General features: G+C 38.0%; 4 protein-coding genes and 1 pseudogene across 4 annotated transcripts; 3 read left to right on the plus strand and 2 right to left on the minus strand.

Annotated features, from left to right (window-relative positions):
* Positions 1–9,623: 9,623 nt before the first annotated feature.
* Positions 9,624–26,915, plus strand: CALB1 (calbindin 1). Its single transcript, XM_007443054.4, has 11 exons — positions 9,624–9,825; positions 10,412–10,488; positions 13,554–13,628; positions 16,733–16,816; positions 16,909–16,965; positions 21,856–21,933; positions 23,239–23,294; positions 24,077–24,116; positions 24,206–24,259; positions 24,379–24,450; positions 25,735–26,915. The coding sequence occupies exons 1-11, from the start codon at positions 9,744–9,746 to the stop codon at positions 25,846–25,848; spliced, it is 789 nt and encodes a 262-aa protein (XP_007443116.1). The 5' UTR covers positions 9,624–9,743; the 3' UTR covers positions 25,849–26,915.
* A 7,639-nt stretch (positions 26,916–34,554) lies between these two features.
* Positions 34,555–48,111, minus strand: DECR1 (2,4-dienoyl-CoA reductase 1). Its single transcript, XM_007441278.4, has 10 exons — positions 47,959–48,111; positions 41,724–41,923; positions 41,177–41,234; positions 40,976–41,062; positions 38,425–38,572; positions 37,250–37,349; positions 36,935–37,007; positions 35,555–35,701; positions 35,141–35,203; positions 34,555–34,698 (listed from the first exon to the last, which is right to left on the minus strand). Exons 1-10 carry the CDS (start codon positions 48,031–48,033, stop codon positions 34,639–34,641), a joined length of 1,011 nt encoding a protein of 336 aa, XP_007441340.1. The 5' UTR covers positions 48,034–48,111; the 3' UTR covers positions 34,555–34,638.
* A 907-nt stretch (positions 48,112–49,018) lies between these two features.
* On the plus strand, positions 49,019–89,840 carry NBN (nibrin). The gene is made up of 16 exons (XM_007441279.4): positions 49,019–49,146; positions 52,852–52,985; positions 54,257–54,405; positions 57,560–57,719; positions 61,102–61,205; positions 65,364–65,481; positions 67,526–67,716; positions 68,529–68,626; positions 72,578–72,728; positions 73,454–73,720; positions 74,054–74,495; positions 75,775–75,843; positions 76,908–77,048; positions 79,106–79,219; positions 81,201–81,250; positions 86,519–89,840. Exons 1-16 carry the CDS (start codon positions 49,110–49,112, stop codon positions 86,544–86,546), a joined length of 2,253 nt encoding a protein of 750 aa, XP_007441341.2. The 5' UTR covers positions 49,019–49,109; the 3' UTR covers positions 86,547–89,840.
* Positions 89,840–91,202, plus strand: LOC103053643 (growth factor receptor-bound protein 2 pseudogene; annotated as a pseudogene).
* Positions 91,203–96,195: 4,993 nt separating this feature from the next.
* OSGIN2 (oxidative stress induced growth inhibitor family member 2) lies at positions 96,196–108,394 on the minus strand. Its single transcript, XM_088148698.1, has 6 exons — positions 108,194–108,394; positions 107,066–107,220; positions 103,222–103,358; positions 102,144–102,335; positions 98,695–98,786; positions 96,196–98,384 (listed from the first exon to the last, which is right to left on the minus strand). Exons 1-6 carry the CDS (start codon positions 108,235–108,237, stop codon positions 97,367–97,369), a joined length of 1,638 nt encoding a protein of 545 aa, XP_088004824.1. The 5' UTR covers positions 108,238–108,394; the 3' UTR covers positions 96,196–97,366.
* Between the last annotated feature and the right edge of the window lie 1,812 nt (positions 108,395–110,206).

A 110,206-nucleotide genomic window follows, 5' to 3' on the forward strand; every position in this document is an offset into this window, starting at 1 on the left:
TCAACTGTAAATTCTTTGCTCTCCAGACACTTAACTCTTTATTCAACAATTGGTGCACTTGCCAGAAGACTCTCAGACACAACTTGGATAGTTTGGTTTATATATTGCAGACAAGAATAAAGCTGTACACATACAAAGGATTTGTGTCCCTATAGTCCACATAAATCGAAAGCTTTATATAGATTTATGCTCCAGGTTTATATTCTACACTTTTCCTTCCTGCCTTTCTAAGGCAACAGATACTCAACCATTCTCCTGACATCCTTCGAAAGCACCTAATCTATGCTGACATAACATTCTCTCTCTATCTTAGGAAGTAATTCCTGCCTTGCCAGTTTCATCCCATACACCTATGAAGCACTTTTCTCTTCCTGTTGGTTCCTGTTACAGCTGCCCTTCAGTTGGTTCTCAGTGTCCAACTGACAACTGAACTTTTCCCAAGATCTCCTCACTTTGATTTTACTCTGTATTTGGAATTTATTTTAAACTTCAGGTTCTAATTATTTATGTACTGATACTCAGTGTATCAGTAAATATACCTTCAGTTCCGATTGACTTCGGTGTCTATGTGGTCACTGCCATACAGTTATCTTAGCAACAGTATAGAAGTAATTTTCTATTGTTGCCTTTGGAGATTGTATATGATAAAAGCCCCGGAATTGCCTTATGGTCTCCCATTCAAGTACTAACCAAATCTTATCTTTCTTGGCTTCCAAACCCAGGCAGCATTTTTAGCTTGAACAATTGAGAAAAACAGTTTAGAATTGAGTAAAGCAAGTTTCCCTACCTGGTGCCCTCTTAGGATCCCTGTCCAGGAGGCCCCTCTGAGAATTGTAGTCCCAACAGATCTGGAGGGTGCTAAGTTGGGACTACACAACTTATAGAATAAAGGAACTGGTATACTATATAGTAAATCATTTGGCCTTTTTATATGTCTTGTTAACCAAAAACTGTAAATATGCTTACCCATAAAATCATTGCTCAAATAAAAGGAAATCTGAATCAGAAATAATGAATAGCTTATTTTTCTTTATGCATTCCACATAGAAATGTTGGCTGTGTTCATGAATCAAAGAAACCTTGATGTTGCTCACAGAGGAAATGGAAATGCATACTCCAAGTGCATCTATTATTTCTGCCTTCAGCAGACTGGTATCAGAGCAGGGTTGGGTGAAAAGAACAGCTTATATGGAGCTCCTTGATGGATTCTTGCCTGAGTTGGGACTTGCATTTAGGATGCTGAGTATTTCGCAAAAACAATTTATAGTTACGTGTGCCAGATCTCTGCTTGTGCCAAAGAAGAATAAGCAACAGCCCTTCTTCTTGATTCCCTTCTCTTATATATAACCATTCCTGAATTTATGGAAACTTACCCTATATTTTAATTTTCCAGTATATGAGTTAAAGAAGGAAAGTTAACTTTGGGTACTATAAAGACTGACTTTATAAAGCCAGGTGAAGTATGTGTCCCAAGGAAAGTAACACCTGCGTCCATGTAGAGCAGTTAGCTGGCTGGGGAATTCTGGGAGTTGAAGGCCACACTTCTTAAAGTGGCCAGGTTTGAGAAACCCTGCTCTAGAAGTTGCTGAATTATAATTCCCAGCCACTCCAGCTACCAAAGTCATTGATGAGGGATGCTGGGAAATGGAGTTCAGTAATATCACTAGCGCCACAGGGGCTACTATGGATGAAAAATGGATAAAACTCAACAGTCAAGAATGCAAACTAGTGTTTTAATAAAATATTTTCTCTTTGTTTTCAAATCTTCATCCTTAGGATGACATGACAGACTTATATCCCCCACAATGCTCCTGAGATAAAATTAGGCTAAAGAATGCTGAATGGCCCCAAGTCATCCAGCACAGCTAATGGCTCTCCAAGTCTTGGAGTTGGGGTCTCTAAAATCTGTGCTTCATATTTTACCCATAATGCCACACACACTTCATTGCATTTTAACAACAGAAAAACCTCAAAGATGGAGCAGAAAGATAATACAGTTTCCCCAGAAGGGATCTCTGTCTGACCTGTTTCTATTCTCTTAAAAGGAAATGCATTTTTGCAGCTGCAGTGCAAAACTAACAAGAGACCAGCAGAATCATGGAAATGATTTAATCTAACCCCCATCCTGTTTCACTGAGTGACCATTTTGCTGCTTTTGGAAAGCTCATATATAGGGTATCGTGCTCTCCAGCAACTGAGGTTCAAAGGCTTTTAATCCTAGAAGTAGCAGTAGCCATCATGTCATACCCAACATCATAAACAAAGTACATGTTAATCTGAGAGAGGACAAGAAATGGCATCTGTGTAAAAACAGAACGGTGTATATTGAAGATCCAAATTTCTGACACAGGCTGGGCTTGACATCTGTTACTGCTGTATGTTTTTCCTCAGATAAACATTCTTATACCTGTTTATAACGAAAGGACAGGCATACTTGTTATTATTGGAAAAGGAATGGAAATATGTATCAGGTAATTGGTCAACAGCTTTATCTCAGGTAGATATATTCCTGCTATACTTTAAGTCCAGTTTGCCCTACTCTCTACCCCCAGAAGAAAACACCAAGCTACAGTTGCCTAGCAACCACAGGATAGATTCCTATTCATTTATTAGAAACTTTATTGTAAACATGAGACCCCTCCTTCCCAAAATATAAAAAATAAAATTGTATTCTTCTGAAATATTTTTAGGATGTTTATAATTTGGCCTATAACCCATGCAACCCGTAACCAAACTGAACCCTGTTTAGGTTTTTGAGATCAGCCAAGATCAGCCAAGATCTGCTGTGGCTACTACTCCCATAAATTTCAACTGTGGGTTATAAAAGTTGTAGTCCAACATTTCAGGAAGACACCACATTTAAGAAGACTAAATTGGGAGGATTGGTATGGTGTATTTAATAATGTTAAAAGAACATTGTTCATGGAATTGAAAATTAGGAAAAATGTAAATAGAAATAATGTATAGTACACTTCTTCACTCTTAAATGAATCACTGTGCTATATAAACTCTGCATATTCACACACTATTATGGTTTGAACATATTTCAAGAAAAACCAACTTTTTTACCAGCTCATATCATGATATCATTCACTGCATTTCTGAACTTCTTCTTTCAAGATTTATTGGAAGATTTATTTCACAAGTAATTTATTTATTCCAAAAGGTTTATTCTGGAAGATTTATTCTAGAAGGTAGCTTTGAAACCAAGCTTTGGTGCTACAGATGTTTTATGTACACGTTCAACATCAATTCCTTAAAAAAAAAAACTACAGTAAAATCAATAAAGCTATTCAAAGAAAAAGTCAAGCTTTGATGAAAATTAGGGTCTTTTCCCTCATGTCCTTGAGTTTTACAACCCACTTTACGGAGATAAAAAAATACCTAAATAACTTCTGAAATATTCTCTATAATCAATTCTATGCCTCCCTATGTATATTTATATGATCCCTATACTGGGACATTGGAACCAAGTCTATCTTTTTCTTTTAAATAAAAAAGCCACTGTTACTTTTAATATTGCATAGCATTTTTCCCTACAGAGCTTAAAGGTATGATTTACTGCATACAGAACTTTGCATCTATTATAATGGAAAAAGGGATATAGAAGCTTTATAATTTAGTTAATGTTTTTTCTACTTTTGAGATTGAGTTTGTTACAAGGGTAACCCATAATCGAGTCATTAATACTCATGCAAAAATTTGGTATATGTTAATTGTTTTCTAGAAATAGATTAGCTGCTTTGTGGTAATCTTTGCTCTCAGAGACCTTTTCCAGAGATCTCATGTTTTTAGATGCCAAAAGATATATTTTATACATGAGTTCTAATTGCTTTTTCCACTATGAAAGGCAGGTATCTTTATCTATATCTATTTTAAAGATCTGAGTTTAATTACTTGTTTGCTAAAGTAGGCAAAGTGCCAGAAACCCTGAAACAAGGAAATTTGGTTTGTTAATAAAATGTTTAAGTAATGTTTTTCAGGCTTCATAGCTTTCTTGCAAGAAAGGTTATAGCATTTATATTGCCAGCCTTACCAGGTAGACCATACAGGAAACATGACGAGATGAGCTAATTCTACTTTATTGTAAAGCTACATTAACAGAACCTTGCAAGTCTAAAGTACCCACCTTCACCTTTATAGCACAAGAACTTAGGGAGGGTCCCTTCTGAGCCTCTTGCTCTGCCACCATGCAGCTGTGGGCTGTGCCCCCTCTTATCTGACCATTCCCTAGGCAGCATCTCTTCACCCCATTTCCTAAAGCCTTTCCTACATACCATTACATATATAAACTTTGCCGAATGCTCTAAGCTAGGGATGGGCATTCTTCTACCTCCAGATGTTTAAAAAGTCCACTTTCTGATAGCATGGCCAATGGCAAGAGATGGGAGGATCTGTGATCTAGAACATCTAAAGGATGTTAAAGTGTCAAACCCTGCACTGAGCTTCCATTAATAATGAAATTCCAAAGTTTATTATGTGTTGTGCAAAGATATATTTGTCTCCAGTTCTCCTTATCTTATTAATAGTTATTTTTATTGGATGATTCCCTGTCCCAAGTTGTACACTTATCTGATATAATTCCTATTCAGACATTAGATAATAGTTACAATGTTTCCTTTCTATCAGCTTCACTGGGCATTTATAAACAGCCAGTAGACTGTGACAGATATGATGGAATTTGTGGTTTCATTTTATTTGCTGTGCATGCATTAGTTACATTGATTTTACTGATGTTCTGTCTGTAATGTTTTAGTCTTTGTTACTTGAATTTTGTTATTTGCCTGAAGAAATACTTTTTTTATAAAGGATGGGATGCAGTGTGGAATGGGATGGGATACAGTAAATAAATAAATGCCCCACAACTGGCTTCGAAGTATGATAAACGGTGCACAATTTATAGAAACAAAATAGCACAATCTGGTTTTCCAGCCTGTACTGAATAACTAATTGGTCTTGTTTGGCTCTATGTTTCGATGCAAAGTTATTGATAGTGGACTATTTTGTAAAACCAAAAGAATATCAAAGGTTCAATTCTGTAAACCAGTGTTTTTCAACCTTGGCAACTTTAAGATATCTAGACTCTGACTCCCAGAATTCCCCAGTCCAGACATCTCAAAGTTGCCAAGGCTGAGAAACACTGCTATAAACATAGATTCATCAGCTGAGTTATTAGGATGAGGTATACATGGGTATCTCCACATGAGAGCTTTGTTTGATTGACTCTTCCTTTTTATAACTGTTGTAGTGCCAATTGCAAAACTGACAGTATTCTATTAATTTGCCTTTGCAAAATAAAGACAAGGGGATTTAAATGTAACTAGGATTGGTGGGAAGGCAGCTTGCATGATTCTTTGTTTTTGAGGATGGATAGTATTATGGGCAGGGGTGAAATATGGCATTGACTATATTATTGTTGTTTTTGTTATTTTGTCTTATTGGTCAGCTAGAAGAACTGCTGACTATAATGAACTCTCTATGTTCTCAGCATTTTGAGATTGGCAGGAGTGAAAACCATTATGGATCAGTTTCAAGTATTTTGGAGAGACTGGGGAATAGAAATAATAGTAATAGAAGTGCTCCTGATACTAATGGAATTACACATGGCCCATGCACTAAAGTTTCTACAGCCAGCTATTCCTGACAGTGGAATACTGTGGATTCAAAAAATGAGATGAAATTGGGAGTAGGTTAATGGATGGCACAAACATGAAGGAAATCTATGTGCCAATGTGAAATATAATGTTATAATTTCTCCCCATTGGCACCAGTTGGGAGCTACCACTCTAAAATGTTCACTCTTCTTCCCCCAGTCCATCACATATTTTGAGGGTTGCTTTTTTGAACACCTTTATCTAGTGCTTGCAAATTTCTCCTGGATAGTTTGGATCCATGCATCTTCCATGGTCATAATAAAAGTGAAACCACTCTCCATGGAAACATGACTATAGAATAGCTCAGTCCATGGAAACAGATAACCCTGAGCATTTGCTATTTGTAGAAGATAATTATTTCACTCTATGGTACTTTGCTCTCTCTTGCTAGTTAGAAAAATGAATGAAAGACTATTACTGAAGAGCAGAATAAAGATACTCAAGATAGTACACTAATCAAATCATAGATCGTACAGGAAAAAAAAATCCAGCTATTTATTCTAGATCCAGTGATGCAGAATAATTGCTATATCCACATTCCAGACTTATGATCCCTCATGAAGATTAAAGTAACATGATGCAACTTCTAATACATAAATTTTCCTATAAGCAAAGCAGCGGCTTACAAATAATAACTAATGATACTGTTTTATCTTTCTGTTTGCCCTCCATTGCCAGTAAACCTTTAATAGCTAATGTAATTTTTGTTGGAGAGCTAGCACAAGGGAAAAGATTTAGCCATTTCTTAGTCCTGTTGCAAATTGGAGCTTGCTTCTGTAATCCCTCTCCTCCCCATGTATGCTGTTTAAGCATTAAGATTTAGTCTGCTCTCAGAACCTTTGAAACCAATGAGTCTGCTCAGTTTGGATCCAACCCCTATATGTCTGTATTTCTCTTTCCTATGTATTTAATGTGTTTGCTCATGAAATACGATACAAATTGAATTTGCAGCCTTACAAATATTATGGTTTCTCTCCAAGGAGGATTAAAAGTTATTTCAAAGTTTATTAAAAATGGAGATTTGCAACAGAAACAATTATTTCTCCTATATAAATGTCTGGTTCCTTTATGTCCATGAGCAAAATTAGTTTTAATCCACCCACAGCACACTGGTTCATCTCTTTATATGGCACTACAAGGAACATAAACATGATTTCTTTACTCAGCAATGAGAGTGTCCATGTGCATGCAAGAGTTCAAGAGTTGTAGTTCCCACAATATGAGAGAACTACTACAGATTCCTTTTCACATACATGAAAGCAGTGACTCACCTTTCTTGTACTGTTATCCCTAACATTCCAGATGGATTAAACTACTACTCCTATCATCCCCACACAGTAGAACTTTGCTAGATACAAATGAGCCATAGTAGAACTTATACGTAGATGCTTTGTTTGGTCAGACTGATACACATTTTTATTTTCATGGCTGCAACACTTCTGTTTTAATTTATTACACAACACATTGCATAGAGGAATATGTCTATTTTTGTAGAACATACCCAAGTATTTTAAACTGCTAATCCTGAAGCCATATACAAATTTAATTCAAAAATTATCAGTACTCTTTGCAATGCAATTTTAATATGTTATTTTCCATTTCTTCGTGTACTTCCACACTAGAAACAAAATTATTTAAAAAAAAAAAAAGCAAAAGCCTAACCCCATCAACATTTATCAATAAACATTGAACTCAGCAGGTTACTTGACTATAATTTGGGTTGATTAATCTAACAATTAAACTAATAGTTGTACTGCAGATCAATCAAGTACATAAAATGTAAAATTGTGTTTTATTCAGTCTCAGGAAAGGAAAAAAACCCTGCAAATATGTGAATTCTGTAGGAAAGACTATCACAGTTATTACCTATGACAAATATTCTGAAAACTATTCACTGTTCAATATAGGTATAATTAAGAGTAATTGATCTGAACTCATCCAGCTTTCCCTGAATAAAGGATCAGAGAGACCAGTGGAAGATAATGCACGCACTGTGTTAACTGTGCACTGTCAGTACCTACTACCAATATCAGCAGAAGGAAGATGACAATGGAAACTGATTCAGCCTTGAATTTCCATTAAAGTGTACTGCCATAAGATGAAAGTTTGCACTGTGCTGAGACGTTCAACTTACTTGGCAGATATACAAGGTCATCACATTAGGAAGGGCCTCATCATCCAGTACCATCTCTGAGCCCTCTAACTTTCTCTCTTTTGGGCACATTGATTGGTCCCAGAAAGCCTTCTGACAAACATGGTTTCATCTTGCATTGACAGTACTCCTCTCTTAGGCATTGCTGGGGCAGATGACAGCTAATTCCCAGCCATTTCTGTGCCTCTGTGGGAACCAAGATACCTTTCAATCAGGAAATATGTGGCAAAGTTTCTTAAGGTATCTGTGGATTTAAACACTTGTTGGCTACCAATTTACTTTATGTTTTCTTAATCAGGTGTCAGAAATTCTCCTGGGAAAGCTTCTATGTTGGGAAAAGTGTCTTATGAAAATATCTATTTAGTAGCACTCTACAATGCTGGAATGATTGTTAAATATACAACAAGCAGGTTTACTTAACGTTTTTTTGGAGATTTCCATTCAGAATGATTTCCAATTACTTCTTTTAATCATGAGTGGCAAAAGTTGTGGAATACATATGTATCAGCCTTGAATTCCTATGGTTCAGAAATTATCTAAGACTGCATAAACATCTTCATGCCACTTATTCTGAATTAATCACTGTGGAATAATTGTTCCTTTCTGCTTTCTCACCATGAATCAGTGTTTTACAAAAAAGGATTAGGGGAGGACAAGATCAGGAAGAGCTGATGCCTTAGATCATTTTTTTTTAATCGGCTATATTGGCTTTCTCCAAACTTGTACCAGCTAGAAGCTTTAGATTTCAAGTCCCATGAACTGAGCAAGGCCAGCAAGATCACTGAGCTGGCCAAGGATAACAAGAGCTGAAATCCGACTCATTTGGATAACACCAGACTGGGGAAGGATAGGTTACATAACTCATGGAGAGAGCTATATCAAAAGCTATTATCTAAAGAACAGTAGGGAAACTCCAGGTCCTATTCTATTCCCCTCATTTTAAGTTCTTAGCTCACTGGAGCAGGAATGGCCAAGGTTTATATATTCTTAGCACCAGGCAAATGAATTGTCCTGTGTCTTCATTCAATTTGCAGAAAGAGAATTTGCTCTTGATTGTTTTTCAAAGAAGCAGAAAATTTGGAAGAAAATTTTATGGGTGGAAGGTAGAGTTCTTTAGATATGATGTGGCCAAGCTATGCACGTGTGCTGCTGCAGTTAAATCCTGAGGAATGACATCCTGAAGGAATTTCTGTCATGGGTCTTTTTCAGCTGCAGTGCTATTCTCAGCTCTAGTGGGAAATCCTGCCCAGGACAACTTGTTGGAGGACTTCTTCTACCCTTGAGGAAAAAAAAAATCAGATAAATTGCCCATTCAATTCCTCTGTTCATAGACTGGGTGGAGGACTTTAAAAGCCCTTTTACTCCTGGTATTCCAGAAGCATGATCAGTGGATGTGTTTAAATGCACCCCAGCCTGACCAACAGATGTGGAAGTCACATTCTCTCACATCTGGAGAGCACCAAGTTGAAGAGATGTTGGGCAACATGGATCTTTGGGCTGTTCTCCTTTATTTATTGAGAGAAAGGTGGTTCTGTAGGGAGAAAGGTGGGGAGGCTCCCGAACTGGGTGGTCTTCATTACTTTTTTTATAACAATAGGATGTAACTCCTACGGTTGAGTCTTTTGGACTCGTTGGGGGGAGAATTGGCTTTATGGAGGCCCTCCCGCTTTATTGTCGTTTATAAGCAGCGAAGCGCAGAAGAGGAGGACCAGCGCCGACAGAGAGAGGTGGGGCGGGGGGGGGGAGAGAAGGGAGGGAGCGCTCCGAGGGCGGAGCTCGGGAGGCAAAGAACTAGATAAATAGGGAGTCCTCGGCTGAGAACGAGGAGAACTTGTCCGGGCAGAGAGCCGGTCAGCACCGCGGACAGAGGCAGCCAGCAACCGCGCCCTCGTCCTTCCCGCCTCGCTTGCGCCCGCACGCCGCCCGAGACTCGCGCCATGACCGCGGAGGCTTACCTGCAAGGAGCGGTGGTCTCGGCAAGCCAGTTTTTCGCGATCTGGCGCCATTACGACGCTGATGGTGATTGATTACGGCATTGTCCCATTCTTCTCTCCCCGTCCGGCTCGGAACTAAATGGGGGGCGGGGGTGGAGGAGATTTGAGAGCGCTCAGCTGCAAAACTGGGCGAGGGAGTCGGCACCCTCCAACTTGCTCCGCTGTAAGCAGGAAACTTTGTCGGGCGCGAGTTACAACTTTTACCTCTTACGTCTGAAGCGACGGGAACGTTTGAGAAACCGGCGTTTTCGAACAGGACGAGCGCGGACCAGCCTCCGAGCGGTCGGTCGCTCGGGCGGCCGTGGGACTCCTGGCTGTTGTCCTTCTCTGGGCAGCTGAAAGCCTCTAAAAGCCCAACGCGCCCCCCATAGAACCCAGTCTCGTAATCTAGAAGGAAGCAGAGCCTTCTTTTTCTCGGGGAGGATGTAAGCAAGACTGCAACGCTAGAAGCGTTTCCCCAAGTCTCGTTGCACTCAATGGGACTGTGGTCTAAACGTGAGATTGCTCCGTTAGCCTGCTTAAACAGGTCGGCAAGTGTTGTTCACCAGCAGGGAGGAAAGAAAGAAACCATTACAGCTGTAACCACTATGCTCTCTCTCTTCGTGTTGCAGGCAATGGATACATGGATGGAAAGGAACTGCAGAGTTTTATCCAAGAACTGCAGCAGGCGCGAAAGAAAGCTGGACTGGTAGGTTAAGATGGGGCTTTTCTTCTTCTTTTGTAGATATACTAGTAATAATAAAACCATCCAGAGTCGCTGAAAGTCGGGAGGCATATAAATTTAATAAATAATAATAATACTGAACTCCAGTAACCAAGCTCCAGTGATGGATGTCTATGACTATGTACATATTTGGCCATGCACATATCCGCTTCAGTGCAAATGGATAAAACTGGACAAATGCAAAAGTTGTGGCTGGAAAATCTGGAATCTAGATAAAAGGCAAAATCTTGTGAATCACCCATCCCTCTACTAGAGCACTCCATCTTTGGGTTGATATTACAGACCTCACTGCATTGGTGGTAAAGAAAGGTTTACTTGCACTCTGTTTTTCAGAGTGGATAAAGGAATATTTTTAGGCAGCTGGATATAACCTTACTATATAGGCTGAAATATGTTTCTGCCCCTTGGTGGCCAAGAGACAGATCTGCACATAGTATACACAGACACACATGCACACACACTGATTCACATATGCACACTCTCATACATGTGCACACATGCACATTTATTTGGTGTTGAAGAATTGGGATCATTAGGACTTCACATGGTCTAAGGTAGATGTTGAAAATACTTTCTTGAAAGAAAAATAAAACAGAAATAAATTGATGCGTTATTTGATATTTTAAAAAGTTGTTGAAGTTGTTGACACTAGTAGCTTATAATACATTCTTTCTGAATATTGCTGGGAACTATTCTTCAATGACTTCTGGGCGAGGTTTATCTGCAACAGGTCTCCTTGTACTGAGACATCCTAGAGCTGAGTTAGGATTACAACTCCTATATCTTGGCTGGGAATTTTTTTGTCACTGCCCTAGTATAGCTAGATGGTGTTAGTTTAAGGAGGGTGGCTTGTTGAGAATTTGCTTTCTGGTGGAGTTTATATCTAATTAATAAGTGCCCAGTAAAATGATCACAGTATGAACATAGCTTGGTACTAACATTTAATCATTAGCTAGTTGCACAGCTGCAATTAGTTGCAGAGTCAATTTCATTCATGCCTCAGTTAATTGCTATAAGATCTGGATGCCTTTGTTCCATTTCAGATTTTCTTAAATTAAAGGAGAATGGAAAAAGCTCCCTTTACCTACTCTTCTTCTTTTTGTTTGACTTTCCAGTACAATGTTTACAAAAATTCAAGTGCAAATGTATCAAGAAGCTGAGGCACTGATAACTCCAAGAGCTAACTCCATTACACTGCTACATAGACTACAAGTGATGATGATTATACATACACACACACAGACGCACACAAGACCTAAGAAAATTTTGCAGGACCATCAACAAATGCTCATCATTAATTTCATACCTCCCTATAGCAATATGTTTCTCTTCAGGATCTATGAGAATCCTGTCATTATTCTGCATTGCACATTTAAACCATGATTCTTTAGCTGAACCAAGTATAGATTGTTGACTGAAATTAATTAAAATTTGAAATTAATGAAATTAATTATTTTATTATTTTTATTTATTTTGCTGCCATGTATATTTCTGCATAAGACTATAAACAGCTTACAAGTAAGAAACAAGAAGCACAATAAAAACAGTGACATAAAATGTTAACATAAACCAGATTGATGATGATGATGATGATGATAATATTATCTTCCTGTATTGTGTATCCTGTATTCCTGTATTGCCTGGTATGGTGCAAGATTTGTCTTAAAACCCATAGAATTCAGTGGGATTTAGTTTTATATAAGCTTTCACAGAAGTGCACTCTACGAATTCAATCTCAGGCACACTTTGCTGGGAATACATTCCTTAAAATCTAGAGGTCTATCTGGAGTGAATATCACTGGATTAGAAAATATAACATTCACTGATCAAGGAACAATTACTCTATATCCCAGGCACATTCCATTTCTTCCACGTAGAGATCGTACAGCTTATGCTGGCCATTAGTTAAATTATCTTTCAGCAGTCACATACGCTCAGTCTTCAGTACTGCGTAATTGAAAAATCAGGACATAATCTGTTTGTATATATTCATTTCTTTGTCTGAGATTGCCAGCATTCACATGCAACATACGTTGCTCATTGGTAATAGCATATACTGTAACTACATGTCAGATCCAAACATAGTTACGCCTAAGGCAAATCCACTAAAATCATAGGGAATGCTAACTAGCTTAATGTAGCATGGCTTAATGTAGATTCACCCCAAGGGGAAAAATGAGCTTTTACAGTGTACCAGCCACCCTGAGTGCAGATTAAACCTTCCCACTGCCTCCATTCTGAACAGAAAGGAAATAAATGTTTTCCCAGGAAACTGGGCCAACACTTCTGATTGTGCTCTGCTGTGCTGATGGCTTCATTGCTTGCTTGTGCTTCAGCATGGCATCAGTTGTGCCAGTCTCTGGTTGTGGATGTTTAGTTTGGGTAAAAGAGAGGCTCATTTGACAAAGGGCTAATCTACTCTCTCTTGATTACTTCTGTTGCTGTGTGCATTTAGAATCAGGTCTGAATGGATATTCTCACCCATCTTCTGTATACTCTTGGTCGAGTACCTAGGGTTAGTATAACTCCCTTTCTGGAACACTCAGCCTAAGGGGTATATCTCCTTTTCTGGAACACTTTTCATACATTTTGTCAAGAGGCACATAGCTCTTTTAAAAAGGAACACCTTGAAAATGTGACAACGGCAAGAATACACAGTAGTGACTGGCATTCACGACAGATGGATAGAACAAGAATCCTGATTTTGTTCTTAAGTCATAGATTTGTTTCTATATTTAAACCTTAATCTGAAATTTAACCAAAATCTGAACAGAGATTCTTCACTTCATAAATTAATTTCTCAGCCATCCATGAACTTAATTCTTTTTTTATCAAGATATCTCTGAATGTGATTATTCTTAATGAATTAGGCTGCACTTTTTCTTTTTTCATGAGGTCGGCCTCGGTCTATTCTGCAGTGCAATAATTCATGGCTTTGGAATTTGGGCAGAACTTTCTGTGATGGACTGTGTTCTTGCTTCCTATTTGTCTTTTCTTAAAAGGATAATCAGCGTACTTTATATTTACAGGGCTTAACCCCAGAAATGAAAACTTTTGTGGACCATTTTTCAAAGAGTTCTGATGGAAAAATAGGAATTGTAGAGGTAAGGCTGCTTCTTTTACTGCATTACTTTATATGCATCAGTCATAGCTGTGCAGTGATACAAAACATGATACACACACACACACATATTCATACGCACATGTATTACAGTGGTTATCACTACTAACATATAACATTATACAACCACCTCCTTTGCAAGGGAAGTCTTGAGGCCTCTAGTATAAGGCCTAGTCAGATTATAGTTCTCTAGTCTGAGGGTGGAAAGGAAGGGGTACCATTCATATCACCTATTTTTTTCCCTATTCAATGTTCCCATTCTGAAGTGAATTCATTTCTCAGTTGCATGTCATCTTGAGATGATTTTATAAAATAGTGAGGAGGTGGTGGATTGAATTTGTCCTGATAGATATTCAATCAATACCTCTGAGCAGTCTCTATGAACCCTTAGCTGTGTGTCTCTACTTGCCACTCATAAAAGTTGACAATGACATTAGTAAGATTTCGTCACAAACTAAAAGAGGATAGAGTTGAAACTATTTACTCCCTTTCAAAGTATTAGTGCAATTAAAGCTTTCATCATATCTTGATGAGCATAAATTTAAATCTGTGTTCCCCAATCCATTTTTGGTAGCTTCTTTTGGGATTTGCTTTGTTCGAGCAAAAACAGAAAGTGTGCTTTTTGAAGAAATCCAGAGGAGAATATTTAAGAGGATGAGAATTATTTTCTGATAAGCCATGGAAAGATGTAAGACCATTTTAGTTAGATATGTATTCTGGTTGTAGTAATAATCATGACAGGTGACCTTCTCAGGACCACAAGAGAGCTTGAAAGAGACCATCTTACAAAGTTTGTGACCTTTTGGGGGGATTTTTCAGACAGTGCAGTTTCATCTCTTAGTCATTGCTGCATGACAAAGTGAGGTATCTGCATTCCTTCAGCAGCTGCTGAACCACAGTAACAGTTAACATAGTAGTGAGGCTGATGGGAATTGGAGTTCAAAAACATCTGAAAGGAAAATAGGCTTCTGATCCCTGCCATACAATAATGACCAAGGGTTGACCTAGTATTCCATGACATTTCCTGAAATCAACTCCTGAAAAAGATCCTGACTCATCATGGGAGGTATTTCCCAAAGTCACTCTCAAAAAGAAGTTTGCTTGTTACACAAGGAATACTCACAGTTTGAAATAGCTCCACTGGATGATTTGATCTAGACCCGATGGTGGTAGGAAATATAACCACAAACCAGCAGTTCTCAGGGCAGGGATAGTAACTGCTTGATTTCAAGGCCATCAAACATCATGTCAAGAATCTGTTAATTTATGGGAAGTGCAGGAGGAAGAAGAAACGAATGTAAGCCACTGTGTGTATAAGAGTCATTTGCACATTCTTACTGGCATCAGTCAACTGTTTTGTACAGCTTCATGATAGTCTGCAATACAACACTTCTCTAGCCAAGCTGACTCTGAGTCTTCTGCCAGGTCTAGCCTAGAAGCTGAGCTAAGTCATAAAATATCAGAAGATTGGTGATCTACTACTGAGTCCTGGATGGGGAGTGAGATGGGCAAGGGCTTTTAAGATTCCAAGATGCTCATTATTTATTTATTTATTAAACAAATTTATATGGCTGCCCAACTCTCACATGGTGACTCCGGGCAGTTTACAAAATTAAAAACCCAGAATACAAAAACCAGCAAACCCCACCCCCACCACCCTGGCAGCAACAAACACACTCAAATTAACCATTTGATTGGCTCTGTATTGGCCTGGGGTCCCCAGGCCCACTGACAAAACCACATCTTCAGGGCCTTCTGGAAAAATATCAAGGTGGGGGCCAGTCTTATCTTCAGGAGAATGATATGCCATAGGGAGGGAGCCACTACAGAGAAGACCTTTTTTCTTGGTCCCACTAGATGTACCTCCCTCATTGAAGGGACCCGCAACATACCCTGCCTCCCCACTCTGGTGGGTTGGGTAGATGTAACTGGGGAAAAGTGGTCCTTCAAATAACCTGGCCCTTAGGCCATGTAGGGCTTTAAATGTGATAACAATAGTTACAATTAGCAGAATATTCGTTCAGTCTGTTGCCTACCTTTCTTCTCACTATATCTTATGTCGGTGTAATTTTTTTCCACAGAAGGGGTATCATCTTTATCTGCTGAAGTCAGTGGCTTAGTAATTTCAGTATGTGGGAAAGCTCAAAATATTAACATTATTCTTCAACTTTCGTATTGACTTTCTTTTCTATCTTGAATTAAAAGAATTGGTACACTTCATCATTTTGAAAGGATGCCATTGCAATAAAATGAGCCCCAAGGCAATTCTCTCCCTCTGAAAAGGCCTTGAATTCTCACCAACTCCTGTTACTGATTTTTCCAGATGATGCTCACTTCATCCATCCTTTCTTTGAACTTCTCCTATCCATCCTTTCTTCATTTTTTCACTGTTAAAAAAGTCCATTTCCTGTTCCTCCCTCCCACTGTTTTATATGAAGTGTCCCACACCCTTCAATGGTACAATTTAAAGGAAATCTTGGATACAGTGGAGATCCTATCATTCTTCCTCCCCTTTTTATCTGAAGCTTATTGAAATTTGAAAATATTAGTGGAAAGACCCCAACTTTTAAAAACAAAGCTTATCTGGGTGGGTGGAGAGTCTCTTTTTCACCTCCAAATCAGTGCTAAAAGTTATTTAGCTTCTCTTAACAGTGCAAGCCATCTTTGCGACATTAAGATTTCACTAAAATGCAATAATCAGCCATTTAAACATTGGAGAAATTTAATAAGGAACATCACTGGTTTAAATGTTCTATAGAAACGTGTAGGCTGGATCCACAAGCTGAAGATTAGCTAGCCATTTATAAAATGAAAAAGCTAAATACACATATTGTACCAAGCCGAACAAAACCAACCACATTATGACTCCTATCATTTTATACATCCAGTTTAGTGCTGTGATAGTTCAGTGGATTGGATACAGAAAAAAATACTCATGGATTATACCTGGTATTCACAGACTACTAGTCAGTTGTGTGAACTTTTTTCTCTTTCCTTCTGGGAACCTAGTAGAGTAAATTATATTTTTATTAAATTTTCTTAGAATAATAAATCTAAATAGAATTTAAATGCTTTTTTCCCCTCCAGCTTGCTCAGATACTGCCAACAGAAGAAAACTTCCTATTATTTTTTAGATGCCAGCAGCTGAAATCTAGTGAAGACTTCATGCAGGTAATCCACATAAATCTTCTGTTGTGAAAAATTATATTGCCAAGGTGTAAAACTTTGCATGTGAACATATGCAATTATTTTCTCAATTCCAGACATGGAGAAAGTATGATAGTGACCACAGTGGGTATATTGATGCTGAAGAGCTTAAGGTAAGGAAACCTCTATAATAATTTCTTAGGCACTGGGGCCATTCTACATCAAAAGTATTTGCAGGAAGAAGTTGTGAAAACAACAAAACAAGTCTTAAAAAGTAGAAGCTGTACAACACAGATTTTTTTGCCCCACCTAACCACTTGAAAGAGTTCTATGGAAGCGCTGAACTTTGTTTTTGTAGGTCTGAATAGTGAGTAAATGTATTGATTTTGATAGTAGTGGGGATCCACCAAAGATGTTTCTCTTTGCACCTTTTTTTCCTGAACCTGATACGTAGAAAGCATTACTAGGTTGCATTTTCAGTGCATCTCAGGGAACCCACACTCCCATTCCCCCGGCTATCCTAGCTAGTACAATCAGTACAAATAATCATGAAGGAATCTAGGAGTATCTGGAAGATTACAGGTATTCTTTGACTTGCAATCATTTGTTTAATGATCTTTCGAAGTTATGATGACACTGAAAAAAGTGACTCATGACCAGTCCTTGCACTTACAACCATTACAGCATTCCCATGGTCATGTGATCAAAATTCAAGCACTTGGCAACTGGCATGTATTTATGACAGTTGCAGCATCCCAGGGTCACGTGATCACCATTTGTGACCTTGCCAGCCAGCTTCCAACATGCAAAGTCAATGGGGAAAGCTGGATTTGCTTAACAACTACATGATTTGCTTAACGGCCACAGCAAAAAAGGTCTAAAATTGGGCGTGACCCACTTGATCACCACATCGCTTAGTGATGAATTTTCTAGTCCCAACTGTGATCATAAGTCAAGGACTATGTGTTTTGCAAGCAGCTGTTGCAAGAGAGCTCAGGGGAAGTGGCTGTCTTCAAAGTAAATGATGTCCGAGCCCTTGACATTAGACCATTGTTTCTCAACCTTGGCAACTTTAAGAAGTGTGAACTTCAACTCCCAGAATTGCTGACTGGAGAATTCTGGGAGTTGAAGTCCACATATCTTAAAGTTGCCAAGGTTGAGAAACACTGCATTGGACTAAAGAGTTTATATTTATACTGTGCCGTTTCTGTCCCAAGTATACAATACCAGCAACATTTAAAAGTAATTGCAAAAAGGAACACTTATATAGAATTCAACTACAAATGGCTTTAGGGCTGAATGTTTGCCAGCATAACTTCTCTAAAGCCAGTTTTACATCACTTGAATGTCTCCAGACCACTGTTTCTGGATTGTACCATTGTTCTTGGACTGACTCCTTCTGAGTGGATTGCAGAATAAACATCTTCATGGGAAAACATTAAAAAACATAAAGCTAAACACCATGGAGATAGGCCCTAGTTTAAATTTCTTAATGCCTCTTTCTATATGAAAGTAAGGTGTACAGTACAGTACTGTACTCTATGTACAGTAATTATTCTTCCTGGAGTCTGAAAAATACAGCCTAGGAATTGATTTATTTTTACTAAAGGTATTTTGCCTTTCAACCAAATTTAAAATCATAAGCATATAATAAAACAGTGATAAAGGCAATAAGATATAAAATTAAGAAATAAAACCAGATGTCACTACATGCAACATAGCACTTCTTAAAGTCCTAACCCAGATAAAGCCAAGATATATAAGTTAGTTTTTAGTACACTATAGTTGATGTCAGCTGTCAGTTCTACAACAATGGGTGACTATTGTACTAAGGCCTACAGCCAAATTGCTTTCCCAAACATAGACATACAAGTATCATAAGATCCCATCAGATCCATCAGAAGAGGTATGGTACGGGTCCCATCTGCTAGGGAGCTACACTTGGCAGGACCCAGAAGGCGGGCCTTTCTGCTGTGGCACCTGCCTTATGGAACATTCCCCCCCGACCCCCGAAGTGAGGTTGGCTCCATTCCTGTTGATTTTCCAGAAGTCTCTCAAAACCTGGTTAGGTCATCAGGCCTGGGGCCCCAGAGGACCAGCAAGGTACTGAGGTGGCTCCATTATTGTTGGTATCTTCTGCCCTCTCAGCCTTTAATCACAATTTTTAAAAAAAATCTGGATAATTATTACTGTTTTGTGGTTTTATTGTACACTACCAAGTCACTTTTTCGTGAGATGGGCAGTATATACATTTGACAAATAAATAAATAGGGCATTGATTGATGATTGTAGAGGTGGACAGATTATACTGAGTTATGTTTTGAAACACTGTCAGAGACAATCTAAGGAAATCCACAAAAATTATATGCCCTACTTGACCTTAAGACCTCTCCAAAGTTTTCTCAGATAGAATAACCAGCATGTTCTGGGCTTCTGTTTAGCCAGAACGTGACCAACCTAGAACAGTCTGGTTGAATTTCCAACACATTTTCCCATTTGTGCCAATTCCTATTAAAAAGCAAAAACACTCCCAAGAATAATACTAAGAAAGAAATTTAGAACAGGTATATGTGGTTTTTATGATAGACATTCGTAATTCCCCAGCTCTCAAAAACTCTAGCTTAATAAAGAATTTTATCATGTCACTTAAGTAGGACAACTGGCTACCCATCTGGGAAACAAAGTTTTCGTGCAAGGTCAGGAAAGCAACTTGTGCTGTCTTTTCAGCTCTACTAACTAATTATGGAACCTGCATTTAAAGGAACAGGCACTGTCAGAACTGAGCGATCAGGGATGTGAAGCCTGTAGCCCTAAGCTTCTCAACCTTGGCAACTTTAAGATGTGTGGGGAATTCTGAGAGTTGAAGTCCACACACCTTAAAGTTGCCAAGGCTGAGAAACACTACAGTAGCCTTAGGATCACACAGAGTCCATGGTCTAATTTGAAAAACAAAAACAAAAAAACTTTTGAACGGCCAAGGCTTCTCCTAAAAGCTTGACATCCCTTTCTCACAGCCTGTTATCTGGAAGAGGGAGAAGCCAGTATTAGAGAAAAACAGGACTGTTTTATGAGAAATGACCTTATCCACATTAGCTCTGACCTCACCTACCACTTAACTCAGTCATGCCCAGCATACACCATGGCTTTCACTACCCAACGGGATTCCCATCCTTACATAAAACTCTATGCAGAATAACAAACTCATTCAAATGACAACATTTAGAAATCAAAGAAGCACTGTGTTTAGGAAGCAAGATTATACCTTCACGCTGAGGAGCAGTTGATGGGGAAGCACTAAAGCAGAGCTAGGCAGCCCATGGGTCACATGCCCCCTTCCCCTAACATTTGTCTGCAAAATGCCCCCTATCTGGGGGGACATAACTTTTCTGGCTTCTGTCCCTATAAAAAATAAGGCAAGCCATTCCCATTTCTACTCTTGCAAACCTCCAACCACTCTCAAGCAGCCCCAAATCACACCATTACCAACATTCATGATGTCACCAGCAGGCCTCCTATAACCCCCCAGTTGGTCAGAGGAATGAGTTGCAGCTCCCAACGCTTGAGACTCTTAACACAAACTGCAGCGTAAGCCTCCCTTATGCCTGCTAGCTGGATGGGGAATTATACTGTGATATAGTGCTAATGCATTAGCACTGCATTATGGTATAATGCGGACTAATCTACTTGATCATCCCCACCTGCTCGCAAAGGAATGCAGGAGATAGGTTAAGTTTCCAATTGGCATGAGTGTAACTTACCATATTCCTGTCCTTTGCATTTCAAATTTCCTTGGGAATCCCAAATTACAGTGTAGCCTACAATATAGAATAAAGTAGAATTGTTCTAGTGTATTCAACAGATAATAGAACGGATACCCAACCATTTACTAATGACTATGATGTGAAGATCAGATATAGTGGAAGAGGAGCACATCTTCCACATGCTCTTTTGTTGGAGTCTATGGCTAGATTAGATCTCACCCCAGGAAGCAAATGCCTGAGACTGAAGATGGAGGCTTGGAAAAAGCACTTTCTCTTCCTCAACTCCCCATATGACTTAAACAGAAACTATGTTGTTGTATGATTATTTCAGACCATTCTGTGACAGGTATGGAAAGCTTTGAGCCAGGTAATAGGGATAAAGGGATGGGAAATCTCCTCACACCAATGCTTGCAGGATCTCTAGAACTTTGAGGATGGCTTGTCAAGGCTCACCTTAACTCAGAAGGCTGGTATGTTAACCATATAGCCAGGGTTGTAGGAAAGGCCCACAATATTGATTGCCACCATTATGGGTATGAGATTCCTGCCACCTGAATCCACATAATCCCTGTTGACCTGACATGTTTTCCCCAGCCCAGTGCTCTTCAAATGGTTGAGAATTCTGGGAGCTGTAGTCCTATTATATCTGAAGGGCACCAGGTTGAGGAAGGATATCCTGTGACCAGCCAGATTTGACATGCGCTATTCTCCCTCAAGTGGAGCTCAGTTCTCAATGATTTCAGGGATGCGCTCCCTGATACTTGCAGCATAATATAAGTGGTTTGGAATCACATTTTTCCAGGATATTTTTTTCAACTCCTAGCCCAGACTTGTAGTATTTCCTGGGGGCCTCTCACACAGGTACAAACCAGGTATGACCCAGCTTTACTTTTTGAGTTCAGCCTTAGCTATATATTGCCGTTCCTATAGATCAAACTTTTATGAGCATTAACCCAAAGACTGTAGCTTTTTCTAAAATCTACTTGAGCCTAACCCTAACCCTGCCTCCCAATCCATTTCATGCTGCATTCATAGCACCCATATTAATTTACATGTCTTCATTTAATTTCATTCTTCTGCCTCCCTTCATATGCCAATAAAACACAGATTTATAGGGCAATAAAAGAAGGTCAATGATTCTTACACCCAAGGAAGTATGAATTAGGATTGCAGCCTTTATAATAGAAAAAGAGAGAGAAAATGTTATTTCTCTATTCATAATTAACCAGACCACCCCCAAAAAAGATCTCTGCAAGTAGATCAGATAAAATATTGCTTTTTGACATATTCATTTTGTTTCAGAGCTTTTTGAAAGATTTACTACAGAAAGCAAACAAGCAGATTGATGATTCAAAGCTATCAGAATACACAGATATTATGGTAAGAGCTATAAGTACTACTTCTTTCTAGGAATTAATTACCCCTGCCCCATTTTAAGATACTTACACAGAACCTAAAACAATATCCCATCATTGTATTTGGACCCTGTCACTTCATGATTTAGTTGGGTACATAAACAGTGGGCAACAAAAGAAAAGTCTGATGACCAGCTGAACAAAGTCTTGAAATTATAACTGAAGAAATCTAGCAGGCTGATCTATAATGCAGGTTCATTTCACATGTACAAGAACAGTCGTCTACCATCTTAGTGCATTTGTGAAGCATGGATTCAACTCCTACAATTGCCTACAATGGCCATCCCAGCTGGGAAATCTGGAGTTGAGGGCACCAGGTTAGGGAAGTCGGCTCTAAAAGTCTTTTGTAGATAATAAATTGAAGCTCAAGAGAGTTTTGGGAATACCATGTATTGCATACACATAAAATAGTTCCAGCTGTACTGTTGTATGCTGACCAGAGTCACTTTGTGTGCGATGGGTGGCTATATAAATACAATAAATAAATAAATAAACAAACAAACAAACAAACAAACAAACAAATAAATAAATAAATATCGGTGGCTGCACTAACTGCCATTGCCTTGGTAAAAGTCTGGCATAACCCACCTCAGAAGGGTGGGATTTGGGGAGGTGGGGAGTGGGGAATGCCTTTGTAGTTACTGTAGAACAGTTATTGTGAATCTGTATGGAGTTTGTTGGGGGGGGGATAAATAGTAAATTTACTTTCAACCATTTAATTCTAACATTTATGAGCATTTACATTATTTTTATCCAACTTTCCTTTGTTGACATACTCTTAAAGTGGCTCATAATTCTCAACCAGTAAGAAAAACTAATTTGAAAAATCAGAGTAAAAGATTGCATCGTAAGGTGTTTTTCTCTGAAAAAATGAGTCTGGATCTGATGGAGGCTTTTAAGTGAGAAGATGATAACTAACAGTTCTCCCTGCATAACCCTCCATGCTTTCCTGGAGATCTCGCAAGCTTTCAGAAAAGGACCCCAAGCATGCCGAAGTCCAAGACTAGGATTTTGGCTCCAACCTAATCAAAACAAAATGTAAAAGCAGATGTAAAAGCTGCTGCAAAATAAGATATAGTAAAGTAGATATCATTAAAAGGCCTGCTGAAACCCAACCATTTTCAAATAGGTGAGCTGACAATGGCTTTGTAGGAGGCTATTCTGTTGCACTGGGTTAGATATTCCCCAGACTTGAGAGGACTATGCTTTCAGTTAAATATTTCCCTTTTTTGTTGATTTTTCAATAAAAATTATAAACTAATCTTTTCAGCTCAAGATGTTTGATGAAAACAATGATGGAAAGCTGGAACTGACAGAAATGGCCCGGTAAGAATATTTGAAGAAGAAAGTAGAAAATCTCATCAGTTGGTAGTAGAACATGACACAATGTGGGTGTGCAAATGGAATGTCTTTACAATGCTGGTAATTAGTACAAACTGCAAACGCCAATGCTGTAGGATGTGCTGGATTGGTCCCCCCAAGGATAAATTGAGTGGTCCATCCATCCTTGGATAGAAAAGGTCAACCCATGCAAGCGATTACCAAAATGTCTGCATCCGGTGCTTCTCTGACATGGGGAAGAAGAGGGGATGGAGGCCTTTCAAGAAAAGAAACGTCCAGGTCCAGTTAGCAATATCCTCCTCTACTCCCAGCAGTTCTCTTATGTGTGTGTGTGTGTGTGTGTGTGTGAGTGAATAAAAGGACCCAAATACTACTGTCCTGTTCCTCCATCCCTAATTCTATGCTTGTTATAAATATGCATTTTTAAAAAATGTCTTCTCAAAGGATTTTGTCTTAAAAGATAGTGAACTATATGTATGCAAAGTGTTTTGTATTTTGAACTAGAAAGAGTTTCAACTTGAGATGCTCAGTTTTGAGTTCAACCAGCGTTCACTGAAGAAGTGGTCTGAGCTGGAAATAGCCTCATTTCTAGTGGAAAACACCTGCAATGAAACATGAACGTTTTCAACTTGAAATAACTCTAACAAACTGGATATGGATTGTTTTGAGCTCAAAACATTTCAAAGTTGAAATGATTTGCTTACCTCTGTTCTCTGCTTCTTAAATCACCAAGGAATTGTTCTGAATTATTCTTGTTTTCTCCCAAGGTTGCTCCCAGTCCAGGAAAACTTTCTCCTTAAATTTCAGGTACGCATGTTTAAATGTGCCCTAAATATTCATATACTGATAACTTGATTTGTTTCTGTTCTAATATTTGTCCTTCTTTCGAATATTAGGGTGTTAAAATGTCTGCAAAGGAATTTAATAAAGCTTTCGATACATTTGATTCAGTAAGTAGGATTGTTTTTATATATGAATCAAGTTTGTAATGTATTTCTCAGCTGAAACAATTCAATGAAAGCGGCAGAAATTAACAGCAGGAAAGCTCAAGTGCTGTTTTTCTTTTCAGGATGGGAACGGCTACATAGATGAACATGAATTAGATGCTTTGCTAAAAGATCTCTGTGAAAAGAACGAAAAGGTAATTCTAAGATTTCCATTTCCATTGTATTTAATGGGCTTTTTCTCTTCCCAAGTCTAACCGGTTCAAGTCGTTCTTCTGAAATACACTATATTTAGAATTCTGGATACAAGGGAATGAAATCATATATGTCATACCAGACGGCACAGTTTACTCCTACATTAACCCTGTTCGCGTCACTGCTTTAGTAAAACAGCCACCATGTCTCTTAGATATGTCCCCAGGCTGAAAAGCATAGTATTTGTCCTATGTTCTTCCTTCTTTGAACTGAATGTCTGTTAACAATGCACTTTGAAAAGGGGCACATGGTGCTCTGCCTTAACCAAAGACAAAAATAGCTACTCTTTTCCCAAAGCCTCTTCCGCTGTTTCTTTCAAGCAACCACAGGAAACAGCAATGAACCATCTTCCCTTAGAGGACCATAAATATTAAACAAGAAGCCCCTATCTAGCAACACCACTGCTAGTGAATTAGTAGTGAAATGGTAGGGAAAATGCATTTAGTGATACAAGAATGGAATCACAACTGTCTGGGTGGTACAATGTCACTTGTGGGGCTGGGTTCACATAGCTTGCTAAGGTGAGGGTTAGGGTCATCCCAAAGTCAATAGGCTGTATGTGGCCTCCAAAACCAAAATCCAATAGTAAAATAATTTTGCAATTGTGTGCATGAGGCCTGTTAGGTTTAACACAAATGTTTTGATTTGATTGCCCTATCCCAGAAATTCAACTCTTCTCACTCTGTGGCATCACATAACTGGTTGGGCCCACCATGACCCTTGAGTGGCAAATAAAAAAATGAACAAATACATAAATAAATAACCCTGACCTGCCAAAGGACTATTGCACTAAGTCAGTGTTTCTCAACCTTGACAACTTTAAGGCCTGTGGACTTCAACTCCCAGAATTCCCTAGTCAGCCTTTCTCAGTCACTGATTTTTTTTTTTATAAACCACAGTTGGCTGGGTTTATAAATTGCAGTAAACCATAAAACATGGGTTATAATCCACAATGGCTGAATTCATAATAACTACACCAAAAGCAAACAGTATTTTTGTTTAGCACAACACATAAACACTGTTCCGGAAATACATGGGAACTACTACTCACTCTCACGCATTTGTCTAAACTGCCTCCCTTCAAATGACTTGGACTAGAACCAGTCCTGTTCCCAACCACATCAGTGTAAATGTGAGAAATGCAACCCAACACTACTGGAGGATGTCAAGTTCAGAGGAATAATATCTAGTGACTTCAAAATGCATTTTCTTTTTTTAAAAAACAGGAATTAGATATCAATAACCTTGCAACCTACAAGAAGAACATCATGGCCTTGTCTGATGGCGGAAAGCTTTACAGAACAGAACTTGCTCTCATCCTCTGTGCTGGGGAAAATTAGAGTCTGTCATCATTTCCACTCCAACCAGTGATATATTGTATCTCAGAAAAAAAAAATTAACTGTGCACTATAAGGGAGTAGGCTTTACTTTCTTTTATACCTTGTAAATTTAAAATTGCATATAGATAGTTAGGTTATGTGGCACATTCTTTTCAGCTTGTTTCTATGATGTTTGTAATGTACAGCTTTTGTAACTAAAGAGGATGTCTTAATTGTTTGGGCCAGTCTGTCAATACATTTACCAATAAACATGGTTGTGTTTTCATGAGACATGGAATAAGGTTTTAAGAGCACAGCTGAGATTTTTATTGGCTAGGTTTCCATTAAGCAAATAAGTTTTTGACAACGTCAGAGAGAAGCACAAGTTCCAAATCAATTTAAGGTGATGGTGGATTTCTTCTTTTTCTTTTTCCTTAGCTCCTTATAAAGGAATGTAAGACATGGGAGGGAGGCTGTTAGGGTCCACCAGAATCTTTTGGTGGCATCCATCTTCTAGAAAGTGATGGTCAGCGTTTTTGGGAAGTGTGCTACAGGTCAATCAGTCCAAAAAGACCAGTCCTCCCCCTTTTTAGGAGATACCTGAAACCATTGAGAAATGTTTAAGAAGTCCATTATTTGCAAACCAGTTTCAGGTGAGAAAGGATTCGTGGCATAGAAGCATCAGCAGTGCTGCAGTTTACTTTGTTCAGGTCAACTTCCAACATGTTATAAATGTCTTTGCTCTCCATCTTCCTTAAATTCACTACCAAGGTCACCAGAGGCTCTGGATGTGAAGGTACTAAGGAGCTTTTAAGCTTCCTTGATTGCCCGGCAAGAACAACACTGTATTTTTACTGGACAAATAGAGATTTCTAATCAGTTAAAAGTAGAGAATTAATACACAAATTTGCCTCATATTTTACTTTAAATCTTTAGTGTTTGTAAAGGCTGCCATGTCAAAGAATATGTCAGTCCATTTTTCTAAAACTGTTTCCACATTTTGCAGAATATTATACTTCTTGCAAGCTGCTGTTTTTACATCATTCTGTGTAATCTATAATTAAATTTAATATACTAATATACTGGTACCCAGTTTGTCTATTTCTGATATTCTGTTCTACCACCGGTAATAATATAAGTGGCTGAAGCACATTCAGTGCAAATAAAGTCGCTACGCCATCCATGTACTTAACCTAGGAATGACTCAAGGAACACAGTAAACCGTATGTGGCATAAATATGTATATGCCTAGGTCACAAATCCCATTTAATTAGTTTCAATAGGATTTAGTAATGTGATTGTAACAATCCAACAGAAGTTAAGACACCACTAAATTTTGTTTACTGTACTACCTATTGACTGCAAAAAGAATCAAGTGGCTGATTCTCAACCATATCAACTAAAATGGCATTATATACATAGTAGAAGCATTTAAAATGTTATTTATCTATCAATTCTTCATACGTTCATTTATTTTAAAAGAGAAATCTAATCTCACATTTTGGGAAACTGTATTTCACCAGGCTCAAGTTTCTTTATCCCCCGCACCCAATCAGCTCTACATAATTTCTCAACAAATGTGGCAATATCCCAAATCTGTATTCATGTTGATTTAAGTTGTGATGCATTTACTTTATTACTGTATGCTTTCTTGATAAATTTATTCCTTTAAAGATACTTTCAAAGACAGGGGTTTCATATAACAGAAGGGTGCCAATTTTACCCTAACATAGGAAGGCTAGAATGTTCATTTCACTGATACAAATACATCCAATTAGCAAGTGCTTCTATTTTATTTTTGAAATTTGTACTAACATTAGGAGCGTTTCTTCAGACATCAATAAGCCACTGGAACTTGTTATATGATTATGGCTTTTGGAAAAGCTCATCTTATAGGATATTCCCTCTATTCACCATAGTAGATATTCAGCAATATAGGATCAATACTCACATTGATCAAAATACTAATCCTGAGTGACTCAAACATTACTCAAGATGAAGAATCTATAATTAAGCATCTAAATATTTGTTGTTGTTTAGTCGTTAAGTCGTGTCCGACTCTTCGTGACCCCATGAACCATATTGCGCCAGGCCTTCCTGTCCTTCACAGCCTCCCTGAGTTTGCTCAGTTTCATGCTCATTGCTTCAGTGATGCTATCTAACCATCTCATCCTCTGCCGTCCTCTTCTCCTTTTGCCTTCAATCTTTCCCAGCATCAGGGTCTTCTCCAAAGAGATCTCTCTTCGCATTAGGTGACCAAAGTATCTGAGCTTGAGCTTCATCATCGATCCTTCCAATGAGCAATCAGGGTTGATTTCCTTTAAGATTGACTGGTTTGACCTCCTAGCAGTCCAGGGGACTCTCAAGAGTCTTCTCCAGCACCACAGTTCAAAGGCATCAATTCTTCGGTGCTCAGCCTTCTTTATGGTCCAGCTCTCACAGCCATACATTACTACTGGAAAAACCATAGCTTTGACTATGCGGATCTTTGTCGGCAAGGTGACGTCTCTGCTTTTTAATATGCTATCTAGGCTTGCCATAGCTTTCCTCCCAAGGAGCAAGCGTCTTTTAATTTCATGGCTGCAGTCTCCATCTGCGGTGATCTTGGAGCCCAGATAAATGAAGTCTGTTACTGCTTCCATTTCTACCCCTTCTATTTGCCAGGAATTGATGGGTCCAGATGCCATGATCTTAGTTTTTTTAATGTTGAGTTTCAAGCCAGCTTTTGCACTCTTTTCTTTCACCCTCATCAAGAGGCTCTTTAGTTCTTCTTCACTTTCTGCCATTAGGGTGGTATCGTCTGCATATCTGAGGTTGTTGATGATTCTCCCTGCAATCTTAATTCCGGCTTGTGATTCTTCCAGTCTGGCATTTCTCATGATGTACTCTGCATATAGGTTAAATAAGCAGGGTGACAGTATACAGCCTTGTCGTACACCTTTCCCTATTTTGAACCAATCGGTTGTTCCATGACCGGTTCTAACTGTTGCTTCTTGGCCCGCATACAGATTTCTAAGGAGACAGGTAAGGTGGTCTGGTACTCCCATCTCTTTAAGAATTTGCCACAGTTTGTTGTGATCCACACAATCAAAGGCTTTTGCATAGTCAATGAAGCAGAAGTTGATATTTTTCTGGAACTCTCGTGCTTTCTCCATGATCCAGCGAATGTTGGCAATTTGGTCTCTAGTTCCTCTGCCTCTTCGAAACCCAGCTTGTACATCCGGTAGTTCTCGGTTCATGTATTGCTGAAGCCTAGCTTGTAGGATTTTGAGCATAACCTTGCTAGCATGTGAAATGAGTGCAATTGTGCGATAGTTTGAGCATTCTTTGGCATTGCCCTTCTTTGGAATTGGAACGTAAACTGACCTTTTCCAATCCCGTGGCCACTGTTGTGTTTTCCAAACTTGCTGGCATATTGAGTGCAGCACTTTAACACCATCGTCTTTTAGTATTTTAAATAACTCAGCTGGAATACTGTCATCTTCACTAGCTTTGTTGTTAGCAGTGCTTCCTAAGGCCCACTTGACTTCACTCTCTAGGATGTCTGGCTCAAGCTCAGCGATCACACCAGCATGGACATCAGGGACATTAAGATCTTTCTTGTATAGTTCTTCTGTGTATTCTTGCCACCTCTTCTTAATCTCTTCTGCTTCTGTTAGGTCCCTGCCTTTTTTGTCCTTTATCATGCCCATCTTTGCACTAAACGTTCCTTTGACATCTCCAATTTTCTTGTAGAGATCTCTAGTCTTCCCCATTCTATTGTTTTCCTCGATTTCTTTGCATTGTTCATTTAAGAAGGCCTTCTTATCTCTTCTTGCTATTCTCTGGAAATCTGCATTCAGTTGCTTATATCTTTCCCTTTCACCCTTGCTTTTCGCATTCCTTCTTTCCACAGCTATTTGTAAAGCCTCATCAGACAGCCATTTTGCTTTCTTGCATTTCTTTTTCTTTGGGATGGTTTTAGTTGCTGCCTCCTGTACAATGTTACGGACCTCCGTCCATAGTTCTTCAGGCGCTCTGTCTACCAAATCTAATCCTCTAAATCTATTCATCACCTTCACTGTGTACTCACAAGGAATATGATCTAAGTCATACCTGAGTGGTCTAGTGGTTTTCCCTACATTCTTCAATTTAAGCCTAAATTTTGCAGTAAGAAGCTCATGATCTGAGCCACAGTCAGCTCCTGGTCTTGTTTTTGCTGTCTGTATAGAGCTTCTCCATCTTTGGCTGCAAAGTATGTAATCAATCTGGTTTCAGTTTTGACCATCTGGTGATGTCCATGTGTAGAGTCGTCTCTTGTGTTGTTGGAAAAGAGTGTTTGCTATGACTAGCTTGTTCTCTTGACAGAACTCTATTAGCCTTTGCCCTGCTTCATTTTGTACTCCAAGGCCAAACTTGCCTGTTATTCCGATTACTCCTTGACTTCCTACTTTAGCATTCCAATCCCCTATGATGAAAAGGACATCTTTTTTTGGTGCTAGTTCTAGAAGTTGTTGTAGGTCTTCATAGAAGCGGTCAACTTCAGCTTCTTCAGCATCAGTGGTTGGGGCATAGACTTGGATGACTGTGATATTGAATGGTTTGCCTTGGATACGCACTGAGATCATTCTGTCGTTTTTGAGGTTGTACCCCATTACTGCCTTTCCCACTCTCTTATTGACTATGAGTGCAACTCCATTTCTTCTAAGGGTTTCTTGCCCACAGTAGTAGATATAATGGTCACCCGAATTAAATTCACCCATTCCCATCCATTTCAGTTCACTGATTCCCAAGATGTCGATGTTCAATCTTGTCATCTCATGTTTGACCACATCCAGCTTGCCTTGGTTCATAGATCTTACATTCCAGGTACCTATACAATATTGTTCTTTACAGCATCGGACCTTCTTTTCGCTTCCAGATATATCCACAGCTGAACGTCCTTTCGGCTTTGGCCCAGCCGCTTCACTCTTTCTGGAGCTACTTGGAATTGCCCTCCTCTCTTCCCCAGTAGCATATTGGACACCTTCCGACCTGAGGGGCTCATCTTCCGGTGTCATATCTTTTAGCCTTTTAACATTGTCCATGGGGTTTTCTTGGCAAGGATACTGGAGTGGGTTGCCATTTCTTTTTCCAGTGGACCACATTTTGTCAGAACTCTCTGTCATGACCTGTCCGTCTTGGGTGGCCCTGCACGGTATAGCTCATGGCTTCACTGAGTTACGCAAGCCCCTTCGCCACGACAAGGCAGTGATCCATGAAGGGGATCTAAATATATGTGCCCTAATTTTTGCTAATACTGTGTGGCTACAAAACCCACTGGTATTTAATAGAGCAGCTGGTGCTATGAATCTTCAGAAATCAGACCAATGAATATTAATTACTGTGGAATCCTTGGTGTTCTCTGAGCTTGGTTGTTTTCTTTCAGATGTTTTGTTACCCAACTAGGTAATATCTTCAGTGCTAGAAGGGAAGTGGGGTTTGCTCTCTGTTTACATACAGTAGCTTGCCCCGACAGTGTTGGTGGGGGTGTTGTTTTCTCCTTGATAGTTCCTTCATTGGCCTGTTGTTTACTGCTTGTTTGTTTGTCTGAATTGGTAGTTCCTTGATTAGGGTATTGTTTGTCTGGTGTTAATCCTGGTGTTAATCCCTGCTTATCTGCATATTGATTGCTGGCAGATGTTCTGGTCTTCTTCTTTCCTTTTTAGCTTTTTTTATTGTCTCTTTTGAATGGTGTGTAAATGTTGTTTATTTCTATGTGCCTGTTGATGGCTGCCTTGCCTGAATACCAAGCTTCCAGGAATTCCCTCGCGTTTTTGGATTTAGCTTGGTCTAGGATGCTGACAGTTTCCCAGTTGAAACTATGGTTGAATTTGTCCATGTGTTGTGAGATTAAGGAGTTTTCATTGTCTTCTGACTGCTAGTTGGTGTTCATGGATGCGCTCTGCTAATCTTCTGCCTGTCTGCCCTACATAGTGGCTGTTACACTCCTTACACTGTATGTTGTAGATGACTCCTGTTTTTAGTTCTTGGGCTACTGGATCTTTTGGTTTACTTATTTGGGAGGGCTTTAGTTGGTTTGTGTTCTACAGTGATGCCATGTGGTTGTAATAGTCTCTTGGTTGTTTCTGAGACGTTTTGATGTATGGCTGTGTTGTCCTTTTCATAGCATGTGTTGGTTGCGTTGTAGTGGGTTGAATGGTCAGCACTTTTTGATAAAAGTTGCATGGATATCCATTTTGGAAACCCTGCCTAACCCCCAGGAAGATACACACATACGCTGATCACCAAAACAAGCAGCCACTCATTAACCCACAGCGCCCTCCCCCCCGCAGGCACCCCCGCTGATCTGTATAAATACCCACAAAAGGTCACATCATTCTGGGCACAGAGAGAACTGCTCCTGTCTGTGCTCCTGTCCTCTGAAGATGCCGGTCACAGATGCTGGCGAAACATTAGGAACCAAAACTTCCAGAACACGGCCACACAGCCCGGAAGACCCACATCAGCCATGATATCCATTTTGTTGAAAGATGTTGTATAGATGATCTGTTTCCTTTTTCTGGTGTTTTGGGTTGTTACCAGCTACTGTATATAAACCCCACTCCTTCCTAGCACTGAAGATAATACCTACTCGGGTAACAAAATATCTGCAAGAAAACAACCAAGCTCAGAGAACACCAAGGACTTGGTAGTTCAACTCCGAGCTACAGATATTCTCTTCTATTGGAATATTAATTACCATTTCATCTTAGTATATTTTATTACCATAAATTAAAGCACAAGGGTGCACGATATATTTTGCTGGGTGTTCCATCCCAACTCTTCACATGAAAGAAAAAAAATCCTATTCCAAGAATGTGATCAACTCAAAGTGGAGTGGAAAGCATAAAGGTAACAGTGATGGACTGTATACCATGGGATGTCTTCCATGGACAGACGCCCAGGTAAGCAGGGCATAATTTGTTATCCTTTCATCTCTCTACAGTCTTTCTCAATTGCACTGCTTTTCCTGGTTGTCATGTAGGAAAACACACTTTAATTTATCTAAAAGAAAATAAATTATGCACTCAAGAATGATCCCATTCTTCAATTAGTTTTCCTTTCTGTCAGCACCATACAAGGAAAACACTACAGCTTAGTGATGGAAGATATGCTTTCCAGGTAAGTTTCCAAGGTCTGTATATAGTATCAGCAGATAGGCTGAGAAAGATTCCTGACTGAAATCCTGGAGAACTATTTCTGATCAGTTTAGAATGAAAGTGATAAATCTGGCCTTCAAACATTTTTGAACTCTATTACTGGCCATGATGACTGGAAGTGATGGAAACTGGCATGTGACAACACAAGGAAGGTCAAATGTTTTTCCCTGATGTAGACAGTGCCAAGCTAGACAGAACGGTTTGTTCTGAGGCTGGATTCTCACATCCATTTATTTGTTTAGAGAATTATTCTATTTCTGGGTTTATACAATAAATTAAATCATGACCAAATGAACCAAATCAAGTGGGCTAGCACAAGACAATAAGCTAGAGCAAACTAAACAAGGTTAAATAAAATAAGTTCTTGTGAAAATGTAGCCAGCAAGTCTCCAATTGTTCTTGATTAAGAATGTGGTCACTAAATTAAGTCAGTGTATGATAGTTTCAGGTTTCTCTTACAGACTACTTAGTTTACTTCTTATAATGCAATGACAATTATTGAGAACGGAGTCTGCTTCAACCTGCTTAACCACATTCTGTTCTTAGTTTGTGACAAAGTTAGAATTCAGCAGTTGCCCATTAATGCAGACACCAGCAATCACAGATTTAAGGTTCCAATCCACTCCATCCCCAATGCCCTAAGTGCCAAATTCGAGGCAAGAGAACTGTCATTCCATCTGTTCCTATAACATCCAAAAGGTGATCATATAAAACGTTTCTGCCAAAATTCACACACTTCTTTTCATTTAAAAGATGCATTCCAGTAATTGTCAGCATCATAAAATCATGACAGCATCAGCTCAAGATGGCATGGGAATTTAATTCATTGCATCAGACTGAAGTCTGCATGGTGTTTTTAAATCAAGGAGAATGTGATACAAACTGTAAAATATTTTCAGGCATTTATAACTAGAATATTGTGTTATGGTCCCCTCTAGTGGATGCTGTTCCTTCCAATTATTGTCAGCATAAGATCAAAATAAGATTGGGAGTTCCCATTTCTATATCAAATGTAGGAGCTCTCAGACTTAATCTCTCCCTATTCTTCAACTTCTTTATTAAATAGTACAATTTCTCCTTTATGTAGACTGTGATGTGATATTTCCTCTAACCCAAATAAACACATCTTTAGCTTTCTTCATAGTAGTTGTATATTTTTCACTATTTTCTTACCAATGCTACAGCTACAATAACTATATCATGTTATCTTTGTAATTCAAATGCAATTCCTTCAAGAGGATTATGGACACCTGTCGGATTTTCACCTGATATGAATGAAGGCTGAAAAGGCAGCGTGCTGTCTCACGAGCCTGATATTAAATGGTAATATTGTTATACTAAACTGCCTTCTTAAGATTCTAGAACCAGAATGCAAACAAAAGAGAAATGCGCATTCTGAAGTTAGGCTGCTGACCACAAAAAATAATATAGCTAAATAAGCTCTTGAATGTATTAACATTTAATGATTTGTGTATGTCTGTTACGTTACTTACGAAGAATGCAATATTGTGCTTTGTGAACTTAAACTGGATACACATACGCATAATTATCAGCATTAGTGGATTTTATTTATAGATTACAGTACACATTAGATATAATCTGCATTAAAAAAATCACACAAAAATGTAAATTACGAGCCTTTTGTTTTTCTTATAATTTGTTCCATTATATCCCACTGGTCATTGGTGACCTAGCATAGAAAAGAAAACATTTTAGTTGAGATGCTGATTTTTTTTCTATCATCAAGTAATATGTAAATATAATGGGTATGGCCCAGCCAGGGAAAATGTCCTTAAATTGCATCAATCAGCAGTAAAGCCAAACATATCTTTATATTTTCCCCAGTGAAATCAATGGGACTTAAGCTTAGTATTCAAATAAAATTTATATAGCAATATATTGAAATTTTAAGAGGAAAAATACCTCTTAATTGGGGAGGGGGGTAGAGGTGGGAATAGCCTAATGAGGACTAGATGTTTTTACCAGGCATGAAATGCTGACATTGGGAGGAAAAAGAGAAATATGATGGGAAGTGTAGCAGAACCAAGGGCAGGTCTGACTGATTACAACACCCGATAGGAGTTTTCCACCTTGTAACATTCTATTACAAGGTCTTCCTTGTAAATTATTACCTTCTGTAAACCATTGAATTCTCCAGCCATAAACACATATTCACCACCATCCATTCTAATGACCTGTAATATGAATGCAGAGTTTTTTTCATTAAGAAACTCAAATTATCAGCTGAACTAGTTTAGTTCTGTATCACTTCTAAAGAACTTTTGTAGAAGAAGAAATACCTTTATAGTACTTGACTTCTATGACATACTGAACTGTACTAAATTTGCCCAAAAGCATTCTTTCCACTAGGCCGTAGGTAGTTTTTAAAAAGTTAAAGAGTGATTCATAAAGCATTCTCATCAAGCCCACAGAGCCCCATAAAAATGCTGGCATTAAATGCCTTAAAGGAATCAGGTGGCACTTGTGGGTAATTATACTTTTCAAACAGAGCAGCGGTGAGCTTCATGCACCCAGGATCAACTTACTGCTCCAGTAACCCAACTGGCGTAATCACTACAGAGGTAGGTGGCAAGATTGGCGAGCTCTTCCACGGTTCCCAGGCGGCCACAAGGAATTCTGTGGATCATTTCTTTCTCAAATACACCCGTGGGGTCCAGGCGGCTGAATGCTCCCTGAAGAAAAACAGGGGAAAAAATGGTTGCTTTTAAAATTCCATTACAGCCCTTGGGTGAACGTATTATATTTACAACTAATGTAATACAGCAAGAAAGTTCATGGCTCGCAAAACAAAAACAGTAACATAACAGAAAAAAAGCGATCTCAAGGAAGCACTGCTCCACCCTTCCCACCATTTCCAAAAGGTCCTCACGATTAGCAGAAAAGGTGAAATGCAGTCATTTGCACTTGCCTGTAATTGCAGCTGCCCATTGGTAAAAGTATCCTTGGCAATATAATAACTGGCTTAAATCATTCCTCATCTCAGGGGGCAAGATGTTGCAAAGTATAGAGGCAGCCACTGAGAAGGCCTCCCATTTTCTCACTTCATGTGAGGAGGGAACGCTCAACCTACCCTCCCTCAGAGGTAGCACAGGGCAATCCAAATCTGGGCAAGAAAACAGCCCCTGGAGGGACCTGGGTGTCCAGCCACTTAGACCTTTAAAGGTAAAGGCACCACTCTGGATTGAATCAGGAAGCACATCTGTAGCTATATTCTGGACTTCTTGCCATCTTCAAAGGCAATCTCCAGTGGGCAGCTATATAGATTTATCCACCAGGTGACAAGGGCCTCCTGGACCAAGAAAGGGTACAAATGGTACACCAACCAGAGCTGGGCAGTGGCCCCCTGTTGCTTTAGCAGGAACTGCAAGTACCTCCCTAATTCTGCCACTCTTATGGCCACAGTACGCTCCTAGACAAGGCAGCTGTGATCACTCAGACTCACTTTTCGTTTTTCTTCATTGTCACTCTAGGCGTCGCTTCATTCACTTCATCTCCTACAGCTTCTTGGTAAATCAAAGAGCCTTCTGGCTCTCCAAGGAAGGAGAGGCTGATTTCCATCCACAGGTTCTGCCCCTAGGTTAAATCTACTATCTCTTTTGTGTGACAACCCTTCAGATATTTAAAGACTGCTATTATACTGGCCCTTAATCGTGTCTTTTTTAGGCTAAACATACACAGTACCTTTAATCATTCTCCCTAAGGCTTGGTTTCTAGATTCCTCACCATCTTGGTAGCCCTCTTCTGACCACTCCAGTTTGTCACTGTCCTTTCTGTTGCCCAGAAGTGGACACAGTATACCAGTCCCCAGGGCCAAAGTAACAGCCATCCACAACCAACCCTGTTTGGGGCAGTGCTTCTGGTCATTGCAAGGATCTCAGTTAACTTCTTAATGGCTAATAATGTACCTTTGTCTTTATTGGACCTGGCTGAATCACATTGAATCTCATGCCGTATCTGCCCCATTCAGCTGCAAGAGACCTAGAAATCAGCAGAATTTAATTAAGTCTTCTGCATCCATAGGTGATAAATAAAGCAACAAAACATAAGACTGCTAAATGAGCAGAGTCTATGGTTCTGTACAAAGTGAGTGACTTTTTATATAAACATATCTTAAAGTCTTCAAGGTTTAAAGGAGAAGCAAGGAAACAGCTAAATGTACCTCTCAAGGGAAAGAATCAAAGATATCAAGAGAAAGTAAACCACTTTTAAATAGTACTCACTTGTACAGTGCATCTACACCTGCTTTGGCAGAAGCACTCGGCACTACAAACCCAGACCCACTTTCTGCATAGATTGTTGTAATGGCCAGAAATGCTGCCCCTGAAAAATTCAGGAAAACTAATGTTGGCTATAAGTCATAACTTTGACCTGACAGCTGACTGAGCTTTTCTTATGTTTCTTGTAGAAATAATGAGTTATCAGTCAACGCTTAGACAACAGCATTTGAATTTGTAAATCTACACCTTGATGTATATGTATATATCTGTGCATACATTCATACAGATATACACAATGCAGTAATTTCAGTTTTCCATCTTGTGGACTTTAGAAGGCTCCATTTCAAAAAAGTTAAGAAAGAATACAATCTGAAACCAGGAATTCATACCCACATTTCCAGCACAATTTTGGCAACAAAAAAAGATGGTAGATACTTAAAAAATTAATAATTATTATTTGTACTATTTGTGATTTACTAATGAGCCACCATCTGTCAGACAATTAAATGAATTAATTTATATCTTTTATTTCTTTACTTTGCAACTCAACTCCAACGGCTGCAGTTTTGTTGACCAGCTGTTACTAAAACAGAAACATAGCATACCTTTGACCACAGTTTAGTTAATCAGTAAGTATGCACACTTCATGTTGAACATCTGTTACTGGAAATATAAAGTTAAATGGCAGTTGTGAAATGATATTTAAGCAGCTATATAAAAGTGATGCAGAATGTTTCCTGTCTTGCTTGGCATGTACAGTCAAGCAAGACAAAGCCAAGATGTTTTATAGGAGTTAAATGATGATAAAAAGTGGTAGTCATTTTCAATAATCCTCATGTTACAAGGGTTATGTGAAAACTGCCTAACATTCCATAAACATGCCTACATACTTTGCACACTTTTATATCTATAAGCAGAATGTACAGGGTAATGGCAGCTCTTCCTTGCTACCCGATGATTGTGAGATGGCTCTTTTCCTCCCCTGCAGAAGGTGGACAGGTAGAGAAAGTTGCCCCATCTTCCCCAAAGGGTTTGTTTTTAACCAACAAAGTATGAGGCTTGTTTTCACAATAGTGAACTATACTGAAAACTGAAATTTCCAGACATCTGCCAGGAAATAAACATAGACATCACTTGGATTCAGTGACGAAAGGTGGTGTTTATCAATGTGAGTTTACCTTTTTGTGCTTTAATCAATTCTTTTCCAATTTGCAGAGTTACAAAAGCAGTACCATTCAGAACAATATCAGTGATAGTCTTCCATGCATTTGCAGAAAGGCGTTCAGAAGGAGAAATAAAATTCCCAGCGGCATTATTTATTATAACCTGAAATAAAGAAAAACACTTTAGATCTGTATTAAATTTGATCTTCAGCTTACTAAGATCACTTGTTAGTGTTTTCAGAGGATGCAGCAAAAGTTGAGAGAGAAACAAATAATCAGTTACCAATTTCTACATAAACAGAAGAGTAGCAGTGAAAAGAAAGCTTAAAGTCATCCTGTCAAGTAATATTTCCAGCTTTAAAAGCTTGTAGACAATTTTCAATATAGTCATGTGAAAAAGTAAGTATACCCTTGGCTCTAATATGTGGTATTGCCCTCTCTGGCAGAAACAACTTCAAGTAAGCATTTCTTATAAGCGTCTACCAGTTTCTGACATCAACTAGAAGGAATTTTTTTTTCAGCTGTGCAATGTTTGAGAGGTTTCTTGCATGTGAAGCCTGTGTCAAATCTCTCCACAGCACCTCGATGGGATTTAGATCCTGGCTTTGACTTGGCCATTCTAGTACCCTCCACTTCTTTTCCTTCCTTCCTTCCTTCCTTCCTTCCTTCCTTCCTTCCTTCCTTCCTTCCTTCCTTCCTTCCTTCCTTCCTTCCTTCCTTCCTTCCTTCTTTCTTTCTTTCTCTTTCTCTCCTTCCTTCCTCCCTCCCTCCCTTCTTAGCCTTCTCTTCTTGGATTTACTGAAGTGTTTAGGATCACTGCCATGTTGCAAGGTCCACTTTCAGTTGGGCTTCAATCTTCTGACAGAATAATGTAATGGTCTCACATTATCCTCAAGCACCCTCTGGTATAATGAAGAATTCACAGTGGCAAACCAGCCCCAAACCATAGCATTCCCACCATCATGCATGATGCAGTTGGCATCAGGTTCTTCTGGTGAAATGCTCTCTTTGGTTTTCGCTAAGCAGTGGTCAAATATCTCTAGCTTTGCTTTGTCTGTTCAAAGCACATTGTTCCAGAAGTCCTGTTCTTTGCCTAGGTGTTGATGAACTGTTGGTCTTGCCCTGCTGTTCTTTCAGGGCAGCAAAGGTTTCCTCCTGGCACACCTCTCATATAACTTTAGATCTAATTTGTGTAGCTTCTAATGGTAGACTCATGCACTTTTACATCAATAATGGTGAGAGCTACCTGTAGGTCATGCGATGAACTTCTGGGGTTCTTAGAGACTTCTTTCAGCACCTTGCATTCCGCTCTCGGATTGAACTTGCTGGGATGCCCTGGCCTGGGCAAACTGGCAGTTATTCCACACAATGGAATGATTATATCCAATTATTTGGCGATCTCTTAAAACCCTCATAGGCATCTATAACCTTCTTTCTGAAGGCTTCAGAAAGCTCTTCTGATCTAGGCATAGGTGATACCACACACTTCAACAACAAAGAAAAAATCAAACTAAATGTCTGAGATTTAAATAAGACAAGTTCCTCCCAGATCCTCTCTAACCATGTTCTAATCATTGATCTGCACCTGATCTAATGCACCTGATTCTAATTATAGTTATTTGAAGCAGTGATAAATATAGAGGTGTACTTACTTTTTCCACATGCAAAATCTGCATTGATGTTTACTTAAATTACACAATGGCCTACAAAATGGTGCGTGATATTTGTTGTATTATATCCCCTTTATCAGTGTTAGAAGGTTGGGACGAATGCAACCTTTTGATAATCTAAAGTGAAGTCAACCATACATACAGGAAAGGGAATATTGGCATTTTGCTGGGCCTGCTTTTACTTCATGTTATACAATATATAAAGATAAATGTTTAAACATCTAAATGTCTTAATATATAAAAATATTTCTAAATGTCTTAATATATAAAAATGTCTACACGTCCCAACCTTCTAACAAAAGTCAAAAATTTCAATGGTTAGGGTTATAGTTATTAAATTATATTTAATAGAAATTAAAAGCAATCAAAATTAGTTTCTGTCATGGCTACATCAAGGTTTTGAAGTACAAATCCTGACATGTCACTCTAAGATCATATGACTCTCAGTCCAGAAGTTAAACCTCTTGATATAAACAAACCACGCCAGATCTTTGCCCAAAACAATTTGCAGAAAATTCTATCAATATGGAAAGTGGTCTGGGAATACATTACAGAGGGTATGCCCATAATACAAGTCAAACTTCCTACTGGCGATACATATAGTTAAGAGAGAAGAAGCAATTCCTCCCTGAATCTTCTTGACTAGTTTTCTGATATATTAATCTCATGAGATTCTGGTTTGCTGATCTTAAATCATATTATGACCCATTTCATTGGATGGGGTTTTATGGGTATTATCAACTACTATAGACATGAGAGTTCATATTACTTTTGAAATTACAATAAAAGGCAACTTGTATTGCCTTTTGCTTGACTAGTTTTCTTAGGTCATTCTCTTCTGTTATATCATGCAGGATATTTTCAGCGATAAGAAATCAAAGTTTTCAATTGCTTACATCAGGAAGCCCAGCCACATCAATTAATTGAGAGACTGCACTGGTAACAGATGCTGGATCTCTCACGTCACACTGAACTGCATGAACCTGGTAATACAGTAAAATAATTACAGCAGCAAAAAAAGTTTAAACAAGAATTCAAAATATAGTCTTGCATTCTAGTTTCAAAGGCTGTGCACAGATAATAACAATTTTTAATACCTTATTTCCAGTTTTAGAAGATATTTCTTCTGCCGTTTGTTTCAATACATCAAGTTTCCTGCCAATAGTTATAAATTATATAACTGAGTTTTTATAACATACATAACAATCTTCCTTATAAAATACTAATTTTTTTGTTGGCGAGCTACAAAAAGATACTATATATATATATATATATATCATATGCTTTATAAAATGCAGTTACGGATTTTTCATATTGTTCCTTAAAATGGTTACTATGTGCTAATTCATAGCATACCGACATACAAAAGGGACTCAGAGCCTAATCGTAGAGTCTTTAGGAGGCCACCTCAGGTGCTTTGAGAATTGAGAGATTTCCTCAGAAAATGGAGAGGCCGACATGCCCTTAGGAATTTCTCTGCGCCTATAGCAAAAGTCTGTCACTGTTGTGCCTTATCCAGTATACAACATCAGACAGAAAAAACAAGGGCTTGTCCAGCAAGGAAGACTCTGTATTTTTCACCCAACCAGAATGAGTGGGAAGTAACAAGAATGTGGAGCTGCAATGCGTTTTATTTGTTTTTACCGGCTTGCTATAACACATTCTGCTCCCAGATTAGAGAGAGCGCTTGTCATCCCTTTTCCAATGCCTGTTCCGCCACCTGTGATAAAGGCAACTTTCCCATGAAAAGCATCTGGTGACAACATCACTTTCTGAAGTGGTGAGAAGATGGTTCCTTGGAGACTGCCAGTCTGATATAGTATGTTTCTGCCATGGCTGAAACGCTGAAAAAGAAAAAGGATTATTTTAACCTAGAGGTATTTTTCAACTGTAGATATTGCGCCAAGACAGCTGCTACAGTCAATAATAATAAACAAGTGCTAATGTGTATAAATGTTTTCAAGCATTCTGCTTTATGTAGCCATGATCCTTACACAAACATATGCAAAGCCAGTGACTGAGTTCACTCATGACATTAAGGCATGGTTTGCTTAACGGTGTTTAGTCAACAAATCACTGTTGGTTTATGGAACAGTGTAAAATGCTTTATAAAAGAGAACTGGGTTCATACAACATACTAAGCCATAACCAAACAAACAATATTTGACAAAGTAAGATTTCAGTTCATAACTGATCCAATGCTCCCGTTGTTTATAATGTGCATCAAAATGATGTCCTTTCATTGTTTTTTGTTTGGAGGATGTTATTCTGACAACTCTGAACTGCCCCCTGGAACATCATGCTCCAGAGGAAGTTCAACATAGTCTGCAGAGGGACAGGAGTGCATTCCAGAAGACACCATCCCCACCCGCCCCCACATCCAGAGGTTTTAAAGCTAGGATACTCCACGTTTTGGAGACTGAGCCAAATACAAGCAGCAGCACATTGGCGACTCTTTTATTCTCCACTTGGGAATGAATGAAAAGTGCACCTCGAATCCATTCCCTTCAGCACAATCTTATACATTCTTTCTCACAAAGAAGCCCCAAGGAATATAGTGAAATAAAACAGTTCAGTGCATTCAAATGTATGGGTTCTTATTAAATGTTTTCCTTAGAAAAGATTGGCTCCTGAAAGGCACAGGAACAAATACAATCCTGAAATTACTCTAGCAGCCATTTTGTTTTTTTTTCTTGCAGTACTTTTTATTATAGCTGCTTTGAACTTATGCTATATTTATGTTTTTACAGGTAGTCCTCAACTTACGACCATTTGTTCAGCAACCATTTGAAGTTGCGACAGTGCTGAATGAATGGTGGTTATGACTGGTCCTTGGAGTTACAGCTGTCCCAGCAACCCTGTGGTCATGGGATCACGATATGGGTGCTTGGCAACCCGTTCGCGCTTATGACTGGTTGCTGCATACCCCGTGATCATGTGATTGCCATTTACAACCTTCCCTGCTAGCTTCCCCAGAAAGTCAATGGGGAAGCCAGCAGGGAAAGTCATAAGTCACTGGGGTAAGTCTCCCCCATCTGCACACCCTCCCCAACCCCTCTGTGCTTGCGCCAGCCACTCGCAAACTCCCACGCATCCTCCCTGACCCATGCCACACACTTACGCACCCTCCCTAACTTATGCAGTGCCTCTCATGCACTGCCACACACCCTCCCCAACCCATGCTGTATACTCATGCACCTTCCCCAACCTGCATGGCACCTCTCACGCACCCTCTCACACCCTCCCCAACCCCCTGCACATCCCCTCAGTCCCTCCCCCACCCAGCAGCGGCCACTTACCTGATTGCCATCCTGGGACTTGCAACTTCCTGCTGGCTTCCCCACTGATTTTGGTTGTGAGAAGTCAGCAGGAAGTTGCCTTGCCTAATGACCATGGGATTCTGTTAACAATGGCAACTGGGACTGCAGGAATTGCTTAGCAATGGAAATTCCAGTCCCACTTGTCACTGTAAGACGAGGACTATCTGTCTTACCAAATACAGTAATACCTCGGTTCACGAACGCTTCTGTTCATGAGCAATTCAGTTCACGAACAGCACTGTTCGCAAAATTTTGTTTCCGTTTGCGAACTCTGCATCAGGTGACGAACATGACTCGCGGCCATCTTCCCTGCTCTGACACGTGGTCGTGGCTTCCTCTAGGTGAGATTGCGGTCACAGACAGACACTTGTTGTGAAGCTTTTTGGTGTGCTTTTTAGCACATACAGTACATCCAGCATGGCTCCAAAGAAAGTGCAGAGCAAGCATGGTGGTAAAAAGAAAGTGCAGAGCAGTAATGAAGGTGACAAGAACATGCAGAACGGTAATGGTGACAAGAAAGTGCAGAGCAATAATGAAGGTAACAAGAAAGTGCAGAGCAAGAATGGTAAGAAGAAGGTTTTGAAGAAAATAATCATTGAATTGAAGAAGGAAATTGTAGAAAAGCATGAGCGTGGTATTCGTGTGACTGATCTGGCCTCGGAGTACAAGATGGCGAAGTCGACAATCTCGACTATTTTGAAGAATAAAGATGGTTAAAAAAAACAAACATATGGTTCAGAATGGATTAACCTTATTTACATTGAACCTTATGGGAAAATTTGATTCGGCTGGTGACCAAAATAGGTTGGCAACCATGTTCATAGGGGTCAGAATGGATTAACCTTATTTACACTGAACCTTATGGGGAAATTTGATTCGGTTCGCGACCAGAATAGTGGAATGAATTAAGTTTGTGAACCGAGGTACCACTGTAATAGTATGGGCCTAGATATTTATGCAGTGCAGCTATATAGCTCCAAAGTGGAAAACATGTTTCATCACTCTTTAAAGAAGCCGTGCCTTTTCTTGGCTCACACAGCAGCTTTGCAGTCCAGATAAATATGCTTTTGTGAGGAGCAAATGACACGACCTTCAGACAGAGGCAAGTGTTTCCTATGTCTGAAGACCCCTCTTGAACTTTTCCTTCCAAAAACTGCACAAAAGAAGCAAAGTATCACATTTGTGCATAGACAATTTCTAGACTTAATGGATTTTTGCTGTCTAAGAATTCAAGAGAAAGGAGCAGCTGAATCAGTATGCAGAGGAACACTCAACCTGGAATTTTTTGGCACTGTAGAAAAGGCAGCAAGCCTGTTTGCTATAACTATTGTGTTAATGTTCCTTTACCTTGAATTTGCAGTAAGAGGCTCAGAAAAAGAAGAGATGACAATAATTGCCATTCCCTTCTCCTTTTAAACATCACATTAGAAGTCATCATTTCAGATGCTTCCCCAGGAAAAGATCCAGAAGCAAGAACTACAGCTGTCAAGAACCTTGCAGATGAACTCTAGCCTACAGACAATTATGGCAAGTACAATAATCCATGGGAATGCAAGGAGGAATCCCAGATGACATACACCCTTGGTAAGGTACACGCTTCTCTAGGTTAGAACAAATACTCCTGTCTCATGATACTTGTGCCTTTACAGATGCTTGGTGAGAACTCAGGGCATCCGTGCTCTTTAGTGCAATTTTGTTTCCATTTCTATTCATTCCATTTTGGGGTTAGTGAGGGATAGCAATAAAGAAATGATCTAACCATGCAAAAGCATGGAAAGCCATGGAGCAAATATTTCCATCACTTATAACTGAAGGAGTAGAAGAACAAGAGTCCAGATCTTTACTGCTAGGAGACTGCAATTTACTATGGACCACTGCCTAGGTAGGGAAGGGATGAACACAGCCATTTGTACCTACTGCTCAAAGGTATCAACAAAAGTATCAACATGAATAAAGCTAAAAATAATGGTACAGATTTCTAGAACATTAATGATAATTAGAAGTCAGATGCTGGTTAGCACCATTATCTGCAGAATCAGATTATCTAGTCAAGCTATAGCTATGCTTGCCCAAAGTCCATGAAATAGAGTTAATCATGTGCTGTTTGCATGACTAATATGTTAACTGAACAAAATTGAAAGTATTGCAATCTTTATCTTATTGTTGAAAGAGTAAACCAATATTATTGGAGAGATAAGGCAAATTATATTATGAAAGTCACTGGAGAGACGAACACTCATGTTGTAATGCTTCACTTGAGGACTCTGTTTTATACATCCACATATGAACTCATATTCTTCTGTAGCTGCTAAATGGACTTTCAGATCCCCAATACACAACACAATCATTATCAGCAGAAAAAAAAAAAATGAAAACCTAGCCTAGACATCAGCTTCAGATAGCATTGCCTCACCATCTAAACTAAATATAGTTTAGTTTTGACTGAAAATGGCTGGGAGAAGATGTAATTCAAAGACATTTTACTGACTGTTAAAGAATAGTCCCTATTAAAGAAATAGCCTGTGATTAAAAATAAACATTGAATTAAGTTTTATTCTGCTGAAGTGTTAATTTGGAAGTAAATAAGGAAGAGATTGCAAATCTTCAGTGTTTAAAGAACGCTGTGATGGGTGTCACATGTAAAAAAAATTGGATCAGTTTGAACAAATTGCAATTTGAAGATATGAACACTGCACAAGTTGGCCCAACTGAGTTCCTTTTCCCGCAACCATTAAATTGAGAAGAATGGGTAAAAGTGGGATAAAAGTATCATTGATGTTAGCAGGGGATTGTGGTAGATGACTATAAATATCCTTACCAATAGCCTTACCAATAAACTACAGTAGTCCACCTAAAAATTAGGCAAATCATCTACACTTTAAAAAATCACTGACACAGTTTACAGAGGGGTTTCAAGTTATTAGCAAGCTGCTTCTTTTGGTTGAGAAATAGTATTACCCACAATTTGAGCTGCCTTTATGGGCAACATTCCCAGTAATACATCTGCTTAGGAGGAATTTTTTTCTTGTTCTATTAAGTGGCTCCATTAACAGAAGAAATTATTTGGTTTATTTGAATTTCTGTAATCAAAAGGTATTTGTTATTATTATCATAATATCTGTATTTATTGATTACAACTTAAATGCAATATAAGCATTTTAGAGTATGAATAGAAGAATAAACAAAGAGAACATAAAGTTGTAAACAAAACTGGGGTCAACTGGGAAAAAAAGAAAATTCTAGGCTGCTAAGGATATTACAGGAGCACTGTGCTCTCTAAGATAATGATTATCAGTAAGCTAAAGAATTTGCTAAATTACACAAGTTTTATTTGTGACAGAAAGAAGAGAGGAGCGAATCCTAGCCAGAGCTAATTTGAGCAACATCAGCAAAGACTTTTGAACCCACTACTACTCAGCCAAAGTTCAAACTTTTGAAAAACCCATCCTACTCTAAGAGTTTGCTGTAGGAGTATGAACAAGAAATGTTATTAATAAGAATCTCTTTCATAAAATTTAATTTTATTAAGCTTAGGTGTTGACCTTATACTAGGATGGTTCAGTCCCCCCCATTAACGATCCTGGACGATGGATAACTCCATAAAACAAACTTAATTCTGCACACATTTTTAGGCAAGCTATGTGTGAAGAAAAGTCGACCAGATCTAGCCTGCCAACACAGTGAGACAGGACTCCTACTATTTGTATAGGCGACTGAGCCTATACAAATAGTACTGAATGCTTTCTTGATATTCCTGAAAGTCAGGAGTTAGCAATCGTTATGAAACCTTATGAAAAAGGGCTCCCAGTTTCTTTCATCTTTATTTCCTTACATTTGAAAGCGAAAGGGATAACAAGGAATCTGATATTTGTGAACTTTCACCCATTTCCCTCATTTCTGTTATGTTGAAAGGCTTTAGGCAGACATCCTATCTCCCAAAGTGTCAAGGGCTTAAAGATATGGGAGAAAGTGACTCCCATCTGCACTCTAGGAAACAATAAAATCCAGAAGATCAGAGGGGGGTGCCCCCAACTCTGACTAGCAACCCATAGGTCACCAGGAAGATACGTTTCCCCCAATAATAAGGCGGATCCAAAACTTATGCCAATTTCAGCCAATCATTTGTTAATTGCTGTATCTCTTTGTAAGAAACATGTATAAAATCTCCTTCTTTGGGTGTGACCGGGTCTTCTCTGTCTTAAGGCGAGACCCCAGCTGACTCTATTGGCAAGCTTCCATTAAAACTTTAAAATCTCAGCTGGTTCTTTCGTGTCTGTTCTTCTGCTGGACTGAATCCTAACTTTCAAATTTTACTAACAGTTACACGTATGGATTTTTTCGGGGAGGGCAGAAACTTAACTTTTATTACTCCTCCTCTGTCCAGACACGGCGTATAATTCATTACTGCCACCGCACTGCGCTGCCAGGGTCTCTTTTTTTGGAAATAAACGCTCAGGGGGCTATTTCGGGACTCATCGGGAATGACAGCTATGAAATAGCCTCCCCCAGGGAACTGGAGCCGTGCCCGAAGGGGAACGAACGGGTTTTGAGCTTCTTACCCGCACACCCGCCAGAAACAACTGCGGGGCAAATAAGGTCTGCGAACGGCACCGAACCAGCGCCCGCGCCGCCATCTTCCTCTCTTCAGCAGCGTTCCAGAAAGGCCTTCTTGCTCGGGACAGCGGGGGCGTGGCCTAGCAGGAAGCCCTAGACCCGTTCACCCACCTCCTGCGGGGCAGACAGGCCACGCCCCTCCCGGAAGGCAAATTGGATCCTCTCTCATAGGACTTAGACTATTTCTTCGCTTACTTTTGAGCGTTTATCACATGTTGGGCTAGGAAAAAAAGTACACTTGGGACTTGAGTTTGTTTTACTTGTGCATTCGTTTATTTGTTCGATTTATTTTCAATCAGAAAGAGCCCGCCTGTCGTCAAGCCCAATTTTGTAAACTTCACGCGCAGATCCGCATTCTCAGCACTGAGATAAAGGTCTGTTTCTTCTCTCAAGAGACTCTCACGAACAAGTTCCTTTGTCAGAAAAAAAGAGATACTAATATTTATTTGTTGTTTCTAGATTAGGTTTAAGTTTCATCTTTCTTTCGGGAAATTCAAGCATTTCTTTTAGATATCTCGTATTCCTTATCCTTATCCTTATCTCTGGCGGTTCTCCTACCACTGACTTATTTTCAACCTGCCCATGAGCAAAATTGCTTCATTTTAATTTTAAAATAATTTTTCATTTTAATAAACTTTTCAGCTGACCACTACCAATAGTTATTATTATTAACCGCGACTCTGGGCGGTTTACAATTGTTAAAATGTTTAAAAACAATACAAAAAACCTAATAAACTAACACAAAAATAATAAACTAACGTCTCCCCCAAGCCTGGTTCGACTCCTGATTCCTTCAAAGGAACATCCTCGTAGCTTCTTTTGCTGGTTCGCCTTTCTTCCCGGGAATTTTTTCGAAAATCCTTTTAGCCTACGCCGAGCCACGTTACAGGCGCGGCGAGAAACCTTTCCTCTCGCTGCCCGTAGATGGCGCTGTCCCCTCTTTCCGGGTTCTCCCGATCTAGAGGAGGGCGGTTTCGGCATGCGCGCATGCGCACTGTTCTTTCCTCCCTGGTGGGCTGAGGGCGAGGGGGACGGGCGTGGGGGCTGGCTTCTTGGCTCGGGGGAGCTGCGTCCTCGATTCTTCTCCAGGGTTAGGATGTGGAAACTGTGCCCGGCCGATGAGACCGGAGGAGGTAAGCAAGACTACTGAAGTGGGTGAGGGGAGGGCGAATAAGTCTGGGCTGCAACACTCCGGACCATCCCCGGATGGCAGGAAGAGAGACGCGCGGTGAGTGCTTTGGTACCATCTAGCGGCCGGCCAGACTTTTGCGTGTCAGATCGCACTTCTCTAGAGCAGGGGGAGGACGTGTTTTCATACGTGGACTTATTCCGGTTTGGTGCCCGTTACCCTGCTGTTTATGCATTGCTTTGGTTCATCCTAGACCGGTGTTTCTGAATTTCATCAACTTTAAGCTGTGGACTTCAACTCCCAGAATTCCCCAGCTAGCTTGCTAGCTGGGGAATTCTGGGAGTTGAAGTCCACACAGCTTAAAGTTGATTGAGGTTGAGAAATGCTCTACCTAGATGAATTTAGCAAGTTGGTAAGATGAAGAAACTGCAGTAGTCAGCTGAAATTCAGATTCCCGTGCACATGAAGACCAGCAAATCAAATCTATTTTGGAATCTGCTTTCGTGGATTACAATCCCCTTGATCATGGGCTAGGAGTACGTGAGAGAGGAGGGCATGTGCGCGTGCCCGTGCCTACCTTTGGGAAGTAAAATGCAAGAGATAAAGATGATCTGGAGCGAATGATCCCTCAGAAGTGGAGATGATCTTGCATTGTTGAGGTGGTTAGCCGTGATAAGAAATTCCAGTTTAAGTTGTAAGAAATTGGGTTATGACCCCCAGTGAATTCAGTGTAATTATTTATTTGGCAATGCTATGTAATTGTCAGTGATTACCACTATAAGGTCAGGAACAGAGCTTTTTGGGGGAGATGAAATGTAGCCCCACTGCTTTGGGGATATTGCTCTTTTTATTGCCAGATTTGTCTTTTTTGCATTGGATCTCTTAAAATCTGTCCATAATCCATCTGTTAGTCTTCTTATGAGAAACAGGCTGAGTCTGCAGAAAATGCTAGGCTAAAGTGTGATTGCTAATTTGTGGCTCACCCTGCTAGGTGGCAGCATCTAATTGAACTTGGCTGATCTTAAAAAGGTAAGTATTTAATTGGTACTTGGATGGAAGACCACTAGGTGATCCCTGGGCTGAAGGCTAAACTAGGAAATCACCCCCTACATCCCAGAAGAAGTTAGTGGAAAACCACTTCCATATTATTGCCCCAAACATGGACATGTTCATAAAATTACTAGGAGTCAAACTTGATTTTACTTACAGTATAGACTTAACCATAGTTTCCTACTTTCTTTCCCCACTTATATAAAAAAAGCAGCAAATTGGTTGTGTATGGAAGAGGCTAATTCACATATAAGCTTATTAAACTAGAATAAGGCCCCATGTTGGGTGTTTGTCCTTTAAAGGCTGGTAGAGGGAGAAAGATTGAAAATAATTTTTAGGATAAATTTTATTTATGGAGTTTTGTCCAGTTTAAAAAATAGGGCTGCGTTTCCTCAGAGAGAAGAGGAAACTTTTGGGAGGGCCCCTAAAGTCATCGTTGTCACTGGAGACCCAAGTGGCCGCAGAGCTAGGAGTACCTATTGCCAGCTTTGGTTGGCATGCCAACTGTGCCCTTGTCTGGGCAGGGACAGCCTAGTTGCATTTATTCACCCCCTGGTAACCTCACATTGATCTTATCTATCTGACATGCAGGGCTACACTTGTGCTTGGCCCTTGCTGAGGGGGCATTTGGCTGTGTACATGTTACACTTTTGTTGAAGCTGCTTCACTAACTGCCAGTGAGCTACCGAGCCAGGTTCAAGGTTTGAGTTATGACATACAAGGCCTAAGCAACTTGGGACCAGGGTACCAGTCACATTAGCCTTGTAGTTATAGGCTTGGCCACTCACTGAGTTCCTGTGGGGAAGTCCTGCTCCATGTACCCAGATCCATTGAATGCCACGTGACCACTGCTTGGAGGGGGCGTTCCACGTTTGCACCCATGTTCTGGAATGCTCTCCCCTCTGAGATGCCTCCCATGCCATCTTTATCTCCATCGCTTTTTAAATGAATATGTTGTATTTGTTCTTGAATTGGGTATTAGATTTTAGGATATTATCTGTTAGGTGCATTTAATTATTATTGCATGCTTCATGATGGTTTGGCATAGGAAGTGGTATGTAAATATATTATGTAAAAGCAAGGTAAACAAAATGTATTAAACAAGTAACTGTCCTTCCAATCTGTTCTTATTTTCTGGGCTTTTAAATCCTATAATAAACTTGACAAATATTTGTCAATTTTTTCTTTTTCTTTTTAGTTCAAATTTATAACTCCTCACCCAGACTTTTGGTGAGGGAGAGTGAGTCCCCTCCTTTCATTGCATTTGCCATCTTTTATCTTTAACTTTTATCTTTTAACTTTTATTGATTTTACTGAATTTTCTTTGTTTGATCATACAAGTTTAATAAATTATTGTTGGTCACACAGTCAGCCAGATGTTTAGGCTGGATTTGGCATTTTTATCCATCTATTGAGTTATTATTACTATTATTATCTTTACGGTATTATTGAATATTATTAAATAAATTAACAATGAGAGAGCTATCACACCACTTTTATTTTGGATGCTTTGATATGAGAAGGATACTTCTGCAGCAGTCTGTTCGTATTTGTGTGTGTGTGTATCATATAGCTGTCACAAATGCAGGTCCATATACAGTGGTACCTCGGGATACGAACGCATCTACTAGCGAACCTTTTGGGTTACGACCAGCTCTGGCCGCAAAAATTTACCTCGATGTGCGAACTCCGCCTCGGGGTACGGTCATTTTTCCGCCCTGACACGTGGTCCACGGCCATTTTTCTGCCTGGGACACGTGGTCCGCGGCCGTTTTCCCGCCGCGCGGCGCCCGGCCATTCTCCCGCCACGCCGCGCCCGGCCATTCTCCTGCCCCACCGCGCCGCGCCCGGCCGTTCTCCCGCCCTGGCCGCTCTCCCACCGTGCCGCGCGGCGCCCGGCCATTCTCCCGCCCCTGACGCGTGGTCCGCGGATGCCAGAACGGATTAACGGTAATTACATTGAACCTTATGGGAAAATTTGCTTCGGGGTACGACCAAATTCGGAGGGCAGAACGGATTAACCGGATTTACATTGAACCCTATGGGGAAATTTGCGTCGGATTACGACCAACTCGGGATACGCCCAGAGTCACGGAATGCATTAAGTTCGTATCCCGAGGTACCACTGTATTTGTTATTAACATTTTTTGTTGTTAATAAAACAGAAGAAAAATAAAACAATAGCAAAAGAAAAAGAAGGAAAAAAGAGGAAAACTAGCATAATGGTGTACAGATGTATGGGAGAGTGCTGCCCCAGAATGCCATGAGTTTTTATAGAGTTCTATAGAGTTTTTATTTATTTTATTTGTGGTTTTTTTTTACTGTTTTGTATTCCACCCAGGGTTGTTATTACAATATGGACAACTATATCTCTCTCTTTTTAAATAAATAAATAAAACGAGAAAGCTAGAAAACAAGCAACATTATATATATATTAAACAATTACATACAATAATTTCAATAACTGATGATCATACTTCATTGCAACTGTTTTACATGAGATATTGAACTGTAGTTCATAAATACATGCTTATTCATGACCCACTAAATTTTGACTCGCTTATTTATTTAGTTTCAGCCTTTCAGCAGTTTTCCCACTGCATATTCTTACAGTGATGATAGTATTTTTCTTTAAAGCTAACATTTTCTTTAATTTCAGGACAGCTGTATCAGCTTCTAGTTGGCATCCAGTATGTTGTTGGACGAAAGAATTGTGGAATTTTAATTCAAAATGATCAGTCAATCAGCCGAAGTCATGCCGTTCTTTCAGTTAATCATCCCCAGGTGAATCTTGTAAGTATCACATTCAGCATGAATGTATTAGGAATAAATCTTCTGCCAACCTCATCTTTCGTGGTAACATGTATGTAGAGTAGTTTGGTAGTTTGATGATATGGTTTTAAAAAAAAAGGAGGGGTATAGCCAGTTTAATGAATAAGAGCACTTTTTAAACAGTTGTATAAGAGCACTTTTTAAACCACTGTATAAGAGCACATTTTAAACAGTTTATTGAACATTTGTTGACTTGGTGCAAGTAACATCAAATGCATCATGATGTCATTGTCAAAAATATACAAATTATGTAATTTGGATCTGATGCCACTGACTGAAATTATGTAATTTGTGTCATTTAGGTAACAATGTTATGATAGCTTGTTACAAATGCCTATGATTTATTTTACCTCTTCAATAAAACGGCATTGCTCAGCAAAGGTTGCATATAAAACTATACCTGGACACAAAACATAAACTTTCACTTTGGCTTTATGATTAGAAATATTTCACTTTTTAATTAACTATAGTCTCTCATTACCTCTGAACTGGTTGGTCCAAACAAACCGATTCCAAGCCACTGTTTAGGATCCTGGCTTGTTTGAAAATATCATAACTAAACCCAAGCACAGTTCTCAGTTTAAACAACAGAACAAACTGTAATTTATTAGTTGAAGACAGGAGTGGATTGCACCTTTTTTAGCAGCTCCATAGGGAACTAAAGGAGCTAAGCCATTAAACTGGTATTTAGAGGTTCATCCAAACCAACTTTCTAGTTGACTGTGCTCATATTTCATTCATTAATTCCTTAAGAATGTATATATCAGATGACTAATGTGGCTACCAAGATAGACTGTTAAGCAAATAAGCAGATAAGATAAATTATGCTTGACATATTTTTGGTGTAAAGTATAGTGCTGTATAAAATGTTAAAGGAAAAAAGTGTTCCTATGAAAGCATCTAAATCTTTGCAAGAAAAAATGTTCATTATAAGTAGAGTAAAACTAAACTGTTATTCACCTGGATGATTTGCTGGTTTATGTAGAATAACAGTGTACTGTGTCATTCTCAGGAACTATTAAAACAATTGAGATATTCCAAAAAAAGGGTGAATCCTTAAAATCATGTAACAAAAATAGTATTTGAAGGCAGAGAAATGGTAACATGTATGTAGAGTAGTTTGGTAGTTTGATGATATGGTTTTTTAAAAAAAGGAGGGGTATAGCCAGTTTAATGAATAGGCTTACTAGCCTTGAAACCCTAAATGCTATGAGTTTTATTGTAATTTTCAGAGTCAATCCACATCATTTCCTGAATTAACTTTGAAAGACACTTCAAAATATGGTACCTTTGTTAATGGAGAAAAGCTACCCAATGGTAATACCATGACATTAAAATCTGGTGACAGAATCACCTTTGGAGTCTTTAAAAGCGAGTACAGGTATGATAGATTTGTGCTAATTTTGAAACGATTAAGAGGAAATTTATGAGTTTGCTATGTATTTCAGAAGTCATAGATTATGGTTATGGATAAATTAAAAATATAAGACAAAATGTTATTCATGATTGTGAAACTTATAGAGGACAGAAATTAGTTGGGAAAAGCAAACATTCAGTATTGCAGTTCTTTTAAATTAGACATAAAGTTGTAACCCTACATAGATTAATTTAGAAGCATATCTATTGATTCAGCAGGACATATTGCCAAATAAGTGTTAAGAGCCTTACTGTGAAATAAGTCTCAGTAAATTCAAGAAGCCATCACTGGATTCGGCTATTTTGGACAAGTTTACACTTGTCTTCAGTTTTCCTTGTTTAGGAAGGGTTATGGAGAAAGTAGTGGCCTTCCAAATGCAGAGAGCCTTAGAGTAAGTAGATTATTTGGACCCTTGGCAATCAGGGTTCAAGCTGGGATACAGCACAGAGATTGTATTGGTCACTCTTGAGAACGATCTATGGAGAGACCAGGACTGGGGGAGTGCAACCCTCTTGGTCCTTCTTGATCTCTCAGCAGATTTCAGTACCATTGACTCTAGTATCCTCCTGGAGTGTCTCCAAGGGAGTAGAGTGGGTGGCACTGTCTTGCATTGGTTCTCCTCCTTCCTGAAGAAGTGGTTTCAGTTGGTGGCAGTGGGGGAAGAGAAATCTGCCCTGAAACATCTACTTTGTGACTGCTTCTCTTCTTTATCCACTTCTTTTTAACATCTACATGAAGCTACTAGGGGAGGTCATCCACCAGCACAAAGTTAGATATTGAGTTATACATCTCATCTCAGACCCCAACAGGTTGTGGTGAAAGTGCTGACCCAGTGGGATCTACTCACTTGCACAGAGGTGGTCCACAATTTGGGAATTCACCTAGAATCATAGTTCCTGCTTGAAAAGCAGGTTGTAGCTGTGACTAGGATGGCTTTTGAAGCTATATATTGTTTGCCAATTGCACCATTCCTGGAATGGGAGGCCATATTCACAGTCGCTTATACCTAGTCAGTTCCTCTTTGATTATTGTGACATGATGTACATTTGTTGTACGCTGCCCAGAGTTGCCTGTGGTGCGATGGGTGGCTATATAAATTGATTGGATGGATGGATGGATGGATGGATGGACGGACGGACGGACGGACGGACGGACGGACAGACATACAGACAGACAGCGAGCTGTGCTTGAAGAGCATTCAGAAGCTACAGCTGCATAGAATGCAGCATCCCAGGCTGTGATGGATGAGTCTTGATATTCTTGAGTGATCCCACAGCTTTGGGAGCTGCATTGGTTGCCAGTTAGCTTCACAGTGCTATTTAAGCTACTGGTTGTCACCTTAAGGCCCTACGTGGCTCTGGATCTGGTTATCTGAGGGACTGTTTTCTCCTGTATTCATCTTCTCATCCAACCAGCTCAAATAGGATCAATTCCCTTCAGGCGCTGCCTCTACCAGACTGTCACCACATGGGGTCTTAAAAGTGGGTGTTCTCAGTAACCGCCCCCACTCTTTGGAATCTCCTCCCAGTAAAGACTGGTCCACTTCATTTCTCTTGGGCTTCAGGAAAATGTTGAAGACCTATCTATTTTGCCTGGCACAGGATGAAAGCTTGCTGTAATTAAAAGTGAGGTTCATGGGCAGGTTTTGTATTTTTCAGGTTTTTGTCTTTTTTGATTTTGTATGTTTGGAGTGTTGTTTTATATTGACGCTGTTAGCTGCTCCGAGCCTTTTTAAGAATGAATGGCAATACAAGCAAACTAAAAGATAATTAACAAAATAAACTCAGAGCGACTTGTTTCTTATTAAATATATTTAGGATTGAACTGTGAAATGTTGGTTAGTTGATACTTACATTTTTTGTTTATGACAGAGCTTTATTGTAAGATTTGTAAAGATCTTATTTCAGGATGTGATGAACAAAACAGAACATGGAGAGTTTTTCTACGTTGTTTTCCAAAAATTGTATTAGGCAAATAGCCTAATATTAATAGTTCATTTGTGGATAACATAATTGTATATTCTGAAGAGATAGTCTATGGATATCATTACAGGAATTCTTGATTAGGTTCCAAGAGAAACTTCCTGAGATGAAGGATTTAGTTCAGTTTTGGGGAGGCCTTTCAGCTTTTTAGTTGGATGAATAGGAAAACAGTGTTTGCTCTCATTTCTGTCCTGAAAACCTGACTGGAAGAATTACAGGGCCTAGCTATTGAGCAGGGGGAATAATTGGAAATAATTTAATCTCCTTTTAAGAGAGATTAAATCTCAGTGAAGGCATTTTGAGCCGAACTACACTCTTGGGGGGAGAGAGAGGAAAAAAAAGCTGCTATGTTTTTGCATTGCTAGGTTTGCTAAGATTTGAAATATCTATCTAGAAAGATGAATTTTTCATCTTTCCTCTTTCCCAAGCCCAGCTTTGTCTGTATGCTTTATGTATCCATTGATAATATCAATCATGTGACTTTGGCTTTGGTTTCCTCCCTTGCCTATCTCCTTCATTCATCCTATAGTCAAGTCATATCGCTTCTCCCTTTCCAAAATCACAGAAACCATACTCTTTCTATCCCTTTGACCCAAATTCTGGTCCATTTTTAAAATCTGTCTACCCTTACTATTGATATATGACATAAGAGAAAGACTTCTCTCCAGTCTTTCCTTGACTTCCTTATGACTCTTGAATAGTATGTTGCCAAATAAATCCCCTGTTATTCTGATCTCGTTATGCCCTCTGAAATCTAATTTTTCACTGCCTCTCTGTTTATGGATCCAGCATCAAGTTTCTTTCCTGGACCTTGATGTGTCCCTGCCTAGAATATTAGCTCCTCCACTTATTATCTTCCATAACCTGAAATTGTCCTCTCCAAGATTCTAGCATTTGTCTCTTCGTACACTGTATGCTTGCTACTATCTCACTGGGGCCCAATGTAATGCCACTTCATCCAATCCCCTCTTTTTGGGGGGAAACCTTTGATTTAGTCTCCTGATATATGTGCCGAATGCAACACAGCCTAACCACATGCAACTGAAGCACTCACCAATCACCCCACCTGCCATACATCTTCATTTTCCCAGTTTGGCACTATTTATATTCATATTCTGTTTTATTGTACTTTGCAGAGTAGAGTATGAACCACTGGTAGTGTGTTCTTCATGCTTAGATGTTTCGCAGAAAAGTGTTTTGAATAAAAACATTCTTCAGCTGGGTGGCCATGTAGTAAATGAGTGGAGAGAAGACTGTACCCATCTTGTTATGGTTTTGGTCAAAGTTACTGTGAAGGTGAGTATATTTCTGATACTCAAGCATGAAATAAATTTTTAAAACAGTTTCACAAAAAATGTTATGTAGTCCTACTTGTACTAGGAAAAGTCCTACATGTAGGAAAAGTTTCTTATTCTTTTCCTGTTGGCCTACTTTTAATTCTTGATTTGAAAATGGAGACAGCAGTAGGCACCGGAAGGCTGGATAGAAGAATGTTTTCTGTGCACAATGTTTTCTAAGAAGTACAGTGGAACCTCGGGTTACGAACTTAATCCGTTCCATGACTCTGGTCGCAATCCGAATTGGTCGCAACCCGAAGGAAATTACTTTCTTTGGAGCCATGCTGACAAACACACCAAAAACCTTCCATAACACCACAAAACACACCACAAGCCTCACCGAACATCTCCTTGCTACCGCGATCTCGCCCACAGGAAGCCGCGACCGCATGGCAGCAGGGAAAATGGCCGCGGATCCGGTTCGTAACCCGAGGCGTAGTTCGCAAACTGAGATAAATTTTTGTGGCCGGAGCTGGTCGTAACCCGAAAAGTTCATTAACAGAGGCGTTCGTAACCCGAGGTACCACTGTAGGTCCATATGTTCATCTCTGCATAGGAGTGCAGGCTTAGATGCCTAGTAATCCAGTAAGGAAGGGGAAGGGAAAGTAATACTTTTGGCATTCAATAAAAAGAGTAGCTGCCACTCTTCTTTGTTTAATAAATGATTTCTCTGGATGAACTGGATATATCTGGATGTTAGGATATATAAACATTTGAACATTAAGGATACAATTAACTAACTTAATATAAACCATTTCCAATGGAGAAATCACAGAGAAGATCAGATTTTCTCAGATCAGAGGTGTGGGATAGAGCCGATGAAGGTCAGCAGTGGGGTGGCTGCGACGGGAGGCAGCAGGGATAGGTAACAGAGTGCAGGGTGGCTAAAAGGGCAGAGATGAGGGGAGATAGGTGGGGGGAGTTCATGCAGGGCAGGAGAAGTGTGAGGTGCTTGCCTAACAACCATGCAGTCCCGGCTTAATGGCTGCAATCGAGACTGCTGTTGCTAAGCGGTGCAATCACATGTTTTGCTTAACGACTGCTTTGCTTAGCAATGGAAATTCTGGTCCCAATTAGGGATGTAGCCCAGGACTACCTGTATGCTAATTTGAATCATACTTGTTTGCATAAAAACATGTTCCAAAACTTTTTTGGGAAAATTTTCCAATTCAACATTTTCCAGAAAACCCACAGTGATAACAGTGATAACTGAAAATGCAAGTAGTACTTATTTAGCGACTGCCTCATTTAGTGACTGTTTGCAGTTATGATGGTAATGAAAAAGTAATTTTGTGACCAATCCTCACATTTATGACCTTTGCAGGTCTGTAAAGCAAAGGAAAGCTGAAATAAGATCATAAGCACAGTCATGGTTTCACCTAGCAACCTTCACTTAATGACTGAGTTGCCATTCCCAATTGTGGTCTCTAACCTGGGACTGTCTGTATTGGTGGGAGTCCTTTTGTAGCAGAATTTGCTGCTATATTTTAAAATTAAGATACAGTGGGGCAAAAAAGTATTTAGTCAGCCACCAATTGTGCAAGTTCTCCCACTTAAAAAGATGAAAGAGGCCTGTAATTTTCATCATAGGTATACCTCAACTATGAGAGACAAAATGGGGGAAAAAATCCAGAAAATCACATTGTCTGATTTTTAAAGAATTTATTTGCAAATCATGGTGGAAAATAAGTATTTGGTCAATATCAAAAGTTCATCTCAATACTTTGTTATATATCCTTTGTTGGCAGTGACAGAGGTCAAACATTTTCTGTAAGTCTTCACAAGGTTTTCACACACTGTTGCTGGTATTTTGGCCCATTCCTCCATGCAGATCTACTCTAGAGCAGTGATGTTTTGGGGCTGTCGCTGGGCAACACAGACTTTCAACTCCCTCCAAAGGTTTTCCATGGGGTTGAGATCTGGAGGCTGGCTAGGCCACTCCAGGACCTTGAAATGCTTCTTACGAAGCCACTCCTTCATTGCCCGGGCGGTGTGTTTGGGATCATTATCATGCTGAAAGACCCAGCCACGTTTCATCTTCAATGCCCTTGCTGATGGAAGGAGGTGTTCACTCAAAATCTCACGATACATGGCCCCATTCATTCTTTCCTTTACACGGATCAGTTGTCCTAGTCCCTTTGCAGAAAAACAGCCCCAAAGCATGATGTTTCCACCCCATGCTTCACAGTAGATATGGTATTCTTTGGATGCAACTCAGCATTCTCTCTCCTCCAAACACAACGAGTTGAGTTTAGACCAAAACGTTCTACTTTGGTTTCATCTGACCATATGACATTCTCCCAATCCTCTTCTGGATCATCCAAATGCTCTCTAGCAAACTTCAGACGGGCCCGGACATGTACTGGCTTAAGCAGAGGGACACGTCTGGCACTGTAGGATTTGAGTCCCTGGCGGCATAGTGTGTTACTGATGGTAGCCTTTGTTACTTTGGTCCCAGCTCTCTGCAGGTCATTCACTAGGTCCCCCCATGTGGTTCTGGGATTTTTGCTCACCATTCTTGTGATCATTTTGACCCCACGGGGTGAGATCTTGCATGGAGCCCCAGATCGAGGGAGATTATCAGTGGCCTTGTATGTCTTCCATTTTCTAATTCTTGCTCCCACAGTTGATTTCTTCACACCAAGCTGCTTGCCTATTGCAGATTCAGTCTTCCCAGCCTGGTACAGGTCTACAATTTTGTTTATGGTGTCCTTCAACAGCTCTTTGGTCTTGGCCATAGTGGAGTTTGGAGCGTGACTGTTTGAGGTTGTGGACAGGTGTCTTTTATACTGATAACAAGGTCAAACAGGTGCCATTACTACAAGTAACGAGTGGAGGACAGAGGAGCCTCTTAAAGAAGTAATTACAGGTCTGTGAGAGCCAGACATCTTGCTTGTTTGTAGGTGACCAAATACTTATTTTCCACCATGATTTGCAAATAAATTCTTTAAAAATCAGACAATGTGATTTTCTGGATTTTTTTCCCCATTTTGTCTCTCATAGTTGAGGTATACCTATGATGAAAATTACAGGCCTCTCTCATCTTTTTAAGTGGGAGAACTTGCAGTTGGTGGCTGACTAAATACTTTTTTGCCCCACTGTACTGACTGGAGGAAGTAATAATAAAACAGTGCAAATTGTTCTGCAATGATTGTAGAATTTGGTTATAGGACTCCTGTTCCTTTTGTAAGGGAATCTGAATTTAGAATATCATCAAACAATGAATGAGTTTAGAAACAGCAAGATTTATACTAGGCTGAGGAACCTGAATTAAAATCAGAGAGACTACATGTTTTGTAGTACTATGAATTATTGTTAAAAATTTCCTGCTTGATTTGTAGACAATATGTGCACTGATTTGTGGCCGACCAATTATGAAGCCAGAGTATTTTGATGAATTAATCAAAGCCATTCAAGCAAAGCAACAGTTACCACTGCCTGAAAGGTAATAAGTTCTAAGATACATCCTCAGTTTTAAAAAGTTTTAATGTTTCATGTTATAATGATCTACCATGTAACATTTGCTGAGATTACATTAGACTTCAAAAACTCCTGAAGTATGCCTTGCTTAAATAATTATATTTAAGCTTTAATAATTATAATGTATCCAAGATATATTAATCATGTGCTATATATTGATTGAGCAGTAAAATTTTGTATATCAAGTTAAAATACCTTTTAATTTGTTCCATGTTCAGTATGTTTTTTGACGGTGTATGTTTTTTATTTGTTTAATTGTATTAGAAATTCATTTTACATGAAATGCTACTTCCATTATTATTTCATAAGAAAACAGCTTAAATTCTTATATTGGTTATTTCTGGCCTTGTGCTACTGAATGGCATCGGTTCTTCCTGCAGCTCAGTGTTTATCAAAGCAGGGAACGATAAAATATAAGAATAGTAATTAAAACAATAAGAACATTAATAATAATGGGATCCAACTCCACAAATATCATAGTGTCTTTTAAGGATTAAAAATCCAAAAAGCCTAGCTGCGATCTTAAATCAATGAAGCTCCTGGATTTGACAAATCTCAGATAGTGAAAGTTCTACATATCCAGGATTAATGAAAAAGATAATCCTGACACTGATGAAAGATGAGCCGCTCACAGATTTTTGTTTCTGGATTTTGCCATAGCAAAGAAACATTTGAGTCCTGTTGTAGGCCCAATTTTGACCTGGATTATCTTGATGAATGAGTTAAATTGGGAGACAAGCAAGTAGGATGGCAACTTATTTGTCTTGAACCTTAAGTAGGTTTTAATACCATTGATAATTATCTTTTTCTGGACTGTCCCTTAAATTTGAGGTGGATGGCAGGAGGATAGGGTGATTTTACTCCTGTCTTTAGTTTTTGTTCCAGAAAATAGTTTTGTAGGTTGAGGATTGTTCTCTGGCACAGATGTGTCCTGCAGAGTTTCATCTGACTTTAAATAAACATATTTTTTAAAAATCTCTCCAAAGCAGATCACATCAATTAAAAGAGATTGCTCTCAGTTTAGAAGCTAGGAATATCCCTTGATGAATGTCCTCTCTTAATTGAAAATGTGACATTATTGAAAGCAATATCCAGAGCTATGGACACATAATTATAATAAATCTAGTGTATCTGTAAGCATCACAAAATTCTTAGCATGTAAGGTGCAAACATTTCTCCTGGGGCCACAGTAAAATTAACTCTGAATTGCCTGGATTGTATTCACTTTTACCCTGTTAATGACTTCAGGATGTTACTCAGCCATTTTACCCAGTTTTAGTAGAAAAAAGTTGAGTATCATCCATTTATTAATAACAGCTCTTTCTATAATTCCCAATCAGTACTCCCAGTATTTCATGGAAACAGAAAAGATTCATTTTTATATCATGTACTATAATTGTCTACTGAGAAAGGAACAGAACCTGCAAAACTATTCTCCTGTCCCACAAAGCTACTTGATTGATGTTCTTGAAGGCTGTGAGAAGTAAAAAGAGAATTAGTTTGTACCACCAACCTGTTTCCCAATGAAGGTTGTTGAAAGAGGGGTGTATAGTATTTTGAGGTCTAAATATTCTGCCTTCCTGCTGCAACTTGTTTGGAAGTGCTCTGAAAGAGACCATTCTACATGTAATGGACTGTTACAACCTATGTTTTACAATTGAAGCAGTGTGTTTCAAAGTTGGGTCAGTTAAATAGAATAGTCCATTCTGATGAGAGAATACTTCCAGTGAGGTTGGAATGGCTGGAGATGGGATTGTAGAATTTGAGAGTTAGAGCGTTTTGACTTTGAATGTTTCTACTTATCAGGCAGTCTCAGAGGATGACAGCACCTGGCTGATCTTGTCTCGACTTAGAAGCTAAATAGGATTAACCCTGGTTAGACTGGTATGAAAGATAAGCAGGTAATATGAGGCTCTAGGCTAGATTGGGTAATTGAAGAATGTCCTGGAAAAATGCAGTGGCAAAACATTTTTGTACTGGTGCCAGGTGAATATTCATGTAATCATCAGGAGTCTAGGTCAACTAGAAGACATCTTTAATTTTTTTACTTGTCAGAATGATAACCACAGTCATTTCTGTGCAAGAAACTTTACAGACCGTTCATTAAAATGGTGGTTACCTATAACAACTGTTCCTCACTTTTTTCTTTATGAGGACCATTACATAACTTAAACATTTTTCTGGCCATCACATAAACTAGAGAGGAAACATACAGGTGTCAAGATCCCATAAAGACCAAAAAATCTGACGGACTTCATGAGACCCCAACATTAAATAAAATTGAGTTTATTTTTAAAAATGAGTAGAATCTCAAAGGATGACCAAATCATGTTCACACCTTCCTTAAAACATCTCTAAAATGTATTTTTGCTTTGCTAGCTGCACTTATTTCTTCTTTCATGCTGAATGCAACTCAACTTAATATAAATTTTAATTTGCAGTGTATATTACATTTATGATACAGGGCTATGTGTGCTCTTGGGAGGTCACCAGGTGTTTTCAGGTATTATAAAAACATAATTGGCTTAATTTCACCAAGTTGCTGTAGAGATCTCTATGGTAATATCTTCAATCCACTGTAGGGCTTCTTGGGAATATGTATACTAACCAAGATTGTTTTAGCAAACTCTTGGTGCAGTGAATAAAGTCCTGTACGATATGAATGTCTGTGTGTGTGTGTGTGTGTGTGTATAAATAAAATTGTGTGTGTGTATCCAATTTCAGATATATATTAAGCAACATCTTAGATTTATTTATCAGCAGAAAAATGCTGATGATTTTAAAAGTTACAGTTTGGTGAGATTTGATACATAATTAAAACTGAAATGAATATTATCTCTAGAGAAGATATCATATCTGAACATTTTTAAATTAAATAATTAAAACTGAAATGAATATTATCTCTAGAGAAGATATCATTACTGAACACTGAATTTCAGTATCACAGTTCTTTTTTGGACCTATCAACTTTTCCTCTGATAAATGGTACACTGTGGATATATCATACAGAAACCCTACTAGTATAATGATGAAGATGTTGGACTGTGAGTGGGGAGACCCAGGTTCTAGTCCACCCTTAGCTACAGAAGCTTCCTGGATGACTTTGGGACAATCACTGTCTCCCAGTCCAACCTATCTCAGAGTGTTTTAACTGTGGAGAAAAATAGGAGGAGGGAGCCCTGAGCTCCTGAAGGAAAGGTGGGATATGAATCTAATAAATAAATACTTTTGGATCTCCAGATACTTGGTAATACTTTAACCATATTACAAGGGGAGTAACAATCTTTGTGTTCATCCAAGGCCTGCTTGGATGTCCCAGAAAGGGCTTTGCCAAGTAATATCTCAACCTGGGATATAACACATCCCTCTGAGATGGTAAAGAGATTTTCTTTTATATTAAAACATATTAATTTAAAGGTTGAGGATTGTGGAAAAACTGAAGAGCATTCAGAAGCTGCAGTTAGTGCAAAATGCGGCTGCACAGGTAGTAAATGATGTCGGATATGTGCCACGTAGCACCACTGCTACAGGAGCTGCATTGGTTACCAGTGTGCTTCCGGGTGCAATTCAAGGTGCTGGTTGACACCTTTAAAGCCCTGTATAGTTTGGGACCGGGTTACCTAAGGGACCTTCTCCTCCCAGTAGTTTCTTCCTGTCCAATTCGGTCTAGTAGATTGGGGATGCTGCGGATCCCGTCAGCCAAGGAATGTCAGCTGGCGGGGGCCAGAAGGCGGGCCTTCCCAGCAGCAGCCCCTGCCCTTTGGGACATTCTTCCTTTGGAGCTCAGGATGGCCCCAACCCTGCTAGCTTTTTGTAAGCCTTCAGAAACCTGGCTATGTGCCCGAGCCTGGGGTCCCGAAAGTACTAAGGGCCCCATTAGCTGGTTGCACTGTTGATTTTTATGTAATTTTTATGATAATTCTTCACTGCCTTTATGTATAATTTGTAATGGTTTTAATTGTTGAAATTGTTCACTGCCCAGAGCCACTTGGATTGAGATGGGCGGCTATAGAAATTGCATGCATGCATGCATGCATAAATAAATAAATACTACGTTTTTAAATAAAGTCTTTGTTTTTTATAATGTAAGTTATGTTTTTATAACAGTTGCCTCTATTTGCAGTTTTTTCCCACGAGTTGATGAACCAAGTATTGAGAATGAAAAAGTAGATCTGACCAAGTGCCATAGAAGAAGAACTATCTTCAGAGGCAAAACTTTTATGTTTCTAACAGCAAAGCAGGTAACTGGTTCACAGTTCAAAGCCCTGTCTAGCTCAGCGGGGTTGGCGTGAATTACTATCTGGATGGAAGGCCACCAGGAATCCCAGGCTATAGGCTAGAGTGAAAAGCTGAAAAGCATGTCAGTGAAAGGCAATTGCAACATAAGAGTGCCAAGGAGACAAGTTGAGAGAGTCTTAAGTTTAATTCAAAGCCTGACAAACAAAGAATTGAAGGTATTTTTTATGTCAGAAGGTCTGTTTATAGTATAGATTCATCATATTTTCAGATAAGTTTGTACAGTATACTGTGGCCCTCCAATTGAATTTGTTATTTGAGAAAAAAAGGAGTACAATATGTATTAGATTTTCAATAAGGTTAATGTACTGATTTAATTAAATTTATTAAATTTAATTAATTAAATTTAATTAATTAATGTACTGATTTAATTAAAAACAATTCCCCCCCGCCATGGGCAGAGGAAGGAGCAAAAATATTGCCCCCTGCCATTTTTGTGGATCTGTTTGGGGTACCCTCATATACTTTAGTGTTCTTACCCATTGGGAAAAAAATTAATAAAGTTAGACCTCTAGTTAAATAAGTGTGGCCTGCTGTATCTAGGGGCTCTATGTGAGTGATGAGTGGGACTGAACCTTAGTGTGGATTGAATGACTGTGGTAGGGTGCACATGGGTAAGCAAGTGATTGCACCCAGGGACCCTTCAAATAGACAGAACATCTGAGGTGTCCACTCATTCACGTAGATGCCCCTTGCTTGACGTTTTGTGTGGGTGTTGAGGAACTGGAACTAGCTTAGAGGTGGTTGTGTGGATGGACCAGGAATTATTTCAATAGATCTCATGTATGTGCTCAAAAATTAACAAAGCCTAGTATCCTTGGCCAAAGCATACAGTATTAAAATTTGATAGGAATCCATGTTTGGTTTGTGGTTTTTCTAAAGGTGTATAACAAATCTGATTCCTTAGTAGATAATTGCATATATGTACCATTTGTGATCTCAGAGGGAAGATTTTTGAACTTCTTAGAACTCTGCCCTTGACTTTTCAATCAAATATTTGTTTTGGTTTATTTAAAGTTACCTGGTAGGTTTCACTCATTAACCAAAGGCAAATGAACATGCAGTTTTTAAAATTGTCTACTAGCAAACTGCCTGAAAGGAAACAGACTCAGGTTGTTCTCATGCTTATGACTGTAAGGAGATATAAAGTGGCACCGTGCATATATACTTTCTCTCTTATGTTTCCTACTCATATTATTATTCTGTGTACAATTCAGTGCTAACTATTAGCGCGCATCATCTCCCTACTTATTTGCTGTCTAGATAACCGTTTTAAAAAGTTATCTTTGTAGACAGAACAAAATAATGAATCTGGGAAACACTTTAAAACCATTAATAAACGTATTTGTTATATTTTCTGTATTTAACATTTGTTTATTGCAGCTTGAAGAGGCCTCACATTTGTTGCTCTAATATTTAATTTTTTTAATAAAAACTTTATTATATTATATAGAAAGTACAATTAAAATACAAAACAGAGAGTACAGCAAAGAAAGAGGCTAGAATGAAAGAAAAGAGACAAAAAAGTAGTGAGAATAGATAGATAGATGAAACAGAAAGTGACTTCCAACTATCTCCAATACAGATACAAATACAAATTGAAAGAAAATTAATCTCTTACCACTAATTAATCTAAATTCACATTACTGTATTTCTATCAACACAAACCATCTAATCATCAAAACCCACAATCAAAGCCTCATTTTTTTCCCACACAAGCACGTAATCCAAGAAAGGCTGCCATGAGGGGACAAATTTAGAAACAGTATTATCTCTTATTAACTCTGTTAACTTCGCCACTTGAGCCAAATCCATTAATTTAATAATCCATTCTTCAACTATAGGTATTTGTGGACCCTTCCATCTTTTTTGTGGATCCTTCCATCTTTGCTCTAATATTTAATTTTTGAAATGACCAGTATATTTATTATAAAAAAAGTTCACATTAATATCAGCTTTGTTCTTTAAATTTCATTGACTTAATTCTAGCATGCAAAATTGAGTTCAGCAATTAAGCTTGGAGGAGGAGAGGCAAAGCTGTTGACTGACAAAACAGAAGATGCTGCTGCTTTGATAGCATCTAACACTTGTGTCATTGAAGTAGGATCTACAAACTCTCAACCATCAGTTTCTGCCTTGGACAACAAATGGATTGATAACATCACAGCTGCCTTGAAGAGGTGTGGCTTATTGTTTATGATTAAAACAGGATGGCTGAGTCATCAACATTTTGTAATATGGTGTAAAATTATAAATATAGTTTGTTATCTTGTGCAGGAAAATACCGTGTTTGAATTTGATTAAGCTGTTTTTCATTGCATCATACAATTTGTCCTGAAGATGTTCTAGAATAGCTTTTGCTGTATTTAGTAGGATGTCTGAAATTATTTTACTAGGTAACCCACTATCGGTTGTAGAGTGAAGTATATTTTGACAGAAGAAACTTTTAGGAATTTTTTAAAAATAAACTTTCCAGATACTCCTTAATGATGATGACATTTGTATTGCCATGTGACATTCTAAGGTACCTGTCGCCTCCAAAATCTTCTGAAAATATTTTTTCATTTACTATCAAGGTTTTGGATACATTATAAGCCCTCCAATGTGAAATAGTAAAAAAAAAAAATTAGTTGATTAAAGGGTTGTCCAGTTCAGAAAGTCATCTTTAATTTTTCACATGGGGACCCTTAGGTTTAAAAACTGGGCACAGGATTGTAGATCTAAAACTACACATTAATAGAATTAAATGGTTCACTGATAGTTCCCTTTAATTTTTTCTTTGCTGTGAGTGCTTAAAAGGGTGAGGTTTAGAGGGTTTTGTACATATAATGCCTTTCAAGAAAGCATTTTTAAGATTAGAGAATGATTTAGCAAGCTACTCTGTTTTTGTGCTACTCTGAATTCTGTGTGGAAGTCTGTTTTTAAGTATTTTTCGTGGATATTTTTAGATGAATGATACTTTTTTTCTGACAGTGTATGTTATTTCTGTTAGGAAGAACTACAGAGCAATTTCAGAGGCAGAAATCGGTTTAGCAGTTATTTTTGCATCTACAGAAAGATACTGTAATCCTCAAACTTCACCCGGTGGAGGTAACAAAAATACTTTTTTCATTTTGTTTGATCTTTCCTTATTGGTTTTTTGTTTCAGAAATTGATATTTAGCCAAAAGCAGTAAAGATGGCTGAGTTTACTTGTTTTACTAAATTGTATTGTGGTTTGATTTTTAATTAGTGTACTGTATGAATGTACGCAGTTGTAATTTACTCAACAAACTATGACTAAGTAAACCATGCTTAGCTCAATATATAAAAACAGTAATTGTGAACCCAATCATTTCATCCATTTTCAGTTTTATATCTAGAGGTATAATCCGAAAGTCCTATTTTCTCTGTTTATGCTTTATGTCACCCCCTCCAATTACTTATGAAAGCAGGACAACAGAATTCACCATATATAGCAAAGAGTCTGAATTGTGAATTACTTTTTTTAAATAATTGTATTAAGATTTTAAAAATAACAATAACAGATAATACAAAAGAAAAGAAAAAAAGAATACAAAAATTCCCCCTGTTAAGAAAGCGACTTCCCACACTTATCACAAGTAAGAAACAGTTTCATAATTTCTTCACCCTCTTAATTAAGAAATATAAAACTCTTCATGCCATAACATAATGTCTTAGTAATAAACAGATCATATAAGTAACATCTTCTCCTTATCTAGTTGTCAGCAAAAAGTCCAAACAGAGCTCTGAAATATTAAAATTAATTAACAAATATAAACTCAGCTTTTCACACCTTGACTCTTAACTGCAAGCAAAGCTCCATTTAAAAGGCATAAGTGTAAACAAACCAAACCTAAAGTTTAACATAACAAAAAGGGACCATTGCTTCTTTAAAAAAACAACACATTCCAATACACAACCCATTCCAAAACCATTCCAGAGGTAACCACCCCCAAACAACAACCTATCCCATTCAATTAAACCTTTCATATCTCAACTCTAAACTATTCACACATATAAAGTAGTCCCAGCATCCTAATACAAAAAAAGACTAAAATTTTACCTAACATAAACAGCTAATTTCTCCTAGGGAAAAAAAAAAAAAATCACACAATTAGATTCTAAGCATTCAGTTACTAAACAATTCAGATACAGAAAATAGGTATAAAGTAAAGCATTTAAACACCAAATAAGCAAATCCAGTATTTTTCCAGTCAAAATAGCAGTAAATCCAAAAAGAACCACCCCATTTTAACCCTGGTCAAATAAGCCAATTTTATATTCCTTTTTTTAATACAGAACAATCTTTCTCTCTAATCCATTCCAGTTGTTGTTGATCCTTATTACGAATTCCTTCCATTCTTTAAGCAGTCTCTTTTGTAAATCCAACAAAAAAGAATTATTCCCATTACTCTCTGGGATTGTCTTTTTTATTTTCTTCTTAATTTTTAAAAGCTCATACAGTTTTCTCTTTGCATCTAATGGCAGGTTCTTATTCAAAGTTTCATTCATATTATTCTCAAATGGAATTTGTTGCATATCTTGTTCTATAACATTTTGTTCTGAAGACAGACTGTTCCCAAAAAGACCCAACATAGTTGCCATAGTTGATTCAAAGTCTTGACACAGTCCTAGGTGTTCCTCGAAGATATCTCTAAATGCCATGATAATTTATTTCCCACAAACGTGCATTTATTCTTTAAAAATCATTTCAAAGCCTTAATTTTCAACCAACATTTTCTGAGCCCTTATTCTTTTTAAAACTTTCTGTAGCCAAAGCCTTGCCTTGCTTTTTGCTGTTTATTTTAAATTCTTAAAAGTTGTAAAAAATAAATCTTCAATTTCTTGTCCCTTTGAAGGTATCTAACTTCATTAAAGCCATTAATAAGCAATTTCTGAAGGTATTTAACAAGGGAAGTGCACAAACTTAGTGTGCTTTGAAAGGCTCCATTTGTGGCTAGAGCAGATATGGCAAATTACCCTTCTCCAGGTTAACCCCACCACCACCACCAGAGATTGCTGTCTTGCTGTTTCCTCATGAGGAAAAAGAACAACTGTAAGAAGAAACAGCTTGGGCAATCTGTTGTCTATCTCTTTTATCCAGAGAGGATCAAAGGAGCCCATCTGCTAACCGGCTCCTTAAAAAAGTCCACAAACGTTGGCTCTGCTTTTTCACAGAGCCATCTTCAGTTGGCCATCTTCCCCGGAAGTCCATCTCTGTTGTGAATTACCAAATCCCTATGCCTCATCAACATTGACTAACTTCAGAGGATAGATGTAAGAATTGCTGAGATAATTTCTAATTTCCTTCCATATTGAACCCTCTGAAGCACAGGAGTTATAGGGAAAAGGAGAGCAAAGTTACATCGTTTTGTTGAGTGTTAGATGTAACTCATAGACTTTTTTTAAAGACTCAGGGTGCCTAACAACAATTATAATCTTATCAATACATTAAAGTCAGTTGAACAAAAAAGAAAATAAAGCATTCATATATAACTTCCCTTCTTATGCAGTAAGAGTAATAATTTGCTTTTTCTCCTTTTTGATAAAATACTTCACCAGAGGGAAAACTTTAAAAGTTGATATTACAAAGAATATTTTAATGAATAGTTTTCTAGTAAAAGATGTTGACGAATGAAGCATGTTAGCTCAAGATTTAATTCCAGTTCAGGTATATTTATATAGCAGTAGACGCGAATCCTACCCCTACTACTCATTTTACCCAGTAGTCCTGTGAGTTTGATTAGATAGTTAGAACTTGGAAGGGTCAAAGATAAATCAGTACATTTTATGAGTAAGTGAGGTTTTGAATATAAAATGCTTGGAAGTAGTGTTTTTATTGCATTGTGAAGTTTGTAACGTTTCTTTTTTCCAAAATGTCATCGTCTTTCTTTCTCTCTCTTCTAAAATCTTTTCAGGAAGAAATGCAGAGTAACTGCGTGCCTTTTGATTGGCAGCGCTAAGCGGTGCCCATCTTTTGAAGCACCCTTTAGCTCACTTTTGCTGTGAGCCCATTATTGGCCTGTGATTATGGTCACGAAACCATGGGCTGCATCACGCCTTCTGTATTTGAATTCCTCCTAGTATTACTGTGCAAGCTGTTATGCTGTACTGATGCAGTTTCAGTCCTAAACTGGATATGAAGCTTACTATGATTTACAGTAATAGAGTGGGTTTTATTGTTGATATTTTGATTTACATTGGGAACTGCCATGGAGTTGTCTGCATAGGACTGTGTGGGTCACAAATACAATAAATATAATGTGTTAGATTTATATTCTGCCTCTCCTTCAGGAGCTCAAGGCTGCATAAGGAATGCTCTCTTCTCCTTTTTTCACCCACATCAGCAACCCTGGGATGTAGGTTAAGCTGAAGAAAGTGACAGGCACACAGTTTTATGAGAAAGACTGAACATTAGTCATCGCCAGTAACAAAACAATGGCTATTGTTAATGGCGTATCAGCACCAACATTAGGATGCTTAGATGGTAGATAATGTTCATTTGCTAAAACAGAATTCTTTAATGCTAAGAACAGATGAGAGAAGCTAGATTTGAGATCTGAATACTTAAAAGTCAAGTTTTAAAAATTTTATGGCTTGGTTAATTTAAAGCCTGCAGCATGAACACACAGTTTCTTGGATTTCTGGTATACGATTTGATTGATTTGATTTAAGAATAACTAAAAGCTTGATTTTAATGATAATACTGTATTTTTAGCAGCATTGAAAATAATAATATTTGAATATATTAATATTTAAGACCTATTAATATATTTAAGATTCATTTGAGAGAATATGTAGAATGAAAACATCGCCAGGAATAGTAGAAATAACATGTTTAATTTTTTTTTTTACTTAGTAACACGCTAGCTTTAGACATTACTTAGTAACATACTAGCTTTACTCTGTACAGCAGGTATGAATGTAGGTGTTGTAAAACAATATATAAAAACAAAAATAAAACATCAGAATTATGCAAACTTAATTTATACAACTCTGATATAATTCTTCATTCTTCCTTGATATTTTTAAATTGCAGATATAAAAACTGCGACAGCAGCATCCCATGTTCTTGGACAGAGTCCTTCTCAGAGCGTGACCATAAAGGAAACAGCGGTGCCTTCTAACCAAGATGACGTCAGTGTATATGTAGCTGACACAGAAATGGACCATCTGATGGACACGTTACTGTAAGTTATTGTTGGGATTGCTTTTTAGTTGCTGTTAAAACTATTGTTTCTTACGTTCTGAAATTGCTGAAGCAAGGGACATTTTGTACATAGTGCTAACTTCTGTACTTTCGAATGATTATTTTAAAAATTAAGCTGCATGTTGAAGAGAATCTAGTTGCATGGTTCATTCAACTAATCCTGGATGGGCATCTAAGTAAACAGACATAGGAGTTGGTTGCTGAAATTAATTATTTGCAGTGAACAAGGCTTTTTTTTTTAACAAAACAGCAGCCTACACTTAGAATGTCAACATTAATTGCAATGGAATATTATTTTGATTACGTTTAAATACATGTATTTTAGTCATTTATATTGCCTTTGGGTATACTTTACACTCTAAGCAGTTGAGAAAAAAATTTAGTTATTTCAACATATCCCATTTTCCTTGAAATAGCATGGGGTCATATGATCTTAAACAATAGTCTTTTTCTCATATTAGATAATAGGAAAAAATTAAAATCCTAGAGTGTCAGTAAGGAGGCAAACTTTGATAGGGATTACTATCTAAGGATAAGGCTTTAAAATATCGCACATTTTTATATAGTGTTAACATTTTCTTAGATGTCAAGATAATTAAGAATTCTTATTTCCAGATCCTCACATGGATTACAGTTCAAGGAGCGTGTTTTATCTCAGTTTTGATTAATATTTTTTTCTGACCTGTTCCCTTTTCTTTTATACAGTGTGGAATTATCAGAAGAGAAAACAAAGAAAGAAACTCCTGTAATCCAGTCACAGGATATAATTACTGTTAAGGAGACTCCAGCAGAAGCAGGCAATGTAAACAGAGAGAGAATCTTGCCCGAGCTGAAGAAGACACGTGGAGCTGACCACACCAGTCTAGCATGCTCATCTACTGAAATTTCAGGTCATAGCAGGAACAGAGCGAGAGATTCACAGCAACAATTGAATTCAATTAAAAATTACTTCCAGATCACTGCTAAAAAAAGGTACAGTAATTATTTTTCTAACTTAAGTCTTAATGGTAAAAAAATAAGCTCCCTTTCTTAACATTTATTTTTGTTAGCTAACTTAGCACCTAAGGTTTTAAGGGGAGCTGTCATTTGAAATTCATTCCAATAATAATGGTTATCACATGGTGGCATGGGCTTGGTGGAATTTAGAATTGGCCTTGTTTATGAAGCAGGGATCCAGTCTAAGCACTACTTTGTCTGGGTGGAATATCCATAGGTCCTCTAATTGTACCTGTTCAATCACCTATTGTTCACCAAAAAGGTATTTCAGAGCAAGACCAATTATCAGTCTCTTTTATCTGTCTTAAGAGAAAGGAGTGAGGATGTAGAAACACCATTATCAAAACATGCAAAGATGGAGAAGAAGTCATCACAGGTTTCCCATCAAACACCATCTGTACCTTTTTTGCTATGGGAAAACAGTATGGATTCTCAAAAAGTACAGTGTGCATCAAAACAAGGACTAAATGACTCATACATGGACTCAGGAAAATCATTAATAATGGAAAATAACAAGTTAAAGCAAACAGGTATGGAAAGTACCTCTGTTGAAAAACCTGCAAAGAGAAAAGAATTAGAGGACTCTGTTGAAGATGAAGCTTCATTAGAACTTGTATTTGCAAGCCAGGAGCTCGACCCAGAAGAGGATATAGGAGGTCAGGATGAGGAAAATGCTCAGAACGCAAAGAAGAAAATGAAACTGGATAATAAAGGAGAAATTTCAACAAAAGTAGAAGCCACTAGATTGTTGGTAAGGCCTGTTTTTCTTCATGGGATCTATTTACATGTTAGGTCCTTCAAATTGCATATACCTCACTATATTAATCAGTTAGCACAGATATAATTTCCTTTTTACCTTTCATATATCTATTCTTGCATACATAAATACTCTCATTTTGTTCAGGGCTTCACACATTCCATACTTTTATATTGGCTTTTCTGTTGAATAGGTGTATTTGAGTAAGCATATTTAAAACGTTATGCTGCTGATTTACTGTTTCCACAAACATAATGTATGTTGTAATTATGGATTTGCATTCCATGAAAGCACACAAACACATGAACGCACATACACAAAATATCACATTGTAATAATTGTCTAATAAATGTAAGCATCCTAAATTACAGTAGTATAGTCAACTGCAATATTTCAAGCATTTAATTTCGCTTGAATTCATGGTGTATGCTGATTTGTGATTTTCTGTCTTTAAAGGCTTGTGGATTTTTTAAAAAAATAATTGACTGGCTATTTAAAATATGAAAGGTTCTAATAATTATTTTTCTATAGAATAGTTCCAAATTGTGGAACCTGACAAAATTAGTGATGATCAGAACATGGGCAGCTTTAGAAAAGTTTGAATACATCATGGAGGATATTAATGGCATTCAATTATTAATACTTGAATTATTTTTAGTACTGGGAGCAGTGAGTCCTGGGTTAGCAAAGGGAGGATGCTGTTGTACTCTTAATCTGCTAGTAGGCTTTATACAAGTGCCTGGTTGTTATGGGAAAAGAATCTGGGGATAGATCTGCAGGCCTGAATAAGGATGGCTATTCTGGGGTTTATGGTTTATGGCGTAGTTGCAAACTGTAGCAACTTTAAGTCAAGTTGTTCATGAATGAAAGCTATCCTTTTTGATGTTATCTTTAAAAATCCAAAAATACCTTGCTTGTAAAATGAAGGACTAGGTATCAAAAAAAAGGGGAGGGGATGGTCGTTATGCGCAAGTTATGTGGAAGGAATCCTTTTGGGAGGCAGTGTAGGATAATGGCTCAGGTATTAAAGAAGGACTGAGGGAACCCAGGTTAGGTTAGGTCCACTCTTGGTCATAGAAAGTCACTGGTGACTATGAGCCAGTCACTTTTAGCTCAGCCTACCCGAGTTAGGTGTGGAGAAAATGGAGGAGGGAGTACAGTATATACTGCCTTGAACTTTTGAAGAAAAGGTGAGATATGAATCTAACAAATAAATAATCATTGGAGTAACAGAGTATACACACACACATAAAGATACATTTTTGTTAAACAGGAAAAAAATGAGGAATCCATTCCAGCAAAAAAACAGAAAGAAGAGATGAAAGAAGAATCACCAAAACCTGTAAGAAGTGACTCAGATCTAAGGAATGTATTCATGTTTATCTCAAGCCACTTCACAGGGTTGTTGTGAGGATAAAATTGGAGAGCTATATGTGGTGCCTTGAGCTCTAGAGGAAGGTGGGATGTAAATACAAGAAATAAGTTTAGTAAAAGGTGAATATAGAAGGAAATTTATTTTAAAATTAAAATGATATTCAGGGTATTAACCATAGTTTTTTAAATAACTGCTTCTTACTCAAAACAGTATTGAAGGTAGATTTAAGAAAATACTTCATGTGCTTTCTATCCCTTTTCTTCTCTTTTGGCATTATTTGTCAAACCATCAAACTGTAATTATTCCATTCGAGAATTAGGAGTATGGGAGGAGATCCATTTTGTTTTGTTTTCCGTAAGGGATATTGGGAGATTTAAAAAGAAAATGTCCTTTAGAAAGAAATTATTGAGACTATTAGATCGGAGGTGGATAATCAACAGCCTGAGGTGTTGCATGTAGGTTCCCCAGATCAGAAAGAGTCCTTAGATCAGTGTTGTCCAAACTTGGCCACTGTAAGATGAGTGGACTTCAACTCCCAGGATTCCCCAGCCACCATGGCTGGCTGGGGAATTCTGGAAGTTGAAGTCCACTCATCTTAAAGTGGCCAAATTTGGACAACACTGCCCTAGATTGCACCAACTTTGGTGGTTGCCCACCTTCTTGCCTCTAAAACATGTAATATTTTTATCTCCCCATTTCTCCAAAAGGAGAAAAAAAGATCTAGAATTGTCAGAGTGACTCTGTCGCAGAATTCTGATTTTTTTTTTTAAGGAAAAGAATACCTCTTTGTATATTAGATGAATTAATTGGTAGAGAAGTTCCATAGAACATGACTCATTTTATGAGTACACGTTGTTTCAGTTTTTTATGATAAGATGGGTTTAATTACAAAATTTTGGGAAATATTGACTAAGGATATAATCCCCAGTGTGGGGGCGGGGGGGATCATATTTCTGGTAATCTCACTAATAATAGAGAATTTTAACTAGAGTGTCTTTACTAATTGCTCTTCCTTTCTCTCCCTCAATAAGAATCCAGATGATTCAAGTTATCTACCTAGTAAGCTTTTGCTAATGGAATTTAGATCATTGGTTGTTACTCAGCCAAGGAAAATTGGTTGTCCAGCAAACTCAGATTACAGTCATCTGAACAACTTTAAAAAATTTAAAAAGGTTTGTATACATGTTTAAACTGTCACAAGAGGGCCTTGCTTGGAATATTAATTAAATTTTAAGAATGTTCGTTAAATCCTGTTTTGTTCCACTTTTGATTTTGTGTATGTACAATTAGTTCTTTTACAAAGTATTCACCTCCTTTTGAATTTTCTGAATGTTTACTATGCGTGCCACTGAATGTTATCAGAGGTTACTGTGGGTTCTGCTGACATATACAGGGGCTTTAGTGAACAAGCAACACCAAAATTTGGTGCTTGTTTCCTTTATTTCATAAGCATAATAATCCAACATGCAATGTGCCAGTGTGAAAAAGAAGTCGTCCCCAAGTTCAGCTAGTTCCATTAAAAGGTATGTTGTGTGAGTAGATCATACTTGTTTGCATAAAAATCAAGGCTGATGTGGGCCAACCTGGATCTATATAAATCTCACAAACGTTTGCTTCCCTCATCACAGTGAAGTTCTCACCATACCAATTCTAGAGGCACATCATGCCTCGCTCAAAGAAATTTCTGAAGTTTTCTGTTAAAAAAAGGTCACTGCCTACAGTACAGAACAAGTTGTAAAACCATTTCTAAAACTTTGGGACTCGACTGATCCATTGTCAGAGATAGAGTCCTGGGATGAAGAAAATTTAGAACAAGAGTAAATCTTCATAAGAATAGTTGGTTTTTCAAAATCACTCCAAGGGCGCAGCATAAAATCATCCTGGAAGTCATAAAAAAACCCAGAAGATCCAGAAATTTGTTGGTCTCTATTGCCTTGACCAAAGTCTCTTTGTAACTCCAGCGTCCGAAAAATTCTGGGTAAAAATGGGATTTGTAGGAGATTATTAAGGTGGAAGCCATTGTTCAGTAAGAACATTGCCAAAAAGCACCTGGACAGCTGTCAGGATGTGTAATGGTATGCGGGAATGACCTTGAGAGGCGAGGGGAAGAGATGCTGCCTAGGGAACAATTAGATAGGAACCCACAGCTGAATAACAGGCTCAGAAAGAAACTTACAAGGGATCCGCCCTAACTTATCAGGCTGTAAAAAGAGACAACGGGAGATTTGTACTTTCAGACTTGCAAGACTCTGTTAATGTAGCCTTACAATAAAGTAGAATTAGCTCATTTTGTCATGTTTCCTGTCTGGTCTACCTGGGATGCTGACATCAATCTTGCAAGTCTGAAAGTACAAATCTCCCACTGTCTCTTTTTACAGCCTGATGAGTTAGGGCAGATCCTTTGTAAGTTTCTTTCTGTGCCTGTTATTCAGCTGCGGGCTCCTCCTCCTTTTATCTGATTGTTCCCTAGGCAGCATCTCTTCCCCTCGCCTCTCAAAGTCATTCCCACATACCATTACAGGATGACTGGAGAACTATGGACAGATGAGTTAAAAGTAGAACTTTTGGGGGCTACATGAGTGTTGTTATGTCTGGCAGAAACCAAGCGCTGCATTCTACAGCAAGAACCTCATGCTATCTATCACACATGGAAGTGATTTGAGGATCTTTTCCTGATACATGGAGAATTCGTGATACACGGAAGATCATGGGTTAAGAAAGCTTTTCTGATGCAGGACCTGGATGGTTTGCTGTAACAGAAGAAAGCATGAATTCTGCTTTGTTATCAGAGTTTTACAGGAGAACATTAGGCCATCGGTCCATCAGCTGAAACCGAAATACAAGTGAGTCATTCAGCAAGACAGTGATCCCAAAAGTACAAGCGGGTCAACAAGAGAGTGAAAGAATAAATTCAGTGTTTTGGAATAGCTAAGTTAAGTCCAGACCTAAATCTCATAAAAATGTTGTGGTGGGAGCTGAAATGAGCAATTCATACTAGAAAACCTTGAAATGTTACTGCTTAAAACAATTCTTCGTGGAGGAATGGGCCCAAACTGATGTATGATTATTTTTCCATGCTGGCATATAGTGTATTGAATTACTTTGTTCATGAAATAAATGAAACCAAGGACCAAATTTGCATTTATTTTTTTATGCTTCTGCAACCATTGGCGGTAATTTAATGTATCTGTTCCAAGTGATAGGCTTTTTTTTTTTTTTTTTTTGACAGGTAGCTTATCCTGGGGCTGGGAGACTTCCAAACATTATCGGAGGGTCAGATCTGATAGCTCACCATGCTAGAAGGAATTCTGAAATGGAAGACTGGTTGAGACAAGAAATGGAGGTAGGAAACACAAACATTTGCTCTACAAGTGGAAACATTTTTAGTAGCTAAAAACAAATATTAATAATAATTTATTAAACTTGTATGCTGCTCAACTCTCAATGACTCTGGGAAGCTCACAACAGTCAAACAAAGAAATTACAATGAAATCAATAAACTTAAAAGATAAAGGTAAAAGTATAATATTGTACTATTTTGGAACAGTATTTGTACAATATAATAATATTGTACTATTTTTAACTTTAACACATTTACCATTTCTTTTGTTGTACAGAATCTGAGCTTGCCTTTTTCTGTATGCATTTTTAGTTTAATTGTTTTTAAAATTATCCTCTAAACAATGGTTTGAATATTATGAACATTCTGTTGCAAATTTTGGCCTAACTTTTACATCTGTGTTTCCCTACTTGTTTGAGTTTAAGAAGTTAGAAACTTCTCTATCTAACTTGCAGCAAACAAACATATTTTGCTGTTTTACTTGAATGTGGATTTGAGGATTGAGCGGCAAGTGTTTCTTGTTTCCATAAAAAAATTAAAGAAAGGGGAGTCTTAGATTTACTAAAGTTCACTGTCATAAAGACAAAGCATATTTAGTTGCTATCTCTATAATTGCAGTCATTGTAATTATTGTGCTTTTAGTTCCCAACTACATGTTTCATATTGAGTTGAAAAAAAAATTGTTTATGTGTGTATAACATAAATACAAATAAGAAACTTAGACTTTCACTCCTGCCACTTTTCTAGCCCTTAATCCTAGATTGTTGAGCATGCAGCTAATGATCATTTAAGTTCATCCGTTGAGTCTGGTGAATCAGATAGCATAGAAAACTTTTCAATTAATCAGTCAGTTAAAAATATATAATATAAACACCATTGACGTTGGTGGTGGTTAAAATATTTTGCAAAAAAGATTGTTCAGCTTTGTAAAAAGGATATGATTTTGTAGCATGTATGTGTAGAATATTTATTTCTTACCATGACTACTTTACCCTAACTTTTCTCTGAGAGTTTAAGGTGTTGTAAGTGGGGTATTTTCCTTAATTACATTCTTACAACTAGACCAGGCTGAAAGAGAGTTTATAACTCCAAGCTCCATGGTTCAGTGGGGATTTAAAACAAACTTCTAATTTAGTGTTACTTTTTAAAATTATTGCTAACTTTGTGGAGCAGAAAAAGTAGGAAATATATCTTATGGTTTTCTGAAGGCTTAGACCCAATATAGTGGTTTTCTTGTTTTTTATCGTAGGCCACTCTGTAATGAGGTAGAAGATCAGTAAGTGGGTGCCTATAGCAAAATAGTGTTTCAAATAAATCACATGTGCGTACCCTCCAGTGTGCAGCATAGGCTAGATCATGCTGGCTGGGGAATTCTGGGAGTTGAAGTCCATACATCTTGAAGTTGCTAAGGTTGAGAAACACTGGGCTAGATTGAATCTTCAGCTTACCTGATCTGGGCACTTTTAATGCTGTTCGATATGATGTTCTCTGAGGAAATAGCAAACCTCAACTATCTAGAAGCTCCCATGAACATGACTGATGATTATGTGCCATCAAGTCATTGACGATTCTTAGCGAGATATACTTGCTGTGAATAAGAGTCCTTAGGAACCCATGTATTCAGTTTTTGCTACAGGCAGCCCTTGTTCCTTTCTGTACATAGCAGAACACTGAATGCAATTATTAGAGTCTTTCATGTACACGGCATACAGGGATTGCAGTGGAAATGGAAGTAGGGGTACTGTGAAAAATCAGAGACAGCTTATATGCTACTTCCCTGTGTCCCCTCCCCTCCCCATTCATTGGAAATCTCAGGAAAGGCTTGATATTGCCTGTGATTGCAGTAGGAAGGAAAGATTGTGAGCATGAATAGCATTGTGGTTGTACAGCACAGGGTATTATTTATGAATGTATCTATTTAAAATTGATGTGAAAAACTTCATCCTTGCTACTGGTTCTTAAAGAAATATTCACTTTTTTCTAGGAGCAGAGTCGCCAAACAAGAGAGGAATCACTTGGAGATGATCTGTTCCGGTAAGGACCTTATTTTTAATAATGGAGTCAGTGGCACTTAGATATTCTTCTGAGCATGTCAGTGTAATTGCATGTGACTCCTGTTCGTCTGTCCCAACAAACAAATAATTGGCATTATATAACTAAGTTTGCATATATAAGTAAATATACTAAATGTATAGCTGTTTCTTCAAACCAAGTTTTTGAGCCACGTATGCTTATAGAAAGAAAGCTCTTGATTTTCTTTTCCCACTGATCATCCCTTAATTTGGGCGATCCCTGTTTTGCTCCCCATTGAGTGAATTGGGGCTTTAAACCTATATAGCCATTCAAATATCTGAAGAAGGCATGCATGAGGTAAAGATGATTTCCTGAATGTCAATTTACCGGCTAGCTATGTGGGATTCCACACTATTTGAGAGTATTAAAGCAGTCACCATAAATAAATTGTTTTGTTCTGTTTGGAATTATACATGGCAATGGGAGTAGAATTCTACTTTGGAAAGATAGTGTTAAATCATGTTAAGTATTATGCTGAAATTATGAAGGATATAATTTAATATATGAAAATTGGAATCCCACGTATTGGAATCAGTGGGGAGGAAGAGAGTGGTTTAATGTTATGTGCATGTGTTTACATGGTTTAATATTAATCTTAAATTATGTTAAGTATTATGTTGATATTATGTTACATATAATCAGCAGCAAATATCTGTGTCTATGTTTATTGCTCATCTGCAGCCTTTGTTATGTGAATTAAACTCATGAATATAGTAGAACTCAACAAAAACAACTTTTTATACAGTGTAAGTTTTCATGCTGCTATTTATTAGTGAGATGACTTCTGGATAATGCTGCAGGAGACAGTAAATATGTGTTGATTATCTCATACCCAGAAGTCCCTTCACCAATATTTAATTACTTGTTGTTTAAAGCAGAAGTTTGGTTTTCTTAATAAAGCATATTTCTAAGAGTTTGATAGTAGACAAGGCTATGCTATACTGCTGAGTTAATACATGAAATTAACTAAGAAGATGAAAAGAGTTATGTTAGATCAGGGTGCCTGGTTAAGTGCCAAAGGAGATCTCTCGGACACGTTATGTCCGTAAGCACATTATTTAGTCCAATTCTGAGGTATATAAATATACATTTTTATTGTTGCTCTTAATCTTATTAAAGAGATGCTTCTTAAGATCCATTCCAAATTTCTCACTGTCTGATTATATTTCTTTAGTGTAAGTTTGTAGTCCTCTTTTTTGCATCATTTGGTCAATATTCCTGTTTTCTGAAGGAATCCCTTTTACTGCTTGGCACTGCTTGTTAACTGGGCTAGTGGGGTATCTTTTTTGGTTTGCTGTCTATGTCCTGACTGAACTTCCCTGATCAGTGGCAGCCCATGCCCACTTAGACTGGGCAGGCAAGGTTATCATTGCCATGTCCTTGTGATCCTTTATATTCTCTTACAAGTGTATGATACAGACTCCTCTTTTAGGACAAAGGTACATATTGGAATCAATGGGGAGGAAGGGAGTGGTTTATGTATGTGTTTATATCAGCACCAGAATGGTTTAGTATTTTTTTTTTTATTTTTTTTATTTCAAGCAATATTTTTTATTTCAAGCATCTCACTTGTATAGTGAGATGGGCAGCATATATAAATTTGAAAAATAAATAATAAATAACATAAAAATAAATAAATATCAGGTAGCCACATTGACATAAATCCAAGATACATATAAAGAAAAAAGAAATATATAGAAAATACAAAAAAGATCTACGACTGTGTGAATAAAGAGACAGGTACTATACATATGAAAATTTACCATATATATACATACATATATATACATATATATACATACATACACACAGACACACACACATACATACAGACATACACGGTAAATGAGTCCCCCATTGTTGGGAGATGGGCAGGGATAAATTTAATAAATATAAATAAATAAACACACACACACACACACACACACACCAAATTATAATCTATTGCTATTAAGGTAAACCATAAAATCTATCCAAATTTGATAAAATTGTAGTTCTTGCTTCTGAAGTCTCATTACTTTAACTTTGTGATTTTTTTCTAATGTGGCAATTGAGCAGGCCTTGTTAATCCCCAATTCAATTGTTATGTTATCTAAAGTTTTCCAGTGTTCCACAATTATTATTTTGGCTGCTAAAATTAAATAGATAATCAGTTCTTTATTTTTAAGCTTATGGTTTGGTCCTGTATATAAATGCAATAAGCCTAACGCTGGAGAACATTCAATTCTTTTAGTAATAATACTTCTCTCTCCAAACACTTTTTGCCAAAAGGGTGTAACTTTATCACATGACCACCACAAATGAAAAAATGAGCCTTTTTTTGGACGGGCTCTCCATCACTTGAAAGAATAATTTTGATATATATGTGTCAATCTAACAGGAGTCCAATGACAACGATGTATAATCTTCCACTGCAATTCTTGCATTGAAGCTGAAGTGAATCCACCCGGTTTCCATAATTTCTGCCAATTTGTCTCCTGTATGGGATTACCAAAACCAGTATCCCAAGCTTCCTTTAATCTGTATGATGGATCTCCTATTTCTGATTGCAGTAATAACCTATACATTTTTGAGATTGTTCCTTTTGGTTGCTCTAAATAATGAAATATTAAATTCTCAAAATTAGTCTATTTCTATTGCCCAAAAGAGATTTGAGTTGATACCAAAAAAGCCACGGTAGTTTATCACCTATTCATTGCTCTATCTTCTGATCTTTATTGAGAGGTTCACTATTACTGTAAAAATCTTTTAGTCTATAAAGATTATACGCTCTCAAAAGTTTCATTTTAGCCAAACCATAATAATTATCCTGATCAAAATATGTTATCAAAGCAGTTAAAGGAGAAATATCCTTTATCAAAATTGTATTTATTCTTCCAAATTTGAAACACTGTTTTATTAAAAACATTTTCAGTCTGTTTTATTCTAGAAAAATATTTTGGGTGAAAAAACCACTGATTTATAAACTTACTTGACTCTAACATAGTTTCAATTTGAATCTATTGTTTAGAAGAGTCTTCCATAATAAATGGGATCATATGTCCTAACTGTAACTAATTTTTTTTGCATGAAACTAGAAGCTTGCTTGCTTTTCTTTTCTTTTCTTTTCTTTTCTTTTCTTTTCTTTTCTTTTCTTTTCTTTTCTTTTCTTTTCTTTTCTTTTCTTTTCTTTTCTTTTCTTTTCTTTTCTTTTCTTTTCTTTTCTTGCCAATGTCTTAAAGCCTGTTCTGGAATTATCACTGGGAGGTGTTGAAATAAGAAGTTAAGCCACACAAGAATTTTCATCTTTACTGCTGCAGTTCGCCCTAAAATATTGAAATGTTTTGAAGCCCAATTTTTCATTTCCTTATTTAATTTCTTCCATATTGTTATATAATTATTTGTAAAGATTTCATTAATATTGTTAGTAATAGTAATACCCAAATATTTTAAAGATTTATATAACATTGGAATCCTTAAAACTGTGGAAATTTCCTTTTGAGTTTTTGGAGGAATATGAAAAAACGCTGGATGAGATTTATGCACATTAACTGATAGCCCTGACACCTGTGGAAAAGGTGGTCCTCTAACTCCTTCTTAATATAGCTAGCTGTGTAAGAAGCATTTGAGAGAGTCAAAATCATATCATCTGCAAAAAACCACCCAGAGTTGTTTCAACTAGATGGGCAGTGACAAATTTGATCTATAAATAAATACATATAAATAAATAGATTTAAAAGATATGCCTTATCTCCCATTTTCATCCCACAAATCTAATTATTGGATCTAAGTGCTATTGCCAATGCTTCTGTGGCTAGGTCGAATAGTAAAGGTGATAAAGGGCAACCCTGCTTGGTACCTCTTAAAATCGTGATGGGATCTAAATTATAACTGTTAAGTCTTATCTGGACTTTAGTTGGTCCATAAATATGTTCTTACGAAAACCAGCCCCAAATTTAAATTTAATTACTATTTGTTTTGAAAATTGTATTTCCAGAGAATCAAAAGCTTTAAATATATCTGAAGAACAAATGGCTAGGGAAGATTTATTAATTTTACTGAATTGTATAATATTTAATAATTTTCTGATAGGGGTAGATATATTTTGATTTGGAATAAAGCCAGATCGATCCTTATGAATAATTTTACTTATAATCACTGTTAGTTGATTAGCTAGCAGTTTAGTTTATAGTCCATGTTGAGAAGTGAAATGGGTCTATAAGTTGCCAAGTCCTGGGAATTTTTACCTGATTTAAGGATCAGAATGATTTTACACTGTTTTCAAGACTGGTAAAGGTCCCCTTGTGCAAAGTATTGCATAAAAATAAAAATTCAGGCATTAAAATCTCTTTAAACTCTTTATAAAATTCCCCTGATAATCCATCAAGGCCAGGAGATTTTCCATTTTGAATAGTATTGAAAACGTCAGAGATTTCTAAAATAGAAAAAGATTCCATAAATAGTTTTTCTTCTGGAGCCAATCCTGGGAATATTAATATATTTAAAAATTGATTAATTTTTATTGGTGATGGATTATTCGAAGAATATAATTGTTGAAAAAAAATTAAATTGTTCACTTATACGTTTGGTTTGGGCACTATTTGACCATTGCTATTTTTAATTGCACTTTTTTTTCCTCAGCTTTTTTCAATTTGTTCGCCAATACTCTAGGATTTTTATTGTTGTGTTAATAATACCTTTGCTTAACAAAAATGGTTTAGTATTAGTGCACCCAATCTAATACCCTCCCAAGAGAAGCTTGCATGGTCTCATCACTTTGGTCAAGCAAATATTTGAGGAGAAGTTTTAGGTTCCTCACTGATAAAATTTCCAACTCTTATTTACCACCATTATATCCCATCTTCCTTTTAATGATCTCAGGTGCCTACAAGTTTGTCATGTTCCTGTTGTTATTTTGACCTGGGAACAACTTTGTAAGATTAGTTAGGCCATACATTCATGGTAAGACTGAAGTCATCAGTGATCTGCATTACTTATTTAGGGATTTAAATAAGTATCTTGTTCTACTGTAGTTAGATTTCCTAATTGCTATGTTAAGTTATTTAATATTTTTGTAGGGTTTCTCTTTACTTTATTACTTCATAATTGTATGATTTTTTTAGCCAATTTAAGGTTCTATTTGTTAAAACAAAAATTAAGTCTTAAAAATCTCTTAAGTAATCTGAGCAACTCCATTTTACTTTGGTATTCAAATGCAGGCATTTACATACTGTTTTTCTCAATTTACAGGTATGATCCGCGAATAAAAAGAAGATAATTGTACCTTGAACTGCTTGCTAATAATAAACTGCAGTATCAAAGAGTTGCTTTATAATCAACTATATCTGCTGAAAATGTGACTTTTAAAAAATAATACTTCTGTTTATAAGAAACAGAACTTGAGACTAGTTCCAGTTAGTGATGGATCCAAAAACTAGCCAATTTTCTGGTAGGTTTTGAAATGTTAACTCAGAGGAAAATATTAAAAATCTCAGTCAGAAAAGGAGAGGAATGTAAGCTTCCTGCATTCACATAATATTTCAAGCCTCCTCCAACCTGGTTACTGTTTATTGCAATTCTTCCGCCCGCATTTTTGGCTCCATGACTGATCCAAGGAATTGTGGGAAATGTAGTTTTCCCAGCATAGAAAACCCATTGAATGGCACTGAGAACCTGGCATTTCAGCACACTTTTCTTTAAATACACAATTGCAGCACATGCCGCAAACTAGAGGACCAGGGAGGACACCTTTTTCTCCTGCCATGCTGCTGTTCTTGGAGTAGCTAGAAAATGTAGTGAAAGAGAGACACAGGAAGAGGCAGGTGACTTTGAAAGGATTGCCTATAGGATTGTGGGAGCAAGATATCGCACTGATGTCAGAGATACATCAGAACAATCTTGGAACTGGGCTTGAAAGTAGCAAAGTTTTGTTTTGGGTTTTTGCTGAATAGGAGTTTGCCCATTGTTAGTTATAGAACCTAAGTTTTATGCCTTTAGAATTCCTTTTCAAGCCACACTTTAGGAATTTTACTATGAAAGCTTTTGTTTTTATAAAAAGAAATGGAGACATCACATTTTTAAAAGTCAATTTAAAAGTTTTTTTTTAATTTATGCATTGCAGCTATTTCCATTTATAAAAGATGGCCCTTTTAATAAGTCACACTTTATTAGTCTGTAAGTCAAATATTGTCCTTGTAATTTAGCTCCCTTAATCAGTTCTAAGAATGAGATCCCGATTGGGGAATTGGAAGAAATAGGGTGTGCTCCAAATTCCTTAACTTGTGGGCTTTCAGGGAGTTTCTGCCTATAAACAGATGCTTCAGGCTCAAATATGTTATAAAAGAGATGCTTTTCCTCCACTGTATTATATCCATGTTTTAACTTTAGGAGACCTCACTGTCAACTTGAATCACTCAGTATAGATTTGCACTACATATTATGCTGGATAAATGAATATTCTATTGGTTTAGCTGAGTTATTTGCAACTGGAGAGTCATACTGAGAAGCAGCCATTTGTGTAATGTAACCAATAATGTTTTCTGTGAGGAAATGTACTTTTTTTCCAAAAATGTCCTGTTTAGATTGTTTTCTGACCTAAAGAATTAAAAAAAAAATCATTTTCAGGTGTTAGTGACTTCTCCTTAAAATAAATCATCCTCTGAATCCTGGTAATAATGAGCAAATGCTAAAGCAAAGGCTGAGAAACCCTCCATTGCTTTCAGCTCAGCAGTTGTTTGATATGCAGAAAATTCAGCAATATGGTAAAGGTAGAACCGGACATCTAATGATTGTACGTTACTTTAAAACAGCACCAACCTGAAGGGGTGAACTAATGAGGTAGCAATACAAAATGTTAATCAATTTCCTGAGGATATGAGGACCTTCCCTGGGCGGGTAGTTATAATTCAGTTGATTTTCCAAGCATCTCTCCCTTTCGTCCCCCCTGATCATTTGAGATCATTGTTCTCATCTGTTCTCCGCTACATTTTTCCAATCTCTGCAGACTCAACAATATTTATTTAACATGTGTTGGGAATATGAATGTCTAAAACCCTATGTACAAAAACCATGGACTCTTGAAACTGCTGGATACATATTATATTCCATTAGTTGAGACTCACATTTTCCCCCAGATTCCTCAATTATTCCTTTAAAATAGCTATAAGAAAATGGGTGCTATTTTACACTGATACCCTACGCTTGAGTCAGAAAATAAAGATAAATTAAAAGACACCTCAATGCAGAAAAGTAGGGACTGAACCAGCTGTAACGCAGGCAGGCACTCTTGCTGCAGTGGGGACAGCTCTAAGAGAAGGTAAGCCCCAAATTGCTGGTTTCTTAGGGAAGTGATGGTGTGACCCTGTTTGGTCCTTCCCGCTAACTGCAACTTGCTAAGATGGCTGTGGGTTGACCCTTCTGAAAGAGGCTAGGTTTAATGAACCAGCTTTCTAGCAGAGTTAATAGTGGCCCGGTTTTCCTGTCCCTCCTTTGCTACCACAGCCCGATACAATAGGTTGCTGAATGTCCAGTATTCTCTTCTAATGGGCTTCCTCTCAAACAAGATCTTTTTTACAGCTACTTTTATTTTTAATTTATTCTGACCATTGGGTAAATGCTGATGAAATTTTAATGATAATTTTTTGGGGGCAGGGGGAGAAGGAAGAAGCGCAAGTGCCTTGGAAGTGGAGAGAATCTTTATACCACCAGCTACAAGCTGAGAGTACTGTAAGTTCATTGATACTATACGCAAATAACTTCCAGGTTTCTTGGATATACACAACAGCAGTTGAACAGTTTAATTATTAATGTAAAATTTCTCAGATCAAAATTATCAGCAAGTAAGAAAATGGAAAAATATCCTTTTCTAGTGAAAGGCAAAGCTTTTGAATCTATTGCCTGTTGATTTCTTTTTTATTGGTGGTGTTCATGCGACACATTGGGCCATGATTACTGAGTTCTTGGCTGGGTTCACGCAACACATTGTGCTACAAACCACGTATTGTCTTAATGTGTTGTGAGATTGTTGTATCGCCTTTTCAGCAAAGATTAGCAGGTAAGTCAAATACATCCAACTGCTGGCGTGTATACTCTATCCTTTCAGAATATTTTTATATCCTGTACAGCTCACGCTCGCTCTCTCTCTCTCTCTCTCTCTCACACACACACGCACACACACACACTTGCTGAAGTAACTCTAGGCTGCTTACTTGTTAAGATTAAAAAAACCTCATAGAATAATAAAGTAAGAAGCAGTACTAATACAAAGTCACACACTGGGACATCTGTTTTCCCAGGTACTACGTATGCATTTTTTAATGCAATAAAACATAAAACTATTCATACAATCGTATGGCTGGAAGGGACCTCAAAGGTCATCTAATCCAGCCTCTTGTTTGGTGCAGGATCAAGATAAACTCCTAAGTGGAGCTGTGACCTTCTACCTGACTGTTTCTACAGCTCTCATGCTGAGGGAGTGAATTGGCTCTCGGTGTTTTCCTTGCCTATGTGAAATGCAGAGATGGAGGTCAGGCAGAAAGGGCAGCACAGATGAGAGGAAAGACTGAACTGGGCATCCCCTGAGAAGGCTTCAGGGAGAGAGTGCCTTTTCCCCTTCATTGCCATCCCAAACGGGGGCTGTTGCCATGTTTAATTTCAAAGTAACTGTGGACAGTTTCAGACAGAATGTACTTAAAGTTTTGAAGAAAGAATGCTATCAAATACATAGTTGAACTCAGTGGTCAAGATGGCTTCATTCCTTAAAATTATATTGAAAGGGAACCACATCTCTGGTTTTTTGGGACAGATGCCTTGAGCAAAAGTTGAAATGTTGGGTAAATGGAGATATCATGGTTCTTTCCTTGTCAGGGAGAGTGGGAATACTCCTGGAGATTTCTCCCTCTTAATCAAATTCAAAAATTCTGTGTAGCATCTAAAGATGGTTCTAGATGGTTCTGGCAAGTATTTCCTCTAGGTGATAAAGTTCATTTCTCTGTATGAGTTGGTAGACTCACAGATCAACCTTTGTCTCCAAGAATCAACAGATATCCCTCCAAGATGTTGAGCAAGTGCCTCAGCAGGGCACACGTATACAAGCTCTTTTGATTTCAACTCTTGGGAGGAGAGAGAGCTCAGTTTCCATTGTGGAGATTTTATCTAGGTCCTTGACAATTCTGACCCCAACAGGAAGGAGGGCATGTTTCCACACAACTACGTAACCTCAGTGAACCAGAACATCTAGAACAAATTACTACCTGCCTCTTATCCTTCTAAAACTCCAGAACCTTTGGATGTCATTCCCATTGCAAAATATAAGCAGGACTCGGGCAAAATTTAAGTTAGCTTTAATTTAAATTCATACTGAAATATAAATACAATTTGCATTATTTTCCATTGATTAGTTTCCCTGCTTACATCATCTTAAAAAAAAAAAAAATTAACAGCAACTTTTGCAGAGGCTTAGGAGGAAATACACGTTGTACATACCTGCATTCTACTTCCTGCCAAACTTAATTTGTCAGATTATTCCAAAAAAAAAATCAAGCCCCAATATCAAAAGAAAATCATTCATTTGCCTAATCCATCAGCACAAAATTCCTTGCAAAAATGACTAAAGAAGGTGAACTTTATGAATTATAGATGACAGTAGTTCTCTGCCCATTTACGGGGAAAACATTTGTTTGAAAAGAGTCCCATAGCAGTTTCCCACATATTAGAATTGGTTCTTGGGTACCAACAGAAGTTATTGGAACAAACATTTATCTTAACCTCAGTAAGCCTACTTATTGTTTAAACTATTCATACAATTGTATTTACTGGCATCTAAGGAGCTTCTTTTGTGAAATGACTAATCTCTTTAACTTCATAAAGAGTAGTTTGGTTTTACCCATAGCATATTCATCTTCAGTTTCGTTACCTATATTATAGTTGAAAGTCTTGTAATAAGTTGATCTAAATAAAAGCTTTGTGAAGTATGTGTGTGTGTGTGTGTGTGTGTATGTATGTTTTTACATTGGAATTGACCTTATCCCATAATCATAGTTGCCCTAGCCCAACTAGAAAACTCTTGGCCTGGCCCAACACTAGGTTCACCTTCACCTGGCACGATTGATCACTCACACAGAGTTGAAAGTGGAATCTAAAAACACTTTATTCCTGCACAGGAGCGAAAAGGTACACTTGAGACTCAAATCCAGATTGAGTGGCCCTGACTGAATCAAGCACCATCCCTTTATTCACTTAACAAAGAAGTTCACTACAATTGGTTAACAATCTGCATATCATTACACACGTGTGTTAGTTAAGCATCCCATAATAAGTGTTTATTTAATTAATTTTTACCTCATTGTAGTATTAGTTCTCCTCCTTTGGATGGAGATTTTACTACTGCAATTAAGCAAGGGTGCCAAAAGTTCATCTTTTGCCAAGGACCTCTCCCCCTGTCCTTCATTATCCAGTTGGATCTAGTTCAGGAGCCCAGTCCTTCAGATGGTCAGCCCTTAGCTAGCAGTTTCCTGTGAGAACTGTTTGTACCAGGGTAATCTATTTCCTCAAAGACCATCCTCTGTGTTAAAGGTGAACTTCTATTACTTGAAGGCTAAATTACTTGAAGGCTAATTTCCAACTTTTTACTACATAGAGGCCCGTTACTCAAAAACTCATTTTTGCCTTTTGGTCATCAACAGAATGATTATTTCCAGGTATCGACCCAGTCCAATGGAACAAAATGACTTTTCTTGTCTTTCTAGATATCTATTACACAAATCTAAAACTCCAGCCACATCAGAGGAACTGTACCCACTAATAAAAGAGTGGGATATTCCACCTTGTTATAGCTCAAGCAAACTGGATACTCTACTCTTCAAATACTACACGCTGTATATTAGTTTATTTTAAAAAATTATGTTAAAAAAATAATAGCATAACATAATCATTGCTTGAGGAAAGTAACTAACCTTTCTTTCCACTGTTCTCTGATCTGTGTAGTTTAATGATGTCATTTTCTCCTTCAGGCATAATTGAGTCTCTAGACACACATGTAACATTTATTATTGCAGTTTAAATTAATGCATCAGGATTGCCTCTAAGGAATTAACTGCAGTTAGAATAAAGAACATCACTTTTCAAAGCCATATCTTTCCAAAAATACTATATACAATTAACAGTTTTTAAAATCAATTTAATTTTCATTTATGTCAAATCACCATACAAATTCTTGGCCCAGGTTCAGCAAGTAAAAAAAAAAAAGTCTAGTTTCAATATTTCTTCAAAATCGTATTCAATTCGTATTGAAAAATCATTAATAGCTTAATGAATTTCAGTTATGTAATTTTATAGGGAAACACCTTAAAAAGGGGAAACAGTTTATTATTAGTGCATGCTCAACATTCAGGACTCAAGGCTTCCAATGTAAGAGATTAACGAAGCTCATGCGATAGCTCTTTCAATTTGTTAAATGTGTTGCAAAACAACTGACATTGTAATAAGCAGATGTTCTCCCCCCGCCCCGCCCATACTTGTATGTTAACATCTTCATTTCCTTTACAACATCATAAAGTCCTGCTCTGCCTGAGCAGAAATGCACAACGGGCATGTCAGCCACAACGTAATACTAACATTACACACAAATGGGGGGTTCACACATCATGGTAAGCTTAGCTGTAAGGTTGCTTTAAATGTAGACATGCCTGCTTGCATATCCTGGTTCTGCCTGCAAGAGCAAGTAACTAAAATGTTTACACTTTGACTAGCACTGCAGAGAGTGCAAATGTGGGAAGCCATTAACAATCTAAAACTTGGTTTTCTGGTTTCTGCTAGGCAGGCAAAATATATTTCTATATTCGCATCAAATTCAACTTGATTAACCAAGCAAACCATGAGTGGCCTTTCAGCTACGCACACTATCAGGCAAGCCACTGTATGCATTTTTTCCTCAGCTATGTACAGCTTCACATGACATCCAAATGGTTAAAATCATGCCAACAATACTGGGACATTTTGCAGATTCTTGCAAATTTCATTTGCTAGCAGTTTATCCTCCTCCTCCAGGCCCTTACCTAGATTGCAGGCATTTCTGTCTCAACCCTTAACCGGGCGTTTGCTGTTCCTTTGGGAGGAGCAAGGATTGATCTCAAAAATTTTGTTTGCACTGTTTCCAAACCACCCCAAGGTATTTAAATGGAGTAACTTGCTCTAACCTGTGCCCTTCTACTCTCCAGGATTGTTGGGTGGCTCTCTTAGCAAAGACCAGCATTTTGGATTTATCAAAATTAAGAACCAGGCGATTTTGTCTGCAGTACCAAAATATTGCTGCTATTGCTCTTTTCAGCTCTATAGAGGTTTGGGAAATTATGGCAGCAGCATCAGCATAGAAGAGTATAGGGATTTTGCGCCCTGCTAGTTTAGATGTGTGGAAATCTGGATTATGAAGAAGGTCCACCATTGAATTGATGTACAAGTTGAAAGGAGAAGGGGCAAGAATTCATCCCTGTCACGCTCCTTTCTGAACATTTACTGTGCCAGAGAGGGACCCCTGGGGCTTGCACCTCACTCTTAAGGTGGTGTTGGAGTATGATTTCTGAATCAGAAAGAGGAGATGCCTGTCAATAGTTGTATTTTTTAATTTTTCCTAAAGGGCATTCCTCAAAATTGAGTCAAAGGCATGTTTAAAATCTAGAAAGGCCACAAAGAGGGAGGATTTCTTTTTATGAGTGTATTTTTGTGAAAGGTTGTGAAGCACCAAAATGCAATCCAGGTAAGGGCTTGGAGGAGAATGATAAACTATTGGCTGAAAATCCAGTTCTCCCCAGTTGGACTGACCCCTCTAGTTTTAATAGACAATTTTCCTTCTTCCTGGAAACACGCTGTAGAATAGAAGTTGGCATTATATGGACTTTCTGTACCATTCCTAATTTCTTCAGGATATCACCAAGCCAACAACTGCTCACTCAAGGGATATGGAGTTTCAGACTGAAGTTAATAGGCTGCCCCAACATGGCAGAAATTGGATTAATAAGGGCACTTGGGAACTAGCAAGCTACCTATAAAATCTAACTTTCCCCAAGATGAGGACAGCATTTTTCAAAGCCAGACATAACATCTTACCATCCGCACTGCTGCAAGGCAGATACTCCAAAATCCCATTAACTGAGCATACATTCCCATGTCCATGTGGTGACAAGATAGAAATCATTTTACAAGTATTATTACATTGTAAATTCTACAGGGATATCAAGTCTACTTATATTCTGCCCCTAATATGTAAATTTCCAGGGTAACATTTCTTTCTTTGATTTGCTACTATGTATGATTGTAAGAAGAGGGTTTATTTATTTATAAAATATATATAGCCGCCCATCTCATGAATGTGACTCTGGGCGGTGTACAATAAAACAAAACAATTAAAACAAGTCTTAAATTAAAACATGAAATGGGCAGCTATATAAGTTTTAAACCAATAAAAAACAATTAAACATCAATATAAATAAGACCATTGGAGAATGCACCAAAATATCACACATAATACAGCCATCTCGCAGGTTGATTTCATGGATCCCTAAACCTATTATAAATGTATAACACCTATCAGTACTTGATTTTGATACTTAGGTCCTAAACTTCTAATTAATAACTAAAAATTAACTTCTAGTTAATTTCTATTCCAACAGTGCCAAATCCTATGGGGAAAAAGCCACAAATTCTGTGGTTCTTTTTCTGACTTTACTGAGCATAATAGAGGAATAGAGATTTCTGGATTGTACCACTGGATTCTGAAGTGCTTAATCTTAATGCTACTTATAAGAGTATTAAAAAATAAACCTAGATCCCATGCATGGCTGGTTTTAAGGCTTCCCCATCCCTGAACTCTATCTGGCTTTTTCAAGATACCATAATGGCATGAACTCTGAACCTTTTTTCCAAATTATCTGGGCATAAAACTACAATAACAAATAACCTCAACCTAAGAGAATTGGAAATTAATTCCTATACTTTCCATTGAATATTGGATTTGGTTGACTCCACAAGCTTTTTGTAGCAAGTTGAGGGTAGCACACTAAAAGGCATGAAAGGTGTCTTAGGTACCTGCAAGGATTAAGGCACCTGTTTTGTCCCTATAACAGACTAAAAGTACCCAAACTCAAAGTCTGAATTTCCCCCCACCAGCTTGGGGGGGGGGGAGGGCATTGTGTTAAAAAGGATATTTTCCCTACATGTCAAATTGCATGAAAATGTTGAAGAGTGTTTGCAAACAAGCACTTTGATGAGTTAAATGCTACTCTGGATTATGTTCATTACATAATAATCCAACAACAACAAAAAAACAGTAATTCAGGGAGGCCCCTCATACTCAGAGTATGAACAATGGTTTGTACTTTATTGTAAATGGTAATCAAACAAAGCAACACAACCACATTCAAATCCAGTTGTTGCTTCCAACCAAATTGATACACAGTTCTACTAAACTAAAAGTTTCTGCACTAACAAAGTATTTAGAAAAGATAATATTTAGAAAACTGCAAGTGCATAGTAATTATCCAGATAGATTTGGGCAGATAATATTCCTTAAATTTTTGTAGGTACTTGGTTACTTTTAGAAAAATGTTTGTTACTCCTAATTTGCTATTTAAATGATCCTGATTTAAAAAGCCAACTGCTGATTTGAAGGGGCCCTCTTTAAAAATAATAAAATAGCTTAGTAAACCTTGATGCAGTCTCTTTATTGCAGAGTTGCCTCTTTGTCTTACAATTAATTTAACTTGTGTGCCTCTGAGGCTGCTAACCTGAGTTTACAACAGTTCTGATTCAAACTGATAGAGACAAAGTGCAGAAGCCAGAGGGTGAGTTTAAAAGAGTCCACGTAAGAGAAGGAAGAGACAGATCTTTTGATGCCATGCTTTTATTTTAAAATTATTGGCAACCCTGAAGTTCATCCCTCCAATTAAAAATAGGCAGACTTTAAATGTTGGACATTCATTTAATCCCACACGCAATTTAATCCAGAATTACTGTGTTACATACTCCATAATATACATAAGGGAAAAGCAAATTAAAAGTAAATGCCTTTCATTCTTGCCAACTTTTATATTTATAGAAATTGGTTAGCAATCCGAGTTCCATATATTTAGTACATTAGCAGTAAATTACATGTTGTTCTCTTTTTTTCACCCATCTTACCTAATAGTATGCATCCCAGGTTTAAGGTGGGGTGGGGAGGCAGGACTGACAAAACATTGAAGGGAAGACTAGGAAAATAATCTGCTATACATGCATCTTGATGTCCATGGGGATTGCAACCAATGTACATATTCAAAGTTTAGGATGCTAAAAAATAAGCATAATTCATAAAAATTAAATACAAAGGGAACCACAAGTTACCCTTGTGGTTTCTATAGCAATAGCTCCCATAATTAACAAGCTATTTTACCTCAGAACTGTGGATATATTGTAATGGAAACTATAATAAAATATGGGCAAGTTCACCTCATCTACACATGCTTCTCTGGAGCACGACTTCTGTGTGAAATGTCAGATTTAGCTGGATTGTACTGCATATATTTGATTAATGATTGGTGCCTTCATCAGACTCAAGCACTAATTCTGATTCAGATGTAAGAGATTAGGCACATCTCTAATTTGTAGCTCCTTGAGATTCACAATACGCAACTTTCTCATGTTGGCTTTATAAAATCTTTGTTGCAAATAACTGGCGGAACAGTTGCCTTAAACTGTGTTAAGGAGAAAATTCTATTCTTAAATACTCATCTAGTTTTGTATAGCAAAACAGTTAGCTTATGAGTAAAAACTTTTTCTATATATACATACATATATATATATATATATATATTTCTAAGCTTTGAAACCAAAGCAAATTGGCATGCATTGTTATCCATTACAGTTGCCTTAATTGGAAGCAATTCCAGAAAAACTTTTTTTTTTGCATTTTGCAAGGCTGCAATACTGTTGTAGCATCTTCCTCTATGAGGCAATGCAAGCACAAAAAACTGGTATGTATAACAAAACCAAGACTATCACTTAGTTATTAATGGATCAATTATTAGCATATGCCTGCAGCTCCTCAGATTATGTCTATGTCTATTTGCTTTAGGAGACTCCATCTGCATCTCTTTCAACTATAAATTGATGTTTCTTCTGCTTTGCAACTAAATGCCGTGTAATTCCCAGTGCTCCTCCTTTTAAAAAGCGTACAAAATTGTCTCCAACCAGTGGACCAAGTGCAAAAAGATTGGGTTCCTTTATACACTCATATGTATATGGATCAATTTCAATAGGGTTGCCCTTGCAAGTAATTGGTTCATTTGGATTATGGCATATGCTCTGGCCTTGGTCCTTTAAAAAACATAAGTTAGGATGAGAACCTATTAAAACTACAGCTAAAGAGAATTTTACGATCTTCTTTAATCCCGAAGTACTCTGTAGGATACACTTCATATCGGGCTGAAAAGAAAGTATTTGATGTTCAGGGAAACTGGTATATGCAGGATGCAAATTGTTATCCAGAGAAACTGACTGAGTACACATCATATGGTAGACTTTATGGTATTCTGGGTAAAGTTTTTTCGGTAACTGTTTGAAAATTAAACTTGGGTCAGTGACCCTCCTACGGAATGCATGAATAATAGGTACACTGTTATTATAAGCACACAGAACTGCATCTGCTGCTGTGAGTCCACCACCTATAATTAAAACTGGATCTGTTTTTCCATGTAATATTCCTTTATCTATGGCAGCTCCAAAATCAGATAGGGTGTGGAGCACAAAAGGAAAGTCTTCTCCTTCAACTCGTAGTCGGCCAGGAGCATCAAAAGTTCCAGTGGCGAGAGCCACATTCTCAGCAAACAAACAGAATGGCATATGAGAACCATCTGCTGATCTCTGATAACCTCTAATTTCCCAGTTTCTCTTGATCGGTGTAGTCTGCCCACCCTGTTCTTCCATTGGCAAAGGGCTTTCACCTTCACAGTCCTGGTCACGATAAAACTTTGACACTGATGTTATATAAGTATTTTCTCTGAAGTTTTTCTGTAAGCCCATGATTTTAACATAGTGCTTGTAATAATTTGCAACTTCCTCTGGCAGAACTCTGTCACACTTTATATTTCTGAAAGAAGATCAGATCAGGAAATTATTTGCATTTAATTGTTACATTTAAAGTATACAATCACAACAGAAACATCTCTCAGCTCCAAATATGATTATACTATCTCTTGAATATTGGATTCCTAAGCAAAAAAAAAAAAAGGGGGGGGGACTTGTTATTCTGTTTTATTTTCAGTAAAATAACACATTTTGTTTTTTTACTATCTGAACATTTTCCACTACCAAGCTGGAAACCTACAACATGATCTCTACACCCAAGCATCAGCTCTTCCTTTCTACAACAATCACTATAAAAATGTTACCATGCTCACCTTCGTTTAGTTGCAGCCCAATCTTTAAATGCATATCCAGGTAATTCCATCCAGTTTCCAAAGCTGATGGTGAGCATAGAACCTTCCATAGACTATGGGGAAATAAAATCATGACTATAGTCAAAATACAGTCTTACCTTTCTATAGCAATAGTATTAAATTTTGAAGATTAATTTTAAAACAAACCAAAATTTATACCATGCATCATGTCCCAAAAGCCAATGAATTTATATTATTTGCTTGGCAGGTTTCCACAGTGACTCTTATTGAAAACGTAATACTTATTCACAGTTTCTCATGATGATATTTAGAATAAAATGAAGTCCGAGCTTCCAAATTCTGCTGCTGATATGGAAACTCTCAATAATCCAGAGGATCACATTGCAAGCTACATTAGACAATGTCGTCAGAGAAAAAAGATACCACCTTTTGACATATCCTGCATTTCATCATGTTTTTAGCCTGGTATGACTCATTTTGCCATTTTCTTAGTCCCTGTTTAGTATGTTATTATGAATGTCCTCAACTGATAATATTCAGTGATAACTGTTTGTGATAAAATAAGGACAACAGTAGGTTTTACTAAATGTTGCTTAGTAGCTAATTGGTACAAGTAACAAAAATTAGTATGGAGACTGAGTACAGTCCCATACTCCAAGCCTGGGAAATGAGGACAGAGAATATGTTAAACAAACAACTAAGCAATTAGGTCTATTATTTTTACGGTTCATTAAAAATACTGGATTATTCACGGGATGCTGTACATCAGGGGTGTCAAACTCAATTGCACAGGGGGCCAAAATCCAAAACACACTTTAGGTCGCGGGCCGAACAGGATAAACATTTATTGAACACACTAAAACTAAACTTTTAAAACTTTAAAACTTTTAAAACTTTAAAACTTTTAAAACTTAACTTTTTTGAACATAAATATGAATAAAAACAGACAGGAATATTATTCCAGAATAAATCAACTCAAACCTTAAATAACTTATGATATTTTGCTCCCCAAAATATATCCTGTCTAAATTATACAAGTTAAAAATAAACGTTAAAAGAACAAACATTCAAATTTCTTTACTCTTATGTCATTTTATATAAAAAATAAACTTAAATTTTAAATATCCCAAAAGATTTTGCTCTCCATAAAAATGTATCCTGTTAAAATTATACAAATTCAAAATATGAACATGCTGCATAACAAAGCCTGGAAATATAAATAAAATTTGTGCTTTTCAGCAATAACAAATCAAATTCAGTTGTCTTTGCTCTTATGTCATTTTATCGGAGCTGGACGCCTGGCATCTTTTTTTGGCAACAAGTTCGTTTATATTTGGTGTGAGGTTCTGTGTTGTGGAGATTCTCAGGATGGACTGCAGGTGCTCATCAGTGAGACGACTCCTGTGTGCTGTTTTGTTAATCTTCATCACTGAGAAGAGCTTCTCACACAGATATGTGCTACCAAACATGCACAAGGTTCGAGCCGCATGTAGACGGAGCTGGGGCATTTCTGTGGGAATGGAGGGAATAAACTGTGCGGGCCATGCAGTGTCGTACTTTGCCTTCAGTGTACCATTACACTGCAGCTCAGTCAGCTCCATCTGAATCTGTACAGGTGCGGCTTCCACATTGACGGCAAATGGGTTGCGAAGCAACTCAAAATTCTTTTTTTGTACTTCAAAGTCACCAAAGCGCCGTGCGAACTCAGTGCGCAGTGCGCTCAGTTTATCAGCAAAGTGCGTATTTGGGAACACCGTTGTGCCGACTTGGTTCAACATTACTTGGCAACAGGGAAAGTGGGGCAAGTTGCACTGGTGCATTTGTGTCTCCCATAAAAGCAGCTTCACTTGAAATGCCTTCACTGCGTCATACATGTCAGTGATCATGCGGTCACGTCCCTGGAGCTGGAGGTTTAAGGCGTTGAGATGAGCTGTTATGTCAACCAGAAATGCCAACTCGCATTTCCACTTTTCATCCCTAAAATTAGTGGAGTCTTTTCCTTTACTGTCCATGAACTGACAGATTTCGTTGCTGAGCTCAAAAACTCTGTTGAGAACTTTTCCCCGACTTAGCCAACGCACCTCTGTATGATAAGGAATGTCAGCAAACTCTGAATCTATCTCCCGCATAAAGGACTGAAATTGCCAGTGATTTAAACCTTTAGCTCGGATAAAGTTTACAGTTTGTGTTACAGTGCTCATTACATTGTCCATCTTCAGGACTTTGCCACATAGTGCTTCCTGGTGTATGATGCAGTGATATGCCGTTAACTCACCAGTACAGTTCTCCTCCTGCATCTTTACTCGCATCCTTCCCACTAGTCCACTTTTTTCACCACACATAGATGGTGTTCCATCAGTTGTAAGTGCAATAAGTTTGTCCCAGGGCAGTTTCATGTCGGTTATACTTTGACATACATTTTCAAAAATGTCTTTTCCAGTCGTTGTCCCGTGCATCGATTTAATGTCCATTATTTCCTCTGTAACGCGCAAATTGGAGTCCACTCCACGGATGAAGATGGCCAGCTGTGCAGTATCAGTCATGTCAGTACTTTCATCCACAGCAAGAGAGTATGCAATAAAGTCTTTGCTTCTTTCACTCAACTGTGTTCTTAAATCAGTGGCCATCTCACAAACTCGATCAGCAATCGTATTTCTACTCAGGCTTACATTTGCCAGCATCTGCTTTTTGTCTGGACATAAGACGTCAAACACCTTGATCATGCAGCTCTTCAGAAATTCTCCCTCAGTAAATGGCCTGGCTGATTTGGCGATCTCTGCCACGATAAAACTTGCTTTCACAGCAGCTTCACTTTGTGATTTTGCACGGGTAAAAAACGTCTGCTGAAGTGTCAGATTCTTCTTTAACTCTTCTGTATCTTCTGCTCTGCATTCAGGTCTTTCAGGTTATCCTGATGTTTTGTCTCATAGTGCCGTCTTAGATTAAATTCTTTAATTAGTGCCGTCTTTAATTAAATTCTTTAATTGTGGAGCCACATTAGCTCCACAAATGAGACACACGGGTTTACCAGCAATGTCAGTAAACATATACTCAGCCTCCCATCGGTTTTTAAAGGCTCTGTTTTCAGAATCAACTTTTCTCTTCGGCATCGTGAGGGCTAGCTTCGCAATAACTTGCAGCATCATAAGTTAGACTTGATTAACGCGGGAAGCGTTTGGCAAGGCAGCTGAAGCGCTGCATTATGGGATCTGTAGTTTATTGTGTTACCAGCGCTTCATATCGCCGGGCCATTAATAACAATAATATATAAAATGATCTTGTGGGCCGGATATAATTACACGCCGGGCCGGATGTGGCCCGCAGGCCTTGAGTTTGACACATATGCTGTACATGATACAGCTCAAACAGGCATTTGCTATTGGAGCCACGACCAATCAGAAGTCCTGTATTATAAATACACATAGCTAATAAATTAAAGTTTTTCTTACATGCCAAGCGCCACCAGGTGGTCCTTTGCCAAGCACCATATGAGGAATGTAGTGATGTGGTTCACATTTCCACTGAAGAACTGGTGGGTATTTAAATCCAAAATCAGCATCAGGATGAAGCAATGTATCAAACAGAACTGCAACAGGATTTGAAGAGCGTCCTTCCAGGCCTTCAGCCAAGTACTCTAATTCCTGATTTGGAAAGATAAGATTTAAATGGCCATTCAACTTTTCCTCAGAGTAGAAAATGATGGGTAGTGAAAAGCCCTTTCACTTCCCTTGCACATCAGTTATATGAACCTACCATTTCTTTACTTCCTCTCTGCAAATTCTTATCAAGATGTTTGATTTGTACTTTGGTTTTAATTGGCTTGGAAGTTGGGGGGGGCATAAACCCAGAATATCTACAGGCCATAAAGTTGGAAAAGTTTTTCCTAAATGGTATAGGACTGATTAATTTGTGTTGGGTGTGAATTGTAATCAAGATTTAGCTGTATATATAGCCAAAGATGGATGGACAATGTCTCATTCATGTAATATAATTGAACAGTTTCTTTTCAGCAGCATTGGACAAGTTTATATCCATTTAATGACATCCTCATGTCTATGTCACACCATAAAGTAGTTTGCTGAGCCCTATTTAGTTCACATTAAATTAATAGGTCACAGGTTTATTAATCACCATTAGTCATGATACCTAAAATGTACCATTATTTTGGAAACAAATATTTTCCAAAATAATAGTACATTTTAGGGAAGTTTCCAGAAGCCATATATACTAATTCTGGAAGACTGATCTTTGGGAAATGTTTATGTATCTAATGCATGGTACATATCTGGTACCTTGTATATTCAAGTGCTATTTTACATTAACTGCAACAGTAGGAAAGAAAAAAACCTCTGCTTCTCTGCTTCTAGTAGTTTACAACAGAAATGAAATTGATTTTTTTGAGGCTAGATATATACTTCCCCCAAATATGACTTTTTTATTAAATTTTAAATGTATATTTCATAGATAAAATATGTGTTCTTTGATTAATAAGCATATAAGTACATTGAAAATAGGATTAGCACATACCTGATCAACAACAGAAAGATGAATAGCTTCTTTTAACTTATTATACAAAATAAGATTTGGATGTTCAGCTTCAGGAGATAAATATGGTCTATATCCAGACAACATGTAAGAGAGGCAAATTCCTGAAGGTCCATTACCTGTTTGTTTTTGAAAAAAAGTAACGTCTTTATTAAATCAAAATTAATGACCATATTACATCAAAATTAAACATCTTTAAGCCTGCTGACTTAGAAATAACTGCTTTTCATTTTCTACTAAAATTAGCAGGATTTGGGGATATTTATCTTAGACTGTCAGGCACAATTTTGTCAATGTCCTAGCGTTTTTTGGTCAATTATATTGACTCAATTCTGATGTCTGAACTAGATTTGTCCATAAATAATAATTGTAATCAATGCCAGCAACTATATAATGTTTTAGAGGTTTCTGAGCTGCAGGGACTAGTCCAGTTAGTCATTAGGAGTCAGCACTGACTTGAAGGCATCCCCCCTCAAAAAAACAGTGCTAGGAAGAAGAAAAAACATTTTTTCCATACATATTTGGATAAATACTTGGAATTTTCAAAAATTCAGACTTATCACTAAACTGGTATTCAACTTTAATATTTTAAACATTGTTTTAATGTTTTAAACCGCTATTTTCCATGATATTAGAAAAATATACAAGTGAGGAGCTGTTTTATAGTGAACTATCACTTTTATTATTTTGTATTTAATCATTAATTAGTAATTGATACTAATTAATAGTCCAACTAGGTCACATTTCCTAGCTCATATTTAAAAGCTAAGAAAGGTCAGACCAGCTTAATTCAAGCCAGCAGGAAATACTGGGTGTGTAAGCTAGACTGAAAATTAAAAAACAAAACAAAAAATGGTAGTGGCAAACCACTTCTATCTTGTTGCCAAGAACATGGACATCTCTATGTCACCAGGAATCACCTCTACAGTATACAATGTTTTATTAAGGATTTTGATTACAATAGTAAAAACTAATACAAACTAAACTTAAAGAGAATAGTAAGAAAGAATAAAAAGTGCAAGAAAAAAGAAAAAGAAAATAAAGAAAAAGATACAAAGAAGTGACTTCCAACCTTCATTACAACAAGTATAGACAAATTTAATAACTCTTCAGCCCCTATAAGACTACAGATATCTCTTCATCCCACATCCCATCCCTTATCTATAAGCAAATCCATAAAACCTCAACTTTTCAATCCTGGTGTCAGCAAGAAGTCCATAAAGCATTGCCAGAACTTTGAAAAAAGAAGTCTTATTTGAACCTTGATCAAATAAACCAACTTTATAGTCCTTCCTTTTACTTCTAACAGTCTTAATTGTTAGTTCATTCAAATATTGTTGTAGGCTTTGATTTTGCTTCAATTCTTCTTTATTCCATCGCACACTTCTTCAAGGGTTTAACAAGCCTTTTTTGTAGATCCAGTAAAAAAAGGTCAGGTCATTCTCTTGGTTTGTCATTTGTATTTCCCCTTTAAGTTTTAAAACTTCAGTCAATTTCTTTTGTATATCCAAAAAAGTTATTTTCCAAATCATTCTCTTGGGCCTTCATTTGTAGTTCCACTTTCGGTACTTCCTCTGTCTTGTCAGACAAAATTTGTTCCATACCTGTCATTCCCTCATTAACATCTTTTGGACATAATCTATCCATAGAATTTAGAACCCTAAAATCATAAAGTCATTTATCTTTTTTATGAGCCAAAATAGCCAAAATAATTCTGATTCCCATGAGAAGCTATTTATTTTTTATAGTTAATTCCAAAATCTTATAGTAAAAGTCAATATTCCAAATTTAACTGGACCCTTAATCTATTTGTAACTTTCTTAGATCAAAATCTTATTTAGCTTTTTGCTGTTTATTTCAAATTCTTTACGTTCTTAAGCTTGTAATTAATTTTTCTTTTGTTCAGAGTTGAAGATAAACTCACCCAATGAAGACTTTTCAAACCTGTCATTCCAAAGGTCTCTAATAGGTTTAAGATGATTAATAGGCAATTTCCAAAAGTGATTAGAAAGTGAGGCGTATGAACTTAGTGTCCTTTAAAAGACTCTGCCACAGTTGCAAATAAGATGGCAAACCCACGGAAGACCGCTGTCCCGTAGTCTCCTCACAAGGAGCAGCTGTCCAGAGCACATGTGGGCAATCTCCTGTCCTCTCCTTATCCAGAGAGGTTTGAAGAACTGGTCTACTCACCATTTCTTTGGTCTTTGCCATGGTAGTCAGCTCCGTTTTCGTGGAGATGTCTTCAGTTCACCAAGCTCCCCCCAGAAGTCCCACCAAGAATTAAGTTTTACATGAGAGTCTTAACTTACTAATTAGTAACAGTATTTGTCATTCCTTAAATTACTGACAGTCCAAATAACTTTTGCTTCCATATTAATGGAAGTATACTGAATTTCCTTAAGGGTCATTTGCAAAAAGAATCTTGGAAGTATTGTTCAGATATACAGCTTCTTCTCATGGAAAAGCTAACTAAAAATGAAAACAAAAATCCAAAGAGTTTTTTCCCTCCACACCTCACCATCAGGTCTTTCTATAGCTGACTGGAGCAGAGTAGAATATGTTTAAGATATTTCAAGAACTTATGTAACCTGTTAATAATGCCTATTCTTTCCTAAAGCATGTGAAAGTGGCTACTGACTGGAAATTAATAAAACATATACAGGTAGACCTTGCTTACTGACTGCCTTGTGCAGCGACCTTTTAAAGTTACAATGGTTCTGAAAAAAATACTTTACGGCCAAGGTGTACATTTACAACCTTCATAGCATCTGTCTCTCAGTCATGTGTTTGCCACTGCAATCATTCAATACACATCCTGTGCCTGACCCATTTTTTTTCCCCCACTCATAGAGTGGAGAGATTGGAGAGGAAGGGATTACAAGAGAGTAAGCAGACACACAGCTGGTGCTAGCACATTTATTTCAATGTGTATTCCCCATTGTGTGCCTGTTTACTCTCTTGTAAGCTCTCCCTCTCCAATGAATGTAAATACAAACATTAATTCCCTTCCTGCTAATTATCCCACAGCTGGGTAAGCATTCCAAAGGGTGGGGGACTGGGGAAAAAGGAAAGCTGAAGTAAAATTGTAAGCACAGTTGCGGTCACATGATTTTCCACTTAGCAACCATGTCACTTAGTGCCGAGTTGCTGGTCCCAGTTGTGGTCACTAAACGAGGACTACAGTATCTAAAGCCAATAGGGCAGAAAGTTGGCTACAGAGGGGCAATCTGAAATGAAGAAGTGTTGAATGGGGAAATAGTTAAATATACAACTTAATTCCATTCCAAATTCTGCACTGTAAAGCAGATTTCTAAAATCTAAAGAAAGGGATTGGCTGAGTTCAACTACATGGGTTAATATGTTTTTGTTGTTAATTCTTAAAAACCACTTTAGAAATTTTGAGCAGTTTATAGATGTTAAAAAGTATTATGACGTCAGTGCCTGCCCACAGTCTTACCATCTTATAGATACAATTCAAAAGGGAATGGTGCTAAGGGGTAATTAGGTCCCAAAGCTGGACTTGAAAATCAAAATATATACACTGGCAATTTCTAATCTACCATAAGGCATTATTTTTCCTTCCTTGGAAGAAATTATTTTAGCTCCAAAATCTTTTCCACTTATTTTTAAGCACTTGTTATGTAATTGTTTTTTATTTTGATAATGTATATATCTTTGTGTTCCCTTTTGTTCTTTTCTTTTCTGCTTATTATTATAAAATAAAGGGAAAAATAAATAAAAAGTCAACTTTTTATTTTATTTTATACAATTTAATAATGCAAATCCATTATTAGCTAAACATGGAACTTCTTTGAGAATAACTCACCGATTACTACTATGGGCAAAGTCAGTGTTGGGTCCACAGGAAGCGTAGTTTCTTGTAGTAATGGCATAGTTTTAGTGTTTGTCCCAAGATTGTCATCAAAATACTGCACTAAGGAATTCAAAAAGCATCCTTCCGTTTCTGGACTACTGTAATTTCTATTTAAAAGGAAATGAAACAAAACATTATTATAATACATCCTTCACTGTAAATACTTCATTTATGAGTTAGTTCATACTGATTTGTAAATATAGTATTTTAGCCACATCCATATAAAAAAGTTTATTTTTCCCAAGAGACATATGCACAGTATGGGTGACAGATTGCTGGGATTTTAGTTTTGCAACAAACTGGTTGATAATCGTTTTTAATATTAACATATTGAGTACCAGATTGTACATCTAAACATCTCTGAATGCAATCCTTACTTACAGGACTCTTTAGGACTTGTAAATAAATAAGATACCTTGCCTGGATCCACAAACAAAGAGAAGGGAGGGGGAGCGACTTCTCCTATTGACTCTGCTGTACCATTTCTCATCCAATGTGAGTGGTAACTATAATAGAAATGTGTGTGTGTGTTTGTTTTTAAGACATTCATATGTGTGTCTTCGAGGCTTAATTTTTTAAATGTATACGTTACACACACACGTTCGCGTGCGGAGAAAGGGGAAGTGACAGCATGAAATACGATTTGTCTTACACATTTTCAATCGATACACACACAGTCTCACAAACATACGATGTACGTTTCCGCTATTCGGAAAGGCGGCATTTCCGAGCGCGTGCAGCCGGGGCCGGCGCTCCTCCGCCTCAGCCGGCCATACCTCCACCATCCCCACGCCGGTCGGGCTTTCGTTGTGCTCGGCCGGCCTCCGCTAGGATGCTCCGGGGCGCCTCGCCTTCTCCCGCCTCAGATCCCTCGGCGCCAGCCAGCGCTTAGCGCCGGCAAGCCTCGCCGGGCTTCCTAATGCCGGCCGGCCAGCCGGCCGGCCTCGCGAGCCGGATGCTGGCTGCCCATCAGTTGCGGGCTCCCGCGGCTCAACGCCGAGGGAGGAGGAGCCGGAAACCGGTCTGCGCCCGGCGCCCCGCTTCATAGCAGGGGGCCCACCTGGGGCTCGAGGCGGTTACCTGAAGCGGCTGGTTAAGGAGCAGCGGCAGCACCACACCGTCATGAGGGACTAAGAGAAGGGGGCGGCGAGAGATGGAGATGCGGCGGCGGCCGCTGCGGTTGCCGCCGCCTCCGCCTCTTTCCTTCCTTCTGCTGCCGCCGCCGCCGCCGCGCTGGGGGCCGCTGTTGGCTGCCGCTCCCTCCTCCCTCCAGCATTTCGCCTCGCGAGCGGCGCTGGGCCAGAGGAGCGGGGCGGAGCCTCGCTCGGCCCAGGCGAGGTGGCGGGGGGGGGGGAAGGAGGGAGGCGCTGCCCTCTGGGCGGGAGGGGCGCGACACGACGTTGAGGGGGAGCGGGCAGGCGCCGCTGCTATCGGGCGCACCTGCGAAGGGTGGGAAGGCCGCGCAAAGGCTGCAGCGAGGCCCACCGTGAGGGCTGGAGGGCAGCGAGCAGTCGCGCATCTCTAGGAAGCGCCTCAGGATCGCTGCAGCGGGTGTTCTTGGGAGTGAGCCGCCGGTCTCGGTTCCCCAATTCTGTACCACACGTGCCTTAAAAAATACCATCATCATCATCATCATCATCATCATCATCATCATCATCATCCCTCTGAAGAAACGCGAGCGCTTAATTTTTTAAATGTATACGTTACACACGTTCGCGTGCGGAGAAAGGGGAAGTGGCAGCATGAAATATGGTTTGTCTTACACATTTTCAGTCGATACACACACAGACTCAGTCTCTCTCTCTCTCTCGCACACACACACACACGATGTACGTTTCCGCTATTCGGAAAGGCGGCGTTTCCGAGCGCGTGCAGCCGGGGCCGGCGCTCCTCCGCCTCAGCCGGCTGTACCGCCATCATCCCCACGCCGGTCGGGCTCTCGTTGCGCTCGGCGAAACGAAAATGAAGAAAAAGAAATGGAAGGGGAGAAATGAAGCTGCGCCGTTATGCTCTTTCCCCCACCCACGCACTCAGCCATACAACCGTGGGCTCATAGGGTAGTGTCAAGGGAACCTCTCCTTCTTGATAAGAGTCCTGTAATGATGCAGCTTCATTTCTTCCCTTCCATCTCAGTTCTTGAATCAGAATTTAGAACTACCAAAGCTGCTGATCAGCAGTTAGCAAAATACCACAACTATATTTTTGATTTTTTGAAAGACTCGGTTCAAGTCGTGATCTCCTAGTTAAATGAAATTTAGTAAAGTTGCTTCAGCTGAAACAAGGTATTCCATCACCTTCTTCCACTTTCCTTGCAAATGACTGATACCTGTCTCCATATATTCTTCAACTGTCTATCAAAGAGAGTTGATCCAAAACTCTTTCCAATAATAATTTAAGAATTTTAGATGGTAATACTTTTGGTCCAATTGCATAGTCAAAAAAAGGTTTTCCTGCACTCCTCAAAATCGGGATATCCCAAGTGTTGTTTTATTGAGGAAATAAGGATAAAATTTCCTTCCTGTTATCTAAACATGTATTGCAGCTTTTACTGCAGGAACATACAATTGCTTTGGAGGCTAATCAAACTCTAGACAATTCCAAAATGCTTGAAACAGCCCATATTACAGTACACTTTAGTTTCATGCTCAAGGCAAGTCATTATTTCAAATTTTATGCTTGAAATGATTCAAAATAAATGTTTTGCACACCTTATACTTGAGATTATATTTTATTATGTTTCACTGAATGAAAGCTAATTATTTCAAATACTTAAAGTTTGGATGGTCTCAGTAGTTTGCACATTGTTGATCTTAGCACAAATCTAAATAGGCTGTGTTTATTGCAAACATTATCCAACATTGCATCTATAAGGACTGCTGGGTCCTAGGTTTATTTAATCTAGTATAAGAATTTATTAAGCCCCTAATTCTCTGTTCCTGAGGTTGTGGCCCTTCCAGATGTTGTTAAATTGTAATTCAACATTCCTAACCATCAACCATGCTTGCTGGTGCTGCTGGGAATTCAGCAATTCCAGAATATTCACAGTATGCTCAGCTCTGCTATAAGCAGAGAGGTTATATTTGAGTCACTTTT

This window comes from Python bivittatus, unplaced genomic scaffold (genome assembly GCF_059951505.1).
Source record: "Python bivittatus isolate LINGU-HERP-01145 unplaced genomic scaffold, Pbiv_v1 ctg000590_np1212, whole genome shotgun sequence".
Lineage (NCBI taxonomy): Eukaryota > Metazoa > Chordata > Lepidosauria > Squamata > Pythonidae > Python > Python bivittatus.

Bases quoted from the DNA above. Each gene is read 5' to 3' on its own strand.
- OSGIN2 (XM_088148698.1), bottom strand. From the start codon at position 108,237: ATGACGGTGTGGTGCTGCCGCTGCTCCTTAACCAGCCGCTTCAG. The intron at 107,221-108,193 runs GTAACCGCCTCG...CCTTTTAAATAG, and splicing joins TCCTTAACCAGCCGCTTCAG to AAATTACAGTAGTCCAGAAA. The intron at 98,787-102,143 runs GTAAGAAAAACT...ATTTCCCCATAG, and splicing joins CACCTGGTGGCGCTTGGCAT to TCTATGGAAGGTTCTATGCT.
- CALB1 (XM_007443054.4), top strand. From the start codon at position 9,744: ATGACCGCGGAGGCTTACCTGCAAGGAGCGGTGGTCTCGGCAAGCCAG. The intron at 10,489-13,553 runs GTAGGTTAAGAT...TTATATTTACAG, and splicing joins CGCGAAAGAAAGCTGGACTG to GGCTTAACCCCAGAAATGAA. The intron at 13,629-16,732 runs GTAAGGCTGCTT...TTTCCCCTCCAG, and splicing joins GAAAAATAGGAATTGTAGAG to CTTGCTCAGATACTGCCAAC.
- NBN (XM_007441279.4), top strand. From the start codon at position 49,110: ATGTGGAAACTGTGCCCGGCCGATGAGACCGGAGGAG. The intron at 54,406-57,559 runs GTATGATAGATT...TGTACTTTGCAG, and splicing joins GTCTTTAAAAGCGAGTACAG to AGTAGAGTATGAACCACTGG. The intron at 73,721-74,053 runs GTACAGTAATTA...ATCTGTCTTAAG, and splicing joins CAGATCACTGCTAAAAAAAG to AGAAAGGAGTGAGGATGTAG.
- DECR1 (XM_007441278.4), bottom strand. From the start codon at position 48,033: ATGGCGGCGCGGGCGCTGGTTCGGTGCCGTTCGCAGACCTTATTTGCC. The intron at 37,008-37,249 runs GTGAGTACTATT...GCTGATTTCTAG, and splicing joins GGTGTAGATGCACTGTACAA to GTCTCTTGCAGCTGAATGGG. The intron at 34,699-35,140 runs GTAATAATTTAC...TTTCTATGCTAG, and splicing joins AATTCAATGGTTTACAGAAG to GTCACCAATGACCAGTGGGA.